This window comes from Fistularia commersonii, chromosome 26 (assembly GCF_037954325.1).
Source record: "Fistularia commersonii isolate RoL2024-O1a breed Wild chromosome 26, RoL_Fcom_v1.0, whole genome shotgun sequence".
Taxonomy (NCBI): domain Eukaryota; kingdom Metazoa; phylum Chordata; class Actinopteri; order Syngnathiformes; family Fistulariidae; genus Fistularia; species Fistularia commersonii.
Genome location: NC_141309.1, coordinates 2,237,735 through 2,359,630, shown reverse-complemented (window position 1 = coordinate 2,359,630; position 121,896 = coordinate 2,237,735). Strand labels below are relative to the sequence as shown.

Here is a 121,896-nt window from a genome sequence, read left to right as displayed (position 1 = left end):
ATTCATTACAAATCGACTGAAATATTGCAAGCCTTTTATTATTTTGTTATTGCTGATTATGGCTTACATCTTAAGAAAACTCAAAAATCCTATCTCAAAATATTAGAATATCGTTAAAAAGTAATTTTTGTTCTTTTTAATTGAATTACAGAAGATAAAGAACTTTATCACAATATTCTAATTTTCTGAGACATACAAAAACGGGACGGATATTGTATCTACTAGATATAGAAAATAAGATTAATAATTTACTTCAAATACACTTGGAAAGTTTGAAATGTAGGCATAAAAAAATATACACTGATGTTAAGCAGAACGAGGCGATAAAGGATAAAAGAACAGATAAGTGTTTGTGTGTGTGTGTGTGTGTGTGTGTGTGTGTGTGTGTGTGTGTGTGTGTGTGTGTGTGTGTGTGTGTGTGTGTGTGTGTGTTCCCCCTGTAGCCATCTCTTCTATTTCAGCGTAATCCAATAGACATCAGGGTGCTGACATAATTGTAATTTGCCACACTTGTGATGAGAAACCACACTAAATACGTTACAAGTGACTTGGAGGCGATGATGCAAAGGCCACTCTCCCACTTTACGGAGAATAAAACTCAAGAATGACACCGAGAGAGATCTCAGACACCTGCTTGAAGGCGGCGTCCTGCAGAAAACCTGTTAGGGGAGAATGGCTGTGACTTACAGTACGCCTGAAGCCACTGTCCTGCTCGGTGGCCTCGAGAACCGGAGACCGATCGCTATGGTGACGTTTTTTTAGAGTCGAAGCGATTGATAAATTTAATAACTCCGAAAAAAAAAAAAAATGCAAACAACAAATGGTGTGTGCGTGTGTGAGTGTGTGTGTGTGTGTGTGCACGCCTAGAGCCTGATACAATTAGAATTAAAACCCCTAGTCGCCGAGGCCACATTGCTCCGGGTCCTCGTCAAATTTAATTTGTTCAATTACTCCCCTTTGTTTTGAATAAATCCGTCCCGCTGTTTGAGAAAACGCTTGCTTTTATAAAAAATCATCGGCCAATTAGGAATTAGTTTTTTTTCTTTTTACTGAAAACGGAGACGAGGCATCGGCAGATCACTGATAATCGATGAACCGTCGAGAAAGGAAGTCGCTCTGAAGCTCTCCGACCTCCGAATGCGCTCAAAAACAATTATAATCAAATGATTCATGTCTAATGGTTTGGTCGGGGGTGGATGAAGCGGAGCAGGTCAGGCTGACTGAACAAAGAAAACTCTGTTTTGGCGCCTGCTGTGTTTCCCTGATCTCCCAGGGAGGGTGCAGCCGGCGGGGGGAGCCTCGGGGGGAATCCGGAGGCGCTGATTTTTAGCTCGGACGCATTGTTAGGGTGTCATATTTAATATAGCGTGAGACCGCGTGATCGCTCAGAGGACCATCCCGGGAATGAGCGTTCCGGCACAAAGGCGAACCGGTTCCATCGACTTGCTTCCAATCAAAAGCGTTTGGAGATATAACTGACCAATGCAAGGACAGGTACACGGGGTCAAGCCTTTCACGGCATCGCTTTTTGATAATTAACAGCATGAAAGAACCCGAGACTTTGAGGATGATGAGACAAAATGAACCCACGTGGGCGCCTGTTACTCCTGAGGTTGCTCCTTGTGCAGGTTTTTTTAATTTTTTTTTTTTTATATAATGGAGCCCAATCTGACTTTGACACAAGACTTTTAAGGTAAGATAAACTTTATCGATCCCCATAGGAAAAATTCTTTTGTCACAGCAGCGTAACACTGTCAAATAAATGTGAATATGAATATAAATAGAGAAATAGAGAAACAAATGAGAAAAAACAAAACCACAAACAAAGAGAGAACAACAACAGCAACAGCATTGAGGACAAGAGACATCAGAATGAAAAAAAAAAAGGTGAAAATAGACAACCAAAACTAAACGACAACATAAACAGTGACAATAGCAATGACATGAATGAAATAAAAAAACAAACCAAAAAAAGAAACAGAAATGTTCGTAAGAAAAGAATGGAAGAAATACTTCAGAATCAGGATGGAGCCTCACAGCAAGGAGGTCCCTCCGAAAAAAGGAAAGAAGAAAACTCTCAATCTGTGCAACAGCAGTGTTTTACTCAAAAGAAAAAAAAAACTGGCATCTTAACTTTTTTTTGCACTTTGCCATAACCTTGCTACCTCCATCCATCCATCCATCCATCATCTGCCACCTATCCTGCCCTCGGGGTGGCAGGGGACGCTGGATCCTTTCCCAGTAAAACCCTGGATTGGTCGCCGAGTCAATCGCAAGGCCACATATACAGACACAATCAATTTTTTTTTTTATTTTTTCCCAATTTTCTTCCAATTCACCTGCTGCATGTTTTTTGGACTGTGGGAGAAAACCCACACAGAACTTCGCACAGAAAGGTCGGAATCCAACCGGGGTCCTTCGTGCTGTGAGGCCGAAGCGCTAACCATCGCCGTCCAACTTGTCATTTTGTGCGATATTAATTTAAATGCTTGCACTACTTGCGGCGAGAGAATTTCAATCCCCTGCATGTGTGAAACAAACGGCAGTATTGGCCAAAAAAGTAGACTGTGATGACGTGTGAATGAGAATAAATGGCTGTATTTTCGTGACGTGTGAACAACAGGGTGGACGGTGGAAAGTCTCTCTCCGTGGCGCCGTGATGGATCCAGGGTGAACCCTGCCTCTCGTCCGATGACGGGAAGGGATGTGGGGAACAGTGACGGGCAGTGAGGTTCATGCCTGGTGAGGCACTGACTTCATCGCAATCAGATTTGCAAACATATGAACCCTACAGAGTAGCTTATTCACCATTATTCACCAACTCTAGCTTGTTGCCACTGTATTCTGCAGCCGAGGAGTCGCAAGACTTCACCCTGAAAACACGAGCGCCCCCTACCATGAGGCAGGGGAACTGTGTGCCTCACTTAGTGGCTCTTCCCAGCCGTTTTAGTCGGTGACGAGTTGTTTAGCAGCAGTTCAAGGGTTATGTTTAAAAATCAAGAAAGTCAAGTGGCTGCACTTGACTTGCTAACTCTAGCTTGCTGTCGCTGTATTCTGCAGCTGTGGAGTCGCAAGAAGAATCCCTGGAATCACGAGCGCTCCCTACTATGAGGCAGAGGAACTGCCTGCCTCACTTTACAGCCCTTTCATTATCGCTCAGCACAAGAAACTAGTAGCACACATACAGTTGTTGACAAAAATTCTGTGCATTGGACATGTAGTTAAAGTAGCGAAAGTGTTTAAACATTTACAGTGACAGCAATACGGTCTTAGTGCAGAGAATGCCGGCAGTCGGCCGTTGTTGCGCAATCTACGTTGAGGCTCAATAGTCGGTGGCCTCACCACATGTCTCTTCTCAGTATTTGAACAGAAAATGTGAAAATGCAGCGATTTTGAGTGGAAAAAAAAACAAAACTGGTGAAGTTAAATGAAAAATACCTGATGAATAGAACCATTCAACTCCTGTTTTCATTTTCCATTTTTTTCTTTCCGAGATTGGCAAGTGAGGCACGGCCTCTCCTGCCTCCCCTGACTGCACGTCACTGGCAGATGAGCGAATGAACATTATAATAGTAAGTGCAGTTCAACACATTTGTGGGTCATGAACGGAGTATCTTGTCTGTTTGCATGACACGAATCCTCCTCTTTCTGTCTGAAACTGGTTTAAAAAAGATTTTTGAACCCCTCACATTTTATTCTCTGCCTATTATTTCCCCTCCTCTGGCTGTCCTCTCCTTCCACCTGAGCCCGAGCTACGCCGCTGGCCTGAACCGCTCAGTAAAACACCAGATACAAGTTGGAACGCAATCACAATAAACGACGCCAATGTTCGAGTCGTCCTGGAGACGTCGGGCGATTAGCGTTTGACGCCATGTGGAATGGAAACGACGAGTTACGCCCGGCCGAGGTCGTTTTGAGACATTACGGCTCCTCCCGAGGCCCCCGCCGACCCACGCGGCAGCGTCAGGATATTGGCAGGAAGAAAAAGTAATAAAGCCGTCGCCTGTGTCTGCGTTATTAACCCGGCGCTCCGGCCGACGGGAGCCGCATTCGGCTTCGCAAAACAACCCCTATTATGAGGGTGGGAGCAGGCGAGGCCACGGGCGGGGGCGGCGGGGGAGCCGGACCCTCTCGGAGCTGAAGGTCTGGAGGTCCCACATAAAATGTGCTCTTCCTCTCATTAAGAAACCATCAGCCTGTCAGAAGAAACGTCTCCTGCTCCTCCAGAGATGTTTGGAAAGTCTGCAGAGAAATCAGCTGCATCTGGTTAAAACTCGATCCGCCTTTTTTTTTTTTTTGTATCGAAATGTCGCATTGACCCGCGTGCACGTGCACGTGCGTGCGTGTGTGTGTGTGTGTGTGTGTGCACGCTGCTAGATGTCCTAACATGGGCGTCCTAGTAGTCCTTGGGTTTACATGGAGTCATCTCCAGCTGCACGGGATGACCAAAGACCTGGATGTGAATTGAACTGGAGGTCAACGTGAGCATGCATATGGTTATACCTTAACACACACACACACACACACACACACACACACACACACACACACACACACACACACACACACACATGCGCACGCAAGACCCCTCCAAGAAGGCGGCAGCAACAGATGGCTGTGTGGATGTTTCCCACACGTGTGGGGGCGGGGCCTCCATGAGAATTGATGGCTTTTGGATGGAGGTGTGTGTGTGTCTGTGTGTGTGTGTGTGTGTGTGTGTGTGTGTTTCGGGGTGGATTTCCATTGACAGCTGAGATTCCGGACGAGCCTCTCTCGGCGTCACTCCGCCAGCCCCCCCCCCCCCCCCCCCCCCGCCACGGCGTGCACAACCAGTTGTTTGTGTCGGTGTGAAATATGAAAATCGAGGTTTAAATTCAGATATTTTCCTTAAAATGTTATTTTTATTCGTAAAAAAAGAGGAGGGGACGGTTATTCCATGAATTTATGACTTGTATGGAAAATAGTGTTTTAAATAAAGTGTTAAAAAAATGACACCGTGTCCACGCTAATGAAGTTCTCGCGAGACTTCGCGGTTTCTGTCCAGGAGTAATTAACGGATCCGGAGGAGGCGGAGGTTATTTTGGAAGTTCTGCGCGTCGTGGAGGCGGTCGGGCTGCAGGCGGACGAGGGCGCTTCACCGCCATGTGAACACACACACACACACACACACATGAACACACACACATGCACACGGTGGCTCCGTTCTGTGCGTGAGTGTGTGTGTGTGTGTGCGCCGCTCCACGCAGGCGAGGGGGATGAAGTGAGCGCGCAGGGAAACCCGTGAGAATCCGGGTCCGAGAGAAGACACTTCGGCTCCAAGTTGAGGAGGTGAGACTTTTCCACGCACGGCGGGAAACACGCCGGCCCGTCTTCCGCGGAACCGCCGCGCCGGTCCTGCAGAACCCCCATCCCCCCCCCCCCCTTTTTTTTTTGCAGTTTCTCCTTCGTGCAGAGAAGTAAGCGTGTGTGTGTGTGTGTGTAGTGCAGAATCCACCGTGTTTTTTGTTTTTTTTTTGTTGTTGTTGTTGCATCTCCCACGCCGTCTCGGGACGCGTTTTCGGCGCTTCCGGTGCTTAAAACTGTGCGTTAAAGTTGGACAGAAAACACTCCGCGTCGGAACCCGGAGCGCCAGTTCTGGAGCCGCGGGTTCGATTCCACGCACTTGGATGCGGGTGGGTGGGTGGGAACGGAGGGGAGGGGGTTGCCATTTTTACCACCCGGTGAGACAATAAGTCAATATTACATTTTTTTAGGGGAGATTTTATATCAATTTTCTCTTGGACACCCCAAAAAAAAAGAGCAGAAGACTGGAAAGTTGATGTGTAAACATGTTGAGGAGCAGACTCAGTGGAGCCTCCAATCCTCCAGCGGAGGCCCCTGTTTGAAACGCAAATGTCTTTTGATACTTTTAAATGATTATTATCATTCGGGGTGGGTGTAGCGGTTGAATTCCTCAAGTTCGTAAATAACCCCCCCCACACACACACACAGGGTTCTCCTTGATTCTGGCTCCCTCCGAGTAAGAGCGCGGCGCCGGGGCGTATCAAGCGTCGCACCAGTTTTTGCATCGGCTCCATCTTATTCCTTAAAACCATCGTCGGTCTTGAGCTTTTGGCGAGCCGGAGAAAGGGTTTTTTTTTTTTTTTTGATCCTGCAAAAGAAGCTGGCGCACCCGTGCAAGACTAAATGTGCGAAGGTTCGTCTGGGATGGAGGTCGTGGGCGTTTGACAGCTCCGCACGGATCTCCGAGCCGAGTCGACAGGAAAGCGGGGATGGAACCTCCGCCGTCTTGATTTTTTTTGTATTTTTCCAAATTGAAGTAGCCTCTTTTTTTTTTTTTTTTTTTTTTTTTTTTTTTTTGCACGTTGTTGATTAAATAGCAAACTGCGGGGTTAAAGAGAAAAAGCCGCGAGCTCGGCCTGCAAAAGGGACCCGTAAACGCCGGATTTCCAACAAATAACATCTGCTCTTTATCCGCAACACAAAGCGTGGTATCATCTGCATAATAAAGGTAAGGGGTTCTTTTTGTTCGCTTTTGTTTCTACTGTCCAGGTTTGTAAAAGACGGCCGTGTCGGGGCGAACTCTGTTGTGTTTTTCAATCCGGAAAAATCCAAGACCAAAACCGAAAATTACATCTAGTTGAGCCGTACGAAGAAGTTGTTGCTAATCTGTCGACAAGCTCGCTTCCATCTTTGCTGCGATGTGTGATGAACTCCTGTGACATTTGCTCGCCGCTCGTCGAGATATTAGTAGTAGGCTTGACGCTACGCGCTGTTATTTTGCGGTTGAGCTTTTATTCCATGAAGTGAGGTTCATTTAATTTGTGCAGTCAGGGTTTTATACTAGCGATCCCCAACCTTATTTGTACCAGGGATCAGTTTCATGCATGAAAATGTTTTCCGGTCTGAATGTGGCGAAACAGTTTTGAGGGTTTCATAGCTTCGTTAGCTTGCGTAGCGTAGCTTGCGTGTCACCTGTTGCAATGAATCCGTAACTGCGGTAGGAATCTTGATATTTTCTTTTAAATGCAGCTTTCTTTTTCTGCGACGCTTCTGCCATCTCGGCGTTTGTTGGTTTTTCCCGAAAAAAAGCTCTCCGGCGACTTTTGTTGCATTTTTTTTTTCTCAGGCTAGCTCGTGGAGGTGTGAAATGGCGCGACAGAGTTAAGTGTGGCAGTAACGCGAGGGCGGGAACAGACGATTTTCAAAATGAGATCTGGAAAGTTGAATGGAAAAAAGTACGCTGCTTAAAAAGAAATAAAGGGAACGCTAAAATAACACATCCTCGATCTGAATTGATGAAATATTCTTATGAAATACTTTGTTCTTTACATGATTGAAGGTGCTGACAAGAAAATCACACAAAAATGATGAATGGAAATCAAATGTATGAACCCGTGGAGGGCTGGATTTGGAGTCACGCTTGAAATGAAAGTGGAAAAACACACTAACGTTGATGTCATGTCCTTAAAACAAGTCCAAATGAATCCGTGTTGCCTCCGAAGTGGACGCTTTAATTTCACACAAGTGGGATTGACTTGGAGTTACATCGTGTTGTTTAAGCGTTCCCTTTATTTTTCTCGAGCAAGGTTTTCTTCGCGGTACCAGATGATCTGAGAACTGGGCTTGGGTCAAAATCCTGCATATTTACCTACGGCTTCAAATGTCCATCGATACGTGCGCTGCCGGTTAGAATAAATAAATCATCTATCTCAGATTTGCATTTTATTCAGGTTGGCAAACCAGGTTTTTGCTAAACCAGGAGACTCGAACGACTGTCGAGCTTTTTGTGCCGATTGTATCCGCAACACTCTAGGTGCTTCTTCTATCCTCTGTCTTTTGACGTGTTTGCACTGAAATACAGCTGTAAATTGTTGACACATGAGTCTCTGTGTGTGTGTGTGTGTGTGTGTGCAGGAGTTGTAGATAAGGAGCATGTGCAGAATGCAGCCAGAATGACATGAATATGGAACTGGTTCTCATTCGCAGTTGAAGCTGACAGAGTGTAAAGTGGAAAAACAACAACGCGAGAGTAAATTGGTTTCTCCGGGTGCCATTTTTACCACTCTAGTGTGCACGGAGGGGATGCGGCGGCGCAAACGGTGCAGAAAGAACCCGCCGTGTTGGTCTGTTTCCCCTCCCGGGAGACTTCCCTGAGACGAGACCTCACGGGGGTTCGAAATGAGCGGACATTTTATAGAGAATCATATAAAGATGCACGCTCCGCTTATGTGCTGAGGAGGAGCTCTGCCTCTGAAATAAGATTCTGGAGCTTCACGCCGCCACCCAGAAGCCGAGAAACAACAAACGCGTGTCTGTCCGTCCGTCCGTCCCCCGAAAACGGTGGGATTTTGCACTGCAAAAATCGTATTCTCTGAAACGTCACACCCACCGGTGAGCGGCTTGAACAGATGCAAAAGCGAGATGTTACAGAAACTTCTACCTGACAGCTATCGGCTTAATATCTCAGACAGCCCGCTGCCTGCCCGCACATGCACCCTTCAGCTTTCACGTGCGCGCGCTGCAAGTTCCGTGCAAGTATTTTGCCACGGCTCGACTCGCGGTCGTTACCTTTCTTGTTCATGTGTCGATACACAAAAGATTTTACGCACACATGCAAACAAACAGCACCCACCCTTTCTCCGGCTCTCCCTTTACTTCCCACACACACACACACTCACACACACATTCAGGTTTTAGGGGGGTTTGCAGATGTGTGTCCTGATCTGCTTCCAGCGGAGGCTCTTCTCATGCCAGCATGCTGACTCCGAGTTTTCCACTCTCTCTTATGAAACAAGAGTAGGAGACATTAGAGACATCCAGTAGCCAAATCTGAATGCCTTGGAGGACACACACACACACACACACACACACACACATATGCACAGGTTGAACATGCGTCCCGTGTCACACACAGTCATGGAAAACACATGCAAACAGAAAGGTTCAGGTTAATGAATGCATGTAAATGCATTAAATAGTCCAAGGCTGAGTTGCAGCTGTTTGCAGGCTCCGCCTCCTGCCTGAGCTGCCCTGCCAGCGCCGTCCCCTCTTCTTCTTCTTCTTCTTCTTCTTCTTCTTCTTCTTCTTCTTCTTCTTCACTGGAATTAACATGCAGCCTTATCCTGAAGTTTTTGGTGTGTTCGCTTTCTGGTGACGAACCAGCGCTTCCTTCCGCCTGGCAGCAAGAAGGTCCCCGGTTCCGTTCCCGACGTCGCGGTGGACTTTCCGCGTTCTCCGGTTTCCTCCTGCGGTCCAAAAACAGGAGGTTCATTGCAGACCTGAGGTTGTCCACAATAAATGGTTGTTTGAAGGCCCTGATATCCAAGGTGAACCCGCCTCTCGCCCAATGGCCCGCGATCTCGAGAGCAGGAGAAGATAAACAGACGAATTAATGAATGTCATGTACGGCGCTTAAGGAAAATCGAAATTTTGAGGATTCTTGGTGAAGTTATTGAACGGCGAACCTTGGGGAGCCGTGAGCATTCAAACATATGAAATAGCCTTTTTTTTTGAGATGAGATGAGATGAGAACAACTTTATTAATCCCGAAGGAAATTGTTGTGCCAGAGTTTCATGTAAAAAAACATAACAGTAATAGATAATAGTAGAAAGGAGGAAGAATAAGAAATATAGTGAAATATGAATTGTCTAACTGTTAGCAGTAACTACAAAGATTGAAGATTCCCCGCGGCTGAGGGAAGAAGAATTAAAAATTTTTTCTGTCTATGTTTACTTCCGTTTGATATTTAATCGTAGCGCGCGGTCCGGAATCTCGTCAAAGCGGTAAATCTCGAGCTCCGAGCAACAGAGTATCTTCAGGATATATCAAATTGAACGTAGATGTTTTGAAATTTCCACGGAAATCGTCATCAGGACTATTTACTACGCTGATGCTTGAGCTGCCCCAGATCGGGTTAGGCACCAAGTTAGGCTATGCAGTGTGTGTGTGTGTGTGTGTGTACGTCTGTGGACGTCTTTGTCAAAAAAAAAAACAAAAAAACAAAAAAACTCACTAACCCAAGCTTACTGTTCAGTATATTTCCTGTGTATCTTGTATTTGCAAGTGTTATTTGCAGTCCTTATGTCCTCTATTGTAAGTCGCTTTGGATAAAAGCGTCTGCCAAATGTAATGTAATGTAATGTAATGTAATTTTGGAAAAGACCGGGATATGACCTCCTGCTCGGGTCACCGGTGAAAAAATAACGGGAACCGCCGCACGCAGTGTGGAGCAACCGCATCCTAGAATTGTGCACGCAAATTTCTTGAAATCAAAAAATCCTCTCCTCCGGAGAGAACGGGCGTCTTGAGTGGGCGGCCGTCCACAGCTCGTGCCTCCAGCCTCGAGGAGTACGTGACAATCTGCACTCTGTATTTTACAACATGGATATTTATTGTATTCCAAGAAGAACGAACGATTCTTGAAATATATCTGTCCCAATAACAACAACAATAACAACAACAACAGCAGGCGAGCTGCAGGACCCAAGATCGGAATTGGATCGGCGTTTGTTTTGGCAAATATTTTAATTGTTTCCTGTGTGTTTGTTTTTTTTCGTTTCCCTTTTTTTTTTTTTTTTTTTTCAAAGAATAATCCCCATGTTTTTGTTTCATATTTGTGAAAGTGCAAAGCGGTCGTGTCAAACTGGACTTTAACCCGATCAGATAATAAGAAGAGAAGTTTCTGGGGAAGGTCTAGACGACCGCTGCAGCAGAAAGCGACGATCCGCGCCGACGCTTTCCTATATTTAACCGTCTGTTTCCAACACAGCTCTCCGTTTATGGACGGGTTTGTGTTCGAAAACCCAGCGGCGCTGCCCCTCCGCTTTATGAAAGTCGGCCAATCGGACGAATACGGGCTTTTAAAGGCCTCCGTCGACGTCTGGCGGCTGTTTTTTTAATTCTGTTTCTTCATTTTGCTGCAGAACTTCCCCTTTATCGTTCCAATAGCCGACAATTCTTTGTACGTTTTATGCAATTTTGAAATATACCTCCGTGGCGGCGAGCGCATTCCGGTCGCTGATGCGCAAAATAGCCTTTGGCCGTAGCGCCGACATAGCTGCCGTCTTCGGTTGCCAAAAATAAGGGTTTCGTGTTTGTTCGCCCGCAGTTTGAATTGACAACCGAAGAAGTTTGACAGCGACCTGAAGTGGCCTTTTTGAGCGTTTTGCTCTTCGTCCGGTGAAGTTCCAGCCCTGCGCCTCCCACCGCCGCCACCTTCCCCTACGCTTACTCTTCATTTCCTGCGCACCGAGCGCTTGAATCCGGACGGGTATCGCTGGAATGTGGAAAGAAAAATCGAATTTAAGACTCACCTCTGTGGCCCTATAGCTTCCAGTGTGTGTGTGTGTGTGTGTGTGTGAGCGCTAATCTCTGAAGGCTGTGTGTGATTATGGTTATGTTTTAGAAAGGCGGCATGTTGGCGCAGCGGTTAGCGCTCCCGCCCCACAGCAGGAAGGTCCCCGGTTGGATTCCCACGGGGGCGGCGTCTCTGTGTGGAGTCTCCAGGTTCTCCACGGGTTCCTCCCGCAGTCCAAACCCATGCTGGAGGTCGATCGGACCACGAGCTGCGCAGATGTGTGAAGGAGACGGTGGATTATGGTGTGTCTCTGCATGACTCTTGTGTTTTCATGAGCAATTTCCATCAAACCCTTTGGGTATTTTATAAAAATGTGCGATTACGCGTCGATCTCGGACGTCGGCCCCCCCCGTGGCGGGGAAACCGACGCCGACCGTATCGGCGTATCAGATTTGTGCGCGTTGCATTCACGCACAAAAAAAAAAAAAAAAGAAAAAAAAAAACCTGTTAATCGACAGGTGTCCCTTATAAATGTATTAACCCTCTTGTTATGTTAAGGGTCAATTTGACCCATTGGGTCAATGGGTGAAATGGGTCAAATTGACCCTTAACATAATAAGACGGTTAAAAGCACCTTCGTTTTTTTTTGTTTTTTTTTTGTACTTGTCTCCAAAGCAATTATTGTTGAATTGCAGTTTTATGGAAAACAATTTAACGTTATTAAAGACAAGAATCTGGAGTTTGCTTAAGCACAATGGCTCTTTGTTCTGCAGAACCTTTCAGAACCCACAAGATTGTATCTGCAGGGATACAAATCAAAACGTCCCGTCATTTCAGCCGTGAAACTGAGCGCTTCTCCCAATCGTCTTTACATCGAAGGAACTTAAAACCTCTCTTTTGCATGTGTTGTTTGACTCATGTGTCACTGTGTGTGTGTGTGTGTGTGTGATTGCTTTTCCTGGAGCTCTGCATTGGTCTGCCCTGGATGACATGACCTCTCAGCCCCTGACCTTTCTTTTTCTAAAACCTTACACCGTCCATCGGTAATCCCTCCCTGTCAGCTCCTCGTGAACAATCGCGGATGATATATGCACATTTGAGGAGATGCCACGTTGATATGTTCCCGTGTGTGTGTGTGGAATGCATTTGCGCGCACGCGCTTGGGTGTTTGCGGGTGTGTGTTTAAGGGCAGAGGTAGTGGGAGGAAGGTTGACCACACAGGCTGCACATGTTTACCAAGAGACCCCAGGAGGCCTGAGCTGAACCTCCCTCTCTTCTGATTGGCTCGGCCGGCGTTCCTGCGTTTCTTATTTCTGTCATTGGTCGACAGGAGCCGGGTAGAAAGCCGCGTCGGATCCCGAGCTCCACCGGGTTTAAAGATAGAGCCCCAGTTGCAGATGGGAGCGTCGCAGCTCCGCTTTTTTTTGTTCATTGTAATATTAAAAATGGAAATATTGCATTGCTTTATGCAGCTTGTTTGATGGGCGTCCAATGCAAAAAGGAACTCCGCCGTCGTAAATCACAACCCGCGTGTTTTCGCTCCTCCGGACGATTCGGGGAGGAAAACCGCGATTGTGAATCTTATTCCCCGAACGTGAAGATCCTCCCCTCGGCCGCCGTCAGATAACAAACCGTCTCCGTCCGGCCATTTGGCGAGAGAGAGGAAGCCGTTTTGTGTCCTTCTGCCACGTTTCGCATTCCGATGACGCCGTTCTGTGTTTTTTAAAGGTCGATATTGTTTTACCGTAATTTCATGGCAATTGAGCGCACCGGAATATAAGCCAAACCAGCAAAAAAAAAATAAAAATCAATATATAGGTCGCACTTGTCTATAAGCTGCAGGTGACCACGTTTTAACATTAAATATTTACACACAAATATTTTTTTTTTTTACTCTTAATTAAATCCATACCTGTAGCATCCACAAATACATACTGGAAATGTGCCTGTAACATCCACGGTGGAATGCGTATTGCAACCCATTTTATTTACAGATTTACTCTATCGCGAAATGATAAAGGTGTGTAAACCTGCATCTGCCTGTGGACAAACTGATATTTTCATGTTGTCTTTCAAGCTACAAGATCCATAAAGACTGTATAATACTATAATATAGTCCGGAAATGACGGTATATTCCTTTGAGACGAGGCGCCGGCGTCGGCGCTGTCGTCGCGTGTTTTGCCGAGCAGCCGAGTCTCGTGCCCGGCAGGCGTTCGAACCGTCTCAAGGTCGCCGCTGCCTTTTCAGAACTGGAAAAGCGAGATAACTGTTTGTGACCAGACGGCGATAAAAGACGCGAAGACAGATACACAATACCTGGCTCTTCGCCACTGAGGAGAAGGGGAGCGTCCTCCGCGTTCCTCTCAATGTCCAAAAACATGCAGAAGTTGCTCGGATGTATGAGATTGAATGTCTAAATGTGGCTTCAGCAACCCGGCGGCCCCGAGTGCAGGATAAGAAGCACAGAGAACGGATGAGTGAATGAATTTTAGAAGGAAATGATTTTTAAATGTCAACCCGTCTTCATCCCAAACTGCACACTCGCCCCTCCAGTATGTTGTAACAGAGCATTGAGCATGTTTTTTTTTTTGTTTTTTTTTTTTGATCCATCGCGAAACATTCTTGAACCGAGACCCAAAAAAAGTCAAACTATGACAAGAGAATTCTTGGATTAAAAAAAAAAAAAACATTTTTTTTTCTTGGATTAAAAAAAACAAAAACAAAAAACATTTTTTTTCTTGGATTAAAAAAGATTTTTTTTTTCTTTGAAAACAAAATAACTTTTTTTTCTTGGATTAAAAAATCAATTTTTTTGTCTGGATAAAAAAATCAAAACTTTTTTTTCTTGGATAAAAAAACAAAAGAACTTATTCGTTTTTGATTAGAAAAAAAACTTTTTTTTTTTTCTTGGATAAAAAAAAACAAAAGAACATATTTTTTTTTCTTGGATAAAAAAAAAACATTTTTTTTCTTGCATAAAAAACACAACTTTTTTTTCTTGGATTATAAAAAAAAAAAAAAAAAATTATTTTGTTGGATATTTTTTTTTTTTTTTTACCCTAAATCGTCCCTGACGGTGAGTTATTAAAAGAGAAAAGCGAGGAGACAAAAAGTCCAACAGGATTTCCAAAATATAGTAAAAGAGCGATAGCGCGCAGAAAAGGGCCTTTTTGCCAGCGACACCGACTCGCGCGCCGGTCGACGGCTCTCCGCCATGAATCCCTGCATTGTATAACTTGGCCTTGTGTGGCCTCTCCACGCCTGGACGCCGTCCACCAACTCTTACTCCCTCTCTGTCCGTCCCCCCGCTTCAACCTCCCATTCATTAACGGCGGCCGCAGCGCCGAATACACCACAGCTGCACTCTTTCCGTGCAGATCTTTTAACAGCCGATCGAAAGCGATTCTCCTTTTCTATTGTTTTTCGCGGCTCCGCCTCGTGTCGCTCTCCGGATCCCGATGTTGTCATCCAGGGGAACCGTAATTTGTAAATGCGCTTGTGGAGTCCCGCGTTTTATCGTCGAGACGTTAAAAAAAATAAATAAACCCTCCGTCGGTGATGGATGTAAGACGCGGATGGAGCGGCTTGTAATTCAGATGGATTTAAAAGTCCTCCTTCCTGAAATAAAAGCAGAACCCGGGTTTAATGTCGGAGTGATGCCTCCAGAAGGCGGAGAAGCCGTGGAGACTCAACTGGAAATAGCGAAGGGTGCGGACAGAGTTTGACCTATATTTAGAGGTTGGACTTGACTGGTTGAACTCGTCTGTGAACACAAGCCGGCTCGCAGACGGCTAGCCGCGCTCGGAAAAGTGTCGGAATGAAGCCGCGGATATAAATTCCGAGATTTTAATTTCCTCCGTTTTGGCAGAACGCGATTGTCGTAAATCCGACGCAATATTCCTCGGTAATTATCACGCGGGCGGGCGGACGTCTGATCGCGGGCCCGAGCTGCAAAGTGAATTTCTATATTTTGATTAAACTTCATAGCGGAAAAACTAACTGGAAACTGTTTTTTTTTTTTTTTTTTTTTAGCTCCTTGGGATTCAACATCTTGCAATTGAAACCTTTAAAAATGACTATTTAGGAGTTTATTCATTTGGAAGGCGCTCTGTCGGTGGAGGTTCTTGTCAAACTTCTTGTCTTGGCATCCGAACTTGAGTTTTGTTCACGTTTCAGCCCCTCATCCCAGAGGCTTCTTCGGTTCTAATGACCTGTGGGGAGTTTCCAAATATAATTGCCAGGGTTTTGGGTGGGTCCAGGTCACGGTGGCTTGTTGTGTAAATGGAAGAGTTGATCTGCAGAAAGTAGGTCTAAGGGGGTTGTTATGCTCACGGAGGTGTCGTTTGTTGGTACAAAAGAGCAATCCCTGGATCACCCGGACTGGAATGTGAAAAGGTAAAGCGAGACAAAGGAGTGGGAACCTGTTGGATCACATGAACCGAGGCTCAGGTGGACGTTACTGGTTCTGGTTGTTTGGAGGGTGCGGGAGGTCCTGGTCCGTCATGGTATTGATCCCAGTACGGCGTCGTATGTTGGTGAAAGGTCGCGTCTGAGGCCTCCTCATTTGTTCAGAGATGTTTTTGTTTGGACTAAGATGGCTTCTTTGACATCTCTCTGCAACCACGGCATCTTCAACAGAAAGGTTCTTGTCCTTCAGGTGGAGAACGGAGTCCCGTCCTGAAGCGGTGGCTCTTCTGTGTTGGGCCGTCCGTTTGCGCGAAGGTTGTTTGGTCTCTCCGAGGTTAGACGTCAAAATCCTCAACGCAAGCGACAGCAGACACCACATTCTCAAAGCTCCCACTTTGACTGTATTGATCCAGCGAGTTATGGAAACAAAATGGAGTGAATGGTTGTCTCGTCTCTGACGGGCCGTGATATATAGATATAGATATAGATATAGATATGGAGACACGCAACCGTTCACTCATTCATTAAAACCTCATAAAGAGACACGAAACCATTCATGCACTCATTTTCTTGTTCTCTGGAGACATACAAGTCACTCTAAAATTCACGCCCCCTGCGGGTGTTAAATTCCAAATCTATTTTATTTTGGTTTGGCCATTTTTAAAATGTCATTTTGAATTTGAAGATTACGGAGCTCAATCATTTAAATAAAACCTGTTGAAATATTTTCATCGGTCTAAATAAGCGACTGCACGCGCCGGTAAAAAGGATGACGGCGCACAGAGAGAGGACGGCGTTTTCGGTTTGCTGTTTGCTGTCCAAATACAAGAAGCACTCAAATAGACATTGAGTATTTTGTTTAAAAGTAACCTTGGAACCGACGCATTCAATATGTTTTGTTTCGAGATGAATGAGATGAGATGAGAAAAACTTTAGTAATCCCGAAGGAAATTGTTGTGCCAGAGTTTCAAGTAAAAAAACATAACAGTAATAGATAATAGTAGAAAGGAGGAAGAATAAGAAATATAATGAAATATGTATTGTCTTAACATGTCTTAACATGTCTTAACTGTTTCATGCACAAATGTAATTTTGCTTTCTCTGCAGTTGTTGGTTGATTTAAAAAAAAAAAAAAAAAAAGCATCACATTTTGCTTATACATGGCATAAAGGCAAAAAAAAAAAAAAATGCTATATGCCGTGTTAATTCATTTTAAAATTCAAAAGGAAACGGGTCCAAATGACTTTTTGAGTGGGGACATTCACCCTCTCATTTAAACGTCAAATCGTGCCAAACAATGAATTATGTCCGGTCCTGTTAGCGCTGTCACACACACACACACACACACACACACACACACGGTCGCCTCATTTCATGCCCGCAGGACACGTAGGAAATGTGCGTGGGGGAGACTGGGAGCATTGCGAGGTGGGATGTCCTCCTCGGCCTGTCATCGGCGAGCTCCCCTGATAATAGTCCGTGTCTGTTTCCAGCGCCATGGCCGCCGCGCCGCCCTCCTCCGAAGCCCTGCTGCTTCTCCTGCTTTCCTGCACGACCTGGCCGCCCACGCCGGGATCCGCTCTCCTCGCGGACTCGGACCACGCGACGTCACCAGGTAGGCTGCGGTCGCGTCGGCGGAGGGGGGCGCGTATCATGAGCCAGAATCGGTATGAAGCTAGCTTATCAATCACTTTACATGTAGTTCATCAAACATTAACAAATGTCATTAAGGGTTTGTGTCCAACGCGCTGTTGACTCTGTCGCGTCTTATGTCAGGCATCAGTTGCAGAACGCCGTGTTTGCTCAGCTACGCGTGGAAAGGTTCGGCGTTGAGCAAATGCAGCACTTTCCCCGGTTTGGCTTGTCAAACAGGCCGGTGATCAATAGAGCTAGAGTAAATATATGGCCGGGGCTTCGCTGTCAAAGTCCAGGGACAGAGTGATGCAGAATGTTCAGCCAGCTAATCCAGCTGTCACTGAACCATCTGAAATAATTAGGTGAAAGAATGCTGCGGCCGGGGAAAACAAGCCAAACTTAACTTTGAATATAATCAGCCGTCACGTGTGTGTGTGTGTGTTTTGAGCTTGTGTGTGTTTAAAAATTTTGTTTTTTTTGGTAAGGCTTGCCCCGCAAATCAATAATCCCACTTCGGGAAGTCGATGACTCTCTCTGATTATTACCGCGCGGCGGCCAAGGGGTTGAGCTGCGCTCGCTTGTCTCTCTGTGGAAAAATGTCCAATTCGGAGAGGAAACAGAAATAGCCGTGGATCTGGTCTCGCCGGGGTGCGATGTCAGACGCCGTAACCTCATTCCGAACTCATGTCGACAAATAACCAAAGGTTTCGTTGGTTTTCACAACATCTCTTGTTTCCAATATTTCACATGTCAACAGATGCCGTGGTCCTCAAAAGTTACTACTGATATGAACTCTTAAGTTGGTAAGGCCTTTCAACCGAATTCTCCAAGCGGGGCGGCACGGTGGTTGCGGTAGTGAAGGTCTCCATGTCCTCCTGTGTCTACATGGGGTTCCTCCAAGATCCCTGGGTTCTCCTCACAGTCCAAACACATGCAGGAGGTTCATCCTGAAGTGACCAGATGTAGACTAAGCAATGCTTAGAAGTCTTTATGATGTGTGGATGATGGTTGTTTTCGTATGACGTGAATGAGAGGGTGAATAGTTGCAGTGAGGTTCATGGCTGGTGGCGCTTACTTATTAGTAAAGTCCATGCAAGTCCAATTTAGAAAATTTTATTCGTTTGGATATGAAAATAATTGCATGGTGGCCCTCGACTTGCTAACTCCAGCTCGCTGTCTTGGATTCTGCAGCAGAGGAGTCGCAAGAAGAATCCCTGGAATCACGAGCGCCCCCTACCGCGAGGCAGGGGAACTGCGTGCCTCACTTTGTGGCTCTTTGCAGCCGTTTTAGTTATTGATGAGTTGTTTTGTTTGGCAGTGGTTGCCGTCTTATGTTTCATATCGCATCAGCTTTTTTCACATAAAAAAAGCATATTTAATTTGAAAAAAAGTTATTGTGGTCTTACCTTTATTTATAAATGTAGTCCATGCGAGACCAATTTAGAAAATTGTCTAAGTTTAGCTATGTAATCCTTCATTTTGAAAGTGAGGAGAGGAAAAAACAATTGGATTGCTGCACTTGACTTGCTAACTCCAGCTCGCTGTCGCTGTATTCTGCAGCCGTGGAGTCGCAAGAAGAATCCCTGGAACCACGAGCGCCCCCTACTATGAGGCAGGAGAACTGCGTGCCTCACTCAGTGGCTCTTTGCAGCCGATTTATGATCGCTCAGCACAAGAATTTTTTATCACAAAAATACTGTACATTGGAAATGTAGTTCAAGTAGCAGAGGTGTTTAAACATTGTAATAGCGACTTACAGAGAGACAGCAATACAGTCTTAGCATTCCGCCAGTCAGCCGTTGAGGCTCGACTGTCGGCGGCCTCACCGCACGTGTCTCATCAGTATTTGAACATTAAATGTGAAAATCCGGCAATTTTGACTAAAAAAAACAAGCTAAAACTGCTGAAGTTAAATGAAAATCACTGATAAATTTAACCATTTCATTATTTCTTTTTTTTATTTTACATCTTTTTCTGTCCAAGATTGGCAAGTGAGGCACGGCTTCTCCTGCCTCCCCTGACTCCATGTCACTGGTGGTGAAAGACGTGTCTTTATATCACACGTGAAACAAAAGAGTGAATGATATACATATGTATACAATGCGTGAATGAGCGAGAATGATCGGCTCCAACCCCTGCAACCACGATTGCATAGATATAGATAATGAATCAATGAATGGTCATTCAATTGATTGATTGATTGACTGATTGATTGATTGATTGATTGGTTACCATATTTTGTGGGCCATAAGGGGCACCGCATTTTAAGGTGCATGATAAAGCTTCCAAACAATATGATGTTGAAGCACAGTATCGGTAGCGGTATTACAAACAGTGGCGGAGGTAAGCGTGCTACGTACCGTTTTCTGATTGGTTTGTCCCTGCCAGCGACGCATGGACATCTGAAGCTAATGTCAGATTGGGACAATGTTGTATTCCATAGTTAGTTAGCTAATGTTGCTTAACGTTGCCACCCATTTTCAACCAAGGACCGACTTTAACGTGACATCCCAATGTCCGTCAATCAATCATTCGTCGCTTACCAAAGTCACACCAAAACATTTTGACAGCTCTGTAAGCACAACAGGAATTTATACATAAGGCTCACTGGAATATAAGGCGCACTTTCGATTTTTTGGGGGGGAAAATTGAAGAAAATGAAGTGCGCCTTATAGTGCGAAAAATACGGTCCATAAAATTGGTCACCTATTCCTACACTGGTGGCGGTAAAGGCTAGGCACGCTAGTTTTTACCAGTTTTTCGGACATTCGACTTCATTCGGGCCGCGGTAAACCGTGATAGGTGCAGCGCCGATTCCCTTTGGCTGCACAGCAAAGGTGGATCTTGAATGTTGGCGAGTCCGTGTCCTCGCCGGAAAATCCCCGGGGGGGTCGGGGAGGGAATCCGCTAGTTGTCAGAGCACCGGACGGGATCAGACAGACACCTCGGGAAAACTCCAAACCGGCTCCGGTATGGGTCGCCACCTGTTGCTGGAATGGAAAGCTGGCGCGTTACCTGAAGAGGTGCCGGAGCGTGCGGCCTTCGCATGGGTCCGCTGCGATCCGTGCGTGGAAACAGTAAATCGGTAGCCTCCCTTTGCATTTGTAGCGATATTAGTTTATGACGATGCCCTGCGAGGAGCGCGTGCGTTGCTTGGCTATTTGCGGAAAGCTTTGACAGAACATGAATGTCATCCTACTTTTGGAGAGTCCTTTCTATAGCACATGATTTACCGTAATTTCCCGACTATAAGTCGCTACTTTTATATACTGAGTCGTTAACAACGACTGCGGCTAGTTTATGGATTTTTTTGGCCTCCTTCTGCTTCCCCTTCTGGATGTGTACACAATTTCATTGCAGATAGAATAAATAAAAGTGTCTTAATGGGTCTTGTAGCTTGAAAAATAGCATAAAAATATATGTTTGTCCACAGGCAGATTTATACACGTGTCATTTTATCATTTATCATTTATTTATCATTTATCATTTTGTGACTGATTTCTTCTGTAAATAATCTTTAAATGGGCTGCAATAAGCATTCAACCGTGGATGTTATGTACCGTCATTTCCTAACTATAAGCCGCTACTATTTTCACATGGTTTGAACACCGACTTATAGACAAGTGCAGCCTATACAGTATATGTACATGTATATTTATTTGTTTATTTTTAGCCGGTGCGGCTAAAGGTGAGCTCAATAGTCCGGAAGATGCAGTAAGTGCTTTGTGATTGGTGGAACTCATAAGTCACGCCCATAACCAGGTACTTCTTGCCGACTGCGGAGCACCTTTTAAAAAAAAAAGGTACGGTGGTCGCTGGTCAGATGTTTTCTTGTGACAAAATGGTCAAAAGCTGAGAAAGGGAGCGAGGAAGAGGTCCAAGCTCATAGAGGAACGTCAAGATTTTCGCCAAAATATGTCCAGAGTTAGCAAACAGTGGGGTTCTGCAGCCTATATATGTTCACGTATATTGTTTATTGTTAGCCGATGCAACATATATTCATGTGCGCTCAGTTGTCCAGAAAATTACGGTAATTTTTTTGCATGCATTTTTTTTTTTACTCACGCTGTTGTGCCCGCACCTGTTTTAATCAGCTGGAATTTAGGTTTCACGCTACTATTGTTCAGTGTGTACAGTCCAGAGAAAGGATTTTATTTTATTTTTTTATTTTTCTTATTTTTCTATTACTATTTTCTATTAGTATTTTCTATTAGTTACTATAATTTTTATATATATACATATGTATATATATATATATGTATATGTGTATATATATGTATGTATGTATATATAAAATAAGTTTTATTTATTATTAGAAATGTTATTATTTATATATTTATTATTATTACTATTATTTATATATATATATTGACATATACATAGCCAGTTCTCTCAAATAATGTATATATATATATATATACACTGTAAATAAGAAATTATTATCATTATTTCTTATTTACAGTCTTCTAATTGTCTGTCTATTGGTATTTCTATTAGTACATATTTATTTATTGACACTATCACTTTCACACTGCTGTGACAAGAATTTCCCCTATATGGATAAGTTTATCTTATCTCAGCTTATCTTATCTTATTAAGATAAGCTTTCTTTACTGCTTATCCGGCGTTCAGGGTCGCGGGTGGGTTGGAGGCGGCGTTCGCCAATCGCTGGGCCACATGTAGAGACACAACAAGCCATGATTGATAGCCATGTGACAGGTAATCACAACAGAAGCAACCAGACACACACACACACACACGCACACACATACACGTTGGTTTTGTAAACCGGAACCACCAAATTTTTCGCTCCCGACTCCAAACGGGTGATGATATTTCTGCGGCACGTGACGACTCAATCGATGCTTTCAAAGTTCACCGCCAAGTCATCGTCCCAACCCCGACTCATTTATGTTTCATAACACTTCATAACACAAACTGAAGGCTGGTTGAACTCTGACTTCAGCATCAGGCGGTGGGTGTTTATCGTCGGAGAGGCTTTTGCATTAACCGCGTCGATTCTGGTCTTCTTTTAGAACAATTAAACCCGAAAACCCAAAAGGAAGTCGGCGCTGGACTCGATCTTCCCCAGACAAAGACCGGGTTTTGGTATTTTCTAGTGGGAGCCATTGTTATTAACTCCAGCTGTTTTTCCTCCCCCCCCCCAACACACACACACACACAAAAAAAAACTAAAAAGAAAAAAAACTTCCATGTGAGAAGCCTGTCAGTTTTTCTGAAATCCGTGAATCGTGTTCCAGCTCAAAGAAACGGTGACGTACGGCCGAATAACCGACGACCAAATCGAACCCATTTGCTCCCGGGCTCCTGCTGGGCGTTCAGAATTAACGGTATTTCGGAACGAAAGTAGGGCGGCATAATGGAGAGATAAATGTTTGCGTGTTCATGTGTGATGTTTGAATGAGGGAGTGAATAGTTGTACGTCTGGATACGTGGCCAGTCCAGGGTGAACCCCAACTCTCGCCCAATGACAGCTGGGATAGCATATAGCATATAGCATCCCCATATAGCAACCCTGAGTGCAGGATAAGCGACTAACGACGGATGGATGGATGGTTTTACATCTCCGACATGTAAATGAGACAGTTAATGCTTGTATATCTCTATTGTCAATAAGTGAATGATTGGTCGTATTTGTCTGTGACCTGTGAGTGAGTGAATGGATGTGTGTGAAGGCTTTTTCATCTCTGTTTGACGTTTGAATGAATGAGTGAGTGGATGGTTTTAAACCTGGTCTGTGAATGAGAGTTAATGGCGAGTGAATGTGAGTGAATGTCTCTTAAATAAGTGACTGAATGGCTGTATGTTTGTATGTTTTGTGAATAAGCGGTTGTATTTTTCTATATGACTTGTGAATGTTTGTATATCGCTATAAGATGTATGAATGAGTGAGTAAACATTGTATGGATGAGTGAATGGTTGTATATTTCTATAGTGTGAATGCATGAGTGAATGATTGTATGTCTCCATATGACGTGAAAGAATGAATGGTTGTATGGCTATATAATGTATGAATGGGTGAATGGATGTATATCTGTCTCCATGTGACGTGTGAATGAGTTAGTGAATAGTTGTAAATCTCTATATGACGTATGAATGAATGAATGAATGAATGAATGGTTGTATGGCTAAGACATGGCTAAGACAATTTATATTTCATTATATTTCTTATTCTTCCTCCTTTCCACTATTGTCTATTACTGTTATGTTTTTACTTGAAACTCTGGCACAACAATTTCCTTCGGGATTAATAAAGTTGTTCTCATCTCATCTATATAATCTATGAATGAATGAATGTGTATCCGTCTCCATGTGTCGTGCGAATGAGTGAGTGAATGGTTGTATATCTATAAGATGTGTGAATGAGTGAGTGATTGTATGGCTATTTAAAGTAAAAATGGGTGAGTGAATGAATGTATATATGTCTTCATGTGATGCGTGAATGAGCGAGCGAATGGTTGTATATCTCTATATATTATGAATGAATGAGTGAGTGAACGTTGCATGGCAGTAAAATGTATGAATGGGTGAGTGAGTGAATGAATGGATATATGTCTCCATGTGACATGTGAATGAGTTAGTGAATGGTTTTATCTCTATAAGACATGAATGAGTGAATGGTCATATAATGTGTTAATGAATGAATATAAGTCTATATATATGTGAGTGAGTGGCTGTATGTCTCTACGAATGGATGGATGACCGGTCCAAGGTGAACGCCGCCTCTCGGCCAATGACAGCCAGAGTAAGTCTCCCCCCCCCCGACCCTGACTGCAGGATAAGCGTTATTGACAATGAATGGGTGATTGAGTGATGTCTGGTTTACTTTACCGTCACGTCATGCGAGGCCACAGAATGTCTACGTGGATCCATATTGTGCAAACCGTCATCGCTAGCTGCTGCTGCTGCTGCTGCTGCGACGTTACAGATAAACTTTAGTCAGCCGGTGAATAAAAGTCCACATTTTCACCTTTAAACCCTGTGACCCTGTCTCGTTTTTATTTATCCGCGAACCAAAGCAAACAGGTTTTTTTTTCTATCAGCGTATTGGCTCACTTTGCTTTCCTGGTAGGCTCTCAGGTGACTGCTGGTCAACATGTGAGGTCAAACCGTCTGACATTCCAACCGCGCCGCGTGCCTGGTTTGTTAAGACGGTTACCGTCGATCACCCCGGCGGTCTCCGGGCGTCCTTAATAACCGTTAAAATTCCCGCTTACGCCCCCATTCTGCCACCGGGAAAAGAAAAAGGGTTGGTTGTTTGAGCCGTCCAAGGTTGCGGCCATTGATGATGACCATTGCACCAAATAACGGCATTCCAGAACGAAAACACCACGAGTCGCACCCCGATTTACCCGCCTCACGATGCGTTTCATTTCCCGTAACTAAAAGGCGGTCATTTGGACGGCGGAGACGTCTGCGTGCGAGGTCCGCCGTCACATCTGCGGACCGGCGGCGGGTGTGTTCGCTCAGACCACAGACAGTCGGGCCATGCGTGAGATCGGGTAGTTAAAACGTCACACAAAAATGGAGAGCTGAAACAAAAAAAAAAAAAAAAAAAGGGGGGGGGGGCGTGGGTGCTAAGCTCTTGGTGAAGACACAGGAGGAGCTCTCTGCGTACTGAAAACACATACCCATTTCAAACCTGACCTTTAGTCCAGTTGCAGGACTGGACTGCAACCAGGATTATGAAAATACCTATTAAGGCTAAAAGCTACTTATTATAGATAGAAACTCCATTTTCAGCCTCTGCTTCGCATTAGATTCTGCTTCCCGTGGGGTCGGTGGGGCAAATTTATATGATTTACATGATGGATAATTTGGACGAAACAACATGAGCAAAGAGCAGCTTGGGAAGCGAAGGACAGTGTGATAAAGTCGTGCCTCTTGTGCAAAACCACAAGCGGGGGCTGCGGGGAAGCTCCAAGAAGTGCGATTTTCACGACAGTGTCCCAACTTTGAGTTTTCTATCCGAGCCCGTTTGTACCGCATTGCATCCCCGAATAAAGTTGGACTTCGCAAGATGCAAGATCGACACACGCCAACCATCCATGCGAATCGCAAATTTCGATGAATCCGCTTTTATCTACTTGATAAATATGTCGTACCGGATTACATGGATTCGGGTTGCTTTTTTTAACTGCGTTCGCTTTGGACGATCTCTGCTGCGGCGACATTGCTAAAGACGCGAATCGCGCTGGATTAACGTGCATTTCTCAAACAGGGGCGGGGAGGGGCTTTACACCTGGGCGTGATAATTTCTCCGTAACCCCGGGGTCAGCGCACGCAGCTGCAACGATAACCCTTAAAAAGACGCCGTCGTCGTTCACCGCCGGTCAGGATATATTGATATAATCTGGCATCGATGCTCTGACCTTTAACGGCATTAGAGGAGATTAACATCATGAGTTCGGGGTGATAAATAGCCGGCAGCAGAATAATCGGACTTGGGTTCGTGATTAAACCCTTCAAAGCCTGGCGCTCCGACGGGAACGGGGATGATCAGATGGACCTCGTCGCCTGGGATTAGAGCTCCCAGCGCCGCCGCCAAGGCGAGGAGCGTGCAGGGAGGCAACGCCGGCGCTCGGATACTCTTTTGTTTTTGTTTTGAGAGCAGGCGTCCTAAAGTTGGCGCGTGCCGGCGCAGGGGAAACAAATGCGCGTGTGCAGGACGGTTATTTATATCACCTGTTTACATTCTCTTGTTTGTGTCTGGTTTCAATCTCGCTGCTTCCTGGTTCAGGGCCACCGGACACGCGGAACCCTGGATCCGCCATCGTCCTTTACTTTTAATCTCAAAACAAAATCTTATTTCTTCTCTCTTTCCAAACTGAATCGTGGAGGGAATAGAATTCTTTTTTTGGCTCATCTCTCCCGGCTCTGTCTTTTCCTCACGTGGAAAGCAAATGGTGCTTCACGCACATTTGCACTTCAAATGGTTGTTTAGCTCAAAAAAATAAAGGGAACACTTGAACAACACAATGTAACTCCAAGTCAATCACGCTTCTGTGAAATCATAGTGTCCACTCAGGAAGCAACACAGATTCATTTTGACTTGTTTTAAGGACATTACATCAAAGTTGGATCAGCCTGGAGTTTGTTTTTACACTTTAATTTGGAGTGTGATTCCTAATCCAGACCTCCATGGGTTGATACAATTGATTTCCATTCATCATTTTGGTGTGATTTTGTTGTCAGCACATTCAACTGTGTAAAGAGCAAAGTATTTCATAAGAATATTTCATTCATTTAGATCTAGGATGTGTTTTTTAAGTGTTCCCTTTATTTTTTTGAGCAGTGTATTTAGAGAGCAGCGTCTCTCAAAGTGAGGCGTCGAGAGCAGGACGCACATGAACAAAGAAGCGCCTTCCAATTCATTTATTCTGCCGATCCTGAAGTGTGGAAGGGTTAGGAGCTTCTAATGAACCTGTTTGTTTTTGGACTTTCGGAGATATAACCGTGGTAAAAGGCCGTCGTGTCGATGGAGACTCGCTGTCGCAAATCCTTCGCTGATGTTGTCCAAGATGGAAGAAGGCGACCTCTTTTTGTGCCTCGCTGAGAAACATACCGGCCCTCACTCTGCCCCGTCTCTATTGGACTCTTGCTTTCTCCTTTGCTTTTTGCACCAACCAGGCAGAAGTGTGTGTGTGTGTGTGTGTGTGTGTGTGTGTGTGTGTCGAGGCAGAAGGGGCGTCGTTTCTGCACCGATAAAAGGCAGCGTTTTCAACAGAAAATTAGAATATTGTGATAATAATGCAATTAAAAAAGCCAAAATCAATTTTTCATGATATTCTAATATTTTGGGATAGGATTTTTGAGTTTTCTTAAGATGTAAACCATAATCAGCAATATTAAGATAATAAAAGGCTTGCAATATTTCAGTTGATTTGTAATGAATCCAGAATGTATGACATTTTTGTTTTTGTAATTGCATTACAGAAGATAAAGAACTTTTTCACAATATTCTAATTTGTTGAGACAGTCCTGTACAAGGAAAGGGTCACCAGACAACTGAAATTTAGTGATAACAGCTCTTATATAATAAAATGAAATATTGATAATAAATAAAATAAAATTGTATTTATATAAAATAATAAAATATGTAAAATTAAATGATCAAGATATGATTTTAAGTAGATTATAATTTGATATATATTATATATTTAATAATATATAATTTAATTACATATAACTTTTATAATTCTATATGTCTAATTATTAGAATTTGAATAAAATTTTAATTAATAAAATTTGACTTGATTTTAATATGCAAGAAAGCGCTTAATCGTCGACCTTCAATGCATCATCCTGCAGCCTCGCAGGTTATGGGTGTGTGTGTGTGTGTGTGTGTGTGTGTGTGTGTGTGTGATATAGCTGATGAGCAGTGCCTCATGCTGATACTGCAGGGGAAAATGGAAGTCTGCTTTGACAGCTGGATTAAGGCCACCTACGTACAGTTAACGCACGGTGGTTGTTGCACAATACGGCGCTTTAAATGCTAAATTTTCTTTTTTAGAGTTTACATGCGACGCATCCTGGCGGGATGGAGTCCAGCAGCAGTTCAGCTTTGAGCATCTAGGAATTGTGTTTGCTCAGTCAAGTGTAGAGTTACCAACCGGGAACAAGGGGTTCCCCTGTCCGGCAGAGCAATTAAAATCAATTATCTCCGCATACTATCGTGGAAAAGCACTAAGCAGACCAATAATGATAATAATAAAAAGAAGTAGAATCATAAAACCCTGTTTCTTTTCACAGACTTGTCTGAGCTGAAGTGAGTTATGGCACATTACATAAGGGTTAATGACTGGTGGTTGTTGTTGGATTTTTAATAATAAGGTGATAATGGTAATATGGTAATAATGGTTATATCGAACCATTAAATGTATTTCTATAACCCTTAAATTACCCCACACACATGCAAATAATCATAGAAATTTGTTCTGTCAGCAACTTTTTGAAAAGAGGCAAAAATACAAAGAAAAAGAAATGATAATAAATAAATGTCATAATAAAACACCATTTATTCCCAGATAAATTTATTCAATATAATCATTTTGATTTTGGAGTAATTGTTTCCTCCATCCAGAGACAACGTCATGGAAAAAAATATCAAGTTAAATGGTGAGGAGCTTTAAACTGGAGATGATTCCTGTGCACTGTCTTAGACAACCTCCTGAAGAGTAATATATTATAATTTGATAATATTCATATATCAATAATAATAATATATTTGATGTTTTTATATATATTATTTTTAAATTTATTTATATATAATTTATTTCACAAGTAATGTATATATAATGATAATCAATAATATATAGTAATAATGATAATAATGATCATTTAAATAATTATATAAAATAATTTATACATAAATAAATTATTTTATATATATATATATATGTATAAATGAATTATACATGAATTATACTGCATTAAAAATTATATAAATTATATAAAATTATATATATATATATATATATATATATAATTACATATAATTTTATATATATACAATATATATACAATTTTATATGAATACAATAATTTTTTACAAATCTATACATATAAAATAATTTATTTGTATAAATTCATACATTACTTATAAATTAATTATGTAAATGTGTGTGTGTATATATGTATAAATTACTTGTAAAATGATAGATAAATAAATATAAAATATAAATAAACTATAATGTGTATTATATGTATAATGATTACAACTGATTTATTATCATTATATTTTATTATCATTTATTCATTATTTTAATTTTATTCTTTGATTTTTACAGTTTGCTGCTGCTCCCCCATGTGCCCCCCATTTGTCCCCCGGGGAGAAATGTTTTTATTTCTGATTCTGATATTGTATGATAGGTGAAATGTCTTTTTAGGCCCCACACATAAAGCTCTTGCATGAATATTCCCTTCATTTAAACTTATGATAATCAATACTTTGCCCTTCTTAGCTGTAAAGTGTTCAGCCGTAGATGGCGAAACATGTCGGTCCATCAGTGCATGTTTATATCTCCTATTTAAATCTGTCCAGACTGTCCTTGCTACTCTTTATAATGACAATTTCCCCATTGTGGATCTAATAAAGGACTTCGCTCGTGCAAGCCGTCTTGTCCGCGTTACGTATGTAAGCGTCCGCTTTAAATGCCACTTCCCACGCATGCTTTTCGTAGCCGTCTTTGTTCAGCGGCACTTCTACTTTCCCAGTTCTGTTACAGCCTAACAAGCATGGCGGCGGCGGAGGAGGAGCTTGTGACGGTGTGCATTCGAAGAAACAGACGGATGAACCCTGAACTGCAGTAAAAGGACGGCATCTGTCACGGGGAGGGGTTTTCTTAGGGGCGTCGGGAGGGGAGGGGAACATTTTTCTTCTTTTTGCTGACACTTGTTAAGATTTGTTACTCCATTTGTGGTCTCTTCAAAGTTCTCCACAGACTTGGGTTAAACAGCCGATGCAACTTTTAGACCTATGACTCCCGATTGCCAGCTTCTAGTAAGTGGTCACGTCGCGGCAACTCGCTGCGACAGGACAGTTCCTCTGAATGTATGGAATACGGCGTTGACAGCAAAGGGTTGTTCATTTGGGGAATTCGCTACTAGAATGCAAACTCGAACTGTTTAATTGGACTTTGTTCAGACTGGCATCAACTTATGTGGAACTCCACGACCCCGGTTTGTACCGTGACTCAGGAGTTGTATGACTCAGACCTACTGTATCCCATCGTGAAATTGCAGATAGCTCTCGTAGAACCATCTGCTGTTAGAAACTTGTGTTTCCAAAGTAACCGTAAGTTTGAACTATCTCGAGAAAAAGCCTCTCTTGCTGATTCTGTTTCTGCAAAACAACACGATTGGCAATCCACTCGAGTCACTTTTTGCGAAACCCATGATACCAGTGACTTGTTTCAACAGCGTCCAAAGAATCTGAGCTTTAGCCTCTGCAGAATCGATACCATAATCCAGTGTTTCCCAACCTTTTTTGAGCCACTGCACATATTTTACATCAGAGAAATCACACGGCACGCCACAAATATGTCAAAAACAGTTTTTAACGAATTAGAATGAAACCATAGTCTCAATTTATTTAGTGTGAAATCTAATCTATCTAATATCTGTCGATTCGTCAAGTTGCAATGCAGATTTCCCACTGATGTGCAACTTTTCCAGAATGTCTGAAGACATGTCATCAATATGTCTGAAAATGGTATTATTTGAGAGAACTGGCTATTTCTTTATCAACGCCAGAGCCGAGCTTTTCTTCTACAATGATTTTACCGGCAGGTAGTATTAATGTTTTGCCACGGTGTGCGGCTGTTTGGATTTAGAGACGAGTTCAGCAACTTTATAGCAGCTTTCACTGCTTTCTCACTCGTCTCGGTAGTTTTCAACAATGCCGCCTGTTTGTTTACACAGATACAAATACTTTTTATTTTAAAAATGTATCACTCTGATACACAGATGAACAGATTAATTCACTACCCGTTGCCATGGAATGGTCACGCTGCCCACATAGACAGAGGGAGACACATTATTTGCGTTGGATAAATAATTTTCGGACCAATCGGGTGAAAGTGGGCATTTTTCCACGGCACACCTGATGATCTCTCACGGCACGCTAATGTGCCGCGGCACAGTGTTTGGGAAACACTGCCATAATCAATCAAAACAAGCCTAAAGATAAACCGCCCTGCCCATTGCTGGGGTTTTGCAAGTCTCAGCGGTTGCCTTGCTATCTACCGTAATTTCTGGACTATTGAGCGCACCTCAATATAAGCTGCACCGGCGAGATCAGGGGTCTAGCCCATCTTTACATTGCGGCTCCGAGTGGCTTGAGAAAATATATTATAAGTATTTAATTGAAGAATATTTCATCTGTGTTAATTCCTTTTTTTTAACTTTTAGTTCAAAGTTGGAAGATTATTGTGATCTTGAAATATTAAATAAAATTATATTTATTATTTTTCGCCGCTCAAAATAACGTCACACTCGCGGAAGCCGGTATACCCGCCGGCCGGTAAAGTCCCGATTTGTAGATGCTGTGCGCAGAAGTTCAGGAGCAGAAGTCCCATTAACCAGGTAAAATAAATATTTATGAAGATATTTTGCAAATATTTATTTTTTATTGTTTACTGACACAGTGATTTTTTTCCCGATTTATTTTTAAAATTCAGGTCAAGGCTTCGCTACACGCTCTGAAAGCCCAAAGCTCAAAATGAGTTCATTACATAAATAAAATTTAATTTTCTCCGGAATACTTTGTGAATTTCAGAAGCAACACACTACACACTTGTTTATACAAAGTGTAAAGGTAATAAAAAGCAATATATACAGTGGTACCTTTATTTTAGACGCCAAAAAGCAATTGAGGCTCCCGGTGTTTTCTTTTCCGAGGAAACCGGGTCTAAATGGTTCTTTGGGTGTTACGGGTTGCCGCCCCCTGCACGAGCCGATCGCTATCTCGGTCTTCCTCCTGCGCACTAAAACCGTCAAAGTCGTCTTCTTTGGTGTCGGAGTTGAACGGACTCAGAATTTCCCGCTCATTTCATCGGTCCGATGTGACGAGGATAAATGTTTTAGCGGCGTGAAGCTCGTTAGCCCCCCCCTCAAAAAAAGTCCATATATTAGCCGCATCGTTGTTTACGTCACGGCTTATCGTCTGGAAATTACAGTACTCAAGGGAGTTACACCGCAGTCATGAAAGGATTCTTTTGAAAATTGGGGTACGTATCCCGTCTCTGCTGCCGCACGTCGTGTACACTCGCTTGTCGGCTGGCGTTATTCCGACGCCATTTTATTCTCTCTCAACAAATAAATGCTCGATTTACCGAGACACAAAAGTCTCCCCCGCCGCAATAAGTCCGACGCTAATGATGCACAGCAGATCGTAGCGAATGTGCACTGAACAAACTCTTAAGAGACGGCGTGGAAATAAAGCTAACAGGGACGATAAGAAAAGCGGTGAGAGACGGAGATAATGAGACGAACCAAAGTCACCTGAAAGCTAAGACAAGGAAATATGACGAAGCGAATGTAGCGCTTGGCTTCACCGTGACAACGGGGGAAAGACTGGTGAATAAATGATATTTCTTTGATTTTAATAAGAATACAATGTTGTGCAGAGGTGACAGATTATACTATTTAAAGTTGAGGCGGAGAGTGAGGGGGCGCAAAATGTTTTTTTCTTCCTGGGGGGCGGAACAGGAAATAATTGAGAAGCACCGGGTTAATAGTTTGAAAGGCTTATATTCAGCAGAAAGGGGTAGTTTGGCTCTAATCAGTTTCTTCCATGGCGTGACTTTCTGTTGTTTTGTGAAAAGACTGCTCAAAAGAAGCTCCCAAAACGGACATAGCGTGTTAATAGACTGAAGACCACGGACTCACGACCGTTTCTACCTGGAGGCGTCACTTTTTAGTGTCGTCTTTTTTTTTCTTTTGCACTTTTGCAAAAGGCGGAGATGGGTTGTCCGACAACAAGAGAGCGGCGCCTCCCTCACGTCCTGTGTCAGCATCTTTATTGCAAAATGTCAGAAAGTGATGTCAGTTTGCATGCCTGGGAGCATAATTTCAGTTCATATATTGGTTCTATATAAACAAGAGAATATCCCATAATGGCCGGGTCGTTTCTGCGGAGCTCTTGCAAAACCTCTGGGCTTTCAGAAAGCGTGCAGGCGTTCCGTCGACCCGACTGCCACGTTCTCCGGTTGGAGCTCAACAGCAGCGAGAAAAGAAGATCCTCGCCGGCCTGCAAGGTTCGGCCGGCAGTATTGAGATGAGAGATGAGATGAGAACAACTTTATTTATCCCGAAGGAAATTGTTGTGCCCGAGTTTCAAGCAAAAACATAACCGAAATAGTAGGAAGGAGGAAGAATAAGAAATACAATGAAATATAAAGTGTCTTAACTGTTAACTACAAAGATTTGAACATTCCCTGCGGCTGAGGGAAGAGGAATTAAAAAGTATTTTTCCGTGGGAGAGGTTGTCTCACAGAGGCTTCTTCTTCTTCTTCTTCTTCTTCTTCGTCGTCCTCCAACCCTCAGCTCTTGTTTTCTTCAACCTTTTGAAGCACCATTAACCACAGCGCTGACATAAATCTGCAAATGAGCTGGAAGGTAGTCATTTGCCGCGTCGCGCACCTGATTCACGGCCATCGGCTGTTTCTCGGCGCGGCGACTGATAAAGCCGGGCTGCGGTTTAATCCGGCTACCCTTTTAGTGCCTTTCCCCGGGCGGCTGAAAGAGAGCTTTTATTCTAGCTTTTTTAGAGGCTCTTCAACCTTTATGGCGATCGCTGACGCCGAGGTCAATCGGTGGTTTCCTAGTTTCTCGGCACGAATGTTTATCGGCGCGAGCTGCACGCCAACGCGGGGACGGGATCGTCTTCCAGCCGGAGGCTTTCAAATGCTGTTCGTTTCGTGGAGCCGGCGAGTCCAGACAAGCGTCCCGAGCCATCGTGATTGTTTTACACGTACGGCTGGATAAGAGGAATAGAACATCGTACAACTTCCCAAACATAAATCATCTCGGGATTATTAGTTTCATTTTTTTTTTTTTTTTTTTTTTATGATAAAACTTGTGATTTATTTCAGGGAGTTTTACAACTTGTTTCTTCATGCAAAGGCAGCCGTTCGCTCAGATGGGAGACTCGCAAACGTCGGGACCGTTTGCAAAGTTGGATGGACTATTCCGCAAAACACACACATACACACACACACACACACACACACAGCATCATAGGACGCACCAAGTCAGGGGTCAGGAACCTTTTTTACTGGGATAGCTATAAAAGCTGAATATTTCTAAATATTTTTCAATATTTCTAAATATTTTTCATTGAGAGACACAAAATATGTCTTACTTTTAGTGCGACCTTTTGTGCTGCATGGATTTGTGCGAAGTGTCGTTTTATATTTGACCGTTTCATTTATTCAATCCGATCAAATTAATTTCTGCACCTTTACGATGACCCGGACGCGCTCGCAAGCCGTCGGTTCCCGACCCGACCGACGGGTGACCCGTGAATTTATCTTCAAAACTAATTTCTGTTTACTTTAAAATGACACAGTATTTTGAAGAAATATCACAAGTATTTTAAAATCAGTTCCAAACTGATGCACTAGTCATGCATTTCTTTGCTTTGAACTAGAAACCATAACAACCAAATAGATTGAACATAACGTTACATTTAAATGAACTATTTGGTGATTTTTTTTTTTTTTTTTTATTGCAAATGGTATACTTTTCACATCTTCACAAAAAACAAAAGTCTGAAATTTTTACCCAAATCACTCTCTTTCATATTTGAATACAACATAAAATGAGGAAAAATTTCCATCTGCGAAAAAAAGAACCTTTCAGAAAGATTAAAAGTAATTTAGGTTTATTTGAATATTAGATATTATTCACTATCAAATGCTCCCTATGAACTTTTAAATTCAAAACGTGACCAGGAAAATGACATTAACAGTGATATTATTCATAAGTTCAAGACATTGAGCTCCATATCAATCCTTGTATTACTCCTTATCAAACAGTAGAAATGCTGTGTTTTTCATGATTTTAATTTTAGACAGCTCAAAAATATGAAATTGAAAAACAGGCTAAATTGGACCGTATTAGATTTTATTATTGATTTTATGACAGAGGCTGCGGGCCGGTGTAATATTGAACATGGGCCGCATTCGGCCCGCGTGCCGGACTTTGGACGTGCCTGATTTAGATATTCTAAGGCCTCCAAGACTGATTCTAAGGCAGGTACACCCGACACGTCGATCCCGATCCACTGGTCAATTGCAAAGGCAACACGGGTTGAGCCCTGACTTTCAAAATAAACCTTAATCCTAAAAAATAAAACTTGGCTACCTGTTCACTGAGTCCATTCAATGCAAGACATCACCAGAGTAGGGCAATGGCCAAAAATGTACACAATTATATTGTGCCATATATGTTCATGCTGTTATGCAAAGAAAACAATACACACACACACACACAGACACACACACACACATATACAGTATATATATATATATATATATATATTGCCGGTATATCATTTGCTCATCTTGCTCATCTTGAGAGTAGCTTAGAGGCCAAAAAAGTATGAGCACCCAAAGATTGAGCTCAGGACCCCGGCTCGATGTCCGACAGCATTTGTTTTAAGATGTAATTCATCTTAAACTTTGTTTTAATTTAACTGACTGACTTGTGTATATTTTTCCTCAGCTCAAATGCTGTTTTTTGTCGCTAACTTCTCTTAAGTTATCTCTTATCTTAGCTGTCATATCACGTCAAAGTCTGGTGTACAGTAGAAGGGAATTCAAATTTTTTTTCCTATTGTTACGCAAATCTGGATTTTCATATTTATATAGCGTGTGTGTGTGTGTGTGTGTGTGTGTGTGAGCGAGCGTCTCTCCAGGTGCCTCTGCACATCCTTTTACCTTTGACTCGATTCAGATTTCACCGGCACGTCCAGAAGAAAAGGGATGACAGTAACCTCTCACCTCCACCAGCGGGGCTGCATTCTTCCTTTCCGAGCTCGGCTCTGCGCTCCTCCTCTCGGCTCCCTCCTCTTTTTTTTTTTTTCTTCAAATTTCCCTTTTTTTTCTTTTCCCCCCGCATTGAGATGACATTCACAAATGGAGTCGGGCTTAATGAACCATCATTATCAAGCAGAAGAGGAGAACGATAAAAGCACTGAAAATGCAGGAACTTCGTGTACGGCTGTTTTAAAACACCGGCGGCGGGGAAAAGGGGGAGTGGAAGTGCCCTCAAAATACCTCTCTTGGTTTATTTACCTCTCGTATAAACTATTCCGCTGCAGTTGTTCCAGGATCGTCTTTACATCCAGCGTCCGCGGAGAGCCCTTTGATGGCGGCAGCTGGAATTCGTTGGACGGGAGGGAGGGAGGGAGGCCGGGCTGAAATAGCAAAGCTCTGTGAACCACGACAGTGTGCAGAAGATGAAGGGGCAGGAAGGTGGGAACAAGGGGAAGGGCGGCGGGGGGAGGAGGTCGGCGCTCCGGCGTTGGAATGCAATGAATTATGAGGTCCCACTGGCATCAAATATGAAGTCATTTTTGGTTATTACATGTGAATACGTGCCCGAGGAGGTCTGGACCTTCCAGCTTCGGTTCGGCATTCCGTTTTTTTTTTTTTTTTTTGGGGGCGTCTCGTCCCGCAGCGGGACTTTAAATTCCTACCCCTGCGCCGCGAGGTGTGTTTATGTTCTGGGGTCGTGCATGTGATTTATGCCGGTCAGAAGAAGAGAGCCAACGCGGCAGAAATCGATGACACCGACGGATCCTTATTTACGGTCGCGCCGAAGCCCAGAGACTCTCAGCTAGATGAGTAACTGGGCTCCGCCAGGGTGGAGGAGGAGGAGGAGGAGCGGCGATGAAGAGTCACGGGGTGGCGAGGGAGCGGCGGAAAGGTGCTGAGTCAGGGCGTCGGGCGTCGGGAACGGCGAAGCAAAGGGGTGTGAAATGAATCCGAGGTGATCTATAGGTCATAAAGACACGGCGGCTGAAACGCGACGGCCAGCAATTCCATCTTTCAGCTTTGTTGTTTTTTTTTTTTCCACAAGCAAAACAAGTCCTTTTTAGATTTACAGAGGCCGCAGACGGCGAGTCAGCCTTATCTCCTGCCAGCAGATCGCTATCGGGCCGGCTTTCATCAGCGTTGTGTACTTTTCTCAGCTGGCAGCCGGAGCTAATGGTACAAAGTTATTGCCGATAAAGTGGTTTTCAATGGCTGTAATGTATGAGAAAAGACAAATACTTTCGGTTCTTCGTTCGTCGTCGTATCTCTGAATTTCACGGAGGGGTTTCAAATCTCTTAACAACACTTTTCCGGTTCCTCTTTAAAGCCGGTTTGTATATTTTCAGAGATGCTTAAAGAGTGATGCAGTGGGGGTCATAGTTGTTTTCATTTTTGTTTTCCTGTCCCACTTCAGCTTAAAAACATCACGCTTGTGTTCCTGTGAACCATTTCATATTGCAATACAGCGGAGCCTCGCTACTTCGCAGTTCGGCTTTTTGCACCCCTTTTTTTGTAATTCGGTTCTCGCGATCTATCGTTCCTTAGAGTTGTTTTTTTTTTTTACAGTATTTGACCTTTTTTTTCATGATGAAATAGTAAAAAAAACAGTAAAAAATATTATAAAATCAAACTAAAATTCATGTTATAAATAAATAAAATACGAGATCTCCTTTGCTACACAAAGATCCCCGGCATCGTGAACTCTCGCTCCTACCATTGGACCCACGCGAGATCTCATATGGAATAACATCGGCTAAGTAGATCCGTACTCGGCACGCTATTGGCTGATTGATGCATGTTGTTCCGTTCCTCATGTTGATTGGTTCATGGAGAGAAGCAGCTGATCTCCTTGTAGGTTGTGCCCAGCATACATGTCCTGCTCCACTCTGCTGCTGGAGCAGGACATGTATGCTGAGTGGACTGTTCACTTTGTGCTATTTAGTTTGTGACAAAGGCAAGGAGTCTCTATGATACTATTAAAGCGATACTGTACAAGAGTGTGGGAAGCGTAATGCAGTGGATGGTGGGTTTATAACGGGTTGAGTGAGGTTTGTTGAAGGTTTATATATCTGTAAATACCATCAAAATGATCACGCCTCACGTCCCGGTAATTCACTTTTCGCGGGTGGTCTTTGAACGTAACTCTTGCCAAAAGTGAGGTTACAATGTACTCCTCTGCTACTGGATTTGAATTCTTTTCAAGATTTTGACAAGGATTAACCCTGACCTTGATGGCCATGCTGTGGGGTCTCTATGCCCTAATCAATACGGCAGCCATCGCTGCTAGCGTTGTGCTCAAGGGGACGTTCAGTAAACGCAATTGCAACAATAGTCAGTGTTTTATGCTCAAACACATCGCGAATATCAGGCTTTCCTTCACAAATGTTCATTCATTCATCGATCAACCTGGAACGGTCGCCAGTCAATCGTAGATTTACACGTCTTATGGAGACATAAGCATTCACCCTCTCATCATGTAGAGACCTTTGGTAGAACCTGGTCTTAGGAACTTGTAGCTTGATACATCCTTCATCATTGTGTTCTTCTGTTGTATCGTTTTTTTGTGCTTTTTTTCAGTAAGTTAGCCTCATTATGGCTCCCAAATTGAGCTAAATGTGCACGTGCTAGTGGTGTAAGGAAATAATAGCTAAATATGAGAGCGGTGTTGGTGTTACAGATCTCGCTAAGCACGACAACACGGCTAAGTCAACCATCTGTACGATCCTGAAGAACGAAGATGCGCTAAAGACGGCTGATGTGGCTAAAGAGGGGCTACGTTAACAAAACAAAGTCTCAACTCTCATGTCTTAGAAGAAGTAGAAAAGTTCTTGTTAGTTGGATTGGAGTTTGCTGGAGATAGCGTTAGCATTAACAAGGGTCTCAAATGTGAGAAGTCTTTGCTTTTGCTGATTTAGGGAAGGAAACGCTGCGTACAAGTGCTGGCAGGAAGAGAAAGAACAGCAGAAACTGTCACAATTAAGGTTATCTTTTATTCCTTTCTGTATTTTTTCCACAAATAAACCCATAAAAAAAAGCATCAGAAGAGTGCAGGATGTTTGTTGGGGCTGGAAAATGGTTCACATGGATTTCAGTGGGAAACGGTGATTCGGTTCGCAAACATTTGCGTTCACGAACGGAGTCAAAGAAGCCATAAAACTCCTAAACCAAGGTTCTACTGTTGAGCCATCCACCTATGTGGGATCTCCAATGAACATCCTGCATGTTTTACTTTTTGCTTTGAACCGTAAGGATCTGGTCAGACGTGAGGATGTGGAACTCGGGTTAGTCAATGTTGTCATCGCCAAAGAGACGCAGCTTCAGAATATCGAACATAAAGAGATGTGACGAAGGTGCTACGGGAGCTGAAGGTACCTAATGATGTAGCCGGTCGTGGTGGATCGATCTGGATAAGAGAAAAGTGGAGAACCTTTGCGACGGCGACCCGGGGGAATGGTATCTCCCAAGGCATGAAGACTCCGGGAAAGGCAGATCACAGAGAACAGGAAGATGGACCTCAGTATTGCAGCCAGAAAACAGACTGAAAGGGAGACCAAAAGCTTATAAGGGTTTTCTTATCACAATAGCGGTTAGCGCTTCCACCTCACAGCAGGAAGGTCCCGGCTTCAAAACCCAGAGGGGGTGTTTCCCCGGACGAGAGCAATCGCTGCTCTGTGATTGTGGTTCGACTTGCGAACAGTTCAGGTTGAACCACGCCACTTGTTACAAGTTCATCATGTTCATCACCCCCTGCACGCCACGCTGACGTCCTGTCAGAGCTCTTTCAGCCGTAGACCGATACCAACGAGAAGCTCCACTGGAGGTCTTTCCTACCTGAGGCTACCAGACTTTTTAATCTTAAAAAATCTTGAAAAAAAAAAAAAAAAAACTCACCCACTTACTGTAAATTGCAATAATTTAAACTGTAATGATTTATCTGTATATATGTTCATAACTGTGCAATATTTAATTTTATAACAGCTACAAGTACGTTATTTTTTCACACTCTTGTGCACTCCTTATCTTTCATTTGTTACTTAAGACACTTTATAGTTAATGTTTATTTCGTATTCTACCTTTTCTCTTATTTTTTTACTGTTTAAACAATTTTCTACTATTATTTATTACTGCTACTTTTCTACCACTATTATTTCTATTACTATTTATTTATATTTTTTTTGTAACTCTGGCACAACAATTTCCTTCGGGATCAATAAAGCTGTTCTTATTCTTATTCATAGAGGGTTTTCCACTGGATGGGAGTTTGACGCTAAAAAAGCCGCTGCCGCCGGCGGACGTTCTCTTTACCTCGGGAACAAACAGTCGCCCGTAAAGCCGATCGTGGAACCGGGTTTTATTAAATCAGAGGAGGCTGAGGTTCATGGCCAACTTGGTCAGAAGCACCTTGGTGCGTGATCTTACCTGGGAGTGGAATCACCATCGCAGAACTATTTAAAAACATTCGGTCATATTCAAAGAATCTGCTCGTGCAGAAGAAAAGGGGGGAAGGGGTCTCCGTTCTTGGAGAATTTGAGGTCGTGTGACATCCAGCCTCAATCCAGCGTTTGAATTAGCCATTTGAGAGCGATAGTCTGCCCGGCAGTCTCGCAAATCAAAGTCTGTTCCATTACCGTGTTTTCATTGGCTCCGAAGTAAAAGAGAGAGAAGCAAATGTCAAAGAACTGACCCCTGCGGTACACCTTAATTCACATGGGTAAATATTGATGTATTTATTTCATAGAAAACACGCGGTGTTCTTTCAGACAAATAGGACTTTAACCAGACGGAGCCCCGGCCAGGGATGGAGAATTGGCCCTCACGATGATCCAAAAGTGTGGTTTGATCAGCGCCTTCTGAAATGCTTGCTAGTAGATTATTCTTCATCGGGTGGAGAGAAAGCTGCAGGGACGCCGGTCTCTGTATTAAAAAAAAAAAAAAAAAAAAAGAGGAAGGAGAAAGCTTGTAGTAGGATGATCCCACTTCATCCCTGACTTTCCCCGGGGGAAAAGTTCCAGTCCAGAGCTTTAAAACCCCCTGCTGGAAGAGTTGTCGTTTTCCAACAACATGTGTCGCATCGTTTGAACCGGAATTTGGTCGCGTTTTGTTCGGTCTGATGTCTCCTCTTGTGTTTTCCACCCTCTCAGCGTCCCTCGAGCCTCATTTCACAGAGTGCATATCAAGGGACCAGGAGACGTTTCGCTGCTGGTGGAGTCCAGGCAGCTTCCACAACCTGTCCTCCCCCGGAGCCCTCCGAGTTTTCTACCTGAAGAAAGAGTGAGCACCAACGCAATGTAACTTGGTTCCACAATACGCAGATGACACGTGCATATTTCTGCAATCCTTTATCATCACTGTCCTTCAGCTCCCCCGTCAGTCACTGGAAAGAGTGTCCAGAGTACGTCCACTCCAACCGCGAGTGTTTCTTTGACGTCAACCACACATCTGTTTGGATCCCTTACTGCCTGCAGCTCCGCAGCCAGAGCGTCGTCCCCAGCATCCACGAGGAGTACTGCTTCACCGTGGAGAACATCGGTATGTATTACAGCTTCTTCCTATCAATGGTGGCGACTTGAATGTGTCCGAGGTGTCCATGGAGATACAAGCTCGAAAAACGCGCACCAGCATTCGCTCAGCTATTAGCAATTTTGTAAAATAATTACCATCATTTCCGGACTATAAGCCGCTACTTTTTCCACACGCTTTGAACACTGTGGCTAAAACAACAATGCAGATAATTTATGGAACTATATATGTACACATAGGTTTATTTGTTTATTTTTAGCCGGTGCGGCTTATATTCAGGTGCGCTAAGTAGTTTGGAAAAAACGGAAATAAACACGTTGAATTAAACACACAGGCTATGCATTGTGTGTAGGCTATGCAGTGTGTGTGTGTGTGTGTACATTTGTGTGTCTCTGTCCAAAAATAGATAAATAAAAAAAGTTTTTTTTAAAAAATAAACCCTCACTAACCCAAGCTTACTGTTCTGTATATTTCCTGTGAATCGTGTATTTGCAAGTGTATTTACAGTCTCTATGTCCTCTATTGTAAGTCGCTTTGGATAAAAGCGTCTGCCAAATGCAATGTAATGTAATGTAATGTAATGAATTCTAAAGGTTCTATGGCCTCGAAACTGTGGCGATGACGAAAAGACAGGAGGCGGAGCTGGAGGTCGCAGAGATGAAGATGTTGAGGTTCTCTTTGGGAGCGACCAGGATGGACAGGATCAGGAATGAGTCCATCATGTTAGATGTTTTGGAGAGAAGGTCAGACTGAGATGGTTGGATCATGAATATATTGGTAGACGGATGCTGGAACGGGGAGTTCAGGGGAAGACCGAAAAGATTTATGGATGTTGTGAGAGAGGAGGTGAAGTTAGTTGGTGTGACAGAGAAGGATAAAGTTAGATGGAGAAAGTTGATTGGCTGAGGCGACCCCTGAAGGTAAAACCCCAAAGGAGAAGAACTTTACGACGAGTGCAAATACCGATTGACAGTTTTTGTCTCTTCCCCGGCAGTGCGTCCGGACCCCCCGGTGTCGCTGAACTGGACCCAGCTGAACATCAGCCCCTCTGGCCTTAGTTATGATGTCATGGTCAGCTGGGAGCCGCCACCCTCTGCAGATGTTAAAGCCGGCTGGATGCGCATCGAGTACGAGCTCCAGTACAGAGAGAGGAACGCCACAAACTGGATGGCGGTGAGTCTTCTATATTCTATTTTATTCTATATTCTCCCTCTCTTGTCAGGCCAAACTTGTGTGCGTGCTAGCATGTCAACACAGTTTCCTTTGTGCACGTACACCAGCTCTCGCAAATGCAAACACTCGAGCACCCTCTTCAAAGTAAATAGGGGGTAGGTCAGGATGCTCAGTGTCATGTTTCCTTCCCTTCCCCTCCCCCCGCCTGGACTCCCGTGGCTGGAAAGCAGTGTAGCTTTGTTAGCAAATGCGCTGGAAGCCAGAGAAAGGCCCCCCCCTCCTGGGAAAACACAGGCGCTCTGAAGGAAGTAAAGGGAGGGATCTGTAGGTCGGAGGCCATGGGACCTTGCACAGCCGCACAGTCATTACCGCCCGACTGGCTGCGCAGATAAATACAGTCCCAAACAGTGTATCCCCTCTGCAAATTGTCCATGTAATTGTGCGTTTAAATGCAGGAAGTTGCAATCGCCGACAAAAGAAATACCGTATCTTGCGGACCGTAAGGCGCATGATAAAACATACGGTATATAAAGCAAAAACAAAACCGTCGGTTTAGTCCGTTCATCTCGCTTTGTTCCCTCGGAAACTCTGTTTGGTCTACTTTACTTGGCGCACTTCATCTGCTTTGCTTCCTCCACTTCCGTTCCATTGATTCATTAATATTGAATTATGTCGCAGCTGCTCTATTCCCATGATGTACGGCCTTGAGTCTGAATTCCGCTTCGTAAGCACGTCTCTTAACAGGTGCCATTTTTTGGGGGTTCTCATGCACACAAATGTACAGTGATATTACGTTGAAGCGCAGCGCAGTACGTACCGCTATTACAAAAATTGGCGGAGGTAAGCTTACTACTACTGCTGTTCTCTGATTGGTTTATCGTTGCAAACACCTGAAGTTAGTGCGAGATTGGAACAACGTTGTATTCCGGCGCTGCATAATTGGTTTTGGTTCATAATATTCAACCAAGGACCGACTTTCGTAAAACGTCCCTGTGTCAGGTGGGATCGGTACGATCAATCAATCGAGCGGAGTGGCTCGGTCGCTTACCAAAGTCGCACTAAAACATTTTGACCGCTGTTTGAGCCCAGTGTACCACATAAAAATGGTTTGAGATCAGTAAGCACAAGAATTCATATGTAAGCCGCATCGGATTATAAGGCGAACGGACGATTTTTGAGAAAATGTAAGGATTTTAAGTGCGCCTTATAGTGCGAAAAATCCGGTAACCCATAAGTGATACTGTCACGTCAGACTGAAGCTGCGCCATCGTTTATTGCTCACGTTTTGCATCTCCCTCCTTCTCTTGGAGCTGCAGCTGGAGAAGCAACGACATACCAAGCAGACGATCTACGGCCTGCAAATCGGAAAGGAGTACGAGGTGCATATCCGCAGCAGGATGCAGGCCTTCACCAAGTTTGGAGACTTCAGCGACTCCATCTTCATCCAGGTCACCGACGTTCCCGGTAAAGGTAAGGTCCCGGCCGTCTGCTCCGATCCACTCCGACGCCGAGCTTCAGACGATCTCATCCCGAATTGTTCTTCGCAGAACCCGTCTCTCCGTACACGCTGGTGGTCGTCTTCGGGATCCTGGGCATCTTCATATTCATCATGTTGATCGTCGTCTCACAGCAGCAAAAGTAAGGGAACTCTCGCCCCGTTATTCGATTTGAGCGACAAACACAGCACCGCATGATCTCCATCGGGTCGTTTTTCCCGCCTTTGCAGGCTGCTGATGGTTCTGCTGCCACCGGTTCCGACGCCCAAAATCAATGGCATTGATCCGGAGCTGTTAAAGGTACACAGAGTTTTCTTCGCATGTTCCTCCACATAGATAAGAGACGACTATTGGCGTAATTGTCGCGCGATCGGTACGGATACATGGGAAAAAATAGTCTGTAATTTTATACCGGCCTTTAAAATCCCAATACGAAATTTAGAATATTCCCTGAATTGTCCTACAGTGGGGAAACTTTTACCACTCACAGCAGAAAGGGGACAGTGCAAGAAAAGTGTTCAATCATAGAAAACTAAACTTTTATTTTTAATTTTTATTTTTGTTTGCTAATAGAGAGCATAGAGACGGCCAGAGGGAGCCGCATTGTGATTTTGTAGACCTAGAAAAAGCATATGACAGGGTTCCGTGAGATGAGCTCTGGTACTGTATGAGGAAATCTGGAGTGGAAGAGAAGTATGTTAGATTGGTGCAGGACATGTATGCTCGTTGTGAGACAGTGGTACAGTGTGCTGTAGGGGTAACAGAGAAGTTGAAGGTGGAGGTGGGACTCCATCAGGGATCAGCTCTGAGCCCCTTCTTGTGTGCCGTGATGATGGACAGGCTGACAGATGAGGTTAGACTGCAATCGCCATGGATGATGATGTTTGCAGATGACATTGCGATCTGTAGTGAGACCAGAGAACAAGTAGAGGAAAATCTTGAGAGGTGGAGGTATGCTCTGGAAAGAAGAGGAACGAAGGTACGACAGAATATATGTGTGTGAATGAGAGGAAACCAGGTGGAACGATGAGGATACAGGGAGTGGAGATCAAGAAGTTGGGGCATTTCAAGTACTTGGGGAGAGTGTGGAGATGCTGTGAAGAAATTGGTTCAATTTGGTTGGAATGGGTGGAGAAAAGTGTCAGGGGTACGAAGAGATAGAACACTATCAGCCAGAAGGAAAGGAAAGGTGGCAATGACCAAAAGACAGAGCTGGAGATCGCAGAGATGAAGATGTTGAGGTTCTCTTTGGGAGACACCAGGATGGACAGGATCAGGAATGAGTCCATCATGTTAGATGTTTCGGAGAGAAGGTCATGGTTGGGTCATGAACAGAGGAGGGACAGTGAACGTATTGGTAGACGGATGCTGGAATTGGAGGTCTTGAGAAAAACCTAAGAGAAGATTGATGGATGTAGCGAGAGAGGATATGAAGGTAGTTGGTGTGAGAGAGGAGGATGCAGAGAAGAGGGTTTGATGGACCCCTGAAGGGAAAAGCCCAAAGGAAAAGAAGAACAATAAATATATAAACAGACTTGTTCAACAAGTTGCTCCTAAATAATATGTTGAAAGTAATATAAACAGTATGACGGTTTGCAAAAATGGCGACTCGCAGCAAAGAACAGTGGGGTGACTGAGCATTCTCACAAAATTCGCAAATGAATATAATCTGGACGCATTATCAGTCCTTTATTTATCAGTCCTGGTGCCACATTTATCCACAACAATTCACCCTTTCATTCACACATCTGGGAAAAATGAGCGTAGAATCTGTAGGAAACCCGCAGGAGAGCGATCCGTCTGAATCCGACCAGGGAGCGTCTCGCTGTGACGGCGGAAGCTCTAACCTCTGCCGCCATCGAACATAAACCTTTCCCATTCTGCTCTCTACGGGGAACAGAGACCTGAGATTCAACGGTGTTGCGTAACCACTTCATATATTGAATTTCTATTTCATTTCTGATGAAAAACAGCCACGGCTGGACATCCTTGCGACTCGGAGGGCCGGAGCGCTCGAAGCCACGTAATCCCACCGACCATCAATCGGGGGAAAATATTATCCCCGCGTATCCGAAAGCAAAAGGGACGCTGTTTTGTTTCCGCCAAAGTAAACAAGGACACGAGCGCCGCGGAACGATAACAAGAACATGAAGAGGGTTACAGGTCAATATTGTTTTGTGGGTGCGTGAACGCTAAATGACATTGGGATGCACTCAACGGGCTTTTCGCTTTCCCCTTTGTTTAAAAAAAAACGACCCGTTCTCATCCTGTGTCGAAGGGAATAAACTGAAATAGTTCTGATGTTTCATGGCCAAACAAATGGAGCTTGTTTTTGTTTGTTCTATTTGATGTGGATCAGGCGTTAGATAGGGCGGCGCGACGGTTAGCGCTTATAGCTTATAGCAATAGCGTCGCAGGTTGGACTCTCAGTGTCTGCGTGAGGGTTTTTCCTCCCAGGCTCTGAAAACATGCAGGAGGTTGATTGGAGACCCTGAATTGGATAGGGAGAAGCAGTAATTGAATGAACAGTCATTAGATTGATCGTACGCGTAAATGGTGTCAATTTATCCGGGACTTAGCAGGCTACATTCAACCATTCACACCCCGCGACCACGCAAGGCGCTAATCAGCAACTTCAAGTTCCGCGTTTCGACCGAGGACGATGCAGACGGGAGGAGCCGGGATTGAAACGCAAACTTTTTCAGGCTGAAACGCAACGTAGCCAAAGATATACATAAAAGAGCCTGCAAGAATTTGGACGTAACTCATGGCAAAGAAATGTTCAAGAGCTGGAAAAGAAAAATATATCCGCTACCCAGTTAGGGATGCTGGCAATGTGCCCTTTAAGCGGCGCAACTGCGCAATCGCACACTCTCAGCGCACAAGAAAACCTATCCAGCGCGGTTAGCGCCCCGCAAATGAATTAGATATATAACTTTTTTTTTTGGATCATTTTCCTGTGTAACTCAGTGAGTGACAGGTGTCCAGCCAATCATACGCTACGATGCAATTACGCTACGCAGCCAATCACGGCACTGACAGTACTTGCGCACGTGCTCTGCCCGTACACGCTATGTAACAATGATAACAGTGTGGCGGCGTCAAGTGATGCTAAAGCTAACTTGCTAACTTGCATGGCGAAATGAGCAGTGAATGCGAAACGTCCACTCGCCAAACCAAAGTAAAAAAGAAATGCGGTTCTTTTAAGTTGGAACGACTGTCTGATTATGTGCAAAGAGATGAACAAGCGGTGAAACTGGGTGAGATTTTTTTCTTTCTCGAGTGAGAAAGGTCTGCTCTGCAAAACATGCGTCGAAGCTAAAGTTGTAAGCGAGTTTTCTGATGCAAAAATGTGGACTACATGGAAGCTATGATCCCAAGGTATGATACTGGTGTTTGGCCACAGCGTGCACATCTAATGCTGCTCACAGCGGTCCTCAGTGTGCTCAGCAACGTATGAAAAATTAGAGAGAACACTGGGTGCTGGATCAAAAACAGTCAACTAAGTAGAGTTTTGAAAAAATACGCGCACCAAAAAATAAAGATGATTTATTCTATATATAACACACCAAAAAAAACTTTTTTCAAAACTCTACTACGGCACCGAAATGTTCACCAGAAGCATCTAAACGATGTTAATACTGATAATAAATATGATTACGAAGCACTTTCGATCAAAGTGAGAGGGATTAGCAGTATGTCTTAGGGAATTACCGTCATTTCTGGACTATTGAGCGCACCTGAATATAAGCCGCACCGGCTAGCCGATCGCTATCTCGGGCTTCCTCCTGCACACTAAAACCGCCAGTCGTCTTCTTCGGTGTCGGAATTGAACAGACTCAGAATTTCCCGGTCATTTCATCGGTCCGATGTAACGAGGATAAACGTTTTTAGCGGCGTGAAGCTCGTTAGCGTCCCCCGCCCAAAAAAGTCCATATCTTAGCCGCATCGTTGTTTACGTGAGAAAAGTCGCGACTTATCGTCCGGAAATTACGGTAAATAAATATGTGTACGTATACAGGCCACGCTTGTCTACAAGCCATGTTGTATCATGAGATATTTGCACACAAACATTTTTTTTACACTTTTAATCAAATACATACCTAAAATTAAACATCGCCTTCCTTCATCTTCTCGCTCTGCTCAACGTCGATGTGTATTTCTTTATACGTCCATTTCAAACTTTACAAGTATATTTTAAGTAAATTATTAATCTCATTTTCTACATCTGATAGATACAATATCCTTCCCATTTTTTTGCATATACTGTCATTTCCAGGCTCTTGAGCGCACCTGAATATAAGCCACACTGGCTAAAAATAGATAAGTAAACCAATATACGTGTACTTATATAGGCTGCAATTTGTGGCGTCCACGTCGTAACACAAGATATTTACATGCTTTTTTTAGAACTTTAAAGTAGATACATTCCGGTAACATGCATAAATACGTAGAATTGAACAACCTCTTCATTTCACGGTCATCTCATTGATCCGATGCGATGAAACTGAATTTTTGGGCTCGTGAGCCCAAAATTTCCATAAACGTTCCGCAGTTTAGCCGTTTTTAGTTCAAAACGTGTGGAAAAAGCAGCGGCTTATAGTCCGAAAATGACGGTTCATAACATTCGGTTGAAACCTTATTGCAACCCGTTTTATTTACAGCTGAAATCAATCACAAAATGATAAAAGTGCACATATGCATGTGTAAATCTGCATCAGCCTGTGGACAAACTGATGTTTTTATGGTGTCTTTCAAGCTGGTGTTATTAATTTTTTTTTTTTTTTATTTGTACTGCCGATTGTACTTGTTTTTAGCTTTATCCACCCCACTTGTAGTTTTTAATTTGATCTCATTCTTACTTGTTTCGAGTTTTATCTACTGCTTCCGTACTGTCTTTAATTTCATCACATTTGCACCTGTTTTTAGTTTATCTACTGTTTTTTAATTTGTACTGCCAATTGTACTTGTTTTTAGTTCTATCCACCCCTTTGTAGTTTTTAATTTGATCTCATTTTTTACTTGTTTCGAGTTTTATCTACTGCTTCCGTACTGTCTTTAATTTAATCTCATTTTCACCTGTTTTTAATTTATCTGCTGTTTTTTATTTTGATCTCATTTTATTGTTGTGCTGTGCTCTGCTTTGCTTGTAAACTTGTCGACCCTGAAAATGAAGGAGACCTCAGTGGTCTTACAAGTATAAATAAAGGTTATTATTAATTCTATCGTCGCCGAACTTCCAGAAGGGGAAGCTGGAGGAGCTGAATTTCATCCTGACGGGCGGAGGAGTGGCGGGCCTGCCGACGTACGCGCCGCATTTCTACCAAGACGAGCCCTGGGTGGAATTCATCGAGGTGGACATGAAAACCCCCGACGCTTCGGAAAAGGAGGACCGTGGCTCGGACACGCAGAGGCTTCTGGGTCTGTCCCGGCCCGCCGGCCACCGCGCCGACATCGGCTGCTCCAACGCCATCGGGTACCGGATCGCCCGGAGTCACGTGATAAATAGTTGCCGCGCGGCAAAACACACTCACGTTGTCGTGGAATTTTCAGCTTCGCGGATGACGACTCGGGCGGTGCCGGCTGTTCCGACGCCCAAACCGCCGTCGCGCCCGCGGACACGCCGCTGCCGGGCCAAGCCGACGTCAAGGAAAATGTCCCGGACGCGGAGAGAAGCGAGAGGCCTCTCATCGCCACTCAAAGCGCCCAGACGTGGGTCAACACCGATTTCTACGCCCAGGTCAGTAACGTGATGCCGTCCGGAGGCGTGGTGCTATCCCCCGGCCAGCAGCTCCGAATCCAGGAGAGCTCCTCCGCGCACGAGGAGGAACCCGCGGAGAAGACGCAGAAGGAGCTGCAGTTTCAGCTTCTGGTCGTGGAGCCCGACGGGAGCGGATACCCGACGGAAAACGCCTCTCGGCAGACGGGTTTTCTCGCCGACGACTACCATCCCATCCGGCAGCATCCCACGGAGGCGCAACCGGGGGAGGAGAGCCGATCCCCTTACGTTTCTCCGGACTCTCCCCGGCCACAGCTGTTCGCCGCCGTGGCGGATTACACCGTGGTGCAAGAGGTGAACAGCCAGCGCAGTTTGCTGCTGCTCAACCCGCCCCCTCGCCGCTCCCCTCCGCTCCCGCAAAACCCTCTCAAAGCCCTGCCCGCCATGCCGGTGGGATACGTCACCCCGGACCTGCTCGGGAACCTCACGCCGTGAAGGTTCGACCGCGACGGCGCCCCGATTTTGGAAAAAAAAAAAACAAAAAAAAAAACAAGTACGCGTGGTGCGAAGAGTTCGGCGAAAAAAAAAGGGAAAACGTTTCCTTCGATCGCGGCGATGCAGAGGTAGACAAAAGTTTGCATTACCAAAACAAACTTTTTTTTTTCCGTGCGCAAATATACACAGTTGATAAGCTGAGCCAGAAAAAAAAAATAAAATAAAAAAAAAGCATCAGCGCGGTGCCTTGGACATTTGGCTGAATCGCTTTACGGAGCGACGCGTTCGGCGAAGTCTTCATCCCACAGGAGTCGGATCGTCGTGGAGTTCGCCGAAGGAGAAGACGCCTCTGCGCCCTGTCGATGCCTCTCGCCAGCAGGTTTTTGTTGTAATCGATGCCTAAAAATGCTTGGTGGCTTGTTTTTTTTTTATATATTTTTATTTTTAGCCGTCAGCATCATCAATATTTCACTAGAGAGATATATATATTTTTATATGACATACGTCACCCTGGAGTACAGCTAAAACAGACGTTCAGCTGCCGGCGGCGTCCTGCTCACGGATGGGAAGTCAGACAAGTTATGATTCCAGTAACATATTTCGCTCCGCAGCTGCAACAGTTTAAGGGAAGAAACGGAGGAGAAACGGCGTGGAAACGCAAAAGGTCGAGGCGCGTTAACGGAAATCGGCGTTGTCGTTTTTTTGAAATCTTTGAAACCGTTTTAAAGCATTCAAGGCTGATGAGGGAAGTCGAAGGAAAAACGTAACACGTCTGCGGAGGTTCTGAGTCATCCGGGTCACGGTGAATTCTCGTCTCGGCGACCGGATTCGAACTTCTTCACCCGGGGATGTCGCGGCCCCTCGTCCGAGAGGCTTCTTCCAAGAGAAGAAATTCAAGTCTAGTTGCCGCGACGGAAAAAAAAAATGTAACCCTCTTTTGCGCCGGAAGGCAAAACGTGTCACGGGAATTCAGTTTCGCTTCGGCCGAGAGCTGCGCCAGGAAGTGCCTTGCTCAAGTGCATGCTCAAATATTCTGTGTATTTAGCAGAAAAAAAGCAAGGGAGGGCGAGGCGGGGCCATCCCGCCACTCAATACACAAAAACAGGTTTTGCGTTACATGTTGCAACAGAAGCCACGTCTCACCTTAACAATCCGCGCTCGCTCTCAAATGCAATTTTTAATTTTGCTCCTCGGGTCGGGGTTTGCTCCAATAAGGAGAAGATGTTTGGGAAATGTCTTGTATTTCAGGGACAGTGACTGGAAGAAGCTGAATGAATGTGAAAGTGTGCAGGTATCTGCAGGAAGCTTGCGTTCGCTCGTACGTTCAAATGACTTTCCCGCGAACGAGCTCGTCGCCGGGAGATTTTGGTATAAATCCCTGCATCGCCCACGCGGACAGAAACTCGCAGCACCTCAGAATTAATTTTTTTCTGGAAGCCGTTTAACTCCTGAATCTCATGAAACCGCAAGAACCGGTGCCTTTCAGATTCATAATAGCTATCAATATGTTTGAAAATGATAAAGTGTTCTGGCACGACCCCTTCTGAAATTGAAGATAGGGAATTTAAAAAAAAAAAATTAGATGTAGTGGTTTCTTGTGATTCCTTGCTTTCGGTTCTCACACGCATCTCGGGCTTTTATACAGTGGGTTTCAAAAAAAAAAACCAAAAAGGGCAAAGAAAAAATGAAAAAGTAACTTTGCAATGTATTTTTGGTGTCAAAAATTTGAAAACAAAATGATGTCTCAATGAAAAAATGTCCAGTGAAATTGTTAAAACGATCTTATCTTTTTTTATTTCTATAAAAAACACCAAAAATATAAAAACAAAAACTGTGCAAAATTAAAAAGATTGATTTATAACCAGAATAGCCTTGTAAACATTACCCCTCTTATACATGCAATCAATTTTCTAATAAATTCGAGTGGCAAATTTTCTCTTTTAACACAACACTATTTTCAGGGTTTAATTTCATCCATTCTTTTTTTAATGTTCATTTTTAATATTAATTCGTCATGTATTTTTTAAGGGAACAGTTCATTACAGAGAAAGATTTTCATAATTGACCTATTTACCTCCTTGACACTAAAACAAAGGAAAATTTTGGACTTTTCGTCACTTCTAGGTCATGATTTTAGCGGTCCGGCGCTAATATTTCTGCCTCCTTCTGCGTGATTTGACGTTGAAAACAAAGAAAAGAGGCATGTAGTTCAGCTCCGCTGTTGGTCCCGGAAACGGTTGAGATGTAAACACCGAAACGAGGGAATTTCACGCTGTGTGGCTGGAATTCAAGTCAGTGTTTTTTTCTTGTTCATTTAGCTGTTGGAGAAATCTTAAATACACTAATCACAAAGAAACAAAAAAGATCCACAATCAAAACACAACGGTTTTGATTGTGGATGAACCTGTGAAATGAGCCGTTCTGCAGAAGAGGGTTCTTTTTTTATCTTTTTTTTTTTTTTTTTTAATATCACGCATCTGAGCTGATAGATTATCTTGGGTTTTTTTTTTCCACCGTGTTAATTAGATCGAAGACATCGACAACGTGCCTGCGGGGACGGCATCCTCTATACGATAAGCTATCTAAAGAGTAAGCGGCCGCACATTATGCGCACCTGTGATGCCGCATAATGAACTTTCATTTCAACAGTTCCGAGTGAGTCATCGTCATGGCGACGTGGGGGTCGCCTCCAAAGAAGCACATCACGCTATGACAAAACAAACATTGTCCTGCAGAGGGGTTTGGGTTCGTCCTTGAGATAAGTAGGCTGAAATAGGATGCAAAGGGTGTTTATATTTATATACATATATATACTGTATGTATATGTGTATATATATATATATAAAAGAGACACATAAGTGCCGTGAAATTTTACAAAATGTGAATGTGTGCCATTTTCTCTCTCCTCCTGTCTATCTCTTTCTGGAGCTCAGTGTTCCGTCAGTCTCCGACAGAAATGTCTTAATATATTTTCTGGTAGCGGAAAAAAAAAAAAAAATTGCATATATTTTTGTATGTCATGGATATTAGTAATCACAGCATTCTGCTGCTCGGTACGTGCGCTTCTCCTGGAATTCAACGAAGAGAGCAATTTTAACGGTGAAAAAAAAAAAGAAAAAAAAAACAAACAACACGAAAAAGCTACGAGGTTTGAGTTATGTTCGCTCCGTTGCCGTTTCGGGCACGGGAAGAAAAAAAAAAAAACAACTCTTAAGATATTTTTCGACATTCAACGCAGTTTTCTGAGGCCTCTCTGCGTGCGTGAAGGAAACCAGAGAACACGGCCGCCTCGTGCACGGCGGGAGATGCGACGCAAAGATGGAGGCCACCGTACGGGGAAAAATGCATCGAGTGGCGTCGGTTCACGTTTTACCGTTTGCTTTACCGTTTCTGCGCGTGCACAAACCGGTCCATTCTTAATGTCATGTCAAAAGGGTTTATTTTATAAGTTTATAAATGTTACTGACACTTTAGAGCAAGCACTTTGTACACCTATATCAGATGTTTAAAATTGTATCCAGATTTTATTTTTTAATCTCACACTAAATCAACGCTATGAATTATATACTGCTCAAAAGAATAAAGGGAACACTTGAACAACACAATGTAACTCCAAGTCAATCACACTTGTGTGAAATCATAGTGTCCACTCAGGAAGCAACACAGATTCATTTGGACTTGTTTTAAGGACATTACATCAAAGTTGGATCAGCCTGGAGTTTGTTTTTACACTTTAATTTTGCATGTGATTCCTAATCCAGACCTCCATGGGTTGATACAATTGATTTCCATTGATCATTTTGGTGTGATTTTGTTGTCAGCACATTCAACTGTGTAAAGAGCAAAGTATTTCATAAGAGTATTTCATTCATTTAGATCTAGGATGTGTTTTTCAAGTGTTCCCTTTATTTTTTTGAGCAGTGTATATATATATATATATATATATATATATATACAAATATATATATAAAAGGGTCTGTTTATATTTAGCACAGTTATCGATGAATTTGAGCAACCGTTCGTTATCAATAAGCTTCAGTCGGCACAGTTTATGGGATGTATTTTAGAGCCGACTGTGATGGAGTGTAGAGATTTACAAGACGCGCGTCATAAATCACATCAAAGTATTGATAAGTTACACTGTAAATATTCTTAAAGTTATGTGTTTTTTGGCTGCCCTCCTCTTTGTTTTCTGTGCAAATGTTTGCTTTTATTGCATTGTTAAACCCCCTCCCCCACCCGGGGATCCTCTCTGACGCCGCTCGCCGGATACTTTGAATGCACCAAGTCCGAGTTCAGCGGCTGGAAAATGTTTCCTTATCCGAGCCGAGCTGTTTCGTGCAGCATTCTGCAGCGGCCGTGGTCAAACTCACCGATCTGACTGATCGAAAAATGTACCTTAGCTGTAAAAATCTGAAGTTTTAAACGCCTCGCCGTCCGTCCCGACCTCGGACCCGTCGGCCGTCGACGGCTTTTTCTCTCTCTGTTCCCCCCGCCATTGTTCTCACCGGCGAGCTCTTTTCGATGTTGTCTTTGTCACCGGTAAGGCTTTCGACGAGCTGCGAAATAAAGGTATATCAGCACCTTCCCTCCCGTGCGTCATTTCAGTTCTTCCTTCTCGGCAATTGAATCTCATGGCCAGAAAAGCAATCGGCGTAATCGGATTACAAAACCGGCCGAGCGCCAATCCCGTTTTTCGGAACTCCCGCAACGAACGGTTACGGACAGTTCTCTGCACGCCGGAGAAAAAAAGTCCAGTGTGTGTGTGTGTGTGTGTGTGTAGAATCTCGAACGCCGACTTGTTTGTGTAGAACACAAGAGGGACTTTGTGTGAATGGGTTCACATATGTGATTCTCTCCCTCTCGCCACTGGAGTAAGCGGGGAGAGAGAAGGGCTGCAGAGAGGTTTGCACATCCAGGGAAAAGCTTATTGGACAATTAAGACACAGGCTGTGTACCGTACGACTCTGTGTGCAGCTGATTGAATCAGGGGAGACAGCCACTCGCAGCTCTTCATCTCAGGACATTGCAGGTAATTACCCATAAGTCACTGTTCCCCTGTATTGGATCTTCAGCCCAATTACGCCCACACAAGCAGTCCTCCACCGGCCCTCATTTATTACCTCCGGTTGCTTGTTGACCTTTTCGAACAAACAATTCAGATACATGACACCGGCCGCGCTTCGCCCGCACGGACGATTTTGAAGGATCTCGCCTCGGCTTGGACGTCGATAAGCCCGCGGCGCTGAAAAGGCTCTCCGGATACATCTCAGCAACCACGGTTTTCTACCTCTGGTCCTAAACTGACGTATAATAGCGTGTAATTCGATATATTAAAGTTGGCATTGAAAACAAATGTATTGGCTGCCCTTTCGGAGCGTCCATCGTGAATATACTGAAGTTAGGCTATGCAGTGTGTGTGTGTGTGTGTGTATGTCTTTGTCAAAAAAAAAAAAAAAAAAAACCTCACTAACCCAAGCTTACTGTTCTGTATATTTCCTGGCATCGTGTATTTGCAAGTGTTATTTGCAGTCCCTATGTCCTCTATTGTAAGTCGCTTTGGATAAAAGCGTCTGCCAAATGCAATGTAATGTAATGTAAAGTAATATACAGGTCAAATTGAGATGTTTAGGACGTAGCATTTCCTGTTCACTTGCGCTACCTTGTTTAGCGTGTAGATCTCCATCACCATCTGCTGTTAAAATCCAACCCAAACAGAAATCCAACCCGGTTAAAGTCCGGTTTTAGCTACTTAACAAAATAGATCTTTGCTAAAGTCAGAATCACCTGATCTGAATGTGGTGTTTAAACAATAACTACACGCAGACAAAAGAGGCAAATCCATTTGTTTTTATTTCACAGTTTTACCGTCTCCGCGGGACCATGGAGACCTTTTTTTTTAATTTTTGTTTCTACAGAAAGCGCAGAGCACGTCCCTTTCGCCCTACTTTTCAAAAAACGATTGCCGACTTTGGCGGTGAGTAAAGTGGAAGAACAGAAACATATGATCGTAAATCGGATGCTATCGAAGAGGCGCCGAACCTCCTCAATTTCGTGCCACACGAAAAAGCAATCTACGCGAGATGCTATGCTAAAAAAAATTTCAATCGCGCGTGACGAATCTAGCGTCTTCTCCTCGGCGGAGATCATGTCATTCCACGGCTCTCTCCCGCCTCCCCGGCCCGACATCACGCAGACACCACTAGAGCGTAGTTTCCGCGCCTGCTTTCATAAAAGGACGGGGAGATCCGAAACGTAGAAAGCGGTGGAAGAACGTGAAACCGCCGCGCGCTCCTCGGAGAGGACGAGAGGAACCGCTGACCGAGGAAAGCCGGGCGCGTTAGCGTTACGGCTAACGGGTGTTTTCAAACCCTGCGTAGCGCCTCCTCGTGATGTCAGCGATTCCCGCGCCCTCTCCTCGGGTAACGCTTGGCCGGTAACCGGCCTACAGCTGCTCTCACCCTCAGCTGCCGACCCCCGGAGGTCAGGCTCAGCGGTCCGACTGCGGTTGCTGTCAGTCGACGGCGGGTGAGCGTCACTGTCAGGTTTCCCTGACGTCGTCGCTCGCCGGCAGCCCGTGTCACTGTCAGGAGGCGGGCAGGGCCTCCTGGCAGTGTCACAGAGCCGCGGGCCGATCGCTCCCCGCCTCGCCGAACAGCCTCCGTCAGTGTCAGCATCAGCTGGGCTCGACGGCGTTGTCGCCGCCGGACGCCCGCTGTCACCTGAACTTTGGGTTTCACCTGGATTTCACTCAGGGACGCTGCATTACGGGGGCGCCTTGCGCCTCCTGGGGCGTCTGCTGAATGCGGACATCCGAGTGTAACCCCAGTTGCCCTAAAGCCCGCTGACCGTGACCGTGGTGTCCGTGGTGATGGTCGCGGCCGGGGTTCGGGGGAAAGAGGTCGCCGTGGTGATGTCCGTGACCGTGACCAGGTTCTACTTCTGATCCAGGCGCTGCTTTTTCTTTACACTCCTCTGGCACGTCGGCACCCTGCAGGACACATTGAAGAAGTGGTTCACGTTACCCGAGGAACACGTTGAAGCCAAACATCTGCGCTAGTGCGGCGTCCACAGTACCTCGTGTGTGCAGTCGCCGCAAACGCGATTGCAGTAGGTGTCTCTGATCGCATCTTCAACGCCGTCTTGCCCGGTGATGGAATACGGAGGGGAAATGTGATGCGTGAGACGTCCGCACCTGTCGGGAAACGGGCGGAGGAGCATTTTAAAGTTAGCAACGCACGAGCGAGGAGAACGTTCGCTCTCGAGCCGGCGAACCTGTCGTAGATGAAGAAGTCGAACTCGTCCCCGCTCAGCGTCCGCCAGACATCCGGCTGCCGCTCGTCCTGCTGGTAGAGCGTTATGCTCTCGGACAGCCTCCGCTGCAGGTTGGCGTGCAGCCGCCGCGCACGCTCCTCCTGGTGGTTCACCGCCATGAAGATCACATCCCTCAAACCCTGCTGCTCCAGCTTCAGCCGCAGGGCGTCCGTTCTACAAGTAAACACCAAATTTGCAGAACGTCGCAGAAGAACACCGGAATATTCTGGGTTTTTTTTTTCGGTCGACGCACCTGTGCGCCAGCTGCGAGGACAACAGTTGGCCCGCGTGCAGGAGGGCCACCACCGTCACCTTGCCGTCCGCATCCCTCATGGGATCGAGCGGCCCGATGGTCCAGGCCGGCGGGAGCTGACAGTGGGACCTGCCCCCCTCGCTCTCCGCCACGCCCACCCGGAGGAGGCAGAGGGCGAGGAGCGGGACGAGGAACGGCCCCATGGCCGCGGGGTCTCTCCTCGCCGCCCCGATACGCTGAAATGTGGGAGGAGAGGCGGGGGCGAGATGGAAGATTAATCCTCGGACGGTACAAAAGGTCAGACTGGGGTTATCGGTTTCACATTCTTCGAATCGCTATTTGTCTTTTTACACTTTTAGGGAAATGGACTGCGTTTTTTTAACAGCGGTTCCCGTCTGTATTCCTGCTTTTTTGGGAAAGGAAGCGGAGCCGCACGCGCCGCTTTTTTTCCACCGTTTTTTTTTTGATAGATTTAACAGACATTCAGCGTTTTATCCGAGCATGGAGGGTTTCTGCGCGGCGGTAAAAACAAGCATCGCCGTTCTTGTTTGAAAAGAACGGAGTGAATGTTGCAGGTTGCTGTGCTTCTTACCCCGGAGTTGAAAGGTTCCCTCTGCACAGCTCTGTCCTGGTGGTGCTTCTTGAACAAAAACAAGTCCTCCTTCACCGCTCCCCCCCTTTTATACCTCGGCTGTTTTTTTTTGCCCCCCCCCTCCCGCCGACTCAGGAAAGGGGGGCAAAGTTCAGTTCGAGCAGCTTGCCGAAGCATGCCTTTTTGCAAGAGTTTGCATTCTAGATAAATGTTTATGTTTTTATAGATTGTTTTTTTTAGACACGGTCATGACAGAAGAAGGTTTTGCACCTATTTTGCATCGCGGCTTCGACTAAACATACGAATTGATAATAAAGATTCTTTTTATTTTGATGTGCATGAGCGCAGATAAGTATTGCAACATTCAGTTTCGGGAGACGAATCCGACGCTGGGTGAGGTTTGAGAAGAACGAGTGAACTCGTCCAACACACACACACATTCTAAGATCGTGAACAAAAACAGAATAGCCGCAAAATGTGACATGCACTGAGGCGATTCTACAAGTCTGCATGTTGACTTGGATGTGAGTAGATTCGATTAAGACCAAGAGAAATAAAATAAAGATGGAAACAACGGGTGCGTTACATAAAGTAGAACGGTTTAGGAGCTAACGACGTTCAAATGGCCTCGTGAGACGTCAAGGAGCGCTTATGAAAAAAACAGAATCAAAGTCCAGCCAGTCACGCAGAGATATCCACACACACACAAAGAGGTTTAGATAAGAGAGTACAGGTCATTCAAATTCAACACACACACACACACACACACACACGGTGCTGCAAACACCCAACAATACAACGCTGCTGAATATGCTTCACCAATATTGGCACCATTACGAATGCATTATGTCCACCGCAGGTTATCTTCCCCGCATTTCATTTTAGGTCACCGCGAGAACGGGCGGAACTCAATTTCCCAAAGGTTATTCGGACATTAACCGCCGAGCGTCGTCAAAACGGTCGGTAACCTTGGCAGCGCGGATCAAATACCCGGGCTGGGTCGCCGAAGCTGGAAGACATCATTAGTTTACCGCACAAAAGAGCAATTCTATTCACGATGCTTCGCCGAGGCCACAAACGGAGCCGAGCAGACAGCGGCCGGCCCGAACGCCAATATAATTGCGCGCTGTTACCGAGAATGACATGCACTGGCGGTTTGTGTGAAGACAACATCCTCTCCGCTCCTTTCGTCGCACGGGATCTCTTAATCCCGAGCCAACGAGCGGAGCAAGACTCTGCGGTGGAAACCAAGATGTTGTTTCCATACAGAACATTCAAGCGGCGTATTTCTTCGGTCCCACATCTTGCACCCGGTCTTCGAGCGGCTCCCATCAGGTCACAGATTCCGCTGCTCCGCCTGCGAAACCCAGACGATAAGGTCAACCTTTGTCCTCAATTCCTAGCGACCCTGCAAACCCCTCATCGTCGTGCCAACCTCATGATGTATGGCCAAAAGTATTGGGTCACCCATCCCAAACATTGGAATCAGGTGTTCCAATCACTTCCGTGGCCACAGGTGTATAAAATATTTGTTAAAGAAAGTGCCGCTCTCAGGAGCTCAGTGAATTCCAGCGTGGAACTGTTATAGGACGCCGCCTGTGCAGCACATTAGGTCGGGAATTTTTTTTCGCTCCGAAATGTTCCACAGTCAACCGTCAGTTGTATGATAAGGACATGGAAGTGTTTGGGAACGACAGCGAGGCGTCGCCAACTTTCTGCAGGCATTCCAAACTTCACGTGGCCTTCAGATTCGCTGTAGAAGTTACCAAGTGCAACGCAAGGCGTCGGACGTTGGAGCCGAACGCTTCCTTTGCAAACACGACTGCGCACCGGTGCACAAAGCAAGCGCCATAAAGACATGGCATGTGGATGATCTTAACCGGCCTGCACAGAGTCCCGACCTCAACCCCATAGAACACCTTTGGGATGAATTAGAGAGCCGGGCCTTCTCGTCCAGCATCGGTGTGTGACCTCACGAATGGAAGAATGGTCCAAAAATCACATAAACACCCCTGAACCTTGTGGACTGACTTCCCAGAAGAGCTGAAGCTGTTTTAGCCGCAACCAACGTCATATTGATCCCTATGGATCAGGATTGGGATGTCACTTAAATTCATATGCAAGGTGAGCAAATACTTTTGGCCATATGGTGTATTTATTATATAAATGCAGAGTGCAGCTTACTTAAATCTGTACAGTGATCTATTATACGTAACTTCTATATTCACCCATATTTGACGCTGCCCCCTAATTGCCCCTCAGGGACAAAGTTTTTTGTATCTACAAGGCAGGAGAGTCCAAACATTTGATGTGAAAATGCGTGAAGACCATTCATGTCGTTCTCTGAACCATTAAATTAAATGCAAATGAACGATTTCATGATTTTTATCATTGCAAATGATGTCTTACAGAACATAATTTGCAGAACACAAATCTAAAGTTTTGACCCAAATTACTGTATTTCAGCAGCCGGTGAGTGTGAGACTACAGGTCTGCTAGCATCATCTGGCGAAATATTAAATAGCTTTTTAGTTTTATGCAAGTCAACAGTGCTGGTGGATGCAAATTATTGATTTTATGATCATAGCGACGGGCCGGTGTAAATTTGGCCCGCAAGCCGGACTTTGGTCATACCTGCTGTAAGGAGATCACGCAGAGTATTGGGTCCACTGCGACCAGCACTTTGCTCGTCTGAAGTCGTGTAACTCATTTACAGCGTTCGTTTCAGGACACACTGACCTCAATGATCTTCACGGCGTTCGGCACCTTGACGCGTTCCTTTTTCTCACCTTGATAAACTGCAATCCCATCGAAAAACACGGGGATTGCCGTGCCATCTGACCTCCCGGCTGCTCGGCTGCGAGCCAAATGAAAGTTTATTCAGGGACAAGCGCACAAAACTTGGATTTAAAGTGCGGTTGTTGTTGTAGCGAGCATAGCGAACACCCTGGCCGTGCCAAAATTCAGTCGGCCGGAACGGCGAGACCGGGAGTCTTAATATCGCTCTACAAAACATGGAGTTATTTAAAAGTCTGTTGCCACAGAGCTGCAATGCAGAGTGTCACAATCAGATGACACGGCATGATAAGATGTTGTTATCTGAGAAGTTGCTGAGTGTTCTGGAAAAGACCGGCACCATTAAATGTCCAAACTTGTTAGGGGCAAAAAGCCCCTAATTTAAAATTATTTTTTTTTAGACATTTACACAGATTATTCTTGAATAATCTTAAATATTCAAAAAGCATCTCCATACCTGGAAGAAATTAGAAAAAGGATGATTTTATGCTCAAGTAAAGATCACATTGGAAAAGAGGCTGATGCAAAAAAGAAAAGTTCAAGAAATATTTAAAGGCAAATGTGACTCTTTGGGACCTTGATTCAATACCAGTATTTTTTTTTTTCTAAATCCAAGTGTTTTCATTTCTAGAAATGACACTGCCATCTAGTGTGTCCGGTGCTTCACTGGAACCCCGAGGCATTTGGGATGAAACCGTCAAATCTGAACGGACACAAGCGATCGAACCACTTCAAAAAGAGGAATTAAAAAAAAAAGAAGTTTTACAGATGTATAATTTTTTCTTTGGGTTCCTCCCTAAATATTATATATATATTTTTTGTTTTAAAGTAGCCTTTATTGTCACTGCAGAACACAACAAAATTAGAATGGAAAGCAAAAAAAAAGGGAAGAAAAGCACAGTCATAAATGGAAATATAATGAGTGAAAAGAGATATGAAAAAGTGAGACGTGAGGGGATGTGAGTGTTTGAAAATAAACACGTTTTGCCGAAGATACAGAAAAAAAAGAAATAAATGAAAAATAATTTTAAAATGATCAATGCCAATTATAGCATCCCTGGGTCAAAGATATAAGATAGGAAAAAATATAAAATAAAAGAATAGACGGATAAATATGTAAAGGAAAAAATTAAAGTGGAAAAGGGGTTCAAGTTCAATGACTGCTCTGGGATAAAAAAAACAATTGTTTTTTTTTTTTGCATTGATTGTCCAAAACCGCCACTTGGAGTAGGAAGCAGGTGAAATCTCTTGCTTAAATAAGTCATTGGAATATAGAAAATGAAATATTAAATATTGAATCGCGCCTGTTGAGGGAGTCGAGTGTGGAAAAAGAGGTGAAGAAACGGGTTCAAGCAGGTTGGAACGGGTGGAGAAAAGTGTCAGGGGTTCGAAGAGATCGAAGAATATCAGCCAGAAGGAAAGGAAAGGTGGCAATGACCAAAAGACAGAGCTGGAGGTCGCAGGGATGAAGATGCTGAGGTTCTCTTTGGGAGAGACCAGGATGGAGAGGATCTGGAATGACTCTATCATGTTCCATATTTTGGAGAGAAGGTCAGAGATGGTTGAATGTGAATATATTGGTAGACGGATGCTGGAATTGGAGGTCTAGATGAAGACCAAGGAGAAGATTGATGGACGCAGTGAGAGAGGAGGGTTAGATGGAGAAGGTTGATTCTCTGTGGCAATGCCTGAAGGGAAAACCCCAAAAGAGAAGAAGAAGAAGAAGAAGAAGAAGAAGAAGAAGAAGAAGAAGAAGAAGAAGAAGAAGATTCATGTGTAAGTGCATGTACTCATGTCTAAGTGCAGTAAAACATTTATTGCACAGAAGACAATAAGAATAAGAATAAGAATAAGAATAAGAATAAGAATAAGAATAAGAATAAGAATAAGAATAAGAATAAGAATAAGAATAAGAATAAGTGTAATGATCCCCGTAATTTTGTGGCGGCACAGATCTTGACTGCTGGTGTAGTTTATAGTTTTATTTGCAACCATTGAAAACAAAACGTAAAAAATGACAACCACCGTAAAAGCTTGTGCCCTATTAAGGGCACAAGTAGAAAAATAAAACTTCACATAGAGGATGACGTGACTTTCTCTCGTAACTGCTCTTGCAATACAACCATTTTTCCGGTGGAAGTAAGAAAATAAAATCCTCTTACCAAAATAAAATATCAAATTTGGAAAACACAATCAAACAATTGACCTAAAATAATAACACATTTCAGGTGGTTATTTACAATAAGAATAAGAATAAGAATAAGAATAAGAATAAGAATAAGAATAAGAATAAGAATAAGAATAAGAATAAGAACAACTTTATTTATCCCGAAGGAAATTGTTGTGCCAGAGTTTCAAGTAAAACATAACAATAATAAATAATAGTAGATGGATCTATGGATCCATCCATGGATCAATGGATCTATTGAACATGAGGAGAATTATTGCACAAATGGTGTGTAAAGGTTGATTCACTGAAGGAGGAGGAGGAGAAGAAGGAGAAGGAGAAGGAGAAGGAGAAGAAGGAGGAGGAGGAGAAGAAGAAGAAGTAGAAGGAGAAGGAGGAGGAGAAGAAAAAGGAGGATGAAAAGAAGGAGGAGGAGGTGAAGAAAAAGATGCAGAAGAAGGAGGAGGAGAAGGAGGAGGAGGTGAAGAAAAAAGCATAAGGAGAAGGAGGAGAAGAAAAAGGAGGAGGAGAAGAAGAAGGAGAAGGAGGAGGTGAAGAAAAAGAAGCAGAAGAAGAAGGAGAATAAAGGGGAGGAGGAGAAGAAGGCGGAGAAGAAAAAGAAGCAGAAGGAGAGGAAAAGGGGGAGAAGAAGATGGAGAAGAAGAAGGAGGAGGTGTAGGAGAGGTAGAAGTAGAAGAAGAATAAGAAATAAAGGTGTTAGAGGAGCCGTCGCGGTCACCAAGCAACAGTTCGGAGCGTCCCTGCCGCGCAAAGCACTTCGGGAATCCGAGGCCGAAGGCCGAACGACCGCCCACCTTTTTTTTCCGAGCAGCGAGTGTAGCACCGCGGTACATGCGCCGAAGAAAATATAATCGCATAACAACTTTCTGAACCTCGGCGACCAAACCGAAGGTACGCGAACCGACTTTCCACGTTGCCGTTTTCTACCCCGCCGTGGTTAAAATCGCTCAGTCTGTCCGGGAAAAGTGTATTTTAATGCGCGGTTTGATGACGTAATGTTGATTGTCAAACGCGAAATGGCGAGCATGCTAGGAGGCCCGTTACCTTCTGCCCTCGGTGGGGTTTGTCGGCTCATTTTGACGCTATTGCTCTATTATGAATTCATAGACAAATGCAGAACGGGTAAGTTAGGGCTTTGAATATATATATGTATTATTTTCATCCAGCTCTTGGCTTCTTTTGCCATTCTTATGTAGGTTAAAGTGTGTACTTGAGAAACGAGCTAACGTCGAGCTAATGCTGTATGCTAGCGAGCTACAGAGTAAACAGTTGGGTGACAAGCAAGTTTACGCTGTCCTGTTTGTATACTAGTTCGCTAAAATGTAGGACTTTTCTTCATTTTCGATTTTTCATAACTTCATTATTTTGTATCGTCCAATCGTCGCTTTATAAGTTTCGCTGATTCTGTGATCCTAATACACGTCCAACTGAGTTCCCCCCAAAGTACAGCTTCCTCCACTGGGGTTGCAACCAGTCTTAAGACAGTTTTAAAATCTCAATTATTTGTTGGTATTTCAACTTTCAAGGAACCCTTGTAGCTTTAAATATGTTTTTATTCAGGAGTAATACATTGATAAAGGAAAATGTTCATTTTCAGGTTCATTTTCAGGAGTTTGCCAAATGGATAAACAACATAATCCAGCTTGTAACACGTGAATAAACATCATTTTAAGATAAGATAAACTTTATTGACCCCCATAGGGTAAACTCCTTTGTCACAGCAGCGTAACAGTTGTGACAAAAAAAGAGGAAATAAATATGAATATAAATAGAAAGGCAGAAGACAGGAGATAGCAAGACGAAAAAATCACAAATAAATAGACAGCAAACAACAATATCAGGGATGAAAATAGGCTGCATTAAGGAACAGTGAGGGTGGAAAAATACACAAGTAGGACTAAAAAACAATGTAAATAGAGTGATAAAAATTAATAGCAATGAATAACATAAATGAACAAAAATTGGCAGGATGTGAGCGGGCTGGGACAAACAAGGATAAGAGACAACAGAGCGAAACATGACTGAGATAGTGAATGGGAAAGGCTAATGAGATAGTGAAAATTGTTATGTTTTGTGATGGGTTCAAATATTTTCTTTTTAGATACCAATGTGAGGGTATAGTTCATAATCAGCATTTAAACATCTTGAATGCATTTCCATTTTGTTCATGCATAGCTTAAGTTTTGTCTCTTTTTGGGGGTTGAAGATACTGCTCAGTTGTTCTGCTTTTCGGTCATGAAATGCAAATAACTTCTTGTATCTTTCCGTTCGTTTAGAAAACTGTCCGGTGAATAATGACGGCTGAGACAAACGGAGGCAGTGAATTCCCGGCCCATTACAAAGTCATGATGGACAAACTTAATGAGCAGCGGCAACTGGACCAATTCACAGATATTACATTGATTGTGGATGGTAAGTGGATTTAATCCTTATCTTATAAAGATATGGCTTTTTAGGACTTTCTCAATGGTTTGTTGTTTTTCTTTTGCAGGACATCAGTTCAGAGCTCATAAGGCAGTTCTGGCAGCATGCAGTCAGTTTTTCCACAAGTTCTTCCAGGATTTCACCCAGGAGCCGTTGGTGGAGATTGAAGGTATTGAAGTTTGGTTTGGATATTATGTGTCTGCTCTTTGAATTTTTAGAGTTGTGTTAAATGTTGAAATTGTACCCTTTGTTGTTGCTTCTGGGAAGGAAGGAGTAAGGCCTCTGCAGCTGCAATAATGTTCCTCTTTAACATATGTGGTGTTAGTTTAATTTTCCTTTGGGTTTATCAACCTGTGTCAATTCACATTCCGTAATATATATTTGTTAGATTGAAACAGTCAATTACATACAATATTTCGGGTACATGTTTTAATTATGCCTCATAAGAAGAACTTGGGTGTTTAGAACTTTTCTTTAAAAGCCTTTACAGATTAGTCCTATTTTATATCATTAGACCTGGTAATAGGACCAGGAAGTCCCTTTTTGCCTTTGTCCTTTGTTTCACACATATTGATTATTGCCATTTTAGATATTGCTTGGTCTCAGCTGTCATTGTTCAAGTCTTTTTCACTGCTTTTTCTGTGGGGGGCATTGGGTGAACGCACCAATAGATTCCTTCCTTGAAAGACTTATTATGCGAGTCAAATTTCGGAGGACTTTCTGATTTTTCTTTAGCAATTCCAACCTCTCCTGCTTTTATCATTTTTTTTTTTTTTTTTTTTGGGACAAGGGATGATCTCACCACTCAAGCTACTTTGTCGTTCTCCTGACAGGTGTGAGTAACATGGCTTTCCGTCAGCTAATGGAGTTCACTTACACGGCTACTCTCGCTGTAGCAGGAGAAGAGGAGGCTTATGACGTATGGAAAGCTGCTGAATACCTTCAGATGCAGGAAGCAATCAAGGCCCTCAACAATAAGTACGATTTGCTCTTTGAACCTCCAGTAATTATCGGCGAAATTGACTAAATCAGTCACCATCGTGCACACCATCGGGTCAGATTCTGGGTTTATTTGAAACTGATTTTCACAACGATCCAGATGATCTGCAGCTGCACATATTGTTGAAACTTGATAGACTGGGTACATTTAAACTTGGTACCTGCCGGGTTGCTGTGAAGAACTGGTTATCAGCAGGTTTGTTTTTTTTTTTTTTTTTTTTTGCTCCTGAACTCAGCCAAGACAGAAATGCTAATTTCTCGACCAGCGAGTTATTTTTATGACAGTGTCACTTTGTGTTTGCATGATTTTTTTTTTTTCCTTTATAAATCTGTGTATTTTTGTTATTATGATATAATTAACTGCTGAAATTACCAACAAATGGATTATCATCCCCGACTTTACAATTTAATGCAATGGCCTGTTTATTTGCCGGAAATAGATTTGGTTGAAAGTCACTAAAAGCTCACTGTCATTGCAGGATAAACGAGAATCCGTCGTTGACGGTGAAGAGCAAAGGTAAAAAAAGGAGGATTGCTGAAACATCGAATGTAATTACTGAAACTTTACCCTCAGTGGAAGGAGAACAGGTCAGTGCGTTTCAAAAGATATCACTGAAAATCAGATTGGGGTGGAAGTGTCGTGCATGCGTTGGCTGAAATTTGTAACGATGTCTGTTTACACTGAATGTCCAGGTGGAGATTGAGGTTGAGGCAATTGAGGTGGAAGAGACAGGACTGGAGGAGGTTGTTGATGCAGAGAAGAATGCCCAGTCAGATGATTCTGCTTTGGCTCTGCTTGCAGACATTACCAGCAAGTATCAGCAAGGAGAACCTTCGCTACAGGTCATCAAGAAGGCAGAAATAGAAGAGGTATATGAAGTTTTTCCCTCAAAAGTCCTCTGTCATATTCTGTGCAATCCCTCTTATTTGTGTACGCCTGTTTCCGAGAGCCGATGCATCGCCTTCGTTTCCTTCTTACTTCATCCCCTTTCTCTGGTGTAAAAAGCCGAAGTGACGACAGTCACCGTTGTTGGACGACAAGCCAAAGGTTGAGAGCGCGTTCATTCAAAATCATCCCCCATTCAGTAGAGAACAGTTTGCATCTGGCACGTCAACTGTAGTTTAACCCTCCCAACTGGTGGGGAAGAGTTAATAAAATTACCCCTGTGATGTGTTTTCTATTATCTCATCACATTTCTGTCTGTTTAACTTGCTTTTTCATTTATCGTCTTTAAACACATTGTTTTATCACGGATTCCTTTGAGAGATCAGTGGATCAGCGGCTACATGAAAAGAAACCTAGACAGAGTGTGTGATTAGCAGATAATCTGTAATTAAATCAATTAGCATCATATGAACATGAAGGATTAAACAGAGATTAAATATATAACCTTTAGGATGACTGCGATTTCAGCCTGACTATTAATAATAAAGACTACACTTTCCCTGGTCTCACACTGTTGTCGTCCTCTCGCTGAATCTTGTTTTCATAGAGAGCTCTCTAGTGGTAGAAACTGCACAGTGAGTAATTAAATACATCTAATATAAAGTAAATAGTACTGTTATGCCAGATGGCAATTGGTGTTAAACATAAAATGTATTTTCGTGTTTCAGATGTGGAGCACCAAAAGTTCAATCAAAGGATAAGAAAAATTACGGTGGATTTTGTGATCATTGTAAACATCAAAACCGATCTGTGCAAATTTGAAAATGGACGTTGCTGATGCGACTCTTGTGTTGTGCTTTACGTCTTTGTGCAGGAGATTGTGTACCAAGAGGAGACGGTAACCGCCTCCAAGGTGCTGGAGAACGTTGAGGTTGTGGAAGTCCAGATTTCCAAAGTGGACAACATGTTCCGCTGCAACAAGTGCGACCGCAGCTTCAAGTTGTACTACCATCTCAAACAGCACTTAAAAACACACCTCGGTTTGCTAGAAAAGCCTTATATGTGCAACTACTGCGGGAAAGCTTACACACGGGAAGGAGCCCTGAAGCAGCACATCAGCTCTTTTCACTTCGATGCGGAGGAGCTTTCGCGGAACCAGAAACCCCAAAAGAAGGTGCATGTGTGTGAATACTGTAAGAAGCACTTCGACCACTTTGGCCACTTCAAAGAGCACCTACGAAAGCACACTGGTGAGAACTTGTTTGTGTTCGGTGAAATACGTTTTTTTTTTTTCTTACCTCGTCTTTCTAGGGAAGAAACACGTTTCTGTTTCGTATTTGCAGGTGAAAAACCTTACGAGTGTCCCGACTGTCACGAACGCTTTGCAAGGAACAGCACATTGAAGTGCCACATGGCGGCCTGCCAGAACGGGGCCGGAGCCAAAAAAGGACGCAAGAAACTGTATGAATGTCAGGTACGCGGCCAGAATCGGGGGGGCTTCACCGCTAACGTGGTGTTCCTGCATCCTTAAAAAGGTTTCGAATGATCCGAATGATTTTAATAGATCTCCAAAAAGGATCGGATCGTGAAGTTACCCACATATTTCGCACTTTTATCGCGTTGTGTTTTCAACACTGGGATTCAACCATTCAGAGCTAACGTGCACGGCGCTAACCAAACCCCCAGCAACCGGGGGTTCGGTGTCTTTGCCCGACGACACTTCAGGAGGAGCCGGAATCTAACCACCAACTTTCCGCTCGGAGGGATGCCCGCTCCGACGACGGAGCCACAGTGTTGTCTAAATCTGATTTTTGTTGAGCCATTTTTCAGTTTTATGTTGATCAACAGTGTGTACAACACAAACCCGGTGGAACCCGTTTGTGTCCATTCATAAATCTAAGTCCCTCTGACTTAAAAATCCTCATAGATCCACCATTTTGCAATTGGTAATTATTCTAGGGCCCCCTATGTTTGGCCTTTCCTGTTGATTGTTGTCTGAAGCACTTGTGGGGTCAAAATGTAATGGGTCTGTATTTTTATGAAGCAGCCGTTGGATCGGCAATCAATTTTTCAACACGTTTTATCTGTGAAAATCAAGCAACCAACCAACCTACTTCCTATCGATCTAATCTATATCTTATCTAATCTGTCATATTTACTCATGTATGAAAACACCGTATATATATTCTTGTCCAAATCTTCTTGTCTTGGCAACTGGACTTGAATTTCTTCACTTGAAGACGCTGCAGAATTTCACGCTTCAAAACTGTAGAAGCCTCTCGGAGGGCGCCGAGGGGTGAAACGTCTTCAAGTGAAGATATTCCAGTCCAGTTGCAGAGACAAGAAGATGACAAGAATTCACCGTGACCTGGATGACAGAGAACCTCTACAGACACAGTACAAGTAGAGCATTTAGTAATTACAGCATGAATAAATAAGTTATGAACACTTTGAACAGCTAAAAAAAATGGTATAATAGATAATTCAGTTGTATTGGTCTGTGAATTTCCACATTTGTCACATTTGTCATTTGCCACAATTTCCACGGTTGTCTTTCATGCAAATCTTATTCTGTTCATGTGCTACTCCTCCACTCATCTCCTTTCCCCCTCTCCCAGGTCTGCAGCAGCGTATTCAACAGCTGGGACCAGTTCAAGGACCATCTAGTGAGCCACACAGGAGTCAAGCCCAATCACTGCACCATGTGCGACTTATGGTTTACAGACCCCAAAGAGCTGAAGGCTCATCTCAAAGACGTTCATTCCATCGAGGACAGCAAATCCACGGAGGAGCTGGTTGTGACGGACTCCGCCGCCACAGCCGCCCTCGCCATCGCCACGCAGGGCTTAGAGGCGGCCGAGACGGTGCTGCTGGACGACGGGGTCCAAGTGGAGCACGTCACGGTGGACCCCATAGAAGTAATGGAGATGGGGGAGACGGCGACGGTCGTGGTGGAGGACGGAGGCGTGGCCGAGATGTGCGAGGAGGACATGGAGAGGTTAAAGCAGGCGGGTGTGCAGTTCCAAGTAGTTCACGTCACCTCCACTGAGGTCGACGGGCAGCAGGTGGTGAACTCTCAGGTGGAGGTGCAGATGGAGGGAGAGATGATGAACGTGGAAGAGGCCATCCAAGCGGTGGTGGTATGAGAGCTAGAACGGACTCAACTGACCCAAATCTCCCCTCGTGACATCCAGCATGGCTCTTTGGTAACCTGCTGACAAGCGTCACCCACAGACACCCGTGCCGATTTTTACCCGCGACACTGTATTTATTTTTAACCTTCCACCGGTTTCTGCCGAGGCACAGGTTTATCTTCTGTGAGTCAATCCCATTTCATTTTTATTTTTCTTATTATGAATCTCTACTTGACTCACTTGCAAAAACATAAACCAAAAAAAACCCTCAGAAAATCCCCATACTCATGGTCTCGCTTCAGAAAGCTGATGCACAGTGCTGATATTACTCAGTGTCACTGCTACGGATTAGAGCAAATTTATTTTCACTGTCTGCTTTTTTGAGGGGTTTTGTTTGTTTAAAATAAAGGAATAAACTTTGTCTCCAATTTTGGCAACATGTGACTCTTTTAATGTTTAATTATTTTACATGTACTTCATGAAAACAGATTGAAGTTGTGTTTGGATTCTCCATTTAGCACTCAATCATTAATCCGGACCTGGAAATCTGTCACTTTTCACACCCCGAGCAAAATTTTTCTATTTCTCATTTGCCGGATCAGGAAAAGAAAGCGAACTCCTTTTCTCTGGCGAGATGTGAGACACGTGCCGAGGTGGGCGCGCAAGGTTTACACATTGTATGTATGGAACTGATTTCCTAAAGTTTTGCCTAATGATTCACATTTTTGCTTTTCAAACGGGAAACTTGTGACACTTAACCCATTTACCTTAACAATTCAACAGTTTTTAAAGAATTCTGTATGCTGTTACTTTTATCTGAGGCTCACTTATTGTTTTGTTTTCTTTTTTTAACAGTCACTATGCAGTGACAGACGTTAAAACTACATCGTGCTCCTTCAGGACACCCATGTTCATCAAGATCATATCAGTAACCGTGCTATGCTGCATTACAAGCCTGTCAGGAATGGAATTATTCTGTTTTTCTTTATCGTCGTCTCGCTGGATATAACGTTCCAACAGGATTTGCAGAAGATGTTTGGTGCCTGTCTTTATTTAGCTAAATGCAGTGAGTGTGTTTTTTTTTTTGTTTTGTTTTGTTTTTTCCTTTTAAAATGGTTTTGGTGTCTCAACATCATCTTTAGGATCCGGGAAGAGGTGGACTTTTGGCAAAATCACAACCAAATGTAACAACAGACCATCTTGAAAAAAGGTAAGATATTTTTATGTCTATCTGTCTGACCATGATGATGGATGGGAAATTGAAACTGAAAGTAAAGTTGCATCCTCCTCCCCTACATCCGTAAATGTCTCAGATGTTGCTCTAGACCATGGCTGATGCTCTAGACCATTATTTTGGCTGGTGGGCCATTTTTATTTTCATTTTTATGTGCAGGCCAACTAGGTATCATGTAAATTGAGCAAAATGAAAATTGCATTTCAAATGTAGGGCATATTATTTCAACTCTAAAATCATTAATAACCATATAAATGCACCACCATTATTTTGTATGTAATCATCAATACAAAATTAAACAAAAGGAAAAAATAAGGAGTTTCTAAATTCAATATCGATTGGAAATAGTTATACAATATTCAAAGAAAATAGTTTTGGGGGTCTAAAAATGCACAGGTCTGCTCGAGACCTCTTCAAACCTCAGCTTCCTACCCAGACCTTGTCTAGGTGGGGCCACCTCAGAATAATGTTTGCCCTCAAAGGGCCACATGTAACAGCAACGGTATAAATGTAATGTAAAATAAATGTAACTACTCCTTTTTGTGACTCATTCAAAATCCAAAATGTTACATATGCATTTGTAAAAAAAAAGTTTTCTGTTTTATAATGCTAGCTTTCGCTGCTGCAGTGTTTTTGGATGCGGCTTTCGTGAAGACGTTTTGCTGCTGTCGTATTTTGGCTTTTAATACTTGGGCAATTTGTTGTTCTTTCTGGAAGGCTAACTTTGACATATTTACCTCCGTGTTTGGTGTCAAACTGCAGACAATGATTTTACTCTTTGACAGCTGTCGCTGCCCCATAACACAAAAGACATACCGCTTTTTCTCCTTGAAGCACAAACACGTATTGGCCTTCTCATCTTTTTTGAAACAGCCTTCCATCTGAATCAACTTTTCTCTTCCAGGACATTTAGGACTATTCTGTATTTCTGTAATCTAATGGCGTCACTTTGAAGGTATAATGATCGGCATGAATTGCGGAAAATGTAGTTTATGGTCAATGAATGCATTTAGATTTATTTTTTTCAGACAGTCAGACCTGTTCAGATGTTCTCACGGGCCACAAAAAATGATGGGGTGGGTCGGGCCTTGAGTTTGACACATGTACTTGTAAATTGTCACGTTTCAGTCAGGGAAACACCCGGGTGATGGTACAACATCAATTTAATAAGCAATAACTGTTGTTGGCCACACAAGCCTGCAATACAAGTGACTGTTCCCGCCCAATTCCAGGTAAAAAAAAAACCCAAACCACACCAACAAAAATCCCAGAAAACAAGAATCACACAGAAAACAAGAATCAACATAAACCCCAACATTCGTGACTTGCTAAAACACGTCACATATATTTTTATATATTTTGACATACCTTTATTGTAATTTCTTTTTTTTTCAATCTTTACCGTTCATTTATTTTATTTTTGTTATTCACTATTGTATTCTTTATTTTTATATAGAGTTTTATTTTGATTCATCCCTACTTGACTGTAGCAGGAGTCATTTAAATATAATAAAATAATAGATATAGACTGTAATAAATAAAATTAAAATACATATAAAATATAATACATAAATACAAATTAAATAAAATTAAAATTAATTATTTTGATTTTGCTTTTCAGACTCTGAGCCAGTCCAGATGATGTTTCGAACATTGGAGATGTTTACCAGCCGTGCTTCTTTGACCCCTGCACGCCAGGACCACGGCTACCTGAGGGTTTCCAGTCTCCAGTGATCGTCTGTCGTTCTCGCCTCTCATTGGTCAGGAGCCGCTCCGGTGGCCTCCCCCGGGCTCTTCCGATTGGCCGCTCCGCCTGTCAGTCAATGGGATCACTTTGGCTACGGAGCCGACTGCTGCAGAATCAGTTGCGTTCAACGTCAGCCTGCAGCCCCGGAGAAGATGAATCTGCGGGGAAACCGAGAGATCCCGTCGCCGCGGGGTAAGAAGAGATGTTCATAGAAGTAAGAAACGTAAGTCTCGTTATCTTTTGTCGCGTTTGGCGTGCCCGCTGCGGCTCGGCTCGGGAGACGCGGTGACTCAGTGTGGCCTGCTGGGAGGAGGCGTTCACACACTGCCGCCTGTCAACGAGTGCGGCCAACAACTGACTTTAGTGATGCACTTGTTTGCACGGTGCTAAGAATAGGCCTGCATTAATACCCGTTGTTGTGCTGCATCGAATACTACCAGCTAACCGCTTTGCAAGTCGTGCTCTGTGCAGCCTTGAGAGCCTTACCTTGAAAATCATCATCTAGGATTTCAAAAGACTCTCGGAGTGAGGGTGAAAAATGTGTCTGTGCATATATGTGTGTTTTTTGTATGTATACATACATACATACATACATACATACATACTATATATATATATATATCGTCTTTTTTTTGGGCTTTTCCCTTCAGGGGTTGCCACAGCGAATTCACCTTCTCCATCTAACCCTATTCTCTGTATCCTCCTCCCTCACACCAACTACCTTCATATCCTCTCTCACGACGTCCATAAATTTCCCTCTGGTCTTCCTCCAGACCTCCAATTCCTGCATCCGTCTAACAATATATTCCCTCTCCCTCCTCTGTCCGTGACCCAACCATCTCAGTCTGACCTTCTCCCTAAAACATCTATCATGATGGAGTCATTCCTGATCCTCTCCATCCTGGTCGCTCCCAAAGAGAACCTTAGAATCCTCACATCTGCGACCTCCAGCTCTGCCTCCTGTCTTTTGGTCAATGTCACTGTTTGTAGAGCATACAGCATGGCTACTCTCACCACTGCAATTCCTTTCGAGAAGAAATCATTTGATTGATGTCCATGTGTCTATCAGACCTTGTATGATCATTATTGTAACATCAGAGTTATAGATATATGTGAAACCATATTAACTCTTGTGAAAGTTGGAGTAGTTTCCGTATTTTTGGAGTCAAGTTGTCAAATCAATGTACCGGAGCAGGAAGTACGATATTTCTCTTTAGCCGTGTGGCAGGATAGACGGGAAGGAGCACAGAATGAAGTCTTCCTCGGTGCATAGAAGTGGACTTAAAGCCTCGCGCTCAGTGCCTGCAAGTTAATGATCATGCGATCATCAGCTCAGGAATCCGGCAGCGCTGCCCTTCACCTCCGGGCCCTGAACTGCTTTGCTGTTCGGATCAGACCGAGCGCTACGGTGAGCCCGGGCGTCTCCGCTGTTGCACGTCGGTCGTTTTTAGGCTGGATTCGTTGCAAGGACGAGGACGCCGAGCCCGCAGGTCTGCTTCGCCTTTGTCTTGGGAAATAATATCCATGCAGCGATGCTGTGTCATGCCCTAACTACGTTGTTTGTTTTTTTTTTCATGTTGTTCTCAGCCCATTTGAATCCTGTTTATTTTTGTTTATTTTTCTCACTCTGTTTATGTTCCTATCCTTGTTGTTGTTGTTTTGGTTGTCTGTTTTCACCCTTACTATCTTTTTTTTTTCCCCCATTCTGTTGTCTATTCTTATCTTTGATGTTGTTGTTGTCTGTTTATTTGTCTTCGAACTGTTGTCCAATTATCTCTCAAAATCTTAAACCATAAAAAAAAAAGAATCTTACCCACTTACTGTAAATCATAAATTATCTGTATCTATAATCATAACTGTGCAATATTTGTTCATACTCTTGTGCACTCCTTATCTTTCACCTGGTGCTTAAGACACTTTATAGCTCTGACTAGTTACATAGACACTTTATAGTTTTATTTGTATTCCTTTTTTATACTGTTTATACAACTTCCTTCTATTGTTTATTATTGTTATGTTTTACTTGAAACTCTGGCACAACAATTTCCTTCGGGATAAATAAAGTTGTTCTTATTCTTATAATTATTGATACTATAACTGTTATACTGCTATGACAGAAGAATTTCCCCTATGGGGATGGATAAAGTTTATCTTATCTTATCCTTAGAAGACTATCAGCCAGACTTAAAGGAAACAGTATACATTTTAATCAGATCTTTTGCATATTTTATATTGATCGGTGCATCTCATACGCACATACTTTGCTTAAATTCATATTTATTTGTGCGGTGACAGTGGGACTTTTACAGCTGCTTTAATTATGAATACACGCAGTTTAATATTAAGAGGGTAATAAAACTTACCAACGGGATCGTCTAAAATCCTTTTATCTCTGGCTTTGCACGCTAAGGCTTGGCTTGGACGCTGAATATATTACCTTTTTTTTTTTTTTTCCAGCGTAAATAGCTCTCTCAGTGTCCATTAATCTCCACCTGAACGCAGTTTGCTCTCGGTACTGATGGTCCGTCAGTCATTGCACATGAAATATTGGTCCGTGTGGACTGTCGGCGCTGAAAAGCTCTTTTGAAGTGCAGAAGAAAGAAGAAATAATGAACCAAAAGCGGTTCTGATACGGTCCTACGCTTGCAGGAATCTGTTCCTGCAAGCGGCATCACTGAACACTGAGACGACATGAAGTTTCTGTGTTGGAGTGAGAAAAAGGACAAACCGCCACTAGATGTCAAATCCATCAGACACACATATTGAATATTGACACTCCTGCAAAGGCGAAATCATTTCTATCATTTTTGTTTTTCTACGTAATATAAGATAAGAAAAGATGAATTTTATTGACCCTCATTGGGGAAATTATTTTGTCACAGCAGCGTAACAGTTACAAGTGTCAAATAAATATGAATGAAAATATAGATAAGACATCCACAAATAAATAGACAGCAGAGAGAACAACAACAGGATAAGAATGGACAACAGTAAGGGTGAAAATAGACAACCGAAACTAAACGGCAACATCAACAGGGTGACAACAATGGCAATGACAAGAATGAAAACTAGCCAGGAAGCGAAGGAAGCGTTCAGACAGGAAGCTGCCGGTGCAGAAACCTGAACCCTTTGCACCGCGGGTCCCCGAAGGGTCCGTCCGCTCTATGTTCTTAGGGCACGTATTCCTTATTCCTGGCCGTTTCACCGCTGAGCTCTTAATCCGTGTCAACCGTGCATCTCAATTAACACACTGGGGAGCTTTGTGTGGAGACAGCCTGCTGTGTATGTGTGTGTGTGTGTGTGTGTGTACACAACTCCTGCGATTCATGTGTCCGTCCGAGGAAGGCTGCGTGAATGAGCGCGAAGTAGCGAGCCCGAATGCATAACGGCGAGGAAAGGGAGAAAGTGAAGCACGGGAAGAGTGAGGCACAACGGGAGGCAAGCAGGGAGTTACGCAAGAAAAACAGGGCCAAGGAACTCTGTCTGAGAGCCATGTTTTGTGGGAAACAGCTCCTCCCCGCTTTCAACTTGTTTAAATGCATCCAGTCTCCGCGAACGGTGACCGATTCTTGGTGCGCAGCTGTTGTGGATCGGCACTTCTGTTCCCCATTGTCGTGAAGAGGCCGCTGATGCTAACAGCTTGTTCAGCACTAGGCCGAGCCTCATTCATCCTCCGCGGATACTCAGGGAAATGACTGAGCGTCTGGTGAGTAATAATGGGACCCATGCTTTGATTACCTTTTTTTTTTCTCTTTTACGATTGTTGATGAATGGCTGGCTGGTTGCAGGGCATTGGAAAAGGTTATCCAGACACTTGCGCGCGGTTTTACGGCCACATGTGGTCGTTGTTAAAGACATGGAATAACTAAGACTTAGCGCAAGATTAACAGCAGTCCTGAAGCGAGTCCCTCTGCAGAAGTGCTTAAATCCTAATTTCCCCAGATGGTGACGTAAACGTCATTATATAAAACCAGCCCGTCGGCTTCTGCCTTTCACAAACTTGAGACGATGATCTTCATGCCCGGATTGTGCGGGTCATTTAAACATGGTGGGCGTCTTTTGCCGCTCGAAAGTCAGAGTGAAATGCTACGAACAGAAGATCTAGTTGGACTTGACATCATTTGTTTTGAAGCGATAACTGAATTTAAAGTTGAGGAATTCTGAATTTCAGCGTATGCACTTTAACCTCCTAAGACCCGACGTCCATGTGACGTCAACAAAAAAATGGCCGACCAAACAAACGGCAAGGGTTTTCCGAGGTGAACGGATGATTTTGGCCTCTACCTAATGATGTGTGTGTATGTGTGTGTGTGTGTGTGTGTGTGTGCGCGCGCTCGGGCTGAATGCAACGTGTATGACCGCAAACACGCCGTTGTGTGCTCTCCTTCTTGACACAACAGAAAAAAAAGGACAAACAAACACTCAGTGTGTGTCTATCGCCAAGCAACCGAGGGCGGGGGGATCTCGGGTTCGGTGGAAGCAATTTGGGCGACAAAAACTCACCTTCTGGTCCCACCAGTTAAAACTCCCGAATCAGTGTCCTCATCGTAGGCTTTATGGTATCAAGGTGAATTCATTATCTCTTCTGATGTGCATTAATACAGATAAATCAGTATCCTGATGGGATTTCTGTTCTCAACATTCATGTGTTTATCTCCCGCTCGAGGGCCCTTCAGTTTTTCCCTTTTTTCTTCTAATTCACACACATAAAAGACTGGTATTCAGGGCGCGCTGCTTTTTTTATCCCTCTTAGCGGGTCCTTTTAGGCGGCCCGAGATCAATGCTGAGATATTCATGTCCGATCGGCTGGAAGGTGTTTGAAGGCCCGGGGGCGGATTGTACGTCTGACAAAACAGAGCTACATAAATTTCCCGGGAAGGGTTTCATGCGTCTCCATTTAGACGCGGATCAGAGAACGGCCGAGCACTTCAGGAGACAATGAGACCGTCTTTAACCCGACATTAAAAAAAAAAACGGCTATTTTCCAGGAGCCACTCTGAAAGCTGGTCCGCAGGGATCTTAGTGCATATTTGTGTTTGATTAAAATGCAGTTTCAGAAGCTTTGCAACGATCAAACCCGTTTTGGTTTGCCGGTCGGACGACTCAAACCGCTAAAAAATTCAAAATTAAACTGTTCAATTTTGAAAACCGATAGACTATTTCTTGACCCGTTGACGGAATCCCGGCGGGTCCGGGCAGAGAAATCTCTCACCTTTAAACGGGTGAATATTGAGAATGTAATTAGACGAGGTGTTCCCCCGGGAAACTATGGGGAAAAGTCATTTTAAAACGTAATTATTCAAATGTCCTGTCTTTGGAGGTGAGGTTGGTTAATTCCACGCGCTCTGTGAGTGCAGGAACCAGCAGATTTAAGAAAAAGAAATTGCCCGATTCGCGCCGTCGTATTTATTTAACACATGCGAGGAAAGCGGTGGGAACATTTAGAACGGACATTAAAATAAATGATATTTCTCCGTGTGCTTTCCTGTGCTTCTTTTCAGATTGCCCCTGTAAATCCTTCTTGGCTGCACCCTGACACCGTCATCTGTTCAACCTCTTTCCTCTAACCCCCCTCCCTCCCTCCTTCGCTCTCTCTCTTTCTCGCTCTCCTCCTCCCTCCTCTTCAACCTGTGCCCTATTTAAACCTCGGCCACTCAAATGAGCCCATTAAACCTGTATGGCTCTTGACAGTAAGAGCAAGAGTGAGCAAGAATCTGATAACAAAAAGAAGACTGTCCATCCTCCACGGCTCTCTGGGGGGGTTTCGTCGGCTCGTGAAATGCGACGAGAACATAACTGCAGAACGCAGATGAGACGCCGGCCCTGATGATCCATCGGGATGCGACGAGCTCTTGGTTGCACGGGCCGGAGAGTTCGCTTTGAGCACAGCGAAGGTCTCGCTGGTGTCCATGCCCGAGCTTCCAAACAGACATGATGATCGGATGAGGACCGATGCTGCACATATTTGAAGGTAAACCATTTGTTTTTCCCACGTTTGGATCAATGCTAAAGCTAGGCTAAGCATTTCCCAATGTTTACCATTTTTCCTCGTCCTGCTAAGTCCGCTCCACCCCGGGCGTCTCTTGCAGGATGACCGCCGTCTGCCCTTCTGAGAAGAGCCCGGACGGGGCCCAGGTGGGGGCCCGTGCCGCGGGTTCAAGGGGGTCGGGTGCGGCGTGCACCGCCGGGAGCAGCTCGGTTTCCGGGCCGGAGTCGACCCGGGACTCGAACGGAGGCTCCGTCCCCGGCGGACAGAGGCACGCGCGCTGGAGCCACCAGGACAGCTCGGACGTCAACACGGACGATGAAGGAACCGCCGTCCGCCGCCTCACTCCCCTGGAAAGACTGAACCTGGACATGTGTCAGGACGAGAGGTGGGAGCGGAAGCCACGGGGATTAAAAAAAAAAAAAAAAAGTCAACCCCCGACAGATTTGCACGGAAAATATTCATGCGTTTCAGGTTTGACCGACGTAGCGGTTGTGAAAATTGTCCGCTTCGTTTACGTGCTGTGTCGTCTGATGCGGTGGCAGGGTGGTTCGTGAGCTCACAGTGGGCCGAAGAATCGGCTTTTACAAAATTCGAGGAGAGATCGGCTGCGGCAACTTCTCCCATGTCAAGTTAGGAATTCATGCGCTCACTAAAGGTGAGACACTGACGCTCTCAAGTGAAATGTGACTGTAGTTCCAGTAATACACGCACTGTATGCAGGAGCAGCGGAAAACAGACCTTTATTTGTGTTCGGCGAAACGAAGAGCTTGCAGAAGGGAATCCTTAAATCCATCATCCCTGTTGAGCCGCATTTTGTAACAACGGTGCATTTTGTAATAAACGTCCAAAATGTAATAACTTTTTCATTTCATTTTGTAATAAAGCCACATTTTGTAATAAACTGCCGCATTTTGTAATAAACTGCCCCAATGCATTTTGTAATAAATTTTGCCGCATTATGTAATAAGTTATTACATTTTGAGAAGATTAGTACAAAATGCAACTTTTTTATTCTCTAGGAAATGTAATAACATGGAATTTATAGAATATTCTCTGTTAATGCAACCTTTGAATAGTGTACTGATAGTAATTGCTAAGTACTGCTCCTAGGCTAATACAGTGATACTAATAATAGGCCTGGCTTTTACAAATACTTTAAAGTAAAATAAACTACAATTAACAAACAAATAAACTATGCTTTAGTATTGTTATTACATAATGCACCATGTTATTACATTTCCTAGAGAATAAAAAAGTTGCAAGTGCATTTTGTAATAATCTTCTCAATATGTAATAACTTATTACGTAATGCGGCAAAATTTATTACAAAATGCGTTGGGGCAGTTTACTATAAAATACGTCAGTTTATTACAAAATGCGGCTTTATTACAAAATGAAATGAAAAAGTTATTCCATTTTGGACGTTTATTACAAAATGAAATGAAAAAGTTATTCCATTTTGGACGTTTATTACAAAATGCACCGTTATTACAAAATGCGGCTCAACATCCCTCTGTCCTGGCTTTTTAATAAGTCTTAAGTGATAATTTGGCTGATAAGCCGTTTTCATCCAAACTAACAAGTTCGTCCTTTTTCTACGGCAGCGGGCTAAAAGGCTCGGTGGCGCTGGCCAGGGGGCTGATTCAGCCGCAAAGACAGCTGTCCGCTACCCTTGAACAGATTGAATGATTAGAGATCTCCAGTTTCCTTAGCGACGGCTGAAATTGCTGCATGGCTCATCAAAGGCTAAAAGATAGCGTGTGTGCGTGTGTGTGTAAATCATGCATTACAGTTGTAATGTACTATTGCTAACATTTCCACCTCTGTAATGTGTGTGCGTTTGTCTTCTCCCTATGACAGTGGTATCATCTGATGCTCCAAAAACTCAATGTGCGCCGCCATGCATTTTGGATGCGCGCATTGAAAGCGCTGTTCCAGCTGAATGGGAGCCCAAATCTGAATAATACATACTGACGCACAATTAGATATGGCCGCACCATTTAGCCCCCCGAAAGAACCCCTCGCTATCCAGTTACCTGAGGTCCGCTTCACGCCTGCGCACAGATACATATAATATCCACTCGGAACGGTTGGCATAAAGGCGGGCATCTATTCACGATAATCAATCACGCAACATAATCAAGAAAATTGTTTTTTTACCCCCCCTCCCCCAAGACGACAGCGCCATCAAATTATAGGACGCAGAGCATCTGGCCCGGCCTCTGCAGGCTAATTCTCTGTTGGCTGGCTTTCCTTTTCTAAGGTGCTCGATCAAGAATTATGGAATGCACTTAATGTACCCCATTTTCCCTCCTGTAATTTTACCACTTTTCATCATAGATGTTGCAGATATATTGTGTTTTTTGTGTGTGTGTGTTTGTTGTGACTTGCCCCGTCTTTTGTGCAAATGAAACAAAGGCTTTTACATTATACCGTTAAACAAGCACAAATTGGATCACATATGTTATCGATTCAGCCCGTCCGATTTTAGGAGCGCGTCCGTAACGCTGAGTTTTCGCTGACCTTCGTCCGCTTTCTGCCTCACCAGACAAAGTGGCCATAAAGATCCTGGACAAAACCAAGCTGGATCAAAAGACCCAGAGGCTGCTGTCCAGAGAAATCTCCAGCATGGAGAAACTCCACCACCCGAACATCATACGCCTCTATGAGGTTTGACTCACCGGCGTGTCCATTTATATAATCTTATTTTACCATTGATGGTAAATTCATCGTTATCCATCATAAATTCCATTGATCAATGCGGTTTAAGCGTGTCACTCGGGGAATGTTTGCACCAATTACATAAGATAAGATAAGATTAGATAAGAACAACTTTATTTATCCCGAAGGAAATTGTTGTGCCAGAGTTTCAAGCAAAACATAACAATAATAGATAATAGTAGGAAGGAGGGAGAAGAAGAAATACAATAAAATATAAAGTGTCAAGGTTAAAGCTATTAACCTCAGGCTGATTGATCTCTTTGAATGCAACAGATTTTGCTGCAGACAACGCATGTGTGTTATCATTTAATGTGTGTAATAATTTTAATGTCTCCAGGTGAAGTGTAGTGAAGTGATGCAAACAAGATTTTTTATCATTATTATTATTTTTTTTGGCGGATTTAAATTTGAGATATTGCCATCAGTGGACAGCAATTTAATTAGCTTCTACATCAGGGGGTCTCAGATGTATGGCCCGCCAGGAGGCCCCATCCTATCTGTGGAATAAATCTAAAATTTGAAATAATCCATAAATGAACTACTTTTTTTAAAATAAAAATGTAGTTCCTATATTGTCTGCTTGGGTTGCACTGTTTTTGTCAGTGTTAGCATCATGGCACGACACTGTGTGACTCAGAGCTTTTAGCAAATGGCAGCAATGCAGCTTCCAGGTCTGTAAACAGCATTTTGTCTTATTGTTAGACATTTACCTGTTTTTCCGTCAGCAAGATGTCGTCGTCAAAAAAGAGAAAAGTGGACATGGGAGATAGGGTTCTCCAAGAAAAATGGACCACTTCTTATTTGTTTGTTGTGGTTGATAAGAAACCCGCGTGCTCGATGTGGAGGCAGCAGGTTACGGCGCCATAATGAGACTCGCCGTGGCGAAAAATACAACAAAATGCACGAGAAGACAGAACTGAAGCATAGTGTTGTTGAAATTGCACTTTTCTTAATGAATCTTAATGAAAAGGAACAGTTTCATGACATATAAAGATTTTTATAATTCGCCTGTTCTCCTTTACACTAAAAAAGGAAACATTTGGACTTAGACTTCTAGGTAATTACGCTATGATTTTACTGGTCCGGCTATGTGGCTCCTGGACCAAAATGAGCAGGACAACCTTGTTCTAGATGCTCACAATAAGGTTTAAGAATAAGTGGTTGTGCACACCCTCCAAGTGTTTACTTTTTTTTTTAACGTGTCACTCCACTCGTATCATGTTTACTTTTTTTGTCAATGTTATTGTCTCTCTCTTTCTGTTCTTATCCTTGTTTTTGTCATTTTGGTTGTCTAAATATAGAGATAAACTTTATTGATCCCCATAGGGGAAATTCCTTTGTCACAGTAGTGTAACCGTTATAATGTCAGAAAAAAAAGGAAATAAATAGGAATATAAATAGGAGTATAAATATAAATAGAAAGGCAGAAGACAGTATATAGCAAGACAAAAAAAATAAAATTATTCTCTAACTATTCTCACCCTTGCTGTTTTTTTTTTGTATTCTGTTGTCTGTTTTTATAAGAATAAGAACAACTTCATTTATCCCGAAGGAAATTGTTGTGCCAGAGTGTCAAGTAAAACATAACAATAATAAATAATTGTAGCAAATTGTATAAAAAGTACAAAAAAAGGGGGGAGAATAAGAAATACAAATAAAATTATAAAGTAACAAGTCAAGGCTATAAAGTGTCTAAAGGTCTTAAGTACAATTATCCTTGTTGTAGTTCACTCTACTGTCTATTTATTTGTTTTTATTTATATGTGAGCTCAGATTTATTGATACTGTCATTGTTGTGCTGCTGTGACAAAAAAAATTCCCCTATTGGGATCATTAAAGTCTTATCTTAAATATTTATGGCTGTGTAGAAAATGCATGCCTGCAAGTGAAAACAGGGAAATACAGATATCCAAAACACAAGCCTCACACGCGTTGGACATGCTAATGCTTTGTGTGCTATTCCTTCTTCTGCATCTCCAGGTGGTGGAGACATTGTCACGGTTGCACCTGGTGATGGAGTACGCGGGCGGAGGGGAGCTTTACACCAAGATAACAACCGAGGGGAAACTTTGTGACCCCGACAGCAAAGTCATCTTCGCTCAGATCCTCTCCGCTGTGAAGCACATGGTCAGTACAGAGCATTCATTTTCAAATTTATCGTCGTTAGGGCGATTTATGGATTTATTGGGGGGCAAACGAGCCTCACGCTGTCTCGTCACATCGGACCGATGAAATGATTGTGAAAGGCTGAGGCCGTTCGATTCTGACATAGAAGAAGAACGACTTCAACGGTTTTGGTGCGCAGGAGGAAGTTGGAGTAGAACAAATTTTGTTAATAAAGGATAAATTATTAGATCAAGTTGTGTATTTTGCAGCCGAACTGTTCCTTTATGTTGTCCATTATTATCCCTGTTGTTGTTGTTACTGTTGTCTATTTATTTGCGTATGTCTTGCTATCTTCGGTCCACTTTTTATATTCACATTGTATCTTAAGATGGAAAGAACGAGTCCTTACGTGTGTTTTCTGTTGACGACGGTAGAAAACAGAGTGTTCGCTCTGTCCTTTACTGTCCGTAACCTAAACATGAATACATGTGCCATGAATAAGCATGTACTCAAGGAAAAAGCAAAATTAAATACAATAAAGTAATTACAAATAATTATGCTGTAATCAACAACCACCAAAATATAATTTAAATAATATTATATCCAAATCTGAGACTAAATTACAAAAAATGGAAAATGGCACTAACACATATTTATTTTACTTTTTCATTTTTTGACATGATAACTTTTACGCTGCCAAAGGACAAAGGAATTTCCCCAATGGGAATCAATAAAATATATACTATTATCAATCTTTTTCATCATCCGTGTTACAGGCACTGTTTGGAAAAAAGCATTTCCGGTATGTATTTGTAGATATCACCGGTATATTTAATTGAAATATTTCAGTGTAAAAATCTCATGTTATAATATGGACACCTGTGGCTTATACACGTACACATAGATTTATTTAGTTATTCAGGTGCACTCAATAGTCTGGAAATGATGGTAGTCATTTATTGTTTCCGGTCGGACAAAAGCCAAAGCTTGAACACTTAAATAGCGCAGGACATAAAGCATTTGTCTTTGGAACCGAACATTTCTGGTTTAATTCCCGGTCCCTCTTAGTGTGTAAGAGTGTTGCGAAGAAAGACACTGGCGCCCCTAACTGGCGCTGGTGGACCTTCGTGATGGCTTCATTGCAGAGAACGAATTTCCTCGCGAGGGTTAAATAAAGCACAGTGATCCCTCGCTGTAACGCAGTTTACTTTTCACGGTTTCGCTACTTCATGGATTTGCATTGTGCATTGTGCTCTGCATTCTGCTTGGCTAAAAAGTCACTCGATAACGTTGCAGTTTAATATGTACACGTACGTAAAACAGCTTGCCAAATTTACATTACGTGCGTGCAAATTCTCTTGCAATTTCGAGTTTCTCTAAAACCGATAATGTTGACAAAATGCTCTGGAGCGACAAAAGGCCCCAAAAGGCAGCGGAAGATGCTATCTATCGCAGATAAAGTTAAACTTCTGGACATGCTAAGGGAAGGTAAAAGCTATGCGGCTGTAGGTCGGCATTACGGAATTAAGGAATCTTCCGTTCGTTCTATAAAGAAGGAAGAAAAAAACATAAGGACGACAGCAGCAATAAGTTTGAATAAGGATGCAAAAAGGGTTGCAACTGTCCGCAACAAGATCATGGCAAGGATGGAGTCTGCATTAGCTCTGTGGATTAATGACTACAGAAAAAAAACCTTAAGTCTAACGTTATCTGCACAAAAGCGAGAATACTGTATCAAAACTGTAAAATGGTTTGACCTTTCTTTTCAATGTATAATAGAGTATTTTATTGTATAATGATTGTAAAAAAAAAAAAAAGGGTTCTACTTTACGGATTTTGCCTATCACGGGTTCTTTTTGGAACGTAACCCCCTGCGAAAAACAAGGTAATATTGTATACATTTATCGTTCTTTTTTTGTTCCACTGCAGCATGAAAACAACATCATTCACCGAGACCTGAAGGCAGAGAACGTCTTCTACACCAGCAGCTGCTGCGTCAAAGTGGGCGACTTTGGTTTCAGCACGCTGAGCCGGCGCGACGAGACCCTCAACACGTTCTGCGGCTCCCCGCCTTACGCCGCGCCCGAGCTCTTTCGGGACGAGCATTACGTCGGCGTCTTCGTGGACATCTGGGCCCTGGGAGTGATGCTGTTCTTCATGGTGACGGGCACCATGCCATTCAGGGCCGACACCGTGGCCAAACTGAAGAGATGCATCCTGGAAGGGGCTTACGTTCTGCCCCCCTGGGTGCCGGAAGCATGCCAGAAGCTGATCAGGGGAGTCCTCCAGCCCATACCATCTGACCGCTGCACGGTGGAGCAGATGATGGGCTGCGAGTGGCTTCTTCCGGTGGACCTCCCACGGGCCTTGGAGCCCTTTAAACTGGACCCGTCCTACCTGGCGGAGAGCGACCCGTCCGAGCTGGGGATAGAAGAGCGAGAGTTAAAAGCGGCCCTGGAGATGCTGGGAATCACCTCCGAGCACATCCTGAACAACCACGGAAAGGACTGCCGGAGCTCCATCACAGGGGTCTACAGAATCCTGCTGCACCGCGCTCACAAGAGGAGCGCCGTTGAGAGCGTGACCCTGGTCACAAAAGCGGTCGGCCCGGCAACGGGGAGCAAAAAGGAGCGTCTAAAGGTGTACCGTAGTTTACGGCACACCTCGAAACTCTGTATCATACTGTAACAAAGGCCTCCGCCCTGGAGAAACAATAGGGACTAAGAAATAAAGTGCTTTTCCAACTCAGCAGTACAGATAAAAATCTTTGTTACCTCACTCGGTTGTCGAGTGATCTGTTAGTAAGTCAAATTAGTCTCTGTGAGAAAGAAGATGCAAGTGAAATGTAATCGTCTCCTATTTTGATAGAGAATTACCGTTCGCAACAGGTTTGGAAATGCGTGACAAGTATTGAAGCAAACAAAAGGATGATTGTCTGACGCACACACACAAACACACACACACACACACACACACACAACTTTAGTTTGGATCATGTTTTCTGGATGAATACAGCCACAGCTAACGCCGTACTTTCAGCAAATATACCCTCAGAAATGGCAATGTAGCATTTTTAAGGAAAAAACTAAAAGGCAACCGAGATGTTTCCAGAATATAAACATGTAATATCATGATAATACGTACCTTTGTGTCTGATGTATCTCTATGAGATGTACCTCCTGTTCGACAGGTTGACTTATGTGACCTCATGACTTTCCCTGTGGCCTGAAAACACAAATAAATGACTCAATGGTTCAAATATCAACATTTAAGTGTTATGAACAACTTAAGTTTGCATTTCTACTCATCTGAAGCTGATTGGGCTCTATTTTAAGTGTCTGAACTATGTGGTCGATCACTTAAACTGTGAGCTGATTAATTTAGAGTAAGTTATGTTTACACAGCTTTGCCCAGCTATCTTTTCAAAACACTGAATGTATTTCAGGGAGACCACTACGCTTGCGGCACTCTATGAAAACACACCTCACACATATATGCATATAATTTACTAGTATACTAGTAATACATGGAAAGCGTGTGTGTGTGTGTGTGTGTGTGGGGGGGGGTCAACACACTGCAATGATTAATCGGATGTCTTATAATGAACTACTATCTTTTTTTTAATTATGAAAGATTAATCAATTTTCTTCTTATTGTAAGAGCCAGAAGAAAATCTACTCATGCTACCTTTCCATCGCAGCTAATTCACTGTCTTTGGATTACGGGCATTTGAGTACAGCATCTTGGATGTTAGAAAACTGATCAATCTTTTTTTTGTTTCTTTTTTTTTTTTACCATTTCCATACATTTTTTACACTGATTTAATTGTCAAAGAAACAATGAAGAGAAAAATAAATAATTAAAAATTGTTATTGTATATATTCTGTATATACATATGTGTGAGACAAACACACTGAAAGGATAAGTGGGTGTGTTGTCTGATAATAAAGCTATTAAAATCATTTTCTAATCATAAATGATTAATCTCTTTTTTTCTAATTTTAAAAACCACTATATTTACCTTTTTATCGCAACTTATTCACTATCTGGATAACGGGGCATTTCAACGCAGCATCTTGGACTCGGAAAACCGTTCGATCTTCCATTCACCCATTTTCTTTCATTTTTTTTAGAAATTGTATAGATTAATTAAATACCAAACGAAATAAGTAACATTCAAATAAATTAAAAAATAATTATTTTATAAGTCTATCTAAGACGCTCCGGCACACGGTAGTGCGGATACCCGGAAGTGACGTATCCCACGTGATGACGCATTTTCTGCCTCGTTGGAAGGTGCACAGCCGGAAGCGCCGTGCGGAGGAGGACCGCAGCGACCCAGGCTGACGAAACCCCGAACTGGAACACGAAATTACACCCCGGACATTCATCTGACTGGCGTGCAGTCCTCCGAGATCGCTACGGTAAGAAAATAAATGAGTAAATTTCGTCCTGTTGTGTCAACTAGCTTGATGCTAGTCGAGGCTAGCAGTGAAAGTCGCTGGGCTGACGCTTCCTTTTTGACTCGACGATTATATCCATACTCTTCCCTGCTTTTTGCTTGAGGAGCCCCTTTATTTTGCATTTGCGTATATTTTAAGGCCAAAACCTGCGAGTTAGATTTCTCGTCTTTACTCTGCTGCTCATAAGTAGGTCAAGTCTTTTGTCTTCAATTGCTGCAACTGTGAGACAACAATGCTCCTCTTGTTTTGCTTATCTGTGCCAAAACGCCACTCTCCGTCCAACATCTGCATTCATCGTGCAGCCAGTGCAACGAAGAAGTGGTGTCTTTTACGAATAATAAATGCAAAAAGACTATTATTTATGTTGACATTTCGCATTGCACGTAGACCTCGTGACAAAGGCACGGGGGGCGTGGCTCAGGAAGCGATGAGGTCATTGTGGGAAACGTTGCAATGATGCAAGACATGGGTGTTTACATCTTTGTCAAGTCGACGTGTCATTTACACATTAACTTTCACTAACATCCCCAAATATCAACACATTACTACTCACACTATTTTTTATTTTTTTTGTATGAAGCAGTCTCACTAGCCTATCTGCTTTTACTACATCTTGTTGTTGTCATGTGATACACTTGGCTCAGCAGATATTTGAATGGAAATGTAATTTAGATATAACTGTTATGCCTTGTCAAAGAGCTAGAAAAGAAGAACACACGCATATCCGCTACCCAGTTAGGGATGGGTGCAGGATCAAAAAAGTCGGTTTTGACTAAATCTCCACACCAAAAGTGCTCCAAAAAGAAAAGATGGTTTATTGCACATATAACGCAAAAACTTATTCTCGCACGCGTGACGTTTCGAGCAAAAAAAATAGGCTCCGCCTCAGATGCTAACCGGAGATGTGTGTTGACATACATCTCCGGTTTGCATATTTTTTCAAAACTCTAGTTAGATATAATTCCACAATAATATGTGAGTCACATCTTTTGATTTGATTGCCAGTCAATTTTGAAGGAAATATGTAACTAGTTATATATCAGAATCAGCTTTACTGGCCAAATATGTTTGCTCACATAAGAAATTGGTCTCTGGGTTACGGTTCCACCGTGTGCTAATGGTGCAACAACTCGGCTTAAAAGACCTTATACTTCGTCCAAAATACATGTGCGAATGCGTAAAGCTTGGATTGATTTACGATAACAATGACATCACTAAACCTGTATTCTGCAATGTTTCCACAGATGTCAGTGACGGAGGAGCTACGAGACATGGATGGAGCTGACCTGCTGGGGCTGCTCTTCCACGATGAGCAGAACGGATCTACTGAACCCCTCTTTTCTGACGGCAGCGGGCTCATGGAATCTTGGCTCTTTGAGCAGGATGTAAGGCTTGAGGATTTTATGTATTTTTTTTATGTTTTTTCGGTCACAGGGGAGGATAATATAACTTGAAGTGTAACTGTTTTACAGATGCGCAAACATTTTCCATTTAAATATACAAACATGTTATTGTGTTCACGAACACTAATTTAGGAAACTAATTTATTCTTAATCATGGCTTCCTGTTATGGTTCATGGTTCATGCTAGGTACATTTTGCTTTTTTTATTTCAGATGCTAACTGGCGTAGATACTGAGGACTTTCTGTCCAGCTTGCTAGAGGAAGAGGACAACACAATGGCTATCTGTCCCTCCCATTCTCCTTTGGGCAGCGACAGCGGCATCTCTGACGACAGCAGCACAGCTGGTGCGTCTGGAAACGGCAACCCCGTGAGATGCCCGAGCCCCCAAGGGAGCGATAGCGATATTGTGCCCAGTCCAAGTTATTCCCAGCCCAGCCCCGTCACCCCGGATCCCAACCCGGTCGCCGGAGAGCAGCAAGCGGAGAGTCTGGAGGCCTTAACTGTCCAAGCAGATCACAGCTACTCTCTCCTGCAGAGCGGATGCAGGGACATGGATCTCCTGCAGAGTGTGAGGGCTGAGAAGCCAGACACAGATGTTTTCATTGATCTGGGTATGTCGAGTGCGAACCCAACCTGGTACCGTTGTTTCCTAAAATAGGGACGGTCTCCATTTAAACGTATGTTATTTGTGTTATTAGATGATTTTGTGAGCGAGGCAATGGAGGAGGACCTTACCAGTGAGTTGCCCTGCACCCTGGCCATCGAATCCTCCCACCTGCAATCCACTGACATGGAACAGGTCATTCATTCTTCCATAGATGGCCATGATTTTACAATAACCACAGATTTCAATAATAATCAGAGCATTCAACTGTGCGTTACCTCTCTTTAGTTCCAGTTCAAAGAGATCGTTCTGTCCGAGGAGGAGAAACGACTCCTGGCCAAAGAGGGATTGACCATTCCGACACACATGCCGCTCACAAAAGTAAGATACGGAAAAAAAAATGTATCATATTTTCGCCGCTAATCTCGTCTTTGTGATGAGCAGCATCTGCTACTTATTGTTAATTATTTATTAATGCTGCTGCCGATGGCGTTAAAATGATCCCGTTTACAACGTGGCCATATGGAAGCGGATGCCCAGACTCGCTGCGAGATTCATTAATCCCTGCTTCACGTGTGAATGTGCAACATGGATCTCCCTTCTGCGCCGCCTGAGCTTCAGTCGCTCGAGGCGGGAATGAACATATTGTCATCTGCCGTTTGTACCCTCTGGTTAAAGCCTCCTCTTTGTGCAACAGGCGGAGGAAAGAACCCTGAAGAGGGTCAGACGGAAGATTCGCAACAAGCAGTCTGCTCAGGAGAGCCGCAAGAAGAAGAAGGTGTACGTTGACGGGCTGGAAAACAGGTGAGACGAACAGGCTGTCATCGTCTCCCGTGAATCTTGTCGAAATATTTATATCTTACCAATAAATCAGACCGGATCTGAAGCGGGCTCTTTTTTTTTTTTTTTTTCACCGCCCTTTGTTGATAATCCGCGACGACGACGTGGTTAATTATCACACGCATTTACTTGATCATGACACACTCCTGCAAAATCCCGATGTAGCAGGGACAAGAGGGCATTGCGTGTTGTTTCCATGCTTGGATAAACATGTATGTGCAAATTCCACAGGGTTGCCATCTGCACTGCACACAACCTGGAGCTGCAGAAGAAAGTCCAAATGCTTCAGAAACAGAACATGTAAGAACTCCTGACATATTCACGACGGTAACAAAAAAAGTCCCGGACCCGCTGACATGGTTACCAACGATTTAACTTCCAGGTCGCTGATCGAGCAACTAAGAAAACTCCAGGCTATTGTGAAGATGTCGACGATGAAAGCGAGCACGACCAGCACTTGTGTTTTGGTAGGAGAATTAACTCCCTTACCTCTTGACTTTCCTGACTCCTTCAAGCCCCACTTTTTTTTTTTAATCCCGCGTATTTCTCCTCACTGTCGTCACTGTTTCGCCCTCTAGGTGTTCCTGCTCTCTTTCTGCCTCATCATCTTCCCGTCAGTCAATCCATTTGGCAGCAACTCAGAACAGAAGGAGCTCTACACGCCATCTTCCGGTAAGTTCTGCCCTCTGCTGCTCGACCGCGTACCGGCAAACTGCAGCACTTAAGTTTTTCCAAGACTCCCGAGTTCGCGTAGCTTCACCTCATCGTTTTCGGTAACTAATAACCCAATGTCTTTTGACGATTACAGTTATATCCAGGACCCTGCGCTCGCTGCCCCCGGAGAGCACGGACGCCCTGTCCTACCTCGAGTCCGAGGAGGAGGAGGATGTAAGCCAACCGGAGCTGGATAACTTCAAATCCATCTATGCGGGCAGTCAGAAAAATCACACCCCAGATTACCAGCGGGTGGAACAGCCTGATTCGGAAACGGGTTTCAACAGCAATTCTTCGGCAGACTTCCCAGGTGCGTCGCAGGGCGCTGAGATCAAACCGGGGACAGCGGGTGGAGTAGAGGCTATAAAAGAAGGAGCCGTCGATCCCGTTGTGGCCGCCGTGGCGTACGACGTCTCAGGATCTAAGGATAACTGGATAGAACGGAACCCGCCGTCCGTCATATTACAGCAACACCGCTCGGATGAGATGTAGTGGCTGTTTGCATACATCTATATAACCACCAGAGGGAGCCATATTTGTGCTTATTGGGTAACAGAGGGAAGCTAAAACTTACAAAGGCCCCTCATATGTCAGTCTAAAGTTAAGAAAACTGTAATGCCCAAGATCTAGCAGCGTCCTGATGTACTACTGTTACTTTGTATGCACTTTGATCCGATCCCCTCGTCCCACAGGATAGAGAGAGCTACTTTTGCCGTATTTCAACATAAAAAAAATGGCAGCCATAAAATACACGCATGCATGTATTTTTGGATGCCACAATCTATTTGATATCTACTTGTTGGTGCTGTCGCCAAACGTTTGCAGTGATGCAACTGAAGATTACCTCAAGAAAAGTGTTAGTTGATGGTATTATTCTTAACTTAAATCCAAAAAGAGCTGTGGTTCACTCTAGCCTGCTGGATAGTTTCCTGCAGATCTTGACGTAAATGTAACCCCCCTCCTCCCCCAATGAGAGTTGTCATAATAGTTTGCACTCCAAACTAGCTACCAACATACATCGCGCCGTAGAGAATAGGCTGCTTTATCGTCATTGAGCTTGATCAAAGTGGTTGTCTGACCACAGTAATGCATAAGCCATTGCAGGACATTTGGCCATTTAGTAGACTTTTAAAGTTTGTTAGTATTTCCCTTGTAACAAGGGTATCCATGGAATGCATTCTTTTTATGTCGTACTGTAAATCAAGAACAATCATCCGCAGAAGATAGATAATGCAGTTGTAAGCGCCACACCCTGCTACCCCCTGTTTTAACTGTTTAACGGGCCATTCTTAACTTTATATCTTTATATACATGTCTGAAATACCTTTGCACTTTTGTGCACACAATGAGGGTCTTGATATATTTGCTCAGTAAAAGGTGCAGTATATACATATATATATATATATATGAATATATATATATACTTTTGAAATGTAATGATCTGTTTTGTCAGTGAGGCATTTTTATCAATATTATTGTTTGTGCATTTCTTATGTTACTGTTAATAGTAATGACGTCTGGTATAATCGACATCCAATGACATTTAAATGTTGGTGAAGGTTAAAAAAACAACAAAAAAACTCAACAAAAAAGTGCACTGATAAGTGATATAGTCTAATAATGGAATGTAAATAGCTGAAATTATTGTAAGTATTTATGTACAGTCCAAGCCTGAATAAGACATGTCTGAACATCTATAAAAATTAAAGGTTCTTTTTATATCCGATATGGTGCTGTTTCCTCCGACTGTCATTTCCTGCCACTATCCATGTCCATCTCGTAAACCACAATCTGTAAATAAGTTGTTTTTAATCCTACAATGTCACCTTAATGGCATTTTCACTTTTACTCACAGGGAAATGAATGAAGGCTGACTCACGAGCCTCTGGGATTTTACCCAGTCGACCTGTGACTTCCCCGTGGGTTGAAAATACCTCACACAGATTCCGTAGATATTGGTTATCTCAAGAGAATTACAGAATGTGCAACAAATTCTGCATAAATATTTGGAGAAGGCGTGTAATCTATTGTGTAAATTCCATTTTTTTTTCCATCAACGGGGAAGGGGGGCAGTTGTTTTTCAGCCACACATTGTTGAGAATGCACGATATATTTTCCACATTCCTGTTCCGTGCCCGATCAACAATATTTACGCGACTTTAGACCTTGCCTCAGCAGAGCCCTGACCAAACATGTGTCACCGGGCATGCTGAGACTAGTTATTGGAGTGTTTGTGTGTAGGAGGGGATTTCATACTCCAAATAACCAGCAGATGGCAACATTTCCCCCGATTTCCACCTCAGGAGGGGAAGTTTCATCAGTAGCGCCGTTACGGATTAGGTTAAAGGTCATCCATTTGTTTTGTTTTTTTTTGCAACAGTAGCCAAATAAAAAATAATGATTAAACAAATAAAAATTAAAATTGAATTAAATAAAAATTGAATAAAAATAAAAAATAAAAAATGAAATGCGTTATAATAGTGACTGAAATAAACCGATTGGCTAAAGGACAGTAGAAGAGCTCTGTCAGCGGTAGGGGTGTGTTTTTTTACGTGTTTGTTGTGGGGGGGTTCAAAGGCAACACACACTCACCCACACACACACAGACACACACGATCACACGTACGTACACAAACACACACATTGGACTGTTGTGACCTTTTCTTCCTCCCTCAACACGCGTCCGACCCGGAATCCCCCCCCCCCGGGCCCTGCTCTCAAATGGACTCGCCCGGCTCCACTTCCGGGCTGGGCGGTACTCGACCACTTCCTGTAAAGCTCGACTGTAAACAGTTGGATAACCGGCTTCCGCGCATGCGCACAGGTGGACCGTCAACAAGTTGTTATTGAGGAGGAGGAAGAGTTTTCTGCTCTAAATATAAAACATTTCCTCGAAACTGCGGGAAGTCCGGCTCTTAGTAAACACGTCCCGGTTCACGACCCCCCCCCCCCCCCCCCAAGGTCCCTGATGGGGTTGGGGGGCAAAGTGCACCTGCACAGATCACGATAAATGCATGAATAATATCATGTGCACGTCAACATAGTGGGTCATGTGATGAACGACTTTGTCCATCTTGTTTATGTGTGTGTGTGTGTGTGTGTGTGATGATACCCTTCCTCATGCACGACTTTTTCCATCTTGTGTATATGTGTGTGTATGTGTGTGTGTGATGAAACCCCTCCTCATGCACGACTCTGTCCATCTTATGTATATGTGTGTGTGTGATGAAACCCCTCCTCATGCACGACTTTGTCCATCGTGTATATATATGTGTGTGTGTGTGTGTGTGATATCCCTCCTCATGCACGACTTTGTCCATCTTATGTATATATGTGTGTGTGTGTGTGATGATACCCCTCATGCACGACTTTGTCCATCTCTTGTAATTGTGTGTGTGTGTGTGTGTGTGTGATGATACCCCTCCTAATGCATGACTTTGTCCATCTTGTATATTATGTGTGTGTGTGATGAAACCCCTTCTTATGCACGACTTTGTCCATCTTATATATATGTGTGTGTGTGTGTGTGTGTGTGTGTGTATGTGTGTGTGTGTGTGTGTGTGTGTGTGTGTGTATGTGTGTGTGTGTGTGTGTGTGTGTGTGTGTGTGTGAAAATCCCCCCCTCTCCCACTCACCCACGTGGGGTTGTCAACACGCCGAGTGGAAGTGCCCGGGGACTTTTGCTTTCCTCACGCCGGCTGCTCTGCACCGACCAATGACAGGAAGCGACCGCCCCTTCCCTTGCCGAGAATCCACGCCGGCCGCGGCTATAAAACCCGCCGCTTGCGTGTGCGGGCTCAGAATAACCCTGCAGAGCTACCGAACGTGGATTATAACTATGACTCTTGAGGAGATCTCTGCACACGGAAGCACAATGGAAACCGCCGACAGGTAAATATCTCGTCCGGAGATCCTTGAAAGACCCCACCCGACCCCCGAACCCACCCGTGACGCGTGTTTTTTTTTTTTCCCCCCTCGCCAGGGCGCAAAGTGCCGGCGCGGCGCTTGAGGAGCTGCTGCTCGCCGCCAAGAAACAGGACTACCTGACGGTCGGCGTGTACGAGTCCGCCAAAGTCATGAATGTGTGAGTATTGCAGCTTTATTTACAACAAACCCCCCCCCCAAAAAAAAAAAAAGTATTTTCCGCAGCGTGCGTGGGAGATCTCTAACCCTCCATCCTTCCACAGTGACCCGGACAGCGTGGCTTTCTGCGTGCTCGCCACGGATGAGGAATACGAGTGCGACATCGCCCTGCAGATCCACTTCACGCTCATCCAAGCTTTCTGTTTCGACAACGACATCAACGTGGTGCGCGTACACGACACCGGCCGCCTCGCCGACCTCGTGGGCGCGGACGGGGGCGGCGAGCCCAAGGACGCGCACTGCATCCTCGTCACGGTGAGTCCCGTGAACGCATCACATCGGAGACGAACGCATCATCGGTGCCGAGTATGTGCGTAACCAACCCCCTCCCCTTGTGCGGTGCGTGTTTTCCCGCAGAGCCCCAGTGCCAGTCCGTGGAAAGACCCTTCTCTGGACCGGCTGAGCGTGTTCTGCGAGGAGAGCCGCAGCATGTGCGACTGGGTGCCCGCCATCACCCTCCCGGAGCGCTGAGCGGCCCCCCGGCCCCTCCATCCCCCCTGGCGATGCTTCGCGTGAAGATAAAGAAGAGGAAAGTCAAAGGAGTTCGGCTCCAGTTGGGGGCGTCCAGCCTTCCAGTCCCGTTTCTTCTGGATTAAGAAGGGCTGCGGGTTTTTACCGCCGCCGCCGCTCCACGACCCGACCCGACCCCCCCCCTCCCGCCTGCCAGAGCGACCACCTTCTGGATTACCTGGTTCGGGTTTGGAAAAAAGTGGGAGGCGAGGCCCGCCGGGACGGCCTGACGGACACCGAGGAGGAGGAGTTCACCGGGCGGCGAGATGCCGCGAAGGAGGACGGTGCCGGACTTGGACTTGTGCACATGTAGAGACCGGGTACGTCCTCATCCCGGGGGAACGCGAACCGCTCCGATCCTGACAACCTCCTGACGAGAGATGGACTTTCCCCCCCCCCCCCCCCGCCGCCGTCAATCCCCGCCTGCGGCCAGTCAGGAGGCCCGGGGAGAATCCCCACATAAGAGACTCGAACGTTTTGATAAACGCAGATGCAATCATGACTACTACCTTTTTTTTTTTTTTTCTTGCTTTGTGAATAAACGAGTGGAATCAAACTCTTTCTTGTCAAAAGTGTTATTTCCCCCTTTTGGCGTCACGGTTTTCTAAGAAGCCATTCTTCAGATAAAGACGTTGGAGGAAGTGTTGCGCGACAGATCGCGCCTCCGCTTCCAGAGAAGGCTGAATAAACTAAAAGGTGTGGCCGGGGAGGGGAAAACAATTGATTGAATCACGGGGCGGCTGAGAATAAACTAGACTTGAGATTTTTTTTTTTTTTTTTTTTTTTTACCAGCCTGTGACATGCACTCTTTTTGCAGGCGCTGACCTATTCTGCGTGCACAGAGCAGCTGCCTCCTGTGACAGCTTGCACAATCGCTCCAGCCAGAAACTAGAAGATCTGCTGCTGCAGGAGAGAGAGAGGGCTTTCTTTTGTTTTCTGTGCACTCACAGCTGGGACTGGAGGGGTCTGTGTGTCAGTGGTCGGTGCATTCACTGTGCAGCCGAGTGGAAATGGGAGACTGTATTGTGCTTATAACCCAATTTTGCAACTGCAGAGTGGTTTTTGCACACACACACACACACACATGCGCGCAGTGGGTATTCACAAAAGATTGGTTTAATAAAAAAACCCCGCGGCAAATTGTTTGCCGACGCCCGTGGAAAAGAGAATTTTAAGCGCAAACGCTGGCGATGCACGCGCGGCTGATAGTCGCAGAGGGACTGTGTAGAAAATCCTGCAATGGGTTACAAAGGTCATGCAAAAAGTGCAAGGCAGTGAAAAGTTTCACATTCTGTGTTTCTGTCGTCACATGTTTAGGTGGTTGCGGGAGGGGGGGGAGGGGGGGGGGGGGGGGGGGGCTTGCAAACACATCACAGAAACTGGCTCAAAGTTAAAACTGGGCCGCGGCTGAATGAGGGTCAGCGTTCCGAGAGCGATGGCGTGCGCCAAGGTGGAGCCGCCGAGCCGAGGCTGACAGGAAAGTCGTGGCCCACATCAAAAGGGATCCTCCACTTCAGAGAGACGAGCACAGCGGTGGCCTCCGGGCCGCCGCCGGTCACACGCCGGAAAGTACGAGCGTGCAGGGTACACACACACACACACACACACATACACACGAAGTGCTCGCAAAGATGCTCAGACTTTCACCTTTGCACATGAAAAGACCCCACACACTGGTTTTTTTTTTTGGTTCTTCCAAGAACGCAGAAACTTAAACGTGGGGCTTTCCATTGGCCGCTGCACTTAAAGGAAAAGTCAAAACAACAACTGTCACACAAATCACTAGTGCTTTATTGACATTTGCTGTCAGAACGGATTTCAGACGGCGTGACTTGAAGAGGCCAGAAGAGGAGGTTGCGAGAACTTGTGTGATCAAACATGAAGACGTTGCATAATGAGCCAAAGCGCAAAACATTTCACCCACTCAGTGCTGGCACGCAGAGGAGACAAAGACAAAAACTCCTTAACAAGGCTTGAGAGATGCTCTCATAACCCTCCGGAGTGTGTGTGTGTGTGTGTGTGTTTGGTTTTCGACGACAGAGTGTACATCCGCCAGCCCTGCTATTTTGATATGATTTCAGTAAGAACCACCGGCGACATTAGCAGCTGCAATCATGTGGCGGCTTCTTCCTGGACACGAAGCTACATCTGGGACTCCAGATTCAGCGAAGTGTGTGTGTGCATGTCGTGGATAAAGCGACCTCCCGTCGCCGCCTCCGTCTCTACGGCGACTGGCTTTTGAGACGGTCGAGGCAGACAGCCGCCCTCAGTGAACTGGGATCTGTCCAACGGAGTCTGCGCCGGGAAATGTGTCAGGTTTCTCGCTCATGAGGGGGAACGTCGGGTTTTAGAAGACGATTGTGACGGCGTTAAAATAATATCAGACTTGACATAAATTTTTCTTTTTTTTTTTTTTTTGTCTTTCTATTCAATATGGAACGCATGCAGAAACTGTAGCGTCCACAAAAACCTCATTACCTCACAAGAATCACAGTGCAAACAGATGAAACAAATACGCTTCTTTTTTTTAAAGAACAAAATAAAGCCGTGTAAAATGAGAAAGATTCATGTACATTATTAAATGTGAGGACCTCCATGTGTCAACAGTTGGTATTTCTTATCTTATTAGAGTTTTTACAAACCACATTTCGACTGAGGAAAACATGTTCCAAGGCTCGGGAGAGAAGGACGGTTGTTGATTGAAAATAATAAAAATTGATTAAAAAAAAAAAAAAAAAAAAAAAAAAAAAAAAATATATATATATATATATATATATATATATATATATATGAATAAATCTTGTAATATTTTATAATATCTTGTATTTATTTATTATTATCTAATTCTTTTTATATTTTGTTTTAAACAGAGCCATTATGAAGAGCCCTATTTTCTAAACTTCTAGTGGCAGCGAATAAATAAAATCATACTTGGAACGGGTTCTCCACGGTGGAAATGTCCTCCTGTTCAACATGGAACGTATATTGAAACTATAGCGTCCACAAAAATCTCATTACCTTACTAGAATCGCAGCGCAAACAGATGAAACAAATACGCTTATTTTTTTAAAGAACAAAATAAAGCTGTGTAAAATAAGAACGATTCATGTACATTCTTAAAAGTGAGGACCTCCATGTGTCAACAGTTGGTATTTCTTATCTTATTAGAGTTTTTACAAACCACATTTCCACCGAGGAAAACACGTTCCAAGGCTCGGGAGAGAAGGACGGTTGTTGATTGAAAAATAAAAAAAATAAAAAAAATTGAAATTTAAATTAATAAATATATAGATATGTATATTAATAGATATAAATAAATCTTGTAATTTTGATTTATTTATTATTTAATTCTTATTTTTTTTCGTTTTGAAACAGAGCCATTAACAAACAGATGAAACAAATACGCTTATTTTTTTAAAGAACGAAATAAAGCCGTATAAAATAAGAACGATTCATGTACATTCTTAATGTGTGCTGGTTTGAAAACCCAGTGGTGTCAACATTCGGTATTTCTTATCTCATAGTTTTTACGAACCACATTTCCATTGAGGAAAAACCATTCCAAGGCTCAGGGGAGAAGGATGGTTGTTGATAAAAAAATAAAATAAAATAAAATAAAAATAAAAATAAATAAATAAATAATAATAAAAAAAAAAATATATATATCCCATATATATATCTTTTTTTTAAATTATTATTATTATTATTTTTTTTATATACATACATATATGTATGTATGAAAAAAATATGTATGTATATATATGTATGTATGTGTGTATATATATTTATGTATATATATATTAATATATATTAAACTTATTTTTTTTTAAATGTATTATTCATTTACAATTTTTTTTTTTCTATTTATTTTTGTATTTTTTTTGTTTTGTTTTTGAACGCAGCCATTCTGCCCTGAGCCCTGATTTCTAAACCCCTAAGCTTAGAAAGTTACACTAATGTCCATCGGATGTTGAGTCTGCTTGTTTCGTCATTCATCTCAACTTTGATCCCAGTCTGACCAACTCATTAAATCCCACTTAAACAAACACACACACACACAGACACACACACACACACACACAAAAACAAGACGCCAGTGTTTTTTCATGCAATGTTGCCCCGGCTGCAGGTGTACCAGCCAACAACAAACACACTCCGGCTACTAGAGAGAGAGAGAGAGAGCTACTTCTTGCAGCTGCTGCTATTTATATAGATTTAACAAACATCTCTTCCCCTCTGATGGCTGTTGCAGCGAAGCCTGGAGCAACAGCCAGACTGACGAGGCAGTCAGACTGTCTGCACGGCTCGGATCCAGAGATCCAGAGCCACCACAGGCCGGGGAGGAGGGAGGAGGAGCAGACATGTGCGTTCTGACTTGGAAGCATTTACGTCTTCCACCGTGACACAGAAAGACGGTAAACAGGAGACGGCGGAATAACCCAGACTGCGAGCAGACCAGACATCCTCCGCTCCGCCTGACGGGGTCAAAACAAAATAGTTCATTCATTGCTCAGAGACCCGCTGCTCCAGACAGACCTGGACCGGCGCTGGATAAACGCTCACACCTTGAGGTTTCAGAGACGTTAAAACCGTCGGAGCCGGGAATCGAACCGCGGGCCCTTCCCACCGGAGGGACGTCTGCTCTACCAGACGTATGGATATCAGATGACGTCATCAAAACGGCGCGCGAAGGCCGAGCAGGGATCTGAGATGCGATCGAGTTCATTCGTCGCTCAGTCATCGTGAGAGGAGATTGGAGGAAATCCATGCAGACTCGGGGAAAAGGAGACCCCGATTAAAAAGCTGCATCGACCGCCGCCCTCGGGTTGGATCAGAAACTTGAAATAAAAATCCCAAATGGGCGTCAGGGGAAGAAAACCGTTAGACGAGGCACGTCCAAAGTCCGGCCCGCGGGCGAAATGTGGCTCGTGTTCGCATTTCCGCCGGCCCGTAGCCTCCGTCATAAAATCATTTGTTTTTCTATTCCGTATTTTTGTTCCGAGTCTAAACTTGAAATCATGAAAAACACTGCGTTTCTCCTTTTTGATAAGGATTCACATGGCCCTCGGTGTTTTGTGCTTATGGATAATATCACTGTTAGTGTTATTTTCCTCTTCACACATTTTGAATTTCATAGTGCATTTAATTGTGAATAATATGTCATGTTTCAAATGAACCCAGATATGTTTAATTTTTCTGAAAATTTTTCCAGACGGAATTTTTATTTTGTAATATGGAAGACAGAGTGATTTTGTTAAAAACTTTTAGATTTGTGTTCTCTGTAAAGACATGAAAAGTACACCATTCGCAATAAAATCTTTCATGAAATAGTTCATTGGCATTTAATGCTCACGGTTCCAAGAATGTCAGGCTGAATGGTCGGCCTTCACACATTTTCGCCTCACCAAATTCGGCCCTCTTTGCAAAAAGTTTGGACTGCCGTAAGAGGAAGAGGCGCATGATAAAACATACGGTATGTAAGCGAAACAAAACAGTCAGTTTAGTCGAACTTTATTCATCTCGCTTTGTTCCCTCGGAAACTCTGGTTTTCTTTACTCTGCTTTGCTTCCTCCACTTCCGTACCATTGATTCATTCATGTTGAATTCTTTCACAGCTGCTCTATTCCCATCATCTACTGCCGTGAGTTTGAATTCTGCTTTGTAAGCACGGCTCTTAACAGGTGCCATTTTTGGGGGTCCTGATCCACACAAATGTACAGTAATATTCAGGTCAGCGTACTACGTACTGTTCCCTGATAGGTTCATGGTTGAGGTTAGAACAACGTTGTATTCGAACAGCATCACATATTCCAGCAATATATAATAATGCTAGTGGCTAGGTCGACAAAACAATTGACAGATGTTTCAGTGTGCCACATAAAATTGGTGAGAGGTCAGTAAGCACAACAAGGATTCATACATAAGGCGCACTGGATTATAAGGCGCACGGACGATTTTTGAGAACATGCCTGAAAACTATCTCTTTGAGACGAGGAACCCGCTCAGAAGATGAGACGGAGCGCAAACATCGAAAACGAGTCATGCTAAAGCTTGATTCTTTTTTGGTTATTTTTTTCTTTTAAATATATACAAAGCACACCGCTCTGTTTGGACGTTTGGGGAGATCCCAAGTGCAACGGCAAACGCGGAACCTTCCCCCGGACTTCGGAAAAGGCACTTTAACATCATTCACCCTTCACACCATCTGCATCATGTATATAACTACACATATATAACTGTATGTATAACTACGCACTGTGCAAGTAACTTTATTTATTTTTATAAGAACCCGTACTTGCTCCGAGCCAGGAGCTCTCATCGCAAAATTTCCCCACACCTGCACGATGACAATTAAAATCTCGATCCTCCCTCCGAGAGCCGTCTTCTTCCTGGACGACGGCTGCGGCAGTTCCCTCACTTACGGTAACCACGGTGAGATGAGATTACACACCTCGCTCTGATCGTTACCATGCCAACGGTACCGTGAGCTAATAGCCCTGCCGACGACACGGGGGGGCCGTTAGCGGGCCGGTGTCAGGTGTCGCTAATCGTGGTGTTTGTAAAGGAGCGAGGTCACCCCCCCCCCCCCCCCCCAAATTCGGATTCGCCTGTCAGTGCGACCCGTCGGTTTCCGAGCGACGAGGTCGCGGTTCGGTCGAAGCAGCCGCGCTAGATGCCGAAGCTAACCTGTTTACGCGCAGAGACTCGTGCACCTGGGGTGACTAAGACACCGGGCGGGATGAGATCACATGACGCGCACCTCACCTCACCGCGGAGGTAACGACTTCCCGCAGAACCTACAATCACAGTAAAACAGCTGTGCGTCGGCCGGGGGAGAAGGTGACCCGGCTGGAAATACACGCTAACCTGACCCACGGCCAGAAATCCCATGACACAAACAAGAGTAGGTCACGGCAGATAAGACCAACACGCACATCGATTTAACCCGGAGTGTCACCTACACCCTGGGTTCTGCGCAAAAACCATGTAAGGTATTTGTCCCGAGCATAACATCCGAGCTGGATGCTACTTATTAGGATATATTCATTGATTATTGTTTTGGAATTGGAACTATCTGCGTGTGGAAATTGCCCTGGGATTGCATCAGCGTGTTTGTTTACCCCGTCTGAGCCTGACGGAATGTAATCCGTGATTTGTCAGTGCAATGTTTCTATTTACAGTATGATATCATGTAAACTGTATATATGTGCGTGTGTGTGTGTGTTTGCAAACTGTGTCTCTGTTGCTGTTTAACACAAAGCAGCTGCCACAGAGCGGCTATGGATACATGACATATAAAGACTGCCGTTGTCCGTACATGCAAACCCTTCTGGTCGGACGACAAAAACAGGTAGCGTCGCAAGCGTGGGGTTCCGGCTAGCCGCCCGCGAGTTAGCAGGGAGCAACGAGTTGTAGCGCTAGCATGCTTCCCCGATGCTCATCGAATCCTACTTTCTCGAGAGGCTTAAAAATTCTGCACGAGCAGAGCAGCGGCCAGTTTTGGATGATGAAGGACCAGCAGTGGCCGCCGGCTACTGAAGCGAACATTTCCACTCAACGCTGGCTAGCGATGTCGCCGATATGCTTTCCGGTGCAGCTTATCTGAAACCGCACGCCGCGGCGTCTCGCGGTATCTAACACGAAGGAGTTAGACGGCGAGCGGGAACGCCGACGGCGACTGAATCAACGTCGGAAAACCGGACCGACCCGAAGCTCCGGCCTCGGCTCTTCATGCGAGGCATAAATGGCAAACGGTATTTCTGGACGAGAAGCCGCTCGGAGAGTTCTGCATCCGATAGGGTCATCCGAAGCTTCTCAGCACTGGAAATAGCGGGAGGTGGTGGAGTTGCGGGGGTGGGACATAGCTTGAAGTGCTTTTTAAGTTTGGTTTTATAAGCCGGCGGATAGTATTTAAGGAATGTAAGAATGAATCTTATGTCTCCCTCATGCTCCCTGTCTTATCCCGTGTGAGCCCGTGCATTCTTTTCATATTTTCTAGTTTACTGTGCCTGCAGGACTGGCTGCGGCGGCGCGATGTTAAGTGATTTGCCAAATATGGGGAGCAGCCTGCAACCTCGGCGGGGCTGACAAATTATTGGCATAGCTGAGCTTATCCTTCCAGAGGCACTCTGTACTCGAAACCGTGCCAGGAATACCCTGTCATTGCCTGCGGTCCTCGGCCGAGCGTCGCAACGGAAGGTTTGGCCGAAGAAGTCGGCCCCGGAGGACGAGACGTGAACTAATACCGGCGTCTGCGAAAAAGCCAGACACATAAATGAATGTGGGGAAGAACTCTCCATGCCGCTGCAGCGCGCAGACACAGACGGCGAACGGGACGGCCGGGTTGATTCAAGGGCAGATGGTCTAAAAAAGAGAGAGCGAGACGCGCTGCAGCGGACGGTGTAAATTCCATCGCGCTGATGTGTAAGATTATTTCAAGCCTCGCCGGGCGAAACAGAACAATCCGGGGCCGGCGGAGCGTGCAAACACACCCGAGTAACGAAAAAAAATGTTCGTAGCGGTCGGGAAGGGTGTCAGGGCGGCATGAAATTCTCTGGAAAGAGGCGGCGAGAGGAACGGGGACGGGAAGTGGAAGCCAGAACACTGCAGCACAGTAAACACAGTCCCTGCCAGAATGTGCCCCTCCGCTTTCTGTCCTCGTGCTAATTAAAACCTCGGGAGATGTTGAGCAACCCGGGGTCCGAACGGGCCGAACGCGGACGTAAAAAGCAAAGCATCAACCGAAGGAGAACCCAGAGGGGGAGATAGGGATTCAAAGGGGAGGGCAGGGCTGCAGACCCCTGTCAAGGCCGTGTTTGCACGCGTCGTGTCGTCACGCCGCCGCGGGTCAGGGCTGTTAGCCGGCGGATGCTAATGGCCGCCCCTCGCGCTCGTGCACAAACATGTTTGTCCCTTGTGAAATCGTCCCTCGGCCGCGGGACGGGACGTCTGCAGCGAAACACAAAAGCACGGGGCGGCTTCGAACCGGCGCGCCGAGCGTCGGGTTTCCGACGTATGCGTGGACTGAAGGGGATCTAAAAACACGATCCTTGGACGGCGTTGCGCAACAGATCCTCGATCTGGACTGACAGACCATGTTCTTGGCAACGTATCTTATCTCCCTGAGCCTTCGCTGCAACAACAGCCTCTGACTGAACAACCGGAGGTTAAGCCACCTAATCTGAGCTGCAGAGATGCGCCACATAAATTCACCAAGATGATAAATAAAGGGCCCCGCATGTAAACAATACACGCGGACGTCGAAGCGTCGATGCTTTTCACTGCAATCTCGCCTCCGGCGGATTTTTTTTTAAAGTTTTCTGCAGCCGGTGAGAGGCAGGGGATGTGTTTTCCAAGGACTTTTCAAGGGGGGGGAGATGTGATGCAATTGCCCCTCTTCCTTGCATGTTTCTTTCTTTCATAGCAACATACCATACTTAACCCAGTAACACACTGAGTGTGCATGGCAACAGCGGCGCACGTCGTCCCACCCCCTCTCACCCCCCACCAACCTCCCTTTTCTATACGTCTTTGTCGGGCCGCAGAATAAATACATTAAAATCCCAACAAGCGTAGCATGTTAGCGGAAGCGCTGCATTTGATGAAAAACAAAAATAAGCCCTTTTTGTTTTGCCGCTGTTACTTAATCTGCAGGGACGGAGGGATAGACGGCAGCAGATAGGGAGTGGGGGGGGGCGGAGGCGTGCTCCGAGGCCCGGCTAGCAGCCAATCAGAGGGCAGGATTAGCCGGGAGCAGGAGCGAACACACGTTGTTGCTGTTGGTAACAGAAATCTGATTGGTCGATTTTGGGGTTCTAGTTCGATTGGATGTGCGGCTCGGAGTAACAATATTTTGATCACTGTTTTCAATGTGTTTATACGCTGTAATATACTGTAATAACCTTGTTACCCCGCCTTCACACACACACACACACACACACACACACACACACACACCTCCTTTGTTTTTATCTGCACTGCCTCTCTGAGCCGTACACTTTGACCACACGGCCTCGGCTCTTATATAAGTAGCATTTAAAGAGCTGGAACTCCTGAACCGCAGTTACCTCGGGTCGCTGGCCGGGGGAGGAAAGGTCACGGCGTGCTGTTTGGACGGCGAAAATACGAGAAAACACGGCCCGGGAAAACACAGCGTGGGCCGATAGTGACGGGAAATGACGCAGACGTGCAGCACGCCGTCCGACAGTTGCCGTATTAAACTCATTTACGTGGAGTTTGGGGTCGGACAAAATAGCGAGAGTCAGGTGACCACTGTTTACGTGGGAATACACAGTGTTGCACATGTCTGTTTTGTTTACATGCAGGTCCTTCCTGAAAGGGGCGGAGCCACAAGCCGGGCATTCCAAAGTTGCTTTGGAAACAAGGCCGCGGCGGCGGCCAATCAGCAGACGGGGGGGATTATGACATGTGCGTATGTGAATTAATCAAACAGTGGTATTTATCTGGCGGCGTGTTGACAGGAGTGGGTTTTTTTTTTTTTTTTTTTTTTAATCAGCTCTTGCTCCGGGAGGAAAACACACCGGGCAATAAAACCAGGGTGGAACAAACACAAGAGGGGCGTAAGCCAATTACCCATCGACCGCCTAATCCCGCAAGTTAAAGGTTGAGTTTGTGGCGAGCACCTGCCGGTGCGATCGAGTGTGTGACCGCTCACTTGCGGCGCGTCTGGGTGTGTATTCACGTGTACGATCGCGCTCCGGCCGACTTCTTTGCCGCGCTTTTACGGCTGTTATTATCACGCCGGCCCGACTGCAGGCCCTGGCGACGCGCTCAGGTTGCTTTCTATTCGCTAATCGCTTTATCACACACACCAGAAAAGGTTCACTATCTAAGCGTTCAAATGTAAACACACTCTCTATATGTCACGATACCAAGTTAAGGACCTGAATGAATATAATCCTGACTCTTTCTCCACATGCATGTGCATGTGTGTGTGACAAGTTAACACACAGCATGAACCTTGTGTAACCTGCCGCACAGGATGCAGCTGCCGAATGTGTAGCTCCACGGCACGAGTGCATCCGTGTGCGCTTAAGGGTTTATTCCTTCGACTCCCTCTATCCTCCTTTTTTTTCTTTTTAATCCCTGACTTTCTCTAATCAGCGATTCACCTGTTTTTTTTTCTTCACGCGCACAAAGAGCCGCTAAAGCACAAAAGGGCAATCGCATTTGCCAAATGACTGGAACGTATGAAAGTGAATGCTGCTCATGCATTGCGGGTAACTTTCATTTCTAAAAAAAAAAAAACCTCCTGAAAACAAGCGTATCCACCTCCTTTGTTCGAGAGCGTGCAAGACGGTGCAAAACAAAAGAACGGCGCTGACCCGCTGCAACAGCCTCCCGATTCTACCCGGCAACCGTTTTTTTTTTTTTTTTTTTACGCAGAAACACACTGAGCCGTGTGTTTCTGCAGAGACGGACAAGAGGCCCGTGTGTTTCGAGGTCGTGCGTGAACGCGCGTCGATCTTTTTGATGTCGTAGAAGAGCTCCGCTGTTTTTCTTAAATGAATAATTCCCCCCCCCCGGGACAGTGTCTGGCAGTGTGTGTGTGCAGACATACATGACGGGGGAAGGTCGGGGGCGGCTTCTGAGTGGACAAATTTTATCCGCAACCCCAAGAGGAGGCCAACCTTTGTTTTGACGTCAGATCTGGAAAATGACAGACGCGTTCTGTCGCCGATGTGGGTGAATTAAAAGAACCGCTTTGTAGATTTGACTTATTTACCGTGATGACGATCGCTCGTCTTTTCCCCCCCGCTTTCTTCTCAGCCCACTCGCTCGAAACGAAAAGTAACACCCCCTTCTCCGCGGGAAGGTGGGCCCGCACCACGCTCACCACACCAAGTCCTCCCGGCTTCTTCCGAAAGCCAGACGTGAGTCGCCTCTCATTCACACACGATCCTCTTTGTTGGCAGGGATTCAGAGGCGATGAACGCGTCTTCAAACGCACGCATAAATACGTGCACACACACGTTTCCCCGAGGGCTCGCTTCGCTTTGATCCGAATCCTTACTCAGCCGTAGACAGCGCGGCAGGTGTGAGGCACCCGTCAGGTGTGTGAGGAGTGTGTGTGTGTGTGTGTGTCATCAGCCATATGGCCATTTAGTTTCACGCTAAGCCCACCTCTTGCAGCCACTTGGGTAAAAGCGGGTCGGGTACAAACACATGGTTGTTTTTCTCCCCCTTTTCTAACGCAGCTGCACTTCTTTTTTTTTTTTTTTTTTTTTTTTTTTTTTGTGAAAACACAAATCGCGGCGATTAATAGGCCGATACGGCGCCAATCGGATCGCTCAGGCGGAATGCAATCTGCAGCTGTGAGGCCAATGAGGAAGGGGGGGGAGCGAGCGATAACCAATAGCTGGTAGGGGGAACGGAAGTGGAGACGGTCGGAGATAGAGGTCGACCAATCGGATCTCGGGAGTCTGAAAGCCTTGACGCGTTAACTTTTTAAAGTTCTGCGAAGAACTTTGTCATCTGAAAGCCCTCGTTTTGCAGCCTGGACTTCATAGTTATTATTCAAAAGGCAACCTGAAGAAGAAAAAAGAGGGGGGGGATCTACACTTTTTCTTTCCTAAATCACACTCCGCCACCCCTCCGGCGTGTCTTACAAGGTGATGAAATCCAGGAAAATCACAAATCGATTTGAGTTTTTTTTTTTTTTTTTTTTTTTGGGGTTGGACAGAGCGAGCGTGAGCGTTGGCCCCGGGTCACCCCGAAGCCTCCGCCTTCACGGACGATAAAGCTCAGAGGCGTGTCATTGACACACGTGCTGCCAACTGTTGCCGAGACACAAAGCGGACATAAAAACCACTTTACTGACTACGACGGCGCCCGTCGCCCTCCCCCTTTCCCCCCTCCATCCCCCTCTTCACCACCCTTCCCATTGACCGCGGCACACTCCAAAATCATGAGCCACACACACCCCTGTCTTGGCTCCATTGTCCTAAATGAATGAGCGGAGGGGCGTGCATGTGTGTGTGTGTGAGGACAGCTGGCTCTCTGGTTCCATCAGTAGCAGCTGCCCCAGCCTCGGGCCCTCAGGGTGAAACAGTGAAGATTAGAGGGTGGCAGGGGTGGGGTGGAGTGTGTGTGTGTGTGTGTGTGTGTGTGTGTGTGTGTGTGTGGTAGAGGATGCTTGGCCCAGTATGGCCTTACCCTTTTTGCCTCTCCATTTCTTTGTCTTGCTGTCTGGTGTGTTTTTTTGCTTGAAGTCTCTTTCTATTTTCTCCTTGTAAATGAAAGAAAGAAAGAAAGAAAGAAAGAAAAGTACACTTTGCTGAAAGACAGATGAAGATGGCTGGAGATTAAAAAGAAGCGAGCGCTGACAGAAGGAGAGGCGGCGGATATTTGAAAAAATAAAAAAGAAAAGGGCGACCGGTGAAAGTTAGGGCGACAGCTCCAGAAACGAAGGGGTCTGGACGCTCGAAGGTCGTCATCGGCGCCAGCTGTTACTCCTGACCCGTTGGAGGTCTCGGCCAAAAACACGAAAAACGTCAACGCCGAACTTGGGCGGCGCTTGGGAGGAGACGTTTATCACAAAGCTGAGTTTACTGCTCTGTTTTTCACAGACGACAAATCTATAAAAAAACCCAGCAGCATCTTTAAGGGCGCCTGGCGTTTGTTGACACAGCGGAGTCAGCTGGAGGCCCGGACGCAGCGCTATTTGCACTGCGATAACGTCTCGAGATGCCGTGCAAATGTCGATCGGGATTCGGAAAAATAAAAATATATATAAAAGCGGCGCTGGGTACACAGTGTTGAAGGTTAAACGGCTAAAAAACATCCGAGACGAGCCCTGCAGAAGGCGTACCGCTCTTAGAAAATAGCATTTCGAGCTAATGGCTCTCTGACCCCCGACCTAACAGATTTAACGGTTTGCAGGAAATTCGAGAAGAAGATTGACGACCAGCTGATTTCTGGACCGAGATTGTTTTTACCCCCCCGTCCCGTCCCGTCCCGACTCCTCCAGTCTTACACATCCTACGCCGCAAACCCGGTGACCTTTGTTGCCACGGCAACGCGTAAGTCTGATCCAATGTGACAGCTCTATTCAGGTTTCCATTGTTTCCCATGACGACTAATGAGAAATACTTAATTGGGTCAAGGGACGGCCCAGTAATTAAAACGACGGTTGATAAAATTACAGCTTTTTTGTCAGCCTTTTGTTTATCACTCCTGTTATTAGCTGTAACAAATATGACTTTTGTCCCAAAATGTCATTTTCGCCCAGAAAAGCAAACAAGGAACAATGCAATCTTACGGGTGCTTTTTTGGGGGAAAATGTGTCTGTGAATGGAATGTTGCCGCCCGAAAAAACATCCATGTTAGCAACTGCCAGAAGTGCTGCAGGTTGCGTGAATTTATAGGCTACTTTCCGAATTTCAGGACCCATTTATAGTATCATCAGAACTGTAGATCACTATTATTATTGTAATTAGCTACTTGTAAAACCTGATAAAATAGAATTTGTTCCACAAAACATCCTCGCTCATTCAAAGGCCGGGTGTTTTGACGACAATAAACAAAACAAAAATCCATTCCTGATCATCCATTCCTTATCGAAACTTTAATTTCAAGTATTATGTTGAATTAAGATAAGATAAGATAGTACTTCCCTTCTTAAGATTACGCTGTGATTTCTAACAAATGCAAATACATATCAAAGCTGAAATAAAGGTGCACCGTCAATGCACAAGTAAATATGAATTTAAGCAATGACCGATATCAAATATGCAAAAGATCTGATTAACGTGTAAAATGTTTCCTGCAATTCTGGCTGATAGTTTTCTAAGAATAAAGATAAGATAAACTTTATTGATCCCCATAGAGGAAATGTGTTATCATACCTGCGCAACAATAACAATAACTATAAATATGAATATAAATATAAAATAGAAGACATATAAATAGAAGAAACAAGTGAGGACAACAACAAGAAATAAAACAAATAACAGTATAAAAAAAAAAATTCTAAACATGTGAAAAGGAAAATAACACTAACGGTGATTTTATTTAGCACAAAACATCGAGGTCCATATGAATCCTTGTATTACTCCTTAGATCAAAAATACCAAATAGAAAAACGGGCCGCTGGACCCAATTAGATTTTATTATTGATTTTACGACAGAAGCTGTGGTGTAAATTTGAACACGGGACACATTTTCTTTATCCTTGTTGGTGTCACTCCACTCACATCATGTTGATTTTCGTCATTGTTTTTGTCTATTTCCGTTCTTATCCTCGTTGTCGTCGCGGTTGTCTATTCTCACCCTTGCTGTTTATTTACCGTTCACTCTGCTGTCTATTTATTTGTGGATATCTTTCGCTATCTTTTGTATATCTTATCTTATTTGGTCCTTATTTATTCCCAGACAGGAGCTTCCCCGGTGGGAATCCAACCAGGGACCTTCTTGCTGGGAGAAGAAAGCGCTAACCACTGCACGGCCATGCCGCTAAATCCAATTTATATTCCATATAAATGTGTTGCTATTCATGTAAATTCCCCTCCGGTTTTCAGCGTCCGCTGCACGCTGATGCTGCAGAACTATGAAGTCTAAAAGAAGGTGTTTCCGCCTGTTTACTGCTGTTTTAATGTTATATTGTGATAAAAGATAATGGCCTGGACCAACTTACTGGTTCTGTACCTCAAAGACTGGATTAGCATAACATCGCCTGGGATCCATCTTCACTTGAATGCTTATAAAAGCTACATAACATCCAAATCATTTTCAGATAAAAAGCCTTTCATTGCTCCGTAAAATGGTTTTGTAAAACGCCGTGGTCTGATCCGGATCAGCTTCTCCAGTATCTTGTCTCGTCTCATTCGCACTTACACAAGTGACAGACTGAGAGGTGAGAAAAGATAAATATGCACGCGTTCATCGCTGTTTTCATCTCGTTAGGGGGGATTAAACCGAGAAAATGAAATAACCGAACCAAAGCCCTGAGGCTGAAGCCATTTTAAACCATCCATCCCGGCACGCCGCTCATGTCGCAGATATGGAGTTTGTGTTTCCGTGTACGGCAGAGGGCAACGCCGAACGTTAGCGCCGCTAATGCTATACGATACATTTTAAAAAACGTAAACTCTGGCTTCACCTATTAAGTTTCATCGGAGCAGGGCCACATATACACAAAGACAACCATTCACTCACTTATGCGGGGCAACTTTTCTCATTTTTTTTCCCGTTAGCCGAGTAGTAAGAAGAAGGATCACCAGTTACCCCTATCAGTGAGGCACCGTTACTGCGTGCCTCACTTAACGTCTCTTCGCGACCGTTTTATGATCACAAGAAACAGTTGCTGACAAAAAACATTATACACATCAGTTAAACTATGGAAATTTCGTTCATATATGAAAAGTGTTTTTTTTTAATAGTGACATACACAGTGACACCAATACGGTCTCAGTGCATAGCATGCTAGCACAGTTAGCATAATCATTGTGCAATCCATAGTGGGCTCAGCTGGTTGCCGTGTCGCCGCAGGTCTCTTCTTCGTATTTGAACGGTAAATGTGATTTTTTTTTTCAGCCATTTTGAAAAAAAAAACCAACAACAGAAAATGGTAAAGTTAAGTGGAAAATAACTTCATAGTACAAATCACTGAATAAATATAATCATTTATGTTCTCATTTTTACAATTTTTTCTTTTCCATGATAACTGGCACTATATGACCTGGACTCTAACTTAACCCACCGCCACGCCCCTCCCCGCGCACCCTGTCCATTGCACTATGACTTTTTGCACCTTTTAACTTGCACTAGAAACAATATCTGCACCTTTGTCACTGTTGCTGATCTCACTTGACTTGACAGTACTCTGCTGCACACCAGCATTTCTCTCTTCAGTTTTAGACTTAACTTATTTCTGGTTACAGTAGTAACTAGGCATAAATGTTATTTATTACTCTTGTTACAATTGCTACACTTGTCACACTTTGGTTAGTTCAAAACACTCATTGCTATATGTTGTCCTTTCTGATTTATGTGTTATTCTGTCTTGCATTTTAATGCCTCTCCTGTCTCTGTGTGAAATGTCATTTCAACTCCTTTGCATGTGAAAGGAATTGACAATAAAAGCTGATTTGACTTTGGGAGGAATCGAACCGAGGACTTTTGTGCTGTGAAGCGCAAACCACTGCGCAACCGTGCCGCCAACTACTATAAAAAAAGAAATTGGACATAAATAAGTCAAAGGCGTCCCTGTTGAAACATGAGATATTAATGCAGCAAGATGTGACAGGACAGATTTGTTTGGAAAACTTTTCATTAAATAAATGACGCTAACATCTACAAGTACTGGTATGTAACGCAAACGCTTTTTTTTTCCAGAACAGATGCCAAAGTTCCACACAGCAGCGATATTTCCTTCTTCGACAACCTGAATGATCGCTTTCAACGTGGAAGCGGCATCAAATGCATTTCTGCGTGTCTTTTTCATGACGGTGTGTGCAAAAAACGCAAAACGTGTCACTTGACGAATCTGCTGGGATTTGACGCCGTGTGACGAAAATCCGACTTGACCTGATATAAAATAAACATTTGACGCTGGTCATATGTTCAACCAATGGCATTTTGAATTATGAAATCTAGGCAAAGTAAAACCTTGACTTAGGAGTTGAGCTCATATGTATCAAATTTAATTTCCCCCATAAAAATGAATTAATATGCTATGTATATGTTCCGACTCCACGGTTTGGCTACGGTTTTAAATAATAAAAACTTTATAAATTACAAATAATGCAGAAAAAAATAATTCAGCGGAGCCTCGCTACTTCGCTATTTTTTTATAATTCTGTCCTCGCGATTTATGGTTCTTTAGGGTTTTTTTTTTTTGTTGCAGTATTTGATTTATTTTTTTGTGATGAAAAGAAGAACAAAACAGTTAAAAAAAAATTGGAAAATTAAACTAAAATTTATTTTACAAAATAAGTAAAAAACATTCCTCTTGTTGATTGGTTCATGGAGAGAAGCAGCTGATCTTGCAGGTTGTGATGCCGGGAAGAAACGTGACCTTAGACTCCAACATCATAAGGACAAAGACAAGGCGTCTTTACGATACTATTAAAACTACGTCACCAGAAAGAAAATGCGACGAGGGACACGACAGCAGCGACGATCCACAACCAGGAACGTATAGAAGCGCTTCGATGCCAGTAAGGGGCGGTTCGACAAATTTTAGAAACAACTTGGTTGGTGAGATTAGTTGAGGGTTAATATCTTTAAATACCATCAAAATGATCATGTCTACTTCGCGGAAATTCACATTACGTGGGAGGTCTTGTAACATAAAGTGAAGGTACACTGTGATATAAAATAAAGCGGTATTTAAGTTGAAGAGGTTCAAGGAGTTTTTCATTTGGTGCCGACTGCTTAACTCAACTTAAGGTTAAGATAAGATAAACTAGGAGAAATTCCTTTGTCACAACAGCTTAACAGTCATAAATGAATCTAAATAGACGACAGGGAGAAATACAACAACAGCAACAAGGTCAGGAATAAGAATTAACAACAGAATGTAACGGAAAAGTAGACGACCAGAACTAAACGACAATATAAATAGTGACAATAGCAATGAGAAGAATAAAATAAATCAACAAAAAAAAGGGCAGGATGTGCGCGTGCTGGGACCAACAAGGATAAAAAAAGAGGGGCAGGACGTGAATGGGTGAGGTCGTGAGGTCGCGGTAGCACAGATGCACCTCCGGCCGGTCAGAGTTGTGTTGATTTGCAGTCTGACGGCCGTGGACACGAGGGCGCGTCTAAACCAGGGGTCGGCGACCTTTTACACCCAAAGAGCCATTTGGACCCGGTTTCCTCGGAAAAGAAAACACCGGGAGCCGCGATTACTTTTTGACGTCTAAAATAAAGGTACCACTGTATATATTGCTTTTTGTTAACGTTACACTTTGTATAAACAAGTGTGTACTGAGTTGCTTCGGAAATTCACATAGTATTACGGAGAAAATTACATTTTATTTACGTAATGAACTCATTTTGAGCTTTGGGGTTTCGGAGCGTGTAGCGAAGCCTTGACCTGAATTTTAAAAATAAATCGGGAAAAAAATCACTGAGTCAGTAAACAATAAAAAATAAATATTTGCAAAATATCTTCATTAATATTTCTTTTACCTGGTTTATGGGACGTCTGCTCCTGAACTTCCGCGCACAGCATCTGCAAATCGGGACTTTACCGGCCGGCGGGTATGCCGGCTTCCGCGAGTGTGACGTTATTTTGAGCGCCGAAAAAATAATGAATATAATTTTATTATTATAATATTTAATTATTATATTAATAATATTTAATGTTATTTAATATTTAATATTATTATTAAATAATTATTTATTACTTTAATAATTTAATAATAATTAATAATATGATTTAATAATAATTTAATAAGTATTAAATTATTTTTGAATGATATTATTATAATATTATTTATCATTTAACATTAATAATTATTTAATATTATATTAATATTTAATTATTATAATATTTCAAGATCACAATAATCTTCCAACTTAAAACTAAAATTAAAAAAAAAGGAATTAACACAAATCAAATACACTTCAATTAAATATTTATAATTTATTTTCCCCAAGCCACTCGGAGCCGCAGTGTAAAGATGGAAGAGCCGCGGGTTGCCGACCCCTGGACTAAAGCGTTCAGTTGGGACGAACCGTCGGCCGAGCGAGACGCCCATCAGCCACAGCTGGCGGTTCAGGGGGCGGGGAAGGATTGTCCAGCTCCCGGTTCGTCCCGCCACCGATTCAAGACGGTTCAGGTTCAGTTCCTCACCAGCTTGTTGAGTCTGCTGACCTCACCGGTCCTCACCAAGAAGAGTGCGATGGCTAGCATAGGCTGGTAGAAGGAGCTATAGACGCCAAATGACCTCAGTCTCCTCAGGAAGAAGCTACAATGCTATGCTAAATGTAGCATGCAAACTTTGCCACACTTTATGGCTTCATTTATGGCCGGAAAGAAGCCGCTCCTCTTTCTAAAACCATCAAACCTTCCCCGACCGGCTTCGAACGCCTCGTCCGTCCACGTTCCCGCCGTCCGCCGCAGCGAATCCCCGTAAACGTCGGGGCGGAATCTCAAAGCAAAACACCCGCCGGGCGACGGCTCGTATCTCGGAAAACTCCGTGAGCCGAGGTTCCGCTTCAGTTTAATCAAGTGAAATCTGTATGCGGGTCCGGCACATTCAAAATGATGTCAGACGGACTGTTTTTCCAGCTCATGACGAATCCCCGTGTGACAGATGCGTCTCTCCTTTATGTCGGCACACGTATATAGAAGCACAAACATGTGCATCTGCTGTCATCAAATAAAAGACACACTCCCACTGTTGTAATTGCAAACACACACACACACACGGATGTGGATTTCCACACGGGCAAAAACACTGGAGGAGGGGGTCAACCCCGAGGAATATCCACTATCCTCACTGTTTGCACTCGCAACAACAAACTGATGCGGCGCTGATAACAATCTGTCTGCCTCGGCTATCTAGCAAAGCCTGCACGTACCTGCCGCCGCCGGCTTTCCAGCCTCGCGACAATTAGCAAACTTGACTGCGACTCCCGGAGCGCAGATTTAAGCAGATTAGGAACATATCCTCTTATTTACGGCGACGTTGCACGGGGAGGCCGGAGGAGGACCCATCTCCTCCCCCGACCCATCTCACATTGGGGTTTTTGTTTGCAGACCGACTGGTGTGACCATCCCTGATGCTTATCCAGCCCAGGATGGGCCTTATGGAAAAAAAAAAAAAAAACAACAGAAAAAAACCCCCAAAAAACAGGTATTTTCCAGTTGTTCCTGCACGTCAACAAGGCGTGCATGAGTCATAATATTATAAAAACACAGAATAATTTTCTGCATTATCGGTAACTCGCGTTCGCTGATTTAAATAAACCGTTTTTTTTTTTTTTTTTTGTTATTTAAAGGCTTTGTTAATTTTAACGCGTGGGCTGATTTAACCCATCCAGTAATTTGCTCGCCGGGATTAAAAAAATAACATCTCGCGTTACGCAATCGTCGAGCCGAATGAATTAAAATCGACAAAACATGTTGTTCAGTGAAAGACTGCTGTTATTAGATCGTCTCGGGTAATCGCGGGCCGGTATCAAGTCCGTGCACGTTTTTGCGCAGAAAAGCCGGGAGTGAATAAATCTGAACTTCAAATGGAACCAGAGGCGGGGATCACTTGGAACAGTCACCGGCTTCCATCAAGACATCGCCCAATAACAAATGAAAAAAAAAAAAAAGCAACTTTCATTATCAAGCAGGGTTTATTTGAGCGATGAACGTATTCAATAAACCGCGTCCAATAAACCTCCTGGAAACCATTCGCCATTCTGCTGCCTATTCTTATCCTGGATGATGTCGTTTTTATTTGTGTACATTCAACCCTTTTGAAATTTAAAATGAATTAACGCCGCATGAAATGTTTTTTATTTTTTTTTGCCTTTGTGCTATGTATAAACAAATTATGTGTTGCACTTTTATTTTTATTTTTTTATAAAAACAAGCAGCCACAGAGAAAAACAAAATTACATTTCTGCATGCAATAAAACATCTTGATCTCTGAAAAAACAAAAAATGCAGTTCTCTCTCTGTGTGCTGTCCTGCAAAAAAAATACGTGAGCACATTCATGTTATAAGATCGCCATAATATTCACATTTAAAATGGCGCTTTAAAAATGAATCTACTACAAAAAAAAAAAAAAAATTCAAAAATTACCAAGAAAAATATAATAAATAATATAACATATTAAAATATAATAAAAAATATAAAAAAAATAAATAAAATAATACTCTGTTATTTTCAAAAGACGCAGGTAGCTGCATCAGAGGGTTGTTGGCCCTCGGAGGAACCAGGAATGTCGGCCGACCGCAGGTGATTCCTCACAGATCCGCGACTTCGACCGCACCTGCGCGCTCTTCTAGCGGGACCTCACCGCGTGCACGCGTGACCATTCGGCGCCGCCTCCCCTCTATTTGTTCTGCAGCGTCCAAGAAACCCTCGGTATTTCTCGGGCCGAGGTGCGAGTCCCGGGCTCCGCTTCGGCACGCTCTCGCACCCGGGTAACGGTACGCCCGACCCGTCCGGAGAGCGAGACCCGAGAGGGCCGAAAGATCAGCCTCACGCCGGGTTGTGACATGAGGCCGTCCGAGAGGCGCGCTAATTCCTAACCCGAGGGGAAGGGAAGGGATTCCTCCCCCCCCCCCCTGCACGGGTTTAGTAATCTTCAGAGAAGACGTCGAGTCCCGGAGCGAAGAGCGACGGTCGGGTGTTAAACGTCGCGGAATGCGGCCTCGTAGCGAAAGCCGCTATGTGTGTTTTTCGCTCCAGGAAAAAGCCGCGCGGCGACTTCCGGGCGGGAAAGTCCGAGCTGACTCACCGCGCCGTCACCTTTCGCTGAACGCCGGGCGGGGAAAACAGAGAGATGGAGCCGAGCCAGCTTCCGCCGCTCTCTCAGCTGCTCGGAGTCGCCCCACAGCAAGTGTTTACCCCCCTCCTCCTCCGCCACATGTTTTTTTTTTTTCCCCTCTCTGCTAAGAATAAGAGCGTAAGATGTTGGAAGTCTTTGAAGTCGGAGAGAAAAGTGATCCTAAGATCTCGCCCTTTGATCGTGCGTCGGAGATTTTTCTGCTCTTTGTTGCAGAGATGAGTGAGTCGAAGTAACGTAAGTGATCTGCTGTCATTCAGCGCGTGACGGCGGCGCACCGGAGCCTTTGTTTGATCGGGACCCGGTCACCCAAACCCCCTTCTGGAAGGAGATGAGTTCATTCATCCGATCTTTGGATAGAAAGACAACAAAGAAAAGGGCGAGCGATTCTTTATCAAATGATACATTTAGTGGGGATTAATCCCATTTGAATGGCGGATAACTTTAAACTCGCTAAACGTCTTTCCACTTACGCCGTACAAAGGAAAGTAATCTCAAGGCTGTAGTTGGAACATCATCACACGTGAGCGCCTCCTTTGAGTTCAAGGCGTCCCGTCGGAGCGTTTCAGCCTCGTCCAAAAACCCATTTGGGCCAGACGACTCACCGAGGTGGGATTTTTTTTTTGTTTTTTTTTTACTGCTCCGGCTAATGCAAAGACCCTTTGATGTGATCCTGACGCGTTTAACTCAAACAGAATGTGAGCCAGACGTCTCCTCGCAGGACGACCCGCGGCGAGCCTCCCCTCCCGGAACTCTGAAACACTAGATGGAGAATGTGCGGTTCCTTGGGACGTGAGGCTAAGCTGGCTAACCTCCTCGCTCGGCACCCGTCAGACCAGGCCTGTGAAACGCTCCGACAAACCGGGATGGCTAGCGCGTGATAGGCCATTTGGGAGAAGAAGTAAACAACATTTTGTGACGAATTTTGAGTGCACTTGAATGACAAGACTGCCTCCTTTTATCAAAAAAGAACCAAATAATTCAGCTTTATCGTCATTACACGTGTACAAGAACAAGGCAAGGACAGTTTGGACTATTGGGCGCACCTGAATATAAGCCGCACCGACTAAAAATGAACAAATAAATATATGTACACAAATATTTATTTGTTCATTTGCTGCACTTGACTATAAGCCACAGGTGTCCACGTAGTAACATGAAAGATTGACACAAAACATGTTTTTTAACTTTTAATTAAATACATACCGGTAACATCCACAAATATGTACTCGGAATGCTTTTTTCCGAACAGAGCCTGTGACACGGCTGATGAAGAAGATGACTAATAAATAAAAGTCCATCCATCCGTCTGTCCGTCCACCCATCCATCCATCCATCCATCCATTTTCTATCCCTGCTTTGTCCAACTCCAGCTAGCTCCAGCTAGCTCCAGCTAGCTCCAGCTAGCTTGGTCTTCCTCCTGCGCACTTAAACCGTCAAAATCGTATTCTCCAATTTCAGAATTGAACTGCTTCAGAATTTCACGCTCATTTCACATCGGTCCGATGTGACGAAGCTAAATGTTCGTTAGCCCCCGAAAATCCTTAAATTAGCCGCATTGTTGTTTAAGCCGCAGTGTTGAAGGCATGTGAGAAAAGTAGCGGCTTATATTCCGGAAATGATGGTAAACCATGTCCCGGCAGAGAGCTGCGTTCCTCTAATACAAACCTACTAGCAGTACCTTTTGCTCGCTCTAAGCGATCTCAGGCAAAACTGTTCTCAGTTCTACTACCTCAGTGGTGGAACAAACTTCCGGAAGCAACAAGACTAGCATCGTCTCTCTCAACCTTCAAGAAACAGGTAAAAACTTTTCTCTTTCAGGGATTTTTACTGCGCTGATGCCCCAGATCAGGTTAGACACCAAGTTAGGCTATGCAGTGTGTGTGTGTGTGTGTGTGTGTGTACGTATGTGTACGTCTTTGTCTTAAAAAACAAACAAACAAAAAAACAGCTTACTGTTCTGCATATTTCCTGTACATCTTGTATTTGCAAGTGTTATTTGCAGTGCTTATGTCCTCTTTTGTAAGTCGCTTTGGATAAAAGCGTC

The 121,896-nt window shown here is 44.0% G+C and overlaps 6 protein-coding genes and 1 long non-coding RNA gene across 12 annotated transcripts; 5 read left to right on the top strand and 2 right to left on the bottom strand.

The window, feature by feature from the left end:
- The first annotated feature begins 5,078 nt into the window (after positions 1–5,078).
- Positions 5,079–50,456, top strand: ghra (growth hormone receptor a). The gene is made up of 10 exons (XM_086174453.1): positions 5,079–5,328; positions 17,202–17,323; positions 41,048–41,177; positions 41,266–41,435; positions 42,421–42,599; positions 43,916–44,069; positions 44,147–44,237; positions 44,326–44,395; positions 49,339–49,571; positions 49,649–50,456. The coding sequence occupies exons 2-10, from the start codon at positions 17,206–17,208 to the stop codon at positions 50,307–50,309; spliced, it is 1,806 nt and encodes a 601-aa protein (XP_086030579.1). The 5' UTR covers positions 5,079–5,328; positions 17,202–17,205; the 3' UTR covers positions 50,310–50,456.
- A 5,688-nt stretch (positions 50,457–56,144) lies between these two features.
- On the bottom strand, positions 56,145–61,441 carry selenop (selenoprotein P). The gene is made up of 6 exons (XM_086174326.1): positions 61,258–61,441; positions 58,469–59,825; positions 57,877–58,112; positions 57,585–57,797; positions 57,387–57,504; positions 56,145–57,300 (listed from the first exon to the last, which is right to left on the bottom strand). The coding sequence occupies exons 2-6, from the start codon at positions 58,643–58,645 to the stop codon at positions 57,061–57,063; spliced, it is 984 nt and encodes a 327-aa protein (XP_086030452.1). The 5' UTR covers positions 58,646–59,825; positions 61,258–61,441; the 3' UTR covers positions 56,145–57,060.
- Positions 61,442–64,173: 2,732 nt separating this feature from the next.
- On the top strand, positions 64,174–71,323 carry zbtb35 (zinc finger and BTB domain containing 35). Of its 2 annotated transcripts, none has more exons than XM_086173499.1 (9): positions 64,174–64,343; positions 65,729–65,864; positions 65,944–66,045; positions 66,710–66,854; positions 67,355–67,463; positions 67,569–67,745; positions 68,636–69,011; positions 69,105–69,235; positions 70,380–71,323. In XM_086173499.1, the coding sequence occupies exons 2-9, from the start codon at positions 65,747–65,749 to the stop codon at positions 70,905–70,907; spliced, it is 1,686 nt and encodes a 561-aa protein (XP_086029625.1). In that variant the 5' UTR covers positions 64,174–64,343; positions 65,729–65,746; the 3' UTR covers positions 70,908–71,323. The 2 variants fall into 2 exon arrangements, with proteins under 2 accessions (XP_086029625.1, XP_086029626.1); XM_086173500.1 differs by lacking the exon at positions 64,174–64,343 and adding an exon at positions 64,430–64,574.
- A 2,642-nt stretch (positions 71,324–73,965) lies between these two features.
- Positions 73,966–87,957, top strand: nim1ka (NIM1 serine/threonine protein kinase a). 5 transcript variants are annotated; one of them, XM_086173501.1, is made up of 7 exons: positions 73,966–74,099; positions 79,378–79,847; positions 79,966–80,250; positions 80,408–80,520; positions 82,414–82,535; positions 84,567–84,713; positions 86,622–87,957. In XM_086173501.1, exons 3-7 carry the CDS (start codon positions 79,967–79,969, stop codon positions 87,378–87,380), a joined length of 1,425 nt encoding a protein of 474 aa, XP_086029627.1. In that variant the 5' UTR covers positions 73,966–74,099; positions 79,378–79,847; position 79,966; the 3' UTR covers positions 87,381–87,957. The 5 variants fall into 5 exon arrangements, with proteins under 5 accessions (XP_086029627.1, XP_086029629.1, XP_086029632.1 ...); XM_086173503.1 differs by having other exon boundaries at positions 73,984–74,090; XM_086173506.1 differs by having other exon boundaries at positions 74,051–74,068.
- Positions 86,946–88,837, bottom strand: LOC147218228 (uncharacterized). The gene is made up of 3 exons (XR_015108782.1): positions 88,714–88,837; positions 87,837–87,917; positions 86,946–87,113 (listed from the first exon to the last, which is right to left on the bottom strand). It is a non-coding gene; the product is annotated as an uncharacterized LOC147218228 (long non-coding RNA).
- A 149-nt stretch (positions 88,838–88,986) lies between these two features.
- creb3l3l (cAMP responsive element binding protein 3-like 3 like) lies at positions 88,987–94,443 on the top strand. Its single transcript, XM_086173679.1, has 10 exons — positions 88,987–89,116; positions 90,400–90,540; positions 90,771–91,170; positions 91,258–91,358; positions 91,452–91,544; positions 91,861–91,967; positions 92,235–92,303; positions 92,386–92,470; positions 92,582–92,675; positions 92,812–94,443. Exons 2-10 carry the CDS (start codon positions 90,400–90,402, stop codon positions 93,207–93,209), a joined length of 1,488 nt encoding a protein of 495 aa, XP_086029805.1. The 5' UTR covers positions 88,987–89,116; the 3' UTR covers positions 93,210–94,443.
- Positions 94,444–96,479: 2,036 nt separating this feature from the next.
- On the top strand, positions 96,480–97,926 carry gadd45ga (growth arrest and DNA-damage-inducible, gamma a). The gene is made up of 4 exons (XM_086173690.1): positions 96,480–96,608; positions 96,700–96,801; positions 96,905–97,115; positions 97,218–97,926. Exons 1-4 carry the CDS (start codon positions 96,556–96,558, stop codon positions 97,329–97,331), a joined length of 480 nt encoding a protein of 159 aa, XP_086029816.1. The 5' UTR covers positions 96,480–96,555; the 3' UTR covers positions 97,332–97,926.
- The last annotated feature ends 23,970 nt before the right edge of the window (positions 97,927–121,896 follow it).

Bases quoted from the DNA above. Each gene is read 5' to 3' on its own strand.
- ghra (XM_086174453.1), top strand. From the start codon at position 17,206: ATGGCCGCCGCGCCGCCCTCCTCCGAAGCCCTGCTGCTTCTCCTGCTT. The intron at 41,178-41,265 runs GTGAGCACCAAC...ACTGTCCTTCAG, and splicing joins GTTTTCTACCTGAAGAAAGA to CTCCCCCGTCAGTCACTGGA. The intron at 41,436-42,420 runs GTATGTATTACA...CTTCCCCGGCAG, and splicing joins CTTCACCGTGGAGAACATCG to TGCGTCCGGACCCCCCGGTG.
- selenop (XM_086174326.1), bottom strand. From the start codon at position 58,645: ATGCTTCGGCAAGCTGCTCGAACTGAACTTTGCCCCCCTTTCCTGAGT. The intron at 57,798-57,876 runs GTGCGTCGACCG...GTTTACTTGTAG, and splicing joins TCCTCGCAGCTGGCGCACAG to AACGGACGCCCTGCGGCTGA. The intron at 57,505-57,584 runs GTTCGCCGGCTC...GTTTCCCGACAG, and splicing joins GACTTCTTCATCTACGACAG to GTGCGGACGTCTCACGCATC.
- zbtb35 (XM_086173499.1), top strand. From the start codon at position 65,747: ATGACGGCTGAGACAAACGGAGGCAGTGAATTCCCGGCCCATTACAAA. The intron at 67,464-67,568 runs GTCAGTGCGTTT...CTGAATGTCCAG, and splicing joins CCTCAGTGGAAGGAGAACAG to GTGGAGATTGAGGTTGAGGC. The intron at 69,012-69,104 runs GTGAGAACTTGT...TCGTATTTGCAG, and splicing joins GCACCTACGAAAGCACACTG to GTGAAAAACCTTACGAGTGT.
- nim1ka (XM_086173501.1), top strand. From the start codon at position 79,967: ATGACCGCCGTCTGCCCTTCTGAGAAGAGCCCGGACGGGGCCCAGGTG. The intron at 80,251-80,407 runs GTGGGAGCGGAA...ATGCGGTGGCAG, and splicing joins GACATGTGTCAGGACGAGAG to GGTGGTTCGTGAGCTCACAG. The intron at 82,536-84,566 runs GTTTGACTCACC...CTGCATCTCCAG, and splicing joins ACATCATACGCCTCTATGAG to GTGGTGGAGACATTGTCACG.
- creb3l3l (XM_086173679.1), top strand. From the start codon at position 90,400: ATGTCAGTGACGGAGGAGCTACGAGACATGGATGGAGCTGACCTGCTG. The intron at 91,968-92,234 runs GTGAGACGAACA...CAAATTCCACAG, and splicing joins GTTGACGGGCTGGAAAACAG to GGTTGCCATCTGCACTGCAC. The intron at 92,676-92,811 runs GTAAGTTCTGCC...TGACGATTACAG, and splicing joins GCTCTACACGCCATCTTCCG to TTATATCCAGGACCCTGCGC.
- gadd45ga (XM_086173690.1), top strand. From the start codon at position 96,556: ATGACTCTTGAGGAGATCTCTGCACACGGAAGCACAATGGAAACCGCC. The intron at 96,609-96,699 runs GTAAATATCTCG...CCCCCTCGCCAG, and splicing joins ACAATGGAAACCGCCGACAG to GGCGCAAAGTGCCGGCGCGG. The intron at 97,116-97,217 runs GTGAGTCCCGTG...GTTTTCCCGCAG, and splicing joins CGCACTGCATCCTCGTCACG to AGCCCCAGTGCCAGTCCGTG.